This window comes from Phyllobates terribilis, unplaced genomic scaffold (genome assembly GCF_046119375.1).
Source record: "Phyllobates terribilis strain yellow unplaced genomic scaffold, ASM4611937v1 Scaffold_11__3_contigs__length_659146591, whole genome shotgun sequence".
Taxonomy (NCBI): Eukaryota; Metazoa; Chordata; class Amphibia; order Anura; family Dendrobatidae; genus Phyllobates; species Phyllobates terribilis.
Window position 1 is genome coordinate 104753296 of NW_027362771.1, and position 144179 is coordinate 104897474.

General features: G+C 44.3%; 1 protein-coding gene across 4 annotated transcripts; it reads left to right on the forward strand.

Annotated features, from left to right (window-relative positions):
* The first annotated feature begins 29070 nt into the window (after positions 1 to 29070).
* B4GALT7 (beta-1,4-galactosyltransferase 7) lies at positions 29071 to 90789 on the forward strand. 4 transcript variants are annotated; one of them, XM_073650662.1, is made up of 6 exons: positions 29071 to 29225; positions 82167 to 82505; positions 85367 to 85592; positions 88111 to 88194; positions 90356 to 90460; positions 90584 to 90789. In XM_073650662.1, exons 1-6 carry the CDS (start codon positions 29128 to 29130, stop codon positions 90737 to 90739), a joined length of 1008 nt encoding a protein of 335 aa, XP_073506763.1. In that variant the 5' UTR covers positions 29071 to 29127; the 3' UTR covers positions 90740 to 90789. The 4 variants fall into 4 exon arrangements, with proteins under 4 accessions (XP_073506763.1, XP_073506766.1, XP_073506765.1 ...); XM_073650665.1 differs by having other exon boundaries at positions 29088 to 29208; XM_073650664.1 differs by lacking the exon at positions 29071 to 29225 and adding an exon at positions 75121 to 75651.
* The last annotated feature ends 53390 nt before the right edge of the window (positions 90790 to 144179 follow it).

Below are 144179 nucleotides of genomic sequence, written 5' to 3' on the forward strand. Positions count from 1 at the left end.
TGCCTTTTAGGCTGGTGGAGACGGAATCCTTCCGCAATCTTATGGCGGTGGCCGTCCCTCGGTACTCGGTCCCCAGCCGACACTATTTTGCCCGGTGTGCCATTCCCGCACTACACAAGCACGTGTCCCAAAGCATCTGCCGTGCCCTCAACAATGCAGTTACTGGAAGAGTCCACCTGACAACGGACACGTGGACAAGTGCTTGTGGCCAGGGACGGTACATCTCTCTGACAGCACACTGGGTAAACATAGTGGAAGCCGGGACCCAGTCGGACCTTGGTACGGAACACATCCTCCCCACACCGAGGATTGCGGGCCCTATGTCAGTCAGAGTTGCCCCCACAGTGTACAGCTCCTGCGCATCCTCCTCCTCCTCCTCATGTTCAGCCTCCATCTCAGATATCACCACATCAGTTACAAGCTGAAAGCATTGCAGTACTGCCTCCGTGAAGCGGCAACAGGCTGTGCTGAAACTCATAAGCTTAGGTGATAAACCTCACACTGCTTGTGAGTTGTGGACAGCTGTGAAAGAGCAGGCAGATCTGTGGCTGAGACCGCTGAACCTACATCCCGACATGGTCGTGTGTGACAATGGCCGTAACCTGGTGGCGGCTCTGAGGCGAGGTGAGATCACACACGTACCATGCCTGGCTCATGAGCTTAACCTCGTGGTTCAGCTTTTTCTTAAATCATACCCCGAGTTGCCAGATCTGCTCGTGAAAGTACGCCACCTATCAGCTCATTTTCGCAAGTCGGCTACAGCTTCCGCCGCCCTTGCTGTGTTGCAGCAGCGTTTGCAGCTTCCGGCACACCGACTGGTGTGTGATGTCCCCACACGTTGGAACTCTACCCTCCACATGTTGCAAAGGATTTGTGAGCAGAAGAGAGCTGTTGTGGAGTACCAGCTGCAACAAGGCCGTCGATATTCAGGTCAGACCCCACACATAAGACCTCAGGAGTGGACCTGGATGTCTGACATATGTACCATCCTGACAAACTTTGAGGAGGCCACCAAGATGGTGAGTGGCGATGACGCCATCATTAGTGTCAGCATCCCACTTGCCTGTCTTTTGCAACGCTCTCTGCAGAGAATTAAAGAGGAGGCATTGCAGACAGAGTATGATGAGATGGATCAAGAAGCCGTAGCGGGCGATTACACACAGCCCAGCCTCATCTCATCCCAACGTGCATTGGGGGACAATGAGGGAGAGGAGGAGGAGGAAGAACAGGAGCTGCTATCATGCGTTGTAGACGGTAGTACCTGTACAAGTGTCATACCGTCGGTTCAGCGTGGGTGGCCTGAGGACAGGGGGGAGGAGGAAGAGGAGGAGGAGGAGAGCATGGTCAGTCGTCATCTTGGTGAGGACACGGAAATCTTGCCCGTTACCAGTCTGGCACGCATGGCTGACTTTATGTTACGCTGCCTTAACCGTGACCCTCGCGTTGTCAAAATGTTGGGTGACAGTCATTACTGGTTGGTGACACTTGTAGACCCCCGCTACAAGGAGAACTTGTCTACAAAAATGGGGCAGTACCAGAAGGCCCTTGCTGCAGAACTCTTAAAAAAATTCCCATCTGAACACGCTAGCGGCAGAGGTCACAGTTCGTTGCCCAACCAAGGCGTACAGGCGAGAGAGATGCAACTCCAATCCAGCAGAGGCAAGGGAACACTGTCAACGTTCTGGGACAGTTTTCTGACACCCGCCCAGCTTACAGGCCCTGAGGCGCGGGGTACTCTCACAAGGAGTGGAAAGTTTCAAAAGATGGTGAGGGAGTACCTTGCCGACCGTACCAGCGTCCTCCGTGCCTTTTAATTATTGGGTATCCAAGCTGGACACTTGGAATGAACTCGCTCTGTACGCCTTGGAGGTCCTGGCCTGCCCTGCCACTAGCGTGTTATCGGAGCGTGTTTTTAGTGCGCTGGGGGAATTATAACTGATAAGCGCACTCGCCTGTCAACTGACAATGCTGACAAGCTGACCCTTATCAAAATGAACAAGGGCTGGATTGGGCCAGACTTCTCATCACCACCAAATGACAGCAGAGTAACATAAAGTCAAATCCACTGTGTTATTTCGGGAGGTGTATTCACATGCACCGCTTCACACCCACACATGGGTATACGCTTCCTCGTTTCGGCTGTTTTATCTTCTTCTCCTTATCCTCAGCCTCCACCACCACTATACCACCAGGGTGCCAGCATTGCAAGTTCCTCCGTCCTTATTTTTGGCAGCTTTTGCTTGCAAGGCATAAGCAAATACTATGGGACACCCACTCCCCAATAATGGGACTTATGTTTGTAATATGCTGCACTGCATGGCTCTTGTAAGGGGCATTGCAAGTTGCTCCGTCCTAATTTTTGGCAGCTTTTGCTTGCAAGGCATAAGCAAATACTATGGGACACCCACTCTCCAATAATGGGACTTATGTTTGTAATATGCTGTACTGCATGGCTCTTGTAAGGGGCATTGCAAGTTGCTCCGTCCTAATTTTTGGCAGCTTTTGCTTGCAAGGCATAAGCAAATAATATGGGACACCCACTCCCCAATAAAGGGACTTATGTTTGTAATATGCTGTACTGCATGGCTCTTGTAAGGGGCATTGCAAGTTGCTCCGTCCTAATTTTTGGCATCTTTTGCTTGGAAAGCATAAGCAAATACTATGGGAGACCCACTCCCCAATAATGGGACTTATGTTTGTAATATGCTGTACTGCATGGCTCTTGTAAGGGGCATTGCAAGTTGCTCCGTCCTAATTTTTGGCAGCTTTTGCTTGGAAGGCATAAACTAATACTATGGGACACCCACTCCCCAATAATGGGACTTATGTTGGGCATTACAAGTTGCTCCGTCCTAATTTTTGGCAGCTTTTGCTTGGAAAGCATAAGCAAATACTATGGGAGACCCACTCCCCAATAATGGGACTTATGTTTGTAATATGCTGTACTGCATGGCTCTTGTAAGGGGCATTGCAAGTTGCTCCGTCCTAATTTTTGGCAGCTTTTGCTTGCAAGGCATAAGCAAATACTATGGGACACCCACTCCCCAATAATGGGACTTATGTTTGTAATATGCTGTACTGCATGGCTCTTGTAAGGGGCATTGCAAGTTGCTCCATCCTAATTTTTGGCAGCTTTTGCTTGCAAGGCATAAGCAAATACTATGGGACACCCACTCCCCAATAATGGGACTTACGTTTGTAATATGCTGTACGGCATGGCTCTTGTAAGGGGCATTGCAAGTTGCTCCGTCCTAATTTTTGGCATCTTTTGCTTGGAAAGCATAAGCAAATACTATGGGAGACCCACTCCCCAATAATGGGACTTATGTTTGTAATATGCTGTACTGCATGGCTCTTGTAAGGGGCATTGCAAGTTGCTCCATCCTAATTTTTGGCAGCTTTTGCTTGCAAGGCATAAGCAAATACTATGGGACACCCACTCCCCAATAATGGGACTTATGTTTGCAATATGCTGTACTGCATGTGACGCGCCCCCTGGGCCGTGTGTACACGTGTGTGGGATACCCGGTGCCGGGTCTCTGGGGTCTGTAGTCTCCGTGGCGGTGACCCGGTCCCGTGGCTCAGGCTGGTCAAACCAGTGGCAGTCTTTCTTAGGTTTTGAGGTTAATTGTCCAACTGCGCCACCAGTGGATTGCGGTCAGGGAGTACCACCGCTGCGAGGCAGACCACTGAGGCTGGTGTTGTGTGCGCAGCAGAGAATGGGATAACTCCCCACGGGAGGAGTATAGCCTCAGGGCAGTGAGTGTGGATGATGGGGGTGATGGTGCACGAGCGCAGCAGGAACGACTCAGAGTCTTTGCAGTGCAGTTCAGGGTCTTTACTGATGATTATAAGGTAGACCCTCACGGGAGTACTGGCTAGCATAAGAGGCCTGGTCAGTCTGTGAGCAAGCAGGAGTTCCCCTGGCCAGGTGGAGTTGTAGGCCTCCCCGTCTGTCTGCACTCTTCCTGGCTACCTTGCTGTAAGCGGGTAGAAGTAGCCCACGTCCCTGAGTGTACCGTGTAGTGCTCACCCGTATGGCTGGTGACTTGGGGCCTTCTGTTAGCCTCCGCTCCACGACGGCGGTGCTGGTCCCTTGCTTGTGACTGAGCCTCCGGGCTTCTATGGCCAGAGGACCTGAAATCCCCTGCCGGCTGGTTTCTGCTGCTGGATATATAAGTCCTCACAGCCTCGGACTCCTGTGTCCGGTTCCTATTGTCTTCTGCCAGGGCGAGCTCTGCTCAGCTTCCAGCCCCTGGTCTTTAGCTCCTAGATCCTACAGAGCTCCTTGCTGTTACTTTCCCTTGCTCTCACTCTGACTCTGACTGTTCTCTGTTCTCTGACTCACTCAACCCCGCCCCAGATCCAGTTTATAAGGGCAGAATTCTCCCCTCCCAGGACTGGGGCAGGAGGATGTTGCATGTTTAAGGGATCCTGACCAGGAAACCTCCCACTTGCTCTCCGATGTAATATCTCTATTACTGTGGTGACCAGACCCCTGAGGTGCCACACATGGCTCTTGTAAGGGGCATTGCAGTTCCTCATAATTTTTGGAAAGCCTTCCATTCACTGCTTAGGCCAACAGTGCACAGGAGACCCAGTTGCTATAAATGGAAAAAAAGGTTTAGTTAACGCGCTCTGACCTCCATGTCGTTTCCAAGGGGCATTGGAGTGCCTCAAAATTTTTGGTAGGCATTGCACTCACTGTATGCCCTATAACTGTGTAGCCAAACCGCTCCTTTTGTTACAGAAACATATCCTACAAGATATATCTTGTTGACTGGCCTGATATTGATGTGAATGGTCCCTGTTCCTCCTGCTCTCTCCTTTGCCACTACCTCATCCATCATTTATCACCTAAAGCTTTGCTTTAACGGGAGTCATAGAACTTGGATAGTAGCAGGAAAACATCCAGCAATCCTCGGAGGAGGTAGGATATGCGCCAAAACGCTGACCACCTCAGGCTTAGCCGCTACCACATACATGCGCTTGCATTACAACAAAACAAAGCAGATGCTAACTTCTATCATCCTCATCATGCTCCTCACCTTGGCACTCTCAACTCCCCTGATGGAGAAGCCAGGGCCCACCGGAGGAGTCTGATAGTCCTGTGGGCTCGGCCAATGCTGCCCTAAAGCAGGCCAGGCTAAGAAAAGTGTGGGAAAGGTTACCGGGACAAATAGGGGTGGCTGGGGACCGAGTATGGACACCCGGCCACCCCCTGGAGGCTGGGGAGGAAGCGGGGACACCCGGCCACCAGGCGGCTGGGGACTGAGTATGGATACCAGGCCGCCGACACAGCCATGGCGTGGTGGCCAGATTCCGCCTCCACATGCCTAAAAGTCCCAATTTAAAGTGCAAGCAAGCAAGCAGTATGGTATTGCAGCCTGGGGGTGGGTGGGTGGCAGGCTGCATACTTGCGCTTGCATTGCAAGGAATGGGAGAGGTACAATTGAACACTGCCCTGGGACAAGGACTTGAATGGGGATAGTTGCAAGTCTGCAACGACAGGTGCAAGGTGGGAGGCATCTTCGCATGTACCATGAACAGGGGTTTGGCATGCACACACTACAGCGGAATAGGCTCTCCTTCCCACTAAATGCACTGGGGAGGGCACAGGTAATATTTTGGTATACGCGCTTAATCTTATGTATAAGGCACACCAGGACAAATAGGGGCGGCTGGGGACTGAGTATGGATACCTCGCTGCCGAAGCAGCCATGAGGTAGTGGCCAGCTTCGGCCTCCTCCAAACTAAAAGGCCCCATTTCAAGTGCAAGCTAGCAGTATGGAATTGCAGTCTGGGGGTGGGTGGGTGGCAGGCTGCACACTTACACTTGCATTAAAAGAAAACATAGCAGATGCTAACTTCTGTCATCATCATCATGCTCCTCACCTTGGCACTCTCAACTCCACCGATGGAGAAGTCAGGGCCCACCGGAGGAGTCTGGTTCTCTGGTGGGCTCGTCCAATGCTGCCTAAAGCAGGCCGAGCTAAGAAAAGTGGGGGGATGTTCCAAGGAGAAATAGGGGCGGCTGGGGACCGTTTATGGACACCCGGCTGCCCCCAGGCGGCTGGGGACCGTGTGTGGACACCCGGCCGCGGGGCGGCTGGGGACCGAGTATGGACACCCGGCCGCTGGGCGGCTGGGGACTGACTGTGGATTCCAGGCCGCCAACACAGCCATGACGTGGTGGCCAGATTCCGCCTCCACATGCCTAAAAGGCCCAATTTCAAGTTCAAGCAAGCAGTATGGTATTGCAGCCTGGGGGTGGGTGGGTGGCAGGCTGCATACTTGCGCTTGTATTGCAAGGAATGGGGGAGGTACAATTGAACACTACCCTGGGACTAGAACTTGCATGGGGATAGTTGCAAGTCTGCATCTTCTGAGTCAGAGATGCTTCCAGGGGTCTTCCCCATGCTGTTCTCATGTCTTTTCAGCACTTTATGCATGTGTCACACAGCACATGGCCAGATAAGGTTGTAAAATGTTAAAATGACATTTCCCGGTGAATGCATTTGTCATAGTTGAAAGCAATACAAAAGTGCAAAAACGCATAAAAAATGCTACTTGTGAACATAGCCGAAGGTGTGGAGGAGTATTTTTGTTTTTGGTCATTTATTTTAACTTATACACAAGTCTTTTCCCTGGAAAGGATGTTCCTTAACATATTTCACAGGAAAAAAGTTTCACTTTCGTTTTTGAACGTTTTATTGTGAGCCCGTAAAAGTGGCTTAATACCTCTGACCACGTTGTTGACAGCAGTGACCTGGGGGTCAGAAATGCTTCCTGGGGCGATCCCCATGCTGTCCCCATGTCATTTGAGCACTGCCACTATCGTTTTGGGCACTTGTTAGGCTTTTAAAAGACTGCCGGGGGTGCCACCGCAAAAATGCTCGAGTCTCCCATAGACTAACATTGGGCTCGTTGCTCGGGTCGAGCACCCGAGTATCACGGCGAGCTCGGCCCGAGCTTCGAGCACCCGAGCATTTTAGTGCTCGCTCAACACTACTTATAACAAATACCTATCAGTAATTTATAATTTTTTCCCCCTCCCCTTATCTCCACACACAGGGACTCTACATTTTCATTAGATTCACATATATTCTCACGCAAGATGGGTTTTAAGAATCATTTTACATATAAACACACACCCCCCCTCGCTTGTTTGTACGGTCATTTCTGAACAGACTATAGACCTGTAAATTAACTGCCCAGTCATGGCTCTCGTCCAGCCATATCTCAGATATCCCAACCATGTCATAATTATTTTCCAAAAAAATTAATTCTAATTCCTCCATTTTGTTGGTGAGGCTTCTGGCATTAGTGTACATGCATTTTATGTATCTCTCTGTACCTCTATTCCTTCTTACTATATTGACTGTTGTAACCCCACCCCCAATTTCTTTATTTGTGCACAGGTCATTATCTGCACTATTTTCCCCACCTATAAAATGAATACCCTCCCCCCAATCCCTAGTTTAAACACTCCTCCAACCTTCTAGCTATTTTCTCCCCCAGCACAGCTGCACCCTCCCCATTGAGGTGCAGCCCGTCCCTAGCGTAGAACCTGTAGCCAACTGAGAAGTCGGCCCAGTTCTCCAGGAACCCAAACCCCTCCTTCCTACACCAATTCCTGAGCCACTTATTTATCTCCCTAATCTCCTGTTGCCACTCTGGCGTGACACGTGGTACAGGCAGTATTTCAGAGAATATCACCTTGGAGGTCCTTACTTTAACCCCTTTCTGACGTATGACCTAATAGTATGTCTTGGTGACCTGGGCCGATTGGACCAATAACGTACTATTAGGTCATATAGCCATCGCGCCGCACACAAGCGGTGCGGGGCGATCGCCGCCGGGTGTCAGCTGATAGTCACAGCTGACACCCGGTACTATGTGCAGGGAGTGGTCGCACCACTCCCGGCACATTAACCCCCTCAATGCTGCGATCGAAGTCGATCGCAGCATTGCGGTGGCAAGGAGAGGTGATCGCAATACTCACCTCCTCTTCCGGCCTCCAGCGCTGTCTGCCGCGGCTTCCTGGATGTTGCCATGATGACCCGATGTCGTCATGACAACATCTGGGTCACCAGACAGCAGGAAGATTCTTTGGTCATGCGCAGTGCATGACCAAAGAATCTTCTCCGTGTGCAGCCCTGACAAACTGTATAGCACAGGGATGGTGCTGCATTCCTGTGCTATACAGGCGATCAGAATAAAAAAAGTGAAAGTCTCAGAGTGGGACACAGAATAAAAGTCCAAAAAGTGTTAAAAAATGAAAAAAAAAAAAAAAAAAAAAATTGGAAATATATATATATATATATATATATATATATATATATATATATATATATATATATATATAAAAATAATCCACCAAAAATAAAAATATAATGTACCCATCAATAAATATTATGAAAAAAAAAAACAATAAAAGTACACATATTTGGTATTTCCGTGTCCGGAACGACCTGACCTATAAAACTGTCCCACTAGTTAACCCATTCAGTGAACACGGAAAAAAAAAAACCGAAGCAAAAAATAATGCTTTATCATCATACTGCCAAACAAAAAATTAAATAACACGCGATCAAAAAGACGAATATAAATAAAAATGGGATCGCTGAAAACGTCATCTTGTCCTGCAAAAAACAAGTTACCATACAGCTCCATCAGCCAAAAAATAAAAAAGTTATAGCTCTCAGAATAAAGCGATGCAAACATTTTTTTTTTCTATAAAATAGCTTTTATTGTGTAAAAGCGCCAAAACATAGAAAAATATAAATGTGGTACCGCTGTAAACGTACTGACCCGAAGAATAACGCTGCCTTATCAATTTTACCACACGCGGAACAGCATAAAAAGAATAAAAAAAAAAATTCTGGAATTGCTGTTTTTTGTTTATTCTGCCTCCTAAAAATCGGAATAGAAAGCGATCAAAAAATGTCACGTGCCTGAAAATGGCACCAATTAAAACGTCAACTCATCCCGCAAAAAAAATAAGCCGTCACATGACTCTGTCGGCCAAAATATGGAAAAATTATAGCTCTCAAAATATGGCGATGCAAAAACTAGATTTTGCAAAAAAATGCGTCTTTCAGTGTGTGACAGCTGTCAATCTTAAAAACCCGATATGATTCTAGTATTGCTGTAATCGAACCGACCCGAAGAATAAAGTCGTCTAATCACTTATACCGCACAAGGAACGGTGTAAAAAAATAAACGCTAGGGCTGGGGTTGTGTTAGGGTTAGGGTTGTGATGGGGTTGGGATTTTTTTCAAAAGTAAAAAAAAAAAAAGATGACGATATTGCGACTAGTGTTGAGCGCAAGTGCTCGCTACTTGAGTTTGAATCGGGTGCTCAGGAATGCACTGACTATGGCGGGTGCTCAAGTGACATGCTCGAGTCTCTGCCCCATATGCTTCGTGGCTAAAAAAACCTCGCGGGGATTGCCTGCCATGCACGAGCGATCCCCACATGTTTTTTTGGGGGTGTCTAATAAACATGAAACATGCGAGCGGGGACTCGAGCATGTCCCTCAAGCACGCGCGATACATGGTGCATACCTGAGTACCTGATGCAAACTCAAGTAGCGAGCACTTGCGCTCAAGACTAATGACAACTTATTCAATATTATGACCTAATGTTATCAAATTCTGTGTCATACCTCTGGATTCAAAATGTTCACTATACCCCTTGATAAAATCCTTGAGGGGTGTAGTTTCCAAAATGGGGTCACTTGTGGGGGGGGTTTCCACTGTTTAGGCACATCAGGGGCTCTCCAAACGTGACATGGCGTCCGCTCTCAATTCCAGCCAATTTTGTGTTCAAAAAGTCACACAATGCTCCTTCCCTTCTGAACTCTACCGTGCGCTCAAACACTGTTTTTTCCCCACATATGGGGTATTGGCGTACTCAGGAGAAATTTCACAAAAGTTTTTGTGGTCCATTTTCTCCTCTTACCCTTGTGAAAATAAAAAATTGGCGCTAAAACATTATTTTTGTGGAAAAAGTTTGATTTTTTTATTTTCACGGCTCCATGTTCTGCAAAGCACTTGGGAGTTCAGGGTGCTCACCACACATCTAGATAAGTTCCCTGAGGGGTCTAGTTTCCAAAATGGTGTCACTTGTGGGGTTTTTCCACTGTTTAGGCACATCAGGGGCACATCCGCTAAGTATTCAAGCAAATTTTACATTCAAAAGTCAAATGGCGCTCCTTCTCTTCCGAGCTCTGCCGTGCGCCCAAACAGTGGTTTTCCCCCACATATGGGGTATCGACGTGCTCAGGAGAAATTGCACAACAAACTACATGGTGCAATTTCTCCTGTTACCCTCATGAAAATGCAAAATTGAAGGCTGAAAAACATTTTTATTGCAAAAATGTGAAAATGTTATTTTTACGGCTAAATGTTTAACCGGTTCCCGACCGCCCACTGTAGATAAACGTCGGCGCTTGCTGGGCTCTGTGCAGCGCCGACGTTTAAAAACGGTGGGTAGTCTCGCAGCGCTCAGGACCCCCAGGGTCCTGCAAGCGCTGCGATTCCGGTGCAGAGCGTTAGCTCTGACAGGGAACATCATCGGGACCTGATTAGATCAGGTCCCAGTGATGTTAACCCTTTGCTGTCTTCTATATGCTGCGATCTATAGTGATCGCAGCATATAGGAGACAGCAGGAGGAGAGGGGGTCGTCAACTTACCTCTCCGAAGACCTCCGAGTCCTTCCAGGACCTGGGGTTGCTATGGCAGCTGGAGGTCACATGACCGCCTCCAGCTCTGCCATATATGGTGTCCTGTCTGGCTCAGCTGCAGCTGTAGCCTGGCAGGAGACTCTGACTGAAACAGTCAGGGAAGATCTCATGTAATGTAATGTAATACATGTCTATTAAATTACATGAGATCAGTGATCAGAAAAATAAAAATTAATGTCCCATACAGGGACTAAGAAAAAATGTAAAAAATAGTTTTTAAACTATTAAAAAAAAAAAAAAAAATCACAAAATAAATAAAAATAAATAAATAAAATATTAAACCAATAAATCCGTTTTTTTTACAAAACCAAAAAAAGTACACATATTTGGTATCGCCGCGTCCGAAACAACCCGAGCTATAAAACTGTCACACTAATTAACTCCTTCTGTGCACACCATAATAAAAATAAATAAAAAACGGAGCAAAAAAATATGCTTTTTCATCATATCGCCAAACAAAAAGTGGAAAAAAATGCGATCAAAAAACAAAATGGAAATAAAAATGGTACCACTGAAAACGTCATCTTGTTCCGCAAAAAAAAAGCCGCCATACAGCTCCATCAGCCGAAAAATAAAAAAGTTATAGCGCTCAGAATAAAGCAATGCAAAAAAAATATTTTTTTCTATAAAATTGTTTTATTGTGTAAAAGTGGCAAAACATAAAAAAAAAATACAGTAAGTGTAGTATCGCTGTAAACGTACTGACCCGTAGAATAACGCTGCCTGATCACTTTTACCACACGCAGAACGGCATAAAAAAAAAAACTCTAAAAACAATTCCTGAATTGTTTGTTTTTGTTAATTTTACCTCCCAAAAAACGGAATAGAAAGCGATCAAAAAATTTCACTTACCCAAAAATGGTACCAATTAAAATGTCAACTCGTCCCGCAAAAAACTAGCCATCACATGACTCTGTCGGCCGAAATATGGAAAAATTATAGCTCTCAAAATATGGTGATGCAAAAACTAGATTTTGCAAAAAAAGCGTCTTTTAGTGTGCTCAGCCTAGAGCGCCAGATAAATGTTATGTAAAATGTTCCCAATAAAAGCTTCAACTCAGTCCTCAAAAAAAGCTAGTCCCCACTCAGGTCCGTCATCTGTTAAAAATATAAGGGACTTCCAAGTTACTGGTAGCAGAAAGGCTCTGGAAAAGCAAAATGACCCTTGCCCCCCAAAAGAAATTCAGAAAATTTTGTGCTCCCAAATCCAAATGCCTATTCTACAATAATTTGTTCTCCAATTGTCAAATAGCACTCCGTGCCCCCCAGATCTCACCGTATGGCTAAGCGGTACGATACAGCCACATATGGGGTATTGCCACTTTTAGAAAAAATTGTGTGACACATTTCGGCACCATTTTTACCCATTGCCCTGTGTGAAAATGTAAAATCTGAGGGTAAAACATTTTTTTGTGGTAAAAATATAATTATGCTTTTTTCACTGCCCAATGGTATAAATTTAAAAATTAAAAAATACTCACTACTTCCCTAGATGAATTCCTTGAGAGGTGTAGTTTACAAAATGGGGTCACTTGTGGGGGTTTCTGCTGTTTTGGCATGTCAGCGACTCTTCAAATGTGACATGGTGTCTGCTGCCTATCCCAGCCAACATAGCGCTCCTTTCTCTTCCGAACCCTGCCGTACACCAAAGCAGTGGTTTTCCCCCACATATGGGGTATCGGCGTACTCAGGAGAAATTGTACAACAAATTTCATGGTGCAATCTCTCCTGTTACCCTTATGATAATGCAAAATTAGGGAATGAAAAACATTTTTTGTGGGAAAAATGTGAAAATTTTATTTTTACGGCTCAATATTATAAACTTCTGTGAAGCAGCTGGGGGTGCAAGGTGCTCACCACACATCTAGATAAGTTCCCTAAGGGGTCTAGTTTCCAAAATGGTGGCACTTGTGGGGGGTTTCCACTGTTTAGGCACATTAGGGGCTCCCCAAATGCGACATGGCGTCTGCTAATTATTCAAACAAATTTTACATTCAAAAAGTCAAATGGCGCTCCTTCCCTTTCAAACCCTGCCATGTGCCCAAACAGTAATTGGCCTCCACATATGGGCTATCGGCGTGTTCAGGAGAAATTGCACAACAAATTTCATGGTGCAATTTATCCTGTTACCCTTATGATAATACAAAATTAGGGAATGAAAAACATTTTTTGTGGGAAAAATGTGAAAATTTTATTTTTACGGCTCAATATTATAAACTTCTGTGAAGCAGCTGGGGGTGCAAAGTGCTCACCACACATCTAGATAAGTTCCCTAAGGGGTCTAGTTTCCAAAATGGTGGCACTTGTGGGGGGGTTTCCACTGTTTAGGCACATTAGGGGCTCCCCAAATGCGACATGGCGTCTGCTAATTATTCAAACAAATTTTACATTCAAAAAGTCAAATGGCGCTCCTTCCCTTTCAAACCCTGCCATGCGCCCAAACAGTAATTTGCCTCCACATATGGGGTATCAGCGTGTTCAGGAGAAATTGCACAACCAATTTTATGGTGCAATTTATCTTATTACCCTTATGATAATGCAAAATTAAGGGATGAAAAACGGTTTTGTGGGAAAAATGTGAAAATTGTATTTTTACGGCTCAATATTATAAACTTCTGTGAAGCACCTTGGGGTTCAAGGTGCTCACCACACATCTAGATAAGTTCCCTAAGGGGTCTAGTTTCCAAAATGGTGTAACTTGTGGGGGGTTTCCACTGTTTAGGCACATCAGGAGCTCTCAAAACGCAACATGGCGTCTGCTAATTATTCAGACAAATTTTACATTCAAAAAGTCTAATGGCGCTCCTTCCCTTCCGAACCCTGCAGTGCGCCCAAACAGTGGTTTTCCCTCACATATGGGGTATCAGCATGCTCAAGAGAAATTGTACAAAAAAATTTGGGGTCCATTTTTTCCTGTTACCCCTGTGAAAATAAAAAAAATTGGGTCTAAAGTAACATTTTTTGTGAAAAAAGTTAAATGTTAATTTTTTTTCTTCCACATTCCAAAAATTCCTGTGAAGCACCTGAAGGGTTAATAAAGTTCTTGAATGTGGTTTTGAGCACCTTGAGGGGTGCAGTTTTTAGAATGGTGTCACTTTGAGGGGTCTTTATGACAGAAAATACCCAAAAGTGACTTCAAATGTGATGTGGTCCCTAAAAAAATGGTTTTGTAAATTTTGTTGTAAAAACACCGCCCTCATCTGCAAACTTATTGGGGTGTGCCAGATCAGGACTAGCCTCCCTGGCACTCTTCCTTCTACCCCCCCTTCTAACTGTCACCCAGATAGCTGCCTCACTGTCCTGCAGCTCTCTACTACCACCCTCCCCCACATATACCCCAGTGAGCAGTTGCTCAGTGAGCAGCAGACTCCTTTCCATATTTTCAATGGATCTCAGTGTTGCCAACTTCTCATTTTGATCCAGTACCTGGGCTTCCAAACGCACAATATGCTCACATCTCGCACAGCAGTATGCACCCACGACCGGCTGTTCAATGATTCCATACATGTGGCAAGATGTACACTGGATAGCATTGTCAACAATGGAGCTCATTTCCTAATGGGGATTGCACTAGACAGAAATGTTAAGTAAAAAGAAATGTAAAAAATTAATAAAATACAGACAGCAATTCAGTCCAAATTCCTCCCTTCCAAAGACCCTGAATCCAAAGTCACTGAAAAACAAGTCACACATTTACTTCCGTTTGCACTTACACTTCAGTCACACTTAGCTCGTTCACACTCGCTAAGGAAGAAGATTTAAAGAGTTGTTTTTAGTTTTTTTCCCCTTTTTTCCCCTTTAGCAGCAATCCAACCTACAGCTCAATGCACTTCCAAAGGACTGGATGCCCTAATCAGCTGCCCCTTATAAACCCTTAATTCTAGTGTTGAGCATTCCGATACTGTAATATCGGGTATCGGCCGATATTCGCGGTATCGGAATTCCGATACTTAATTCCGATACTTTGACAATATCGGATACCGGAATCGGAAGTTCCCATAATGCCTGTGCTCTGCAGTGTCTCTGAAGGATGACAAGCTGGATGGCAGCGCTCAGCTGAGATCCAGCCTGTCATCAGAATGCCATCCCAGCGTGGGAGAATTCTCCTGATTGTTTAAAAGCCGGCGGGCGGTAAAAAGCCGCCGGCTTTTAAACAATCACACAGCCCCATACTGCTTCCCCGCAGCCTCCCACCCCGATCCTCCGCTCCCCTCGCCACCTCCCATCCCGATCGTAAGCTAGGACCGGGCGGGGAGCGCAGCACCAAGGAGCGAAGGACCCGGGCGGGGAAGCCGGCAATGAAAAGACTTCACCGCCGGCTTTCCCGTTCTGTGCTGCGCTTTCCCGCCGGTTATTTCAAATGAACAGCTGAGGTATCAGGTGATGCCGATCAGCTGTTCATTTGAAGTCGCCGCGGTGCCCTCAGAGGGTTCATGTGAGTTCATGCTTGACTGCATGAACTCACATGAACTTTCCCACGGCCGCACAGGTCAGCCTCACCTCCCAGACCATCAGCCCGTCATGATTAGTGTGTGTGCGGGTGTGTGTGCGGGGTGTGTGTGCGGGGTGTGTGTGCGATGTGTGCGGATGTGCGCGGTGTCTGTGCGATGTCTGCGAGTGTGTGCGGGTGTGCGCTGTGTCTGTGCGATGTGTGCGGGTGTGTGCGTGCAGGCAGACATAGGCCGATGTGACACTACTACTCCCATCGGCCTATGTCTGTCCCCCGTCCACTCGTGCCAGCAGGATCAGCTCGATGGGAGCAGTAGTTCCCATCAGCCTGATCCTGCTATATAAATTGCCCTACTGTGTCCCCAATAAATTTTAAATACATGTCATTGGTGGCCAGTGGTTACCTACAATAAATTAGTTCATACATTACCTGTCCCCGCCGATCGCCACCTAAAATAAAGTAAAAAATAAAAAACTACACCTATACTCACCTAGACACCTAATTCCCCGAAGCCATCGATCTCCTGTAATAAAATATAAAATAATAAACCACAACCTTATCCTTACCCCTCCGTAGTAGTCCACGAGTGTCCCACGATGATCTCCAGTTCAGAGCAGCCACATAGAATGTGACCGCTCTGAACCGCTGCCGCCGCTAGAATGACGGGGCCGTAAGGGTTCACCGGAGTTCAAGCAGCGCTGCTCCGGTTAGCTCCTTTACGGCCCTGCTGTATCGTGAGAAATTCCCACGGTACAGCAGTGCCGTAAAGGGGGTCTCCGGAGCTGCGCTGACTGAATGCACTCCGGTGACCTCAGTCAGTGGCTCCCGCTGCCGGGAGCGGACGTGTTCCCGGCAGCGTGAGCTTACAGCAGCCATGACAGCTGTCACCATCTCCAGATGTGACAGCTGTGCATGGGAGATCAGCGCAGGAACGTGGACAGGTAACTATTATTTTTAGTAAACTAAGAATTAAATAAAATTGTGTGTTTTATTTCAAATAAATTATTTTTTTCTGGGTGTAGTGTGTTTTTTCTTTTTAACACTTTGTAGGTTAGTAATGGGGGTGTCTTATAGACGCCCATCATTACTAACCTGGGCTTCATGGCAGCTGGCTCTGACATGAACCCCAGCCCTATTACCCCCTGCCACCGCACCAGGGCAGCGTGGAAGAGTGAGGCTAAGTGCCAGAATTGGCGCATCCTATGGATGCGCCATTTCTGGGGCGGCTGACGGCTGGTGTTTCTAGCCTGGGAGGGGGCCATAATTCATGGCACCCTTCCTGGGCTATTAATATCAGCCCCCAGCTGTCTGCCTAGCCTTTGCTAGCTATTAAAATAGGGGGGACCCCACGTCATTTTTTTGGGGGGGGTCCCCCATTTTAATAGCTAGTAAAGGCTAGGTATTCAGCTGGGGGCTGATATTAGTAGCCTGGGAAGCTCCGTGGGTATTACCCCCTTCCCAGGCTTCAAACATCTGCCCCAGCCGTCTGCTTAACCTCCGCTAGAGACTAAAATTATGGGGGATCCCACGTCATTTTTTTTTTTAAATAAATCCTTTATTTTAACACTAAATGACATTTGAGGAGTTAATAAAGATGCAGTCCCTAAATTAGTATTTATTTTTTAATAAATTTTTCCCAAAACTTTTGACGTGGGCTTCGCCATATTTTTGTATGCCAGCCAGGTACAGCATCCAGCTTCTATGAACGCGCCATTTTCCGGGGCGGCTGCGGACTGCAATTTTCAGCGGGGGGGGGGGGGGGGGGCAGAAAGCTTGGGCCTCCCTGCGCTGCAGATTCCATCCCCCAGCTGCCTAGTTGTACCTGGCTGGACACAAAAATAGGGAGAAGCTCCACGTTTTTTTTTTTTTTAATTATTTCATGAAATTCATGGAATAATTAAGAAAAAAAGGGCTTCCCTATATTGTTGTGTACAACCAGGTACAAATAGGCAGCTGGTGGTTGGGGGCAGCCCGTTCCTGCCTGCTGTACCTGACTGGACACAAATATAGGGCGAAGCCCCACGTCAATTTTTTTTAATTATTTCAGGAAATTCATGAAATAATAAAAAAAAAATTATGTGGGGCTTCGCCCTATATTTGTGTCCAGTCAGGTACAGCAGGCAGGAACGGGCTGCCCCCAACCACCAGCTGCCTATTTGTACCTAGCCGGACACAACAATATAGGGAAGCCCTTTTTTTCTTAATTATTCCATGAATTTCATGAAATAATTAAAAAAAAAAATACGTGGGGCTTCGCCCTATTTTTGTGTCCAGCCAGGTACAACAAGGCAGCTGGGGGCTGGAATCCGCAGTGCAGGGAGGCCCAAGCTTTCTGGGCCCCACCCGCTGCAAATTGCAGTCCGCAGCCGCCCCGGAAAATGGCGCGTTCATAGAAGCGCCATCTTCTGGCGCTGTACCCAACTCATCCAGGGCCCTGGTGCGGTGGCTCACTGGGTAATAAAGGGGTTAAGGCCAGCTTGGCATTATCAGCTGGCCCTAAGCCCGAAATTCATGGGGTCACGCCAATATTAGACATGACCGCCATGAATTTCTAGTAAAGTATTTAAAAAAAACACAAACACCCAGAAAAAAGTCCTTTAATTGAAATAAAGACACAATTCTTTATTGTTCTAAATTAAACCATACTTACCATCACGCCCATTCCAGCTGAAGCCAACGATCTCCTGCAATAAAAGAAAAATAATAAAGCAACCTCATCCTTACCTTTCCATGGTTCCCACGACAGCTTCAGCTCTGCTACATCGAGATGACAGGCTGGACCGCAGCAGAACGCTGCCATCCAGCCTGTCATCCCGCAGACACTGAGAAGCGCAGGCATGCTTGCGCTCCTCAGTGTCTGGCTGTGACGGCATAAAGATGAGCCGAGGTCATGTCCAATGAACTCAACTCACCTCATGCACGTCACTGACAGCATGGGAAAATTCTCCTGCACTCAGCACTTCAGCGTGAGAATTTTCCCACGCTGTCAGTGACGTGCATGAGGTGAGCTGAGTTCATTGGACATGAGCTCACCTCATGCACGTCACTGACAGCGTGGGAAAATTCTCCTGCACTCAGCGCTTCAGCGTGAGAATTTTCCCACGCTGTCAGTGACGTGCATGAGGTGAGCTGAGTTCATTGGACATGAACTCGGCTCATCTGGATGACGTCACAGAGAGACACTGAGGAGCGCAAGCACGCCTGCGCTTCTCAGTGTCTGCGGGATGACAGGCTGGATGGCAGCGTTCTGCTGCGGTCCAGCCTGTCATCTCGATGTAGCAGAGCTGAAGCTGTCGTGGGAACCATGGAAAGGTAAGGATGAGGTTGCTTTATTATTTTTCTTTTATTGCAGGAGATCGTTGGCTTCAGCTGGAATGGGCGTGCCAGTAAGTATGGTTTAATTTAGAACAATAAAGAATTGTGTGTTTATTTCAATTAAAGGACTTTATTCTGGGTGTTTGTGTTTTTCTTTAACTTTGACTATGGGGTTAGTAATGGGGGTGTCTTATAGACGCCTCTCCATTACTAACCTGGGCTTGATGTCAGCTGGCATTATAAGCTGACATCAACCCCAGCCCTATTACCCCCTGCCACCGCACCAGGGCAGCGTGGAAGAGCGAGGCTAAGTGCCAGAATTGGCGCATCCTATGGATGCGCCATTTCTGGGGCGGCTGACGGCTGGTGTTTCTAGCCTGGGAGGGGGCCAATATTCATGGCACCCTTCCTGGGCTATTAAAATCAGCCCCCAGCTGTCTGCCTAGCCTTTGCTAGCTATTAAATTAGGGGGGACCCCACGTTATTTTTTTGGGGGGGTTCCCCCATTTTAATAGCTAGTAAAGGCTAGGTATTCAGCTGGGGGCTGATATTAGTAGCCTGGGAAGCTCCTTGGGTATTACCCCCTTCCCAGGCTTCAAACATCTGCCCCAGCAGTCTGCTTAACCTCCGCTAGAGCCTAAAATTACGGGGAACCCCACGCCAATTTTTTTTTTAAATAAATCCTTTATTTTAACACTAAATGACAAGTACAGTAATCAACACTGTCACTGTGCTTCTTATATGTGTGACTGACATGTTTCTATCTATCTAATCTATGTGTGATTCTCTATTCTTTCTATTCTAAATTGTCGGGTACAGATGCTGAATTGCCGGCTGGCTTTTTTAAAGAGACGGTGCACGAAAACACTAATATTTTTTTAAATAAATCCTTTACACTATATGACAAGTACAGTAACCAACACTGTCACTGTACTTCATATATGTGTGACTGACATGTTTCTATCTATCTAATCTATGTGTGAAGCTCTATTCTGTCTGTTATAAATTGTCGAGTACAGATGCTGAATTGCCGGCCGGCTTTTTTAAAGAGACGGTGCACGAAAACACTAATATTTTTTTAAATAAATCCTTTACACTAAATGACAAGTACAGTAAGCAACACTGTCACTGTACTTCTTATATATGTGACTGACATGGTTCTATCTATCTAATCTATGTGTGATTCTCTATTCTTTCTATTCTAAATTGTCGGGTACAGATGCTGAATTGCCGGCCGGCTTTCTTAAAGAGACGGTGCACGAAAACACTAATATTTTTTTAAATAAATCCTTTACACTAAATGACAAGTACAGTAATCAACACTGTCACTGTACTTCATATATATGTGACTGACATGTTTCTATCTATCTAATCTATGTGTGATTCTCTATTCTTTCTATTCTAAATTGTCGGGTACAGATGCTGAATTGCCGGCCGGCTTTCTTAAAGAGACGGTGCACGAAAACACTAATATTTTTTAAAATAAATCCTTTACACTAAATGACAAGTACAGTAAGCAACACTGTCACAGTACTTCATATATATGTGACTGACATGTTTCTATCTATCTAATCTATGTGTGAAGCTCTATTCTTTCTGTTGTAAATTGTCGGGTACTGGTGTATGCCGCTGATGAATTGCCGGCTTTTCATGTCATTCTACATTATTCTTAGTTGTTTTACTTCATGTAGAATTAACCTACAAGGAAAGAAAGGGTTTATTTTCATTCCGATATTTGTATCCCATTGACTTGCATTGGTTTCCGGTATCGGAATCGGCGATATCCGATACTTTTTGGGTATCGGCCCGATCCAATCCGATACGATATTTCCTGATATCGGAAGGTATCGCTCAACACTAATTATGACCCCTCACCCTTAATTAACCCCTTGTGAGTATAGCTACACCTCAGGATTTAAGTGCAATGTAGTTAACCCTTAAACACACAGGTAGTAAAATAAGAGACTGTAAAACTGTAGAGAAAAAATAGGTTTTAAAAACCCCAATAAGACTAAACAGGTAGAAAAGCAAACAGCAGTTCATAATTCAGCAACTCACACAGGTATTTTCTGCAGGATTCCCATTTACATATTCACTGAAAAACAAGTCACACACTTAATTTCATTGGCACTTACGCTCCAGTCACACTTAGCTCGTTCACACTCGCTAAGGAAGAAGATTTAAAGAGTTGTTTTTTGTTTCTTTTCCCCTTTAGCAGCAATCCAACTAACAGCTCAATACACTTCCAAAGGACTGGATGCCCCAACCAGCTGCCCCTTATAAACCCTTAATTATGACCCCTCACCTTTAATTAACCCCTTGTGAGTATAGCTACATCTCAGGATTTAAGTGAAATGTAGTTAATCCTTAAACACATAGGTAGTAAAATAAGAGACTGTAAAACTGTAGAGCGAGAATAGGTTTTAAAAAGCCCAAGTAAACTAAACCTGTGGAAAAGCACTCAGCAGTTCATAATTCACAGCAATTCACACAGGTATTTTCTGCAGGATTCACAATTACCTATTCACTGAAAAACAAGTCACACACTTACTTCCGTTTGCACTTACGCTCCCGTCACACTCAGCTCGTTCACACTCACTAAGGAAGAAGGTTTAGGCTATGTGCCCACGATGCAGAAATGCTCCGGATTTTTTCCTGAGCATTTCTGCATCTCCCTGGCAGAAAAAAAATGTTATATTTACCTCTGACGGCCCCCGCTGCCCTAATCCTCCCATGCCGGAAGCTCACGGTGGACTGAAGGACCTGCGCTGACGTCATAGTCATGTGACGGCAGGTCCTTCAGTGTACTGCGATCTGCCGGCAGCCAGGACAGAGCGAAGCAAGACTCCAAGGGCCATCGGAAGGTAAGTATAGATTTTTTTTTTTTTTTCACCATTCTTTTACGGTCACACTATATAAATTCATGCCGGTTGCATGGATTTATATAGTGTGACCGAGTTGTCAAGTACTTTTCCAAGTGATGCTAAAATCTCTTGGAAAGCGCTTGACAATCTGCATGCAGAAATGCGAGTGAAGAACGCTTCACATCCGCATGTCCCTGGCAGGAAAAACGCATGTACAATCCGCATGTACAATCCGCATGCGTTTTTTCTGCCAGGGAGATGCTGAAACGCTCAGGAAAAATCCGGAGCATTTCTGCATCGTGGGCACATAGCCATTCAACTGTTTCATATTACATAAAATTTTCATAAGAATTTCTCACTTAGGCCTCATTCAGACGTCAGCGATTTTCTCATTTGAGAAAAATGGTCTCAGTTTCACCAGTGTTTTGATCAGAGTTTCATCAGTTTTTCTCGGATTGTAAAGAAAACAATCTCCAGCTTCTATCAAACAGTTCTTGAAAAACAGCATAGTATGGATGGCATCCAAGTGCTGTCTGATTTGTTCACTGACCATAGACATGCATTGGCAAGTTTAATCCGACACTTAGATCATTATCAGATTAGCCTCCGTGATTTTGTGTGGACCTCTCAGTTCACGTGAAAATTAGGATATGTGATTTACCCCATATAGATCAATATAGGTACGAATGCTATCCATGAAAATCAGAGATAGCACTCGAACAAGAAAAACTCATGTCTGAATGAGCCCTAACTACATAGTTCTAACCAAACTGAGAATGAGGTGTACTGTCTTTTGATCTTAAATGAGAAGACAGCAATAATTATATTGGGAATGCCAGGGTCCAAGAGGTTACAGCACTATCAATAAAAACGTTAAAGAGAACCTGACAGACGATATATGCTGCTGTTCCACGGGCAACATGTATCAGGCACTGGCTGAATGATCTCCGCCAGGTATGTTTGACTGAGACATTACAGTTTTCAGAGAAAAACATACTTTAAAAGCAGGTCCCTGGAGGCTTCTTACCGCCCACTGCCCTCGATTGACAGGTCTGTGATGACGTGCACACAGAGGAAAAGATCTGTCACTCCATGGCAGGTGGCGGGTAGAAGCCGCTGGGCACTCCCTGTCTGACTAGTCTCCTGTGTGGCTCAGTTCCTGGCGGCTTTTCTCTGAAATGCCGCAGTGTTTTAGAGTCAAGCATACAGTACCTGGCTCAGTTCACATAGCCAGTGTCTGATATATGCTGCCCGTGGATCAGGAAAGATGTATCCGCTGTCCGTTTCACATATGACGTACAATAAATGTGGTTTGGTGGCAAATACATGTTCAGTGTATGGAATGATTTAGTGCAATAGCATTTTTTCCAATCGTAATATTGTACCAGTTCCATGGCAGCTATACTTATTGTACCCGCATGCATTGATCTAATGGCTAACTACATAGGCGGATTATAATGAGGGCAATTCGGGCTACCGCCCGGGGCCCGGGGCGCCCATGAATTGCTCCCATTATAATGCGCAATCTTTTTTTTTTGGCACCGCCGCGCTGGCCGAAGGTTCAGATCACTACCGCTGCGGGCCCGCAGCCGCAGGCGGCTTGAATCATGCTTTGCTGCCCTTCCAGTGCCACATGGCGTCAGGCAGGGCAGCCACTCACAGACACGCTGGCTGCATCACGCGGCCGCTCCCATCCGGCCACCGTAGATGTATATTCACTAGTGCGGCCAGTTTAAATGATGTTGGGACTGCCTTGCCTGACGTCATGTGGCAGGGCGGTCCCAACATCATTTAAACTGCCCGCGCTAGTGAATATACAGCTATGGTGGCTGGATGGGAGCGGCCGCGTAATGCAGTCAGCATGTCTGTGAGTGGCTGCTTTGAAATTTGGGTCCTGCCCTGCCTGACGTCATGTGACATGACGTCAGGCAGGGCAGGACCCAAATTTCAAAGCAGCCACTCACAGACACGCTGCATCACGCAGCCACTCCCATCCGGCTGGCTGCAGATCCACCAGGGCGGGCAGTTTACATGATGCTGGGACCGCCCTGCCACATGACGTCAGGGAGGGCCCAGCATACACAGCGCGGGCGCTGGTCTATTAAAAAGAAGAAATGGCTGACATGAAGAGGAGCCGCCTGCTCCTACCCCATGCACCATGACCCAGAGCTTGCCTGCTGCCTCGTCTCCTGCTGAGCCCTGCTGCTGCAGTGTCAAAGTGTGTTTAAAAAGTATGTGTTTTGTGTATATTTATCAATAATGGCCCCCTGCCGTTTTATACAGAGTGCTTGCTGGCTGCCTTCTAGTGTTCCAATGTGTAATGCACACGCCCGGGCTGAGCGGCGTGTGCGTGTGATTGTAGTGATTCCACTGGACCGTGCCGGAGAGTGAATGCCTGGAGGGGCTTAACTAGGTATTCACCCGATCCGACCAGGGTTGCACGACGGCATACGACGCCAGTGCACCAAGGAGGAACCGAGCAGAGGGACCAGGTGCTACTCCAGGACAGACCCCGGACACGGCTGTTGACCCACACAGGGGAATACAGGAACAGACTGGTAGGCTGGCACACAGACTGGTGGGTATAGGCAGGCACGACTGGTATGCAGGCAGGCGGATATGCAGGCAGGGGGGTACAGGCAAGCACAGCTAGAGTGCAGACAGGGAGGCACTAGCAGGTAGGAACACAGGCGGGATAGGACCCAGTACACACTGGGACTCAGGAACAATACAGGCAGAGGGGTACAGGCAAGCACAGCTAGAGTGCAGACAGGGAGGCACTAGCAGGTAGGGACACTGGCGGGATAGGACCCAGTACACACTGGGACTCAGGAACAGAACCACAGATGTGGCGGACAAACACAGCAGAGTGAGGCCGCCCAGAGAGGCGAGCGAGAACAGGGCAGGACAAGGTCGCCTGGAGCGGTGAGCAAGAGTAGGGCAGGACAAGGCCGCCAGGAGCGGTGAACAAAGGATAAGAGCTGAGCGAGACTGCCGGAGCAGTGAGCAAGAGTAAAGCAGGACGAGGCCGCCTGGAGCGGTGAGCAAGAGTGGAGCGAGACTGCCGGAGCAGCGAGCAAAAGGGTCAGAGCGGAGCAAGGCTGCCGGAGCAGCGAGCAAAGGAGTCAGAGCAGGCTAGAACCGCCGGAGCGGTAAGCAAAGGAGTCAGAGCAGACTAGAACCGCCGGAGCGGTGAGCAAAGGAGTCAGAGCAGGCTAGAACCGCCGGAGCGATGAGCAAAGGAGTCAGAGCAGGCTAGAACCGCCGGAGCGGTGAGCAAAGGAGTCAGAGCAGGCTAGAACCGCCGGAGCAGTGAGCAAAGGAGTCAGAGCAGGCAAGGCTGAGTAGGGGGGACAGGGCTCTGTTCACACGGAACAGACAGGAAGGGAAAGGCAGAGCCAGACACCCACAGGGTACTTGCAGTGAAGTAGCGAGTGGACCACAAACTCACAAACGGGAGTACAGAGACAACAGGCAGGAGTTAGGTACGAGTTCAGACTCTGCAGAAAAAGGAAAGGAACGGACATAGAGAAAAGACAGATGAAAGATAGGAGAGAGTACAGACTGGAACTGAATGTACGGACGAGACCGACACTGCAGCGGGACACAGGAGCAGGTCTGGGAATACGGCCCCCAGAGAGGCGGGACGAACAGGCAAGGAGCGTGTTCAGACAGGACAGACAAGATACAGGAACGGATCTAGGTAATCGGCCCCTAGAAGGCGGGAGGAACAGGCTAGGAGCGTGTTCAGACAGGCCTGGAAATACAGCCTCCAGGAAAGGCAGCAGGCAAGAGTACACAGACAGGACTCAGTTCAGACACGGGAACTGATACCGCACGGCAGGAGACAAAGACAGGACTCAGCTCAGACACGGGAACTGATACCGCAAGGCAGGAGACATAGACAGGACTCAGCTCAGACACGGGAACTGATACCGCAAGGCAGGAGACATAGACAGGACTCAGTTCAGACACGGGAACTGATACCGCAAGGCAGGAGACATAGACAGGACTCAGTTCAGACACGGGAACTGATACCGCAAGGCAGGAGACATAGACAGGACTCAGTTCAGACACGGGAACTGATACCGCAAGACAGGAGACAAAGAACGGGACCTGGCACCTTCAGAGTGAAAGCACACACTGAATGAAACACTATGCTCAGGCAGGGATAGATGGGAGCAGCTGAGCTATATACCAGGTGACAGACAGCAATAGGCTGAGGACGCACAAGGGGTGTGACCCACAGCAGGTACAAAAAGCAGGAAGTGATCGGGTGCTGCCCTTAAGCAGCAGAAACAGACACAAACAGACAGCATGGAGGGAAGCCAGAGAGACATTCTGGACTGGAGATCAAGTGCGCGCTCTTGCACAGTGGGAGATGGACCACCATGCAAGGACGCCGCCAGGTATGTTACACAATGCCACTTGCCGCAGACAAACATTAGCTTAAATCATCGTGTGTCTTAGACAGTGTCTGTGGCAGTGGAACTGGTGGGCAGCCAGCAGCACTTTGTATAAAAGGGCAGGGGACCATTGTCATTTTTCAAATTTCTACATAATGTTGGGGATGGGAGAGGAGTGTACTGAAACTACATAAAGACAAATGCCCCTTCACACTGTCTACTCCCTCCCCCCCATCATCTTAGAATTTTTGCTTGCATCATGTATTTCATTATTTGTATAAATGTATGATGCAATGCAAGCAAAATCTCCAAGGTGGACAGCGCATAGTGTGCCGGGGCATTGGTCCCATGTAGTTTCAGTCCACTACCATCTCCACATTTTTTACACAATAAAAGGCTCCTTTCCCTTAGATACAGAGCGCCACTGCAAATTCTGCTTGTTCATGCCCACAATCAGGAATGGTAGCGTTTTGAATGCAGCGTATTTCCGCTGCATCCAAAACGCTGCATTGTAATTACAGCACTTGTGTTTAGTTACATGCAGATTTACCGCATCTAATGACATGCTATTGGTCATACACTGTAAACCCTGGTCTTTGCCACAGAAATTCACATGCAGCCATGCTGCTTCTTGTAAACCCGCATAAACTCACCTCACCCGGGTGAGATTACATAGCATTAGGCTGGTTTCACATGTCCGGCTATTTCCGGTACTGGAAAAACCGGTACCGGAAATATCCGTGTCCCGTGTGGCAACCATTTGCCACATCAGGACCGGCGCCTAGGAATAGAGGTACAGTTAGCGCTGTTCCCAAGCGCAGGTGCCGAACGCTGCCCTTATAATAATAATAATTTTTATTTTTATAGCACCAACATATTCCGCAGTACTTTACAATTTTAGGGGGGACATATACAGACAATACAGAATAAGCATAACTCATGTCAAAAGGAGTGAGGGCCCTGCTCGCAAGCTTACAGTCTATGAGGAAATGGGGGAGACACAAAAGGTAGAATGTACATATATTGTATAATGCAGTCTTGATATACTAAATAGGATAAATAATAATACATGGACTGGTCACCAGCCAGTATGTGTACAGTCCTGACAGAGGCTATTAAGTGCATGATTGGTATGAATCTGAAATTGAAGAAGATTTTAATATGGGCCAAAACTGGGACCGATAGATAAGTGTGTTGAGGCGATACGCCAGTCTAAAGAAATGGATTTTTAGGGTCCGCTTGAAACTGTGGGTTTGGGAATTAATCAAACTGTCCTGGGTAGTGCATTCCAAAGAATAGGCGCAGCACGCGAGAAATCTTGGAGACGGGAGTGGGGAGTTCGGATTATGGAGGATTTTAGTTTTAAATCATTGGCAGAACAGAGGACACTTGTAGGGTGGTAGACTGAGACAAGGGAGGAGATGTAGGGGGTGCTGAAGGATGGAGTGCTCTGTGGGTAAGCATGTTAAGTTTATATTGAACTCTGTATTGAATGGGCAACCAATGCAATGACTGGCACAGGGCCTCGGTGTAGCGGTTGGCGAGGAATATGATCCTGGCTGCTGCGCTAAGGATGGATTGGAGAGGGGAGAGTTTACTAAGTGGAGACCGATTAGTAGAGAGTTGCAATAATCGAGACAAGAATGAATAAGAGTTACAGTAAGAGTTTTTGCTGAGTCAAAGGTGAGAAAAGTCCTGATTCTTGAGATGTTTTTGAGGTGTAGATGACATGAACGAGCAAGTGATTTGATGTGAGGAGTGAAGGAAAGATCTGAATCAAAAATGAACCCAAGACAGCGGGCTTGTTGCTGGGGAGTAATGGTTGAGCCACAAACGGAAATGGCAATATCGGGCACAGGTAGGTTAGTGGAGGGAGGAAATACGAGTAGTTCAGTTTTTGACAGATTCAGTTTTAGGCAGAGGGAGGACATAATGTTAGACAGAGCAGAAAGACAATCACTGGTCTTTTGTAGTAATGCAGGGGTGATGTCCGGAGAAGAGGTGTATAATTGGGAGTCATCAGCATAGAGATGGTACTGAAAACCGAATCTGCTGATTGTTTGTCCAATAGGAGCAGTGTATAAGGAGAAAAGAAGGGGGCCTAGGACTGATCCGTGAGGAACCCTGACAGTAAGGGGAAGGAGAGAGGAGGAGGAGCCGGCAAAAGACACAGAGAAGAAGCGGCCAGAGAAATAGGAGGAGAACAAGGAGAGAACAGTGTCCTTGAGGCCAATAGAGCAGAGGAGGAGCTGGTGATCACGATTCCTTGCTAGTGCTGCGATCAGCGCGAGCAAGGGACAATGATGAGGGTAGTAGTAGTCTGCTCCCGCAGTGTCCCTGTGTATAAATAAGATTAAAATAATAAAATCCATATACTCACCTTTCCTAAGTGTCCCACGCTGTAATCCTCTGACTGCTGACAGAGGAGCCGGTGAAAATGAGCCGCTCCAGCGAGCGGCTCCGGAGCTGCACTCAGGAGCAGTGTCCTGTCACTCACAGAGCGCAGCTACGGAGCGGCTCATTTTCTCCGGCTCCTCGGCAGCAGCGGTCGCATGGATTACAGCAGGGGACACCTAGGAGAGGTGAGTACATGGATTTTATTATTTTAATCTTATTTTTGCAGGCGTGGACACAGCGGGAGCAGACTACTACTCTCGCTATTGTCCCTGCCTGTGCTGATCGCAGCGCCGGCAGGGTTCCATGATGAGGGCAGTGTTCAGCCCCCGGCGCTTGGGGACAGCGCTAACTGTACCGCTGATTCCCAGGCACCGTTACGTGTCACACTGATGACAAACGGATGTCATCCGTGTGTGTTCAGTGTGAGACAGTTTTGTGGACCGTGTATCTGCAAAAAAACAGACATGTCTCCGTGTGGAGCACACGAACACACGGTCCATGGAAACACACTGACATGTGCGCAGACGATAGACAGTTTCCGGTACGTGTGGAAACTGTCACCACTCATAGAGACTTGTTTACATATTAAAGTTGGTCTGTGGCTTAAAGTATTTGTTTTAGTGAAGGTACATTTTAGATTAATGGATTTTTTTATGTTATAGTTTCACCCAGCAGCTATTTTTTTCAGAAATAATGTTTCAGGTATAAGGTGAACCCTGACCCGTCACGTGGGGTAGTGGAGGGGCCCATGCAGTCTCAACTGCCCGGGGCCCTGGTTATCCTTAATCCACCCCTGGCTAACTAGCATGATGCCTTTTAGCTTTGCTGTAGGACTGCATTCTCTTTCTGACCATTAGGACAGGTACTTCCTGCTTGCACACTATTCATTGCGTAGCCCTTGGGCACGGTCTGTTGGAATAAGATAAGGAGAAGTGTGCACATACATGTATGTAAGAAATCATTTCACATTGTACTTGCCACTACGGAAATGTTTTTGCTGCTGGCTGGATGGAATAGCCCCGAATGTGAGTAACAGCAATAGGTGAGCTTAGTTCTCTATTCACTAGAGAGACATTTGTATTCCAGAGGTTATTATTGTGCACGTGTATTCATAGGGACTAGTGATGAGCGAGTATGTTTTGTTAACCCTTTCGCCGAGTATACTCGGCCGAGCACCGAGTATTTATAGAATGCTCGGGCTTTAAGTTTTCGTCGCTCTGTGAACATGATTTGCGACTGTTTGACAGATTTAATACATGTGAGGAATGCTGGAAAAACAGGCATTCCTCACATGTATTAAATCTGTCAAACAGTCGCAAATCATGTTCACGGAGCGACGAAAACTTAAAGCCCGAGCACGCTGTAAATACTCGGTGCTCGGCCGAGTATACTCGGCGAAAGAGTTAACAAAACATACTCGCTCATCACTAATAGGGACATGATACATAGTTATGTCATATGCAATGGCCCTTGGATAAGAGTCTGTACAAGGACTAGTTACTATGATAATGGTCGTTCTTGATCTGCATATAAATGACTGCAATAAATCAATCTAATGTATTGGATCTGTTGTCCAAATGGTATCAGATGGACCCTATTGACTTATTTTGCTTTTGAATGCAAAAATAACAATGCACGCCTCCTGAAAGAACTAGAGGAACTCCTGACAGACCCAATAACATATGTACGCCTTTGGCATAATGTAATTCCTAGCTAATGCCGTACATGTACAGTATGTCATGGTGATTTCTCGGACACAACAGCTGTGATAGTAAGAGCTGCACTCCTGCAGTAATGTCCAGAATCAGCGCATACAGAAGAGTTCAGAGCATACAGACGAGTGAGTGCTCAGTAGCTATATGGCCTGTCAGTGGGATAAGGGATTGCCCGCTTGGAGCCTTCCCTTAGTGTCCTGTTGAGATAACCCACTTCGGTCCCAGACAGTAATGCTACTCAACCATATTATCGGTCTGAGTGCTGTCCATGGAAAAAACTAACCTCACACGGACAGCACTCGGATTTATTCAATCAAGATGTTCAGATGACCATTTATTTTATACGGACCAAATGTCTGCATGAAAAAATTGACTCACCTATTAAAAAAAAAAGAAATTCAATCCCATACAGATTAACCATATAGGATTTGATTTTTACGGCTATATTGCAATTATTAACATAGGAAATTGTTTTTGGTCATTTTAATAACTGCTAATTTATGAAAACTAAAAGGCATGTGCGTGCATTATGGATAACATAAGGCTTACAATAAAGATGAAAAATCATCTGTTTTTTTCTGGATGAAAATTGGATTTTTTTTATACAGTCATGTAAATGTAGCCTGATTCACAAGGGGGGAGCCGTTCCTGGGAGGTCAGGAAAAAATTTGTGCGTTATTATGCTCAAGAATATCTGTGCTGGCGATATATTCCAGAGATAAGTATATAAAATTGAACCTGGGACACACAGGGCATATTAGTACCCAGAAACATTAGGGGGGATTTATAAGACTGGTGTTTCATCACCTAGTCTTAAAGGGAACCTGTCAGGTGATACATACTGCCCAAACTGTGAGCAGCGTGTATCAGCCACTGGATGTAGTATCCCAGCCATGTATAGTTGTCTCTGCAGCGTTTCATAGAAAATATATTTTTAATAGATGCTGTGGACTGAGCCGCGCTATACACTATACACTATACACTATACACTAGTCCTTCAGGTGGGTCCCCGGCAGCTTCTCTCCACCCACTGACAGTGACTGACAAGTCTCTGCCTATATGAGCATGCAGGCAAAGACTTGTCTGTCACTGACAGTGGGCGGACAGAAGCTGCTAGGGACCCGCCTGTCCGACCACTCACCCATGAGGCTCTGTCCCCGGCAGCTAATAAAAGTGTGCTTTTCTAAGAAACACCGCAGTGTTTCAGAGACAAAACATACATGGCTGGAATACTACACCCAGTGGCTGATACACGCTGCCTCAGTTTTGGCAGCAGGTACGAGCTGACTGGTTCCCTTTAAAGGGGTTGTCCGCTTTCAAAAAAAATCTTCATCCCCGGCTGTAGCTTGTTTTAAAAAACAAACAAACCGTGCTTTACTCACCACCCTCGGATCCATCGCTGAGCCTTTGATGCTGGTCTTGCTGTCCAGTCTTGGCTGCAGCGCTGATGTCACATTGACAGCCAATCAGTGAGCTCAGCACATCTGCCCGTGTAGATAGAATGCCCTGCTCACCGCTGCTGAGCTTGTTGATTGGCTGTCAACATTACGTCAGAAGTGCAGTCAATACCAGACACTGGGAGCAGTGATGGACCTGGGGATGGGTGAGTAAAGAGGAGTTATTGTTGTTGTTTTTTTGTTTTAGTGCAACTGGGCTTGAAGATTTTACAGAAACGGGACAACCCCTTTAAACTTTTTAGCACAGTGACACATGCCTTTTTATAAATTTGGTGCAGTTCTTGAGAGGCTTAGATTTGTGCTATAATTGTCACAAGTTTCTTTCCGTAAGTTATATTAATTTCTGTCAGACTGATAGAGGCCCAGCCCCTATAAGACTTAGTCAGTAGCACTGACTATGTCTCTCACCAGGAAAAAAAAATCTCAAATTTTAACATAAATATGGCATGCACAAAAATATGTTTTTTTTTTACTTCACAAATCTGTCACAAATCTGTTAATAAATTATGTTACTTGTACAATTACTTATACAATTCTTTCTGCTGCCACTAGAGGGAGCTTCCTGCATATTATTTATATCTGAGTTTAGTAGAAGTCATATAAATCTTGATGCAACAAGTTCCCTCTAGTGGACAACTGGATTTGGAGCTCTGAATAAGAAGAAACTGAGTTCTGTAAGGGTATGTCAGGAGCTGCTGAGGGTTTGAAGCTACGTGTTATGCAGCGTCAAACCCGCAGCGGCCAGATGTTACAGCATAGTGGATGGATTTCTGGAAATCCCATGCCCACTATGCGTCTCCGTGCACTTGCGGATCACCCGCGGAAACTGACATGCGGCGCTTCTTTCCAGACCGCAGCATGTCAAACCCTCTTGTGGATCCGCTTGCGGGCTTTCCCCATAATAATAATATAATAATAGTCTTTATTTATATAGCGCAAACATATTCCGCAGCGCTTAACAATTCACAGGTTCATATACAACAGTCATAAGTAACATAGCTAAAGATAATACAATAATTACAGCAAAAATAATGACGACCCTGCTCCTAAGAGCTTACAATCTACAATGAGGTGGGGGTGACACAAAGTACAATGGCTTAATTACAATGATGGGCCAGCCATCTTGAGGGGATGAGGGATAGATAAAGGCTGCATGAGCTCATCACCAGCCAGTATCTGTAGTGCTTTTGGGTTCGGTGGAGACTTATGTTTGGAGAAATAAGGGATGGGCTATAAGAATATAAAAGGATTTTGATTAGGGAAGGTGATAGGCTGCTTTAAACAGGTGTGTTTTTAGGGAGCGCCTAAAACTGTGTAAGTTGTGGTACATCCTAATTTCTTTGGGTAGAGCATTCCAGAGAATAGGTGCAGCTCGGGACAAGTCTTGAAGCCGGGAGTGGGAGGTACGGATTAGTGTGGATGTTAGTCGAAAGTCGCTTGCGGAGCGTAGAGAACGTATAGACCTAACCTCTGTGAAGAAAGTCCGCATGTGAAAAAAATATGGTGCCTCTGATTTTCACAATGAGCAGAAGCCACACGGCAATCCCACAGCCCTGTATGCACATACCCTACAGGGGTCTGGATATATTTAGATGTTATAAATTATGGTTACACAATCAAGCAGTGTATACCTGCCATTAGGCCACATTCAGATGTCCATGTTGCACGTACGTGTTCTATATAATTTTATAATGGATACAATATTTCCCTGTTATAATCTATGGTGCTATTCGCATGTGTTCGTACAAAACACACAGAGACACGTCCGTTTTTTTTCCGGCATCACGGATGACAAGGGCCAATACAAGTCTATGGAACTGTGAAAAACACGTACAGCACACGGAGGGCATCAGCATATAATCTGTGTTTAAAATTGTAACATGCAGAAGTTTTTACATTTATTTTTCTTTATCCATCCGTGAAAAACAATGATGACACACTGATGGTAAAATCGGACACACGGATCAAGTACTAATGACACACTGATGACATGCTGAGGGTAAAACAAATACACTGATGGTAAAAATGGACACACTGTATAAAACTGATGGCAAAAATGGACACACTGATGACACGCTGATGGTAAAAATGGACACACTGATGACACGCTGATGGTAAAAATGGACACACTGATGACACGCTGATGGTAAAAATGGACACACTGATGACACTGATGGCAAAAATGGACACACTGATGACACGCTGATGGTAAAAATGGACACACTGATGACACGCTGATGGTAAAAATGGACACACTGATGACATGCTGATGGTAAAAATGGACACACTGATGACACTGATGGCAAAAATGGACACACTGATGACACGCTGATGGTAAAAATGGACACACTGATGACACGCTGATGGTAAAAATGGACACACTGATGACACGCTGATGGTAAAAATGGACACACTGATGACACTGATGGCAAAAATGGACACACTGATGACACGCTGATGGTAAAAATGGACACACTGATGACACGCTGATGGTAAAAATGGACACACTGATGACACGCTGATGGTAAAAATGGACACACGGATGACGCACTGATGGTAAAAATGGACACACTGATGACACCCTGATGGTAAAAATGGACACACGGATGACGCACTGATGGTAAAAATGGACACACTGATGACACGCTGATGGTAAAAATGGACACACTGATGACACGCTGATGGTAAAAATGGACACACTGATGACACACTGATGGTAAAAATGGACACACTGATGACACCCTGATGGTAAAAATGGACACACTGATGACACACTGATGGTAAAAATGGACACACGGATGACATTGATGGTAAAAATGGACACACTGATGACACGCTGATCATAAAAATGGACACATGAATGACACGCTGACGGTAAAAATGGACACACTGATGACACGCTGATGGTAAAAATGGACACACTGATGACACGCTGATGGTAAAAATGGACACACTGATGACACGCTGATGGTAAAAATGGACACACTGATGACACGCTGATGGTAAAAATGGACACACGGATGACGCACTGATGGTAAAAATGGACACACTGATGACACCCTGATGGTAAAAATGGACACACGGATGACGCACTGATGGTAAAAATGGACACACTGATGACACGCTGATGGTAAAAATGGACACACTGATGACACCCTGATGGTAAAAATGGACACACTGATGACACACTGATGGTAAAAATGGACACACGGATGACATTGATGGTAAAAATGGACACACTGATGACACGCTGATCATAAAAATGGACACATGGATGACACGCTGACGGTAAAAATTGACACACTGATGACACGCTGACGGTTAAAATTGACACACTGATGACACGCTGATGGTAAAAATGGACACACTGATGACAAGCTGATGGGAAAAATGGAAACACTGATGACACGCTGATGGTAAAAATGAACACAGATGATACACTGATGCACAACACTAATTGACACTGGTACAATTTTTTCATGTTTAAACACAGTCATGTGAATGAGGGCTTAAATCGGTTATCCACTACTTCGATATGACAATGGGTCATCAATATCAGATCGCTGGGGGTCTGACACACGGGACCCCCACAAATCAACTGCTATCAGCGCATGAGTTAGCTGAATGTAAACAGTGACAGAGCTGGGAACAGCATGGCTCCATACACTGTCTAGTAACCCCTTCTAGGTACTGCAACTGAGCTCTTATTCACGTCAGTAGGAATGGCTACTACACAGCACCTGTTGGTGAGCCGGGTGTCAGTCCCCTAGATTTCTGATATCCATGACCCACCCTAAGGATAGGTCACCAATATCAAAGTAGTAAATAATCCCTTTAACACCAAACAGTATATATGTATATATCACTCTAACCCACAACATACATATAAAGATCTTTGGCATATTTATACATATATGGCAGTATAAGGGTTAGGCCTCGTTCTAACTTGCGTATAAATCGGACAAGTGCAATACGAGAAAACATCGCATTGCACTCTGACCAATGTTAGTAAGTGAGTCAGTGCTCATCTGCAAGTTTTTCCTCAGCTCTAATCGGACTAGGGAAAAACTCGCAGCATGCTGCGATTGTCTGCGAGAATTGGACAAGACTCGCCAATACACGTCTATGGGTGTGAGAAAACAAATCGCACGACACATGGACCATGCGAACGCTGTCCAATTTTTGCTCACACATCTCAAAGGAAATGCAAAAGTTCAGTAAATTCACAGCCCGAACCGTCATAATAGAGAGATAGATATGTAGAATAGATAGTGCAATGATGATGGAGGGAGCGTCAGCAGACACTTCCACCCCATCATTCTGCCTCGGCGTCTGACATTTCAGTGCAGCGGGCGTGATGATGTCATTATAACGCGCCCGCTGCACTGAGATGTCCAGCACTTCACATCACATGCTCAGCAAACCGGAGCATCGGGTGGAACCAGGAGAAGTGAGTATTGTATTTATTTATTTAAATAAGTGACTGGTGGCCATAATAGCGTATGGGTAGTGCATTATACTGTATGGAGGACAACAGTCCAGTCAGCTGTTCATTGTGTGAAGAAGCAGCCGAAGCATCCCTCCACCCTCCCAATATCTAAAAGAAACACAAGTTTTTTATTTGGAAAACATAGACCCTACACTTTAAGACCACAAACTGAACAGATATGAATTCAAGATTTTCACATTGACACTGTTTATATATGTTTTTTGTTATTTTTTTATAAGTATGATCCCATTGAGAGCCCAACTTGAATTTTGGTACAGATGTGGCTAGGAGCATAGGAGGTGCATGTGAATTTTTTGCAAATTTAATATCATATTGATTTTTCAGAAATACATTTTGAAATGTTGCATTTGATTCTGCATGGGTAAAAATTTTAACAAAGATACTCTTGTGACATATCTGTTGAAAGCCTGTACAGTTCTGAGTTGAATGGTGTTTTGTCCCATTTCCCTATCTGGTTTCTTACCTGAGTTATGAGGAGAAACGTAAAGACTTGCAACACAGAAATTTGCATTTTTTTACAACTTTGAAAATCAATTGAACAAAAAAACTAAAATTTATAGAATTTTTTTCCTTCACATTTTTGCATCCTCTAACACAGTATTACCAAAGAACAAATTCACAAAATAATTAAAAATATAATATTCATTGGTTTACTTGACATGGAATGACCCAGTAGTGCATGGTGTGATTTTTTTTTTTCACACACTGACCATCGTTTCGTGTGTTACAATGTTCAGGTGAGCTAGCACATTTTCTTGCAATTGTCGATGTGCTGTCCGTATGCTATCTATTTTGTATATGGACATTACAAAGATCAATTATACGATCATCTGAACGTGTCCTAATAAGTAGGAGGAATTTGGATTTATTTTTTTGGGACATGAGATAAACAAATGCAACACTTATGGTTTGAAAGGATAAAACTGACCAATGGATGAAAACGGGCTCTAGCACTTTGATGGGAAAAGGTCATTTTTTTTCTCAGATTTCTCAGTAGTCTGAATAAGCTCTAAAAGTCCTTTTCAGGAAGGAGAACCTACTAAGTTTTCAAAAGGAAAACACTTCAGGAAGCATTGGTGTTTATTTTTCCTGAAGCATCTTTTTTTTAGCATTTTTTTTGGTTGTCTCCTGAGCTCTTTTAAGTTTCTGACAGCTAACATTTTTTTTGTGTTTTTCTGGCATTTTTTGAATTATTTTTTTCTAACGGTTTTCAGTCTCAATCAACAATAAAAAAAAAAAACACTGGCAGTTTTTCAAGCAACAATGCTGGCAAAATGCTCAAAAAGACCTTGGGTCGTCTTCTGGGTAGATTTTAAGCTTTCCCATTGACTTGTATTGTACAGCACAGCGCATCTTCAGAGAGGAAACCGCCATAAAATTGGTCTGGTTACTTATTTTAAACGCTTGGCGTCTTAACACAAGTAGCACAAAAGACTGAATATGTGAACAGTAAGTTGTTTTTACAGAGAAATGCATATGTTCATTCTTTTGTGCGTTTAGTTGACACATTGTCAGGTATTTTTTGGAGCAGAATCTACTTGAAAAAAACATCCATGTGCAAATACCCCAGAGCTTTTTGAGAATCTCTTCGGGGCTAATGCTTCTCAAGCAAAGGCATATTGCAACTCTGACAGCTAAGTGTATATTGTGCCTGAGGTATATGCCCAACAGTAATTGTGGGCATCTGTCCACCATAGAGACTGGTAGCCTTTTGAATAGGAAAGCACTTCCTGCTATTAAAAAGGCACAATTTTGGGTTCTCTGTTGGGAAAAAAGCTAACACTGGGAACATTGCACAGTATCTGTATCAAGGTAAAAGTCACCATATAGCCCCAGCCAGGGCCGAACTGGCCATCTATCAAATGTCAGATGGGCCGATCTGGCAGTGAACCACAAAGCCTGCAACACTAACACTTTTAATAGTGCCTGCATCCTGAGGACGCAGATACTGATAAGAACTGTGGTGGAGCAGAGTGCCAGCAGGTCCCCGCTTCATCACTCCAGCCAACGGCCTGCAAGAGATCAGCGCCACATGGGGCAATGGTTGGTACAATGACATCACTACATTGCACCACCGGAGACTGCTCTGAGGAGAAGCACTCGACATAGGAGCAGGATGATCAGAGAAGTAGAAAATTGTTATTATTTGTGGGCACAGGGGGACATAATTATTACCATAAAGAGACACAGTGGGGGACATTATGAGAAGGCACAGGACATTGCAATTATAAAGAAGCACATAGGGGTGTTATTATTATAAGAAGGCATGGGGAATTATTATATGGAGGCACAGGGAGACATTATTACTAATGGAAGGCTGTAGAATTATAAGGTGGCAAAGGGGATAATTATTATTATGAGTAGTGGGACACTATTAAGCAGGGCTGTGGAGTCGGAGTCAGGGAATCGGAGTCGGTATAAAATGGACCGACTCCAACTCCTAAAATATATAATAAATTGGGTACAGTAGTTCAATGCAGTTTGTGGGGAATATTTTTTCATAATAATTTGGGAAAGTTATGAAATGTCCTATAAATGTCTGTTCTATTCCTGATCTAAGGATCTAGACTTTTAGCTGAGATGAATCTGTGCTACAGTAAATGTATCACTTAAACATGAGCCGTGTATGAGGGAGTCGGAGTTGTGGAGTCAGTGTCATGGAAATTGAGGAGTCGGAGGTTTGGTTTACCGACTCCACAGCCCTGCTATTAAGACACAGTCAGATTGCCATATAAATTGGACTGAAGTTGAAACGCAGTGCACAGACTATTTTTATCCATCTGTCACACTCGGGTCGGGAAAGCCGCCGGCCAGTCCATGCACTGAGTTCTGATCTTGGTCCAATTTTTACGGCCGTCTGACAGCGCCCTATGAGGAGGCACGGACAAACCATGTGGGGCACAATAGGAGGGCACTATTATTGTACAGGGCACAGAGGGGGAATTATTAGTGTGTAGGTTACTGGTTATAGCATGATTTGCATAGCGATGGGGGAATGTGAGGAGGGTGCTGCAAAAGCAACAAGCCAAAGATGTCTGTGTGTTATATTTTGCAGCGATTACTCATGGTGTTGATTTTCAAGGAGGTGTGGGCTGAATGGAAAAGAAAAGGAAATGACTAAATTTAGAGAGAACGTTGCTGGATTTATCTGCACAGTACACACATATATGATCTTTAGAATACTGGTATACAACTGATATTACCATTATCCATTATATGGTCACTGTATAGTGGTAATCTCAGTGTTAGAACTGTAGGTTTGGAAAATGATCAGTCTGGTGGTATTATCACTACTATATTTGTTGGTAATAAGTGATTATGGCCTGGCGGTATTATTTGTGTCTTCTGTAGCATTATCAATGGTAATATTGGTCTTACTACAGTCGTGTTCGGTAAAGATTAGTATGGTTGCATTATTCTGTCCTTTTGTGGTGGTATCATGTGATCAGAGCATGGAAATATTATTTAACTTTAAAGGAAATCTGCCACATCAGAAAATGTTATTTAACTACAGATACAGGGGTTATTTGCAGGTATACCTGCAAATAACCCCTGTATCTGTAGTTAAATAGCATTTTTTGAGGTGGCATTCTAATGCTGTCCGGACGCCTTACTAAAAGTGCGGCTACCAGGAGAAAATGAACTTATTTGCTCCCAGAAGCCGTCTGCTTTCAGTCATAGGGATGGTGCAGGAAGCGAATACAGTTATCGCTCACGATACTGTAAGTATGCCACAGCACTTCGATTGACAGCTTGCTTTGCACAGATGAGCTAGAGAACTGTCTGGCAATCAAACAGCTAACAGCTCCTGAGAGGAAGTAAGTTCATTTTTTACTGGTAGACCCACTTTCAGTAAAACCCTATATTTGCAGTTAAATAGTGTTTTCCAAGGTGATAGGTTCCCTTAAAACGGAATATGCCTGCTGGATTTCACAGCCCAAACTGTTTATATCCCCAGGTACCCTTTCAAATACATGTCCAGCCATACATTTACCTAGATGGTCAGTCCATGAGAAATCAGTGTTTGGATATGCAAATGAGGTTGAAGTGCTTTCGGCATGAAGATGTGATGCGCCCCCTGGGCCGTGGGGTACTTGTTGCTGGGCCGGTCGGTGCTGGGGGATGTCACAGTGGCGGTGACCCGGTCCATGACCCAGGGCGGTCAATAAAAGGGGAATAAAGAAAAGGGAATATAGTTTTTATATAATGTTCGTGAAGCCACCTGTGGTATGAGGCTATATCGAGCCGCCGCTGCGGTGCAGATCCTCTGGAGCTGATGATGACACAGCAGAGTTGGTTCAGCTCTCCACAGGCAGAGCTTAGCTCCAGGGCAGGAAGTGGTGATGTTATAGATGTTGCTGTGCAGTGTAGTGCAGGGGATGGCGCAGATAATGACCAGTCCACAACTTAATGGCGGTTTCCTCTTCTCTTTACTTGCGGTGGTTAGGCAGACCGGGGCACGGGTACTAGCTGGTAGTAGAGGTCCGGGCGGCCTGGAAGCAAGTTGGGAATCCACCTCGCCAGGTGAAGTTGGAGGCCTTCCCTTTGCGCTAATCTCTTTGGCCCTGCTGCTTATAGCTGTGCTATGGCCCTCGTCCCTGAGTAAAACGTCTTTGTGCTCACCCGTATGGCAGGCAGCTCGGACCTTCCTGGAGTGTCTCTCCCACATGGCGGTGCTGGGCCCTATGTTCTGCTGAGCCTCCGAGCGTCTGGTGGGGCCAGGAGACCTGCAGTCTCCTGCCCTCCGGTTTCTGCTGCTGGGCCTTCAGTGCCCCACAACTTGCTGGTCTGGAGCCAGGAAACTGTTGCATGCTAGTATACCTGACTAGGGGACCCCTGCTTGCTTCCAGGCATGGCATCACCCCTTGTGAGGGAGGCAATGCCACTGTGGCAATCGGACCCCTGGGGTGCCACAGGTGCACTTCTCAAGCCTCTGTCACTCCTGCTCTATTGCCTGCCCAGCAATGTGTGACTTTAAGAAGACATGCTGTCAGACAAGAAGAAAACAGCGCTGGGGGGGGAACAAAGGAGGAGTGACAGAGGCTTGATAAGTGCTTCCACTTGCCAAAGGCGCTTATTTGCATATCAATTCAAACTCTGATTTCTCAGTAATGGAGGAACAGACTGGCCATGTAAAGGTGTTGCTGGACTTGTCTATGAATGAGCTATAAGCACATATAAATAATTTGGGGGGTGAAATCCTGCTGACAGATTCCCCTCTTTGGTTTAAAAAAATAGAATTAGTCCTTACTGGTAATTCGGTTTCTAGAAGCCTTCCATGACAGCATTGGAGGATGTTGTCCACGCCCTATTGGGGGACAGGAACACAGAGAGTTTAAAAGCCCCTCCCCACCGTCAATCCCCAGTGTTTACCAAGATCAACTGGAAAAAAGGTTACCTGACAGTTATATGGAATCCATAGGGAAGGAAATTCGTGCTGTTGTGGAAGGCTTCTAGAAACCGAATTACCGGTAAGGACTAATTCTATTTTCTCAATACCCCTTCCACGACAGCATTGGAGGAATACCAACAATATTTTATTAGGGAGGGACAATAGCTTGTAGGACTTTCCTACCAAAGGCTAAATCCCTAGTTGATGATAAGTCTAATCTATAATGTTTAGAAAACGTATGAAGGGAAGACCATGTAGCTGCCCTGCAAATCTGCTCAGTAGAAGCGCCCGCTCTTTTGGCCCATGAAGTTGATGTGGATCTGGTAGAATGAGCCTTTAAAGCAATCGGTGGATTCATCTGTTGGTTGTTATAGTCTTCCCCAATTGCCTTTTTGATCCAGTTTGCTATAGTGGATTTAGCTGCCTTCCTTCCTCTGTTCTGCCCTGAGTGCTGTATAAATAGGTTCCCATCCAATCTCCAAGACTCAGTTTATTGAAGATAATAGAGGACAGCTCTGCGGACATCTAGGAGGTGGAACTCTTCTTCCTTTGAATTGGAAGGTTTCTGGCAGAAGGAGGGAAGGACAATTTCCTGGGAAAGACGGAAATCCGTAACTACCTTTGGGAGAAAGGAAGGGTCCAGGCGAAGCGTAATTCTATCTTCGGTCACATTCATGTAAGGTTCTCTGATAGGAAGGGCCTGTAGTTCTCCTACTCTCCATGCTGAAGTGATGGCTACTAAGAAGGCAGTCTTATGAGAGAGAGTCTGTATTGTGCTAGAGGATAGAGGCTCAAAGGGAGAGACGGTTAAACCCTTGAGTACCACATTTAGATCCCAGGATGGGACTTGAGACTGAATTCTTGGGTGAAGTCTGAGTGCTGAAGTTATGAATCTCTTGATCCACCTATGAGAGGCCAAATCTTGGTCGAATATGGAACTTAGGGCTAAATCTGCACCTTAAGAGTGCTGGGTTTGAGACCCAACTTAATCCACTCTGTAGAAAATCAAGGATCCAAGCAATGTTGGGATGTGAGGTATCAGGAATATCCGGGGCGTACCATGATAGGAATTTTTTCTATATTTTGCCGTATATCACATTGGTTACTGGCTTCCTACTCTGTTGAAGAGTTTTTATAACTTCTTCCGAGAGACCTTTGGATCTTAAGATCTCGGCTTCAGTAACCAGGCTGCCAGGTTTAGCCACTGAGGATTGGGATTGAACAGGGGGCCTTGAGAGAGAAGGTTGTTGACCTGTGGTAGTATCACCGAACCCTCTAGGCAGAGTTCTGTGATGGTATATAAACAATAGAACCGAATTCTATGATAATGTAACATCCACATATTTGGTATTACGGGTACTCTACTGTATAACACATAGCCTATAAAGAATACAGAGTATCTACCCAAACAGAGACAATTCTTCAATGATATATAAATGGTATTAAAACATCAAGATTTATTAGAACATTTAAAAGACATATCAATATAGATAAAAATAGCAGGCCATCAGGGGTTGAATACACACGAACAGTGCAGCAAACAGAAGTAAGTCCTCATGGAGAGATCTGACCAAGTATACACAGGCTTGCAAGGTGATGTGTATTTGTTACGAATCAAGAATAAATTACATACATGTACAACGGGGTACAAAATTGCAAACTGTAGAGCCACCAAAAACACAAGCCTGCAAAACATCAAAGGTCAGTAAGAAAGCCTCACTAGGTACTCAATAATCACGTGATCATATTCCTGATCACACAAACAAGTTTGTTTGTGAGGCTCACCCATGCAGGTATAGGGACCAATAGCAGCACTGAAGCCCCAGAGTTCTGTGATGGCCACGAACCAAGGCCTTTTGGGCCACAGAGGGGCCACCAGAATTGCTGCCACTCTCTCTAACCTGACTTTCTGGATGGTTCTTGCTATCAGCGGTATTGGAGGAAACGCATAGACCAGCTTGAAATGCCAGGGCTGGGCTACTGCGTCCAAATTCATGGCATTGTCTCGTCTGTCCAATGAAAAGAAGAGGGGAAGTTTTGCGTTTAACCGACTGGCAAAGAGATCTACCTCGGGGAGATCCCATTTTGCTACCAGCGACTGGAAAATCTGAGGATTCAGGCTCCATTCTCCTGGCTGGATATCTTTCCTGCTTAGAAAGTCTGCTTGAACGTTGTTTGAGCCTTTCAGGTGGATTGCTGAAAGTGATAGGAGATGTTGTTCTGCCCAAAAAAATATTCGGCCTGCAATCTGTTTTAGACTGTGTACCTTCGTACCTCCTTGAGGATGAAGGAAGGCAACTGTAGTCACAATGTCCGAGAGAATCTTGATATGAGAACCGTGGATTAGGTTGACTGCCGCTCTGAGCGTTTTTTCTACCGCCATTAGCTCCCTGAAGTTGGAAGATCTGGCACTGATTTCGGGACTCCATCTGCCTTGAAAAGGAATCTGGGCCACCATAGCTCCCCAGCCTCGTAAACTGGCGTCGGTAGTCACACTAATTAGAGGGTCCTGGGTCCAAGAAATCCCCCTCTGAAGATTTCGGGAGCTTAGCCACCAAGAAAGAGAAGCTTTTATCTGACCGGGGGTCCTGAACCGTTTGTTTAGGGAGTCCCTTTGTCTGTTCCAGGATCTTAGGATATGATCCTGGAGGGGCCTTGAGTGGGCCTGGGCCAACGACACCGACTGGACACAGGCTGTCATAGACATTGTCGCTCTCAACGTTGGATTCTCTTGGTGTCTGAAATTTGAGATTTTGGATCTGAGAGCTATCTCATGCTCCAATGGTAGAAAGGACATCTGTTTGTTGGAGTCCAGTAAGACACCAAGGAATTTCCTCCTTGATGAAGGGAGGAGTTCCGACTTTTTTAGGTTTCGAACCCAACCTAATGACCGAAGGGTTTTTAAGGTTATAGAGACGTGAAGATTGAGAGTCGCTACTGAAGGAGCAACTGTTATGTTCTGCTACCAGAGCTAAGGAAAGAGAGGAGATCTGTCCCTACGATAGAACTCAGCTGAATCCCTACGATGTAACAGGGAACCTGATCCTGCGATCAGACCTGCTAAAGTCCTAAGCTAGTCTGTACGGAGACCTATAGATGTGGGGAAGGAATCCCTACAAGTACTAAGGACTGGGAGGAATATGGGACACCTCCTAACAGAAATAGTAGCAGACAGACGAACAAACAAAATATATAGAACATAGAGGTCCGTAGACCAAGCAAACTAACAGAGTAAGATACAGAGCACAGGCTAGCTAGAAAGTAGTTATACAATGAAGTCCAGCAAAGCCAGAAGGGCGGAGCAGGCTTAAATAGGCCAACAAGGTCATGTGACCAGCAAAGGAAAAAAAAAACCTAAGAGCAAGGTTCTAACAGTACCCCCCCTTCTAAGAGGATCCTCCGGATCCCCTAGGACCAGGCTTATCAGGAAATCTCCTGTGAAACGCTCTGATAAGTCTGGACGCGGAAACATCATCCGACCTCACCCAAGAGTTATCCTCGGGTCCGAAACCTTTCCAGGCCACAAGATACTGCAAACTACCTCTATACAGTCTAGAGTTAAGGATGCGAGAAATTTCATATTCCCCGTCCTCCACCACCGGAGGAACAGAGGCAGAGGCGTCACAATCCGATACAACAGCTTTTTTCAACAGAGAGACATGAAATACCGGATTAATTCTCCAGGAGGTAGGAACCTCCAACCTAACAGCAGATTGGTTGACAACCTGAAGCACCTTAAAGGGCCCTACAAACTTGGGACCCAATTTCTTAGAAGGAATCCTCAACCGCAGATTCCTAGAGGACAACCAAACCATGTCACCAACAGCGAACAAAACCTCCTGTCGTTTCCTATCAAAGTAGTCCTTAGATTTTCTGTTGGCCTCCTGAAGATCACCACGCACATCCGTCCAAACTCTCTCCAAATCACCGGAAAAATTCTCCTCCTCAGGCACGGCAGATCCCAACTTGGAGAACGACCCAAACGACGGATGTCTCCCAGAACAACAAAAAAAAGGCGAACAACCAGCAGAAGAAGATGTATGATTGTTCAGAGCAAATTCAGCAAGTGGCAGAAACTCAGACCACCCCTCTTGATTGTCTGCCACAAAACAACGCAAGAACTGCTCAACATCCTGGTTTTTCCTTTCTGTCTGGCCATTAGATTCAGGATGATATCCGGACGAGAACGATAAATGAACTCCCAACCTGTCACAAAAGGCACGCCAAAAACGAGCCACGAACTGAGGACCCCTATCAGAAACAATGTCAGTAGGAATGCCATGAAGTCTGACAATTTCCTTGACAAAGGCCTTAGCGAGAGTTTTAGCGCAGGGCAGTTTGACAAAGGGAACCAAGTGACACATCTTGCTAAAACGGTCCACGACCACCCAGATGACAGTAAAACCCTCAGAGGGGGGAAGGTCAGTTATAAAGTCCATAGCCAAATGTGTCCAAGGAGCACTGGGAACCTCCAAAGGACAAAGCAACCCCGCAGCAGGAGTATGTGAGGACTTAGATCTAGCACATATAGTACATTGACGCACCCACTTAATGACTTCCTTCTGCCATCCAGGCCACCAAAAACTGCGACCCACCAGTCTCTTGGTCTCAGAGATTCCGGGATGACCTGCCAACCGAGATTCATGACACTCGACAAATAAATCTCTCCTAAAGGTCCCAGGCACAAACAACCTCCCATGGGGAGTGTTAGATGGGGCATTCTCCTGTGCTTTAAGAATCTCATCTTCCAAAACGGAGTCCAAAGCAGCTATCACAACACCTTCTTGTAAAATGTTCTCCTCTTTCTCAGCACCGACTATGGGAGAAAAACTGCGAGACAAGGCATCCGCCTTAACATTCTTAGTACCAGGGATGTAAGTAACGGAGAAATTAAACCGTGAGAAAAACAGTGCCCACCTAGCCTGACGGGCATTCAGGCGCTTGGCAGCATCAAGATATATCAGATTTTTATGATCCGTAAGAACCTGAACGGGAAATTCCGCACCTTCCAAGAAGTGACGCCAGTGTTCAAATGCGAGTTTAATAGCCAATAATTCCCGATTACCAACATCGTAATTCAGTTCAGTCTCCGAAAATTTTTTTGAAAAAAAGGCACAGGGATGTAATCCATCCCCGTTATCCTGAGACAATACTGCGCCAACCCCCACAGAGGAAGCATCAACCTCAACCAAAAACGGCTTAGTCACATCAGGCTGCATAAGGATGGGAGCAGAGGTGAACCTCTCCTTGAGATACACAAAAGCTTCAATGGCCTCAGAAGACCACTGAACCGCATCAGCACCTTTCCTGGTGAGATCGGTCAGAGGTTTGACAATACTAGAAAAATTTTTTATGAATTTTCTGTAATAATTGGCGAAACCTAAAAACCTCTGTATCGATTTCAAACCAATAGGCCTAGGCCATTCCTGTACAGCTTGAACTTTAACCGGGTCCATCTCAAAACCTTCACTGGAGATAATGTAGCCCAAAAACTAATTCTCTGTACAGCGAACTCACATTTCTCCAGCTTAGCAAAAAGCGAATTGTCCATTAATAACTGTAATACCTCACGTACGCTCCGCCAATGAGACTCCAGATCCGGCGAATAAATCAAAATGTCATCCAAATACACAACCACATTTTTGCCGATCAAAGGTCTCAGGATGTCATTCTGAAAAAATGCAGGAGCATTAGTAAGACCAAAAGGCATAACCAGACTCTCAAAATGACCCACAGGAGTGTTAAAAGCAGTCTTCCATTCATCACCCTCCTTCATGCGCAACAGATTGTATGCCCCCTTAAGGTCAATTTTAGAGAACCACTTGGCCCCCATTAACTGGTTAAACAGATCAGGAATCAATGGCAGTGGGTAAGGATTGCGTACAGTAATTTTGTTAATCTCACGAAAATCCAGACAAGGACGTAAACCGCCGTCCTTTTTTTTTACAAAAAAAAAATCCAACCGCCACAGGAGACTTAGAGGGCCTAATGTGACCGGCGGCCAAACTTGTCTGTATGTATTCCTCCAAAGCCTTCCTCTCAGGAATAGTAAGGTTAAATAAACGACTTTTAGGAAGAGTCGCTCCAGGGACAAATTCAATAGAACAATCATAGTCTCTATGGGGAGGCAAAACCTGCGATTCCTTCTCAGAAAAAACTCTCCAAAAATCCTGAATAGGAACAGGCAATTCTCCCCTATCCAAAGCTGCAATACGCCCGTTACAACACTTGTCATAACATTTATGGCTCCAGGATTTAATTTCATTGGTAAACCAATCCAGTACAGGATTGTGAAATTTTAACCAGGGCAATCCCAATATTACTGGAGAAGGCAAGTTATTCAAAACTACCAAATCCAATTTCTCATGGTGAACACCATTAATAGTGAGAGGAAATTCACAGACCTTGAGAGTAATATTCTTCAAAGGGGAACCATCCACAGAAACCACAGCAATGGGGGATGATAAAGGTTCGGGTTTTAAATTGAGTCTTTCCAAGAATCCCCCATCAATTACATTCAGAGTAGACCCACAATCAACAAACACCCGAAATTCCATTAATTTTTCCTGAGCAATCGTGGAAGCAGCTAAAAATACACCCTTGGAATTTAAACAGGCAATACGGGCATGACTGACCATTTTTTTTTCTTTCTTCATACGAAGCTCACAGCCTTTAATCAAATGACCAGATTTTCCGCAATAGAAACACAAGCCTTCAGAAAATCGACGGTCTTTTTCTTGAGAGCGAGGTGCCACCGATCCAATCTCCATCGGTTCACCACTGTTAGTACACACATTCTCATAACCAGAAACTGACATAGCAGAGGATTTGCTCTCATTAACCCTTGCACGCAGTCTCCTATCCACCCGTATAGCTAATTGCATAGCCTGTTGCAAATCTTCAGGTGTAGGATAAGCAATTAGCAGGTCTTTAACCCTTTCACTGAGCCCAGCAAGAAATAGACTTTTCAGAGCAGAATCGTTCCACCCTATTTGAGTAGACCAACGACGGAAATGAGTACAATATTTTTCCACATTACCTGATCCCTGTTTCAAACGTCTCAACTCAGTCTCAGCTGATGCGACACGGTCAGGATCATCATATAATAGTCCCAAAGCAGAAAAAAAACTATCCACTGATCTGAAGCATGTATCACTAGGTTGCAAAGAAAAGTCCCACTCCTGAGGCTCTTTGCGCAAAAGTGACATTATGAACCCTATGCGCTGGGATTCATCCCCAGAGGACTTGGGTCTCAAACGAAAATACAATAAGCAAGCATTTTTAAATGAAAAAAATTCTCGATGTTCACCAAAAAATAAATCCGGCAAACATACCTTAGGCTCCAAGAAATGTGCTCCAGGACAGTTACTCACGTGCTGACGGAGCTCGGCCACCTCCAGAGAGAGTCCCTGCAGGCGATGAGCCAAATCCTGAACCGACACCATGATGGAACAGAAAAATCTTTCCTTAGAGAATTTGCAGGCTGGACTTACTGTTATGTTCTGCTACCAGAGCTAAGGAAAGAGAGGAGATCTGTCCCTACGATAGAACTCAGCTGAATCCCTACGATGTAACAGGGAACCTGATCCTGCGATCAGACCTGCTAAAGTCCTAAGCTAGTGACGCGCCCCTGGGCCTGTGTCGCGCTGCGTTGCGCACGCGGGAGCTTACCCGGAGCCGGATCTGTTGAGGGTTGTAGTCTCGTGGCGGTGACCCGGTCCATGCCCAGGGAGTCAAACTGAGCAGCGATGTATCAGCGGTAGATGTTGGACGACTACGCCACCCGTTGAGTACAGCTAAGGAGCTGCTGCTGCAGGGCAGACCGCTGAGGCCGGTGGTAGGATTGTGCAGCGTGATAGTATAACCCCCAACGGGAGGGGTATGGCCTCAGGGCAGCCGACGTGGATGATGGGGGTAGCAGGAACCACTCGGAGACGGTACGGTGTAGTTCAGGGTCTTTACTGGTGACAAAGATAGACCCTCCCGGAGTACTGGCTAGCGATTGGGGCCTGGTCAGTCCTTGAGCAGATGGGATCTCCCCTGGCCAGGCGGAGTTGTAGGCCTCCCAAACTAACTGTACTCTTCTGGCTACCTTGCTAGAGGCGGGTATAAGTAGCCCACGTCCCTGAGTGTACCGTGTGGTGCTCACCCGTATGGCCGGTGACTCGGGGCCTTCTAGTAGCTTCCGCTCCACGACGGCGGTGCTGGTCCCATGCGTGTGACCGTGCCTTCGGGTTCTTGGCCAGAGGACCTGGAATCCCCTGCCTGACGGATTCTGCTGCTGGGTAGGAGTTAGTCCCCACAGCCTCGGACTCCGGGTCCGGTAAGAAATCTTCTCAGTCAGGGCGAGCTCTGCAGCTGCCAGCCCCTGACTCCTTGTAACACTGCTCCCACAGAGCTCCTGATGTTCTGTTCCTATATTTGCTTCTTTTCTCTGTCTCTACTTCTTCTCTACTCACTAACCCTGCCTCAGCCCTAGGTTTATATAGGGGAAGTCCTTCCCCTCCCAGGACTGGGCAGGAGGTGTGGCATGCATAGGATTCCTGACCAAGAGACCTCCCACCTGCTCTCAGACATAACATTGCTGTTACTGTGGAAACCAGATCCCTGGGGTGCCACATTCCCCCCTAGTGAAATTTAGTACTTCGGGACTAAACATATTTTAGAAAAACATAACAAGATATAACAATAACAATACAATAAAGAAACACATAAAGGTGGTCACGGCATGTCCGTAACCGGGTGCAGTCTTTGAAGAAAGCAAGGTGTCCATTTCACCAAAACAGGGAGACGTAACCAGGTAGGGGTCTGTCCTGCCCCGAGTCCTTAACAGTCTTTAGTCCGTCCTGGGTTACGCTCCAACTATGTACACAGGATTCCCGGTAAATCCACCAAAGACTCCTATAAACAACTAGAAACACATAATTATACACAAGCAACAAGAAAAACAGGTAACCACAAATAAAACAATTTATACACTTCAAATCCTCCAACGTGCGGGTAACTGGCCTCTAGTGGCCCTAGTGGACCTACGGAGCTGACTGTCTGGCCCTGAACTACAGGGTGTAGGAGCTGTTAAGGGTAAACTGGGCAGCGGTCTACGGGCCCTTTGGCTCACTAGGGATATGGCAGGCTCACTGCAAGCAGAGGGTTGATCCTCCTGGTCTGCTGGTGTGGGGTCTTCTGCCTCCTGGACCGGCTGTTCTTCCAGCTCTACCTGTTGCTCCGTAGGTGCTTGGGATGCTGGTTGGAGGAAGGTGAGTACGGATACCACAACTGCACCATTGACTTGAGTCCAAGACCGAGGGAAGTCTCCGAGCACAGTACTAACCATATCTTCCCTTTCCTCTACGGGTCGATGGTCTTCTTGTTCCTCTTCAGGGTTCCGTAGCTGTTCAGGACACTTCTTCAGGTGATCCCGGGATACAATGGCTGTGGTCTCCCCTCCGTCTTTACTGATGGTACAGACCTTCGGGTTCTCGTGGCTTGAGGGCAGTACGGTGTACGGGTCCTTCTCCCACTGGTCGTCCAACTTGTGGAGCCGTCTTTTCCTCTTCAAGACCTGCTCTCCGGGCACCAGGGGAACAGCGGGAGCATACTGGTTGTAAGTTTTCTCTTGTCTCTCCCTAGCCTGACAGAGACTTCGCTCCACGCTCTCCTGTACTTTCCGGTACTGCTGCTGCCTCTCTGTGTCCCAGTCTGCTTCTGGTGAAGTGTCCTCGGGTGTCAGGACTCCCATTTCCAGGTCAACAGGTAACTTACCAGGTCTCGCCCTCATTAGGTAAGCCGGGGTACAGTTGGTGGAACCTACCGGGATGTGGTTGTATAGGTCCACCAGATCGGGCAGCTTCTCAGGCCACAGACTGCGTTCTTCCAGGGGCAACGTTTTCAGAAGATCCATTACCACCTGGTTCATTTTCTCACAAAGTCCATTAGTTTGCGGATGATAGGGTGTCGTCCTTATCTTCCGGCAGCCATACAGATTGCAGAATTCCTGGAAGACCTCCGCTTCAAAGGCAGGTCCCTGGTCCGTCAGCACTTGGTCCGGGTACCCGTGTGGACGGCAGAAGTGCTGCTGGAAGGCTCTAGCTGCTGTTTGAGCCGTTAAGTCCTTGACGGGGACGACAACCAAGAACCGGGAGTAATGATCCACGATGGTTAACGCGTAGACGTAGCCACTTCTGCTTGGGGTCAGTTTTACATGATCCAAGGCTACCAGTTCCAACGGCTGCCGGGTGACGATGGACTGCAGGGGAGTCTTCTGGCTGGCACGGTCCTTCCTCCTCAGGTTGCACGGGCCACAGTCTCTGCACCACCTCTCGATGGTTCCCTCATGCCTACCCAATGGAACCGCCCGCGCAGCAGGAACTCCAGCTTCTTCCATCCGAAATGCCCAGCTCCATCGTGGTATGCCTCCATCACCATGGCTGCGTCTCGTCGTGGCACCACTACTTGCCAGATTAGTTCATGCGTCCGGGAGTTAACCATCCTGCGGCACAACTTCCCCTTGTAAAGGAACAGTCTACTCTTTTCTGCCCACAGTTGCTTGGCTTCCTCCGGAGCGTCTGGGTCAAGGCGAGCCTCTGGCTGAGTCAGCATCTCCTTCACCAGCCGGACAGCAGGGTCACTGTCTTGCGTTTCCGCCCAGTTGTAGTGAGGTAAGGGGTTAAGCGTAGCGCCTTGCTTACTCCTTACCCGATGGGAATACTGGATAGTCCCATGACGGTGAAACGCGGGGAGTTCGACTTCTTCCAGTCCCTCTGGATCTTCTCCTACGTCCGGTAGGTTTGGCATCCTGGACAGGGCGTCCGCGTTGGTATTGGAGCGTCCTGCCCGGTATTTGATGGTGAACTCGTAGTTGGACAGGCGGGCCATCCATCTCTGCTCTAGGGCACCGAGTCTTGCCGTGTCCAGGTGTGTCAACGGGTTGTTATCCGTGTACACGACGAACCGGGAAGAAGCGAGGTAGTGTTTAAAGCGTTCGGTGACTGCCCACACCACTGCCAGGAACTCTAGCTTAAATGAGCTGTAATTCTCAGGGTTTCTTTCGGTGGGTCGCAGTTTTCGGCTGGCGTAAGCGATTACTCGCTCTTTCCCCTGCTGGATCTGGGACAGCACGGCTCCTAGCCCGATGTTACTTGCGTCGGTGTAGAGGATAAAGGGCATACTGGCTGGCGACCAGTCCATGTATTATTATTTATCCTATTCAGTATATCAAGGCTGCATTATACAATATATGTACTTTTTACCTTTTGTATCTCCCCCACTTCCTCATAGACTGTAAGCTCGCGAGCAGGGCCCTCACTCCGTTCGATATGAGATATGCTTATTCTGTATTGTCTGTATAAGTCCCCCCTAAAATTTGTAAAGTGCTGCGGAATATGTTGGCGCTATAAAAATAAACTATTATTATTATTATTATTATTATTATTATAAGGGCTGGCTGTAATCCGGGTACGCCAGGATTTCATCCCCCGTGAGGGCCATCTTCAGCTGGCGGAAGGACTCTTCTTCCAACTTCTCCCATCTGAAGGGCGGCTTCTGGTTCTTGGCCTTCCGGGACTGGCCTATCAGGAGGTCCTGCATAGGAGCTGCCTTTTTGGTGAAACCGGGGATGAACCTGCGGTAGTAGCCTACCAACCCGAGGAACTGCCGCACTTCCTTTACACTGGAGGGACTTGGCCATTCCTTAATTGCGGTGATCTTATCAGGGTCGGGAGCCACTCCGTCAGCGCTCACCACGTGTCCCAGGTACTGCACCTTTGGTTTCAGGAGGTGACACTTGGAGGGTTTCACCTTTAGGCCGTAGCTTGCCAGAGCTTCGAACACTTCCGCCAGGTGTTTCAGGTGGTCCTCATAAGTCTTAGAATATACGATGACATCGTCCAGGTACAACAGGACCGTCTCGAAGTTTCTGTGGCCCAGACAGCACTCCATTAATCGTTGGAAGGTTCCTGGTGCGTTGCAGAGTCCGAACGGCATGCAGGTAAACTCGCTAAGTCCCATCGGGGTGGTGAATGCGGTGTTCTCCCGGTCCGCCTCTGCTACAGGAACCTGCCAGTACCCACTAGTGAGATCCAAGGTAGAGAAGAAGTTAGCAGATCTTAAAGCAGCCAAAGACTCCTCTATCCTTGGTAAGGGGTACGCATCCTTGTGTGTGATACGGTTGATTTTCCGGTAATCTACACACATCCTCATGGTGTTGTCTTTCTTTTTGACTAAGACTAGTGGAGCTGCCCAGGGGCTACAGCTATCCCTGATCACCCCAGCCTCCTTCATGTCTCTAAGCATCCCCTTGGCGTGTTGGTAGTGTGCAGGGGGTACGGGTCGATACCTCTCTTTTATGGGAGGATGGTCTCCCGTGGGGATGTGGTGTTCTACCCCCTTGACTCGCCCAAAGTCTAACGGGTGTTTACTAAACACTCTCTCGTACTCTTGAACCACCCGATAGACTCCCTGTTTCTGGTGTGAGGGAGTGGAGTCAGTACCCAAATGTAGTTGCTGACACCAGTCCTCCATTGTTTTCTTAGAGCCGTTACCTTCCTCCGGGTGAGATGGAGGCAAGGGTTCCACAGATTGTATAGCATTTTGGTTAATGGTATATAATTTGGCTAGCGTGGCATACCGGGGCAGGTACACTTCCCTCTTCCCGATATTGATTATGCGAACGGGCACCCTCCCATGGCGTACATTAACCACCACCCGTGCTGTCAAGATGGTGGGCCTACTGTCTGAGTAAACTGGTTCTACCATTGCCTGGTAATCTCTACCTCTCAGACCAATAGCTGCCCGGCACCAAATCATCATTTCACTTTTTGGGGGCATGGCAATAGGGAAAGGGTCACACATTCTCACGCTACCAATCTCACCGCCGGAGAGTTCCACCTGTTGCCGTCGCATCAGTGCCCGGATCTCTTTTTGGAGCACTCGCTGCTCGCCGGAGCTGGCGTTCTTGGCAACCTGCTGTAAAAGGAAAATCACCTCTGCAAGACAATTTTCAATTACATTAGTTCCTAGAGTTATCTTTGGGTGACTCTCATGTTTGTCAATGTCTACAATGATCAGTCCCTGTGCTGCCAGTTCAACTCTACCAATTTTAATGGTCACCTCTTTAAATCCGATCTGTGGCACGGGCTGACCATTGCTGGCGATGATACTCAAGTCGTCGTCAGGGTAGCGGGTAATATCCGAGTCATTCCAGTACTGCTTGAAGAGCACGTACGGGATGGTGGTGACCTGTGACCCGGTGTCCAGTAGGGCACTCATAGGAATGCCATCCAGTACCACAGGCAAGACTGGACGTCCTCCCACATATTTGTCGCGCCAGTTCGATGGGCCTGATGATCTTTTTCCTAGGGGTTGGCCCTCTACCCTAGGTTGTGCCAGTTTAAAGGACAGTACCTTGCCATATGTCCGGGTTGATTACAGCGGCGGCAGATGGGTCGTCCGTCCTCGTTGTATCGGTCGCTGGGTCTTCCTCTGGCCGGTGGGGTCCTCCTTGGTCGACGCCACGGGATGTCCTCCGGTCCGGATGCCAGCTGGATCTTCCCTGGAGTAGAAACCTGTAAAGACTGCACAGTTCGGGTTAGCGCAGCAACGCTTTTAGCTAGCTCTTGGACCTGATGGTGCAGGTCTGGAGCCGGGTCATTGCTCAAAGCCTGCGCATCAGCTCCCACAGGCCCTGCCGACAAGGGCGCCGCCTCCTGGTGGTAAGTAGTAGTGGGGCGTCTGTGGGTCACAACGCCACCTGGTGCCGGTTCTCGGAGCACCCGGATGGCTCTGTCCTTGAACTGTGCAAATCCCAGATGAGGGTCCTGTAAGGCCATTGCCCGCAACTGGGTTCGGTGGGCATTGCAATATAAACCCTCTATAAATTGTTCAGTCAACAGCCTGTCCTCGTCTCCCACGCCGTCAGGGTCGGTCTGCTTAATGGCTCTCAGGGCCTCTTGTAGGTTCAGGGCATAGTCCCTTATACTCTCATGTGCCCGCTGTTTGCACCCGTAGAATCTAAGCTTGATCTCAGCTGAGGTGCGGGTATCAAAGGTGTCCCTCAGCCGGGTTAGTATCCCTGCGACAGTCCTCCCCCCAGGTGGCCAGGACTTTACCTCCCTTCGGGCTGCCCCAGTTAATTGGGCCACCAGGATGCTCACTTTTTGCTCTTCTGTGAGGGGGTACACCTGGAAGAGACTATCCAGCTTTTCTCTAAAGTCATGCAGGGTATGTGACTCCCCTGAGTACTGGGGTAGCCAGGCCGCTCCCGGGATATAGGGCATGGTGAAAGGCATGACTGCAGCAGCGATGGCGCTGGCGGGGGTTGAGGCAGTGAAGCTCTCCTCCGTATCCGACATCCTCCTCCCCCCTAGTGGACCGTGGCCTACCTTGCGATGATCCTCTTCCGTAGGCCGCGGCTCCGCAGTAGATCGTCAGGGTTGAGGACCTTCCGTCGCGCTCCTGTGACGTCGGCGTCTGCTGGGCTCCTTCCAGGACCTTACGCGACGTCCGGACGTGAGGCGGGGCTACAGTTCTCGCGCGCTTTCGGAGTCCACGCCCCTCTTCTTCCCGCGCGACGTCTTCAAGATGGCGTCCAACGGCGGGAAAACTCCACGGAAGGCGGGAAGAAGGCTGAAAATGGCGCCGGATGGCGGGAATCTTCACCGATGGCGGGAAGAAGGCTGAAGATGGCGCCAGATGGCGGGAATCTTCACCACAGGTAAGTTTGAACAGTCTCTTTCAGGCACGCAGTACCCGGTGGTTGCGGGCACGAAATCCTGCCGACTACGCCAAAAGTTGACGCGCCCCTGGGCCTGTGTCGCGCTGCGTTGCGCACGCGGGAGCTTACCCGGAGCCGGATCTGTTGAGGGTTGTAGTCTCGTGGCGGTGACCCGGTCCGTGCCCAGGGAGTCAAACTGAGCGGCGATGTATCAGCGGTAGATGTTGGACGACTACGCCACCCGTTGAGTACAGCTAAGGAGCTGCTGCTGCAGGGCAGACCGCTGAGGCCGGTGGTAGGATTGTGCAGCGTGATAGTATAACCCCCAACGGGAGGGGTATGGCCTCAGGGCAGCCGACGTGGATGATGGGGGTAGCAGGAACCACTCGGAGACGGTACGGTGTAGTTCAGGGTCTTTACTGGTGACAAAGATAGACCCTCCCGGAGTACTGGCTAGCGATTGGGGCCTGGTCAGTCCTTGAGCAGATGGGATCTCCCCTGGCCAGGCGGAGTTGTAGGCCTCCCAAACTAACTGTACTCTTCTGGCTACCTTGCTAGAGGCGGGTATAAGTAGCCCACGTCCCTGAGTGTACCGTGTGGTGCTCACCCGTATGGCCGGTGACTCGGGGCCTTCTAGTAGCTTCCGCTCCACGACGGCGGTGCTGGTCCCATGCGTGTGACCGTGCCTTCGGGTTTCTTGGCCAGAGGACCTGGAATCCCCTGCCTGACGGATTCTGCTGCTGGGTAGGAGTTAGTCCCCACAGCCTCGGACTCCGGGTCCGGTAAGAAATCTTCTCAGTCAGGGCGAGCTCTGCAGCTGCCAGCCCCTGACTCCTTGTAACACTGCTCCCACAGAGCTCCTGATGTTCTGTTCCTATATTTGCTTCTTTTCTCTGTCTCTACTTCTTCTCTACTCACTAACCCTGCCTCAGCCCTAGGTTTATATAGGGGAAGTCCTTCCCCTCCCAGGACTGGGCAGGAGGTGTGGCATGCATAGGATTCCTGACCAAGAGACCTCCCACCTGCTCTCAGACATAACATTGCTGTTACTGTGGAAACCAGATCCCTGGGGTGCCACACTAGTCTGTACGGAGACCTATAGATGTGGGGAAGGAATCCCTACAAGTACTAAGGACTGGGAGGAATATGGGACACCTCCTAACAGAAATAGTAGCAGACAGACGAACAAACAAAATATATAGAACATAGAGGTCCGTAGACCAAGCAAACTAACAGAGTAAGATACAGAGCACAGGCTAGCTAGAAAGTAGTTATACAATGAAGTCCAGCAAAGCCAGAAGGGCGGAGCAGGCTTAAATAGGCCAACAAGGTCATGTGACCAGCAAAGGAAAAAAAAAACCTAAGAGCAAGGTTCTAACAGCAACAATCAACATGTTGTCCAAGTATGCAATTATGCAGACGCCCTGTTTCTGGATGAGTGCAATGACTTCTGCCATAATCTTTGTAAACACCCGGGGTGCTGAAGAGATGCCGAAGGGCAGTACGTTGTACTGGTAGTGAACTGTTATATTGTCCCTGAGGACTGCAAACCACAGGAACTTCCTGTGGGACGGATGAATTGGCAAATGGTAGTATGCATCTTTTAAATCTATGGTCGCCATGACGAAGTCTTTTCCTATTAGGGGAATAGTTGATTTTATGGACTCCATCTTGAATCGTCTGTATTTGATGTAATGGTTTAGGGACTTCAGGTAGAATATGATGCGTGGGGTCCCAGATGGTTTCCGTATTAGGAATATTTTTGAGTAGTGACCCGTCCCCTCCCGGTCAGGGGGGACCAGAGACACCCGAATTCAGAAGGTTTTTTAGGGCGACCGATAGGAGTTCCTGAGCCCCATGAGAAGGAAGGGACGTGACCCTCAGGATCTGAGGGGGGTGACTCTCGAATTCTAATAGAAGACCCTCCTCAATGGTATTGAGGATCCACTGGCAGGAAGATATTGCCCGCCACTGGGGAAAGAAATTCGAAAGACGCCCCCTTCATGGACCAAGTCATTGCCTATCCTGCAGCTGGTGTTGTTGCTGGGGTGCAAGGATGTTGCGGCCCTTGCCGCGTTTAGGATAGCTCCAGCGCCCAGATTTTCCCTTTCCTCTATACTATGAGGGGTGACTTTGGGAAGGCCGAAACGAACGTTTCTTAACCTGCTTCTGTTCGGGAAGGGTTTTCTTCCTGTCCGAGGCCTTTTCCAGGATTTCATCTAGGGCTGGGCCAAATACATATTTTCCGTGGAATGGAATGGAACAGAGCTTAACTTTAGAGGTGACGTCCCCACTCCATGTTTTGAGCCATAGTGCACAGCGAGCAGTATTGGACAGGACAGCTGCTCTGGCAGTGATCCGGACTGACTCAGCTGAGGCGTCCGCTAAGAAACCTGTGGCTTTTTGAAGGAGAGGGATGGAGTCAAGCAGGTCTGCCCTGGACGTGCCCTGAGACAGATGTTCCTCCAGTTGGGTCATCCATTTGAAGAGGGATCTGGCCACACAAGTCGAGGAAACATTGACTTTGAGAGAGGCAGAGGAGGTTTCCCATGATTTTTTAAGGACGCTTTCCATTTTGCGGTCCAAAGGATCCTTTAATTGGTAAGAGTCCTCAAAGGGAAGTGAGGTTTTCCTCACTAGCCTAGCCACCTGGATGTCCACCTTAGGGACTTCCCACTCAAATCCTTCACCCTCTAACGGAAACCTATGTTTTAATTCCGAAGGGGTGGTGAGACGAATTTCCGGGGATTCCCATTCCTGTCAGATGAGATCCCTAATTACCTCATGGACTGGAAAACCAGTCTGCTTTTTTGATTTAAGGCCCCTAAACATCTCGTCCTGAACAGAACAGGGAACCTCCACTTCCTCCAGCCCCATAGTGCCTCTAACTGTGTCCAGTAGTTCCTCTAAGTTGTCCGAGGAAAAATAATATCTACTGGTTTCTACTTTTTTGGCAGGCCCTACGGATGCCAATTCCTCAAAATCATCAGAGGCTGAGCTACTACCGTCCATAGAGACCACCCCCAAGGGGGACAGGAAAACACTGGGGATTGACGGTGAGGAGAGGCTTTTAAACTCTCTATGTTCCTGTCCCCCAATAGGGCATGGACAACATCCTCCAATGCTGTTGGAAGGCGTATTGAGAAAAAATTCGTATAGCATTAAGGCCTCATTCAGACGTCAGATTTTTGCGTACGAGTGCTATCTGTTTTTCATGGATAGCACTCGTACCTGTAACAGTCTATGGGGCCATTCACATGTCTGTGATTTTACGTGGTCCGTGCAAAATCGCAGATACCTATTTGATTTTAATCCAAGTATCCAATCAGAATCGGCAAAGCAAATGAAAAATAGGACTGTACTCAGAAGTGGTCTGTTTTTCACAGCCTGTCACATAGAAGGTGAAGAAATTTTTTTTTTACTCCACGTACAAGGAAAAATAAAACCACACTGATCAAAATAATAGGTCAGTTTTTCACGTACGTCAGAAAAATGGATGCCTGAATGAGGTCTTATTCTTGACTCCACACAAGAGAAGTGGAAGGCTGCATGGGCCTGTGTGCAAATACCAGGGCAGAATTTCAGTCCCAGTCTGGCCCCAGCCCCACCATATAATATACTAATCTCAGTCTGGCCCCAGCCCCATCATATAATATACTAATCCCAGTCTGGCCGCAGCCCCACCATATAATATACTAATCCCAGTCTGGCCCCAGCCCCACCATATAATATACTAATCCCAGTCTGGCCCCAGCCCCACCATATAATATACTGATCCCAGTCTGGCCCAAGCCCCACCATATAATATACTAATCCAAGTCTGGCCCCAGCCCCACCATATAATATACTAATCCCAGTCTCGCCCTAGCCCCACCATATAATATACTAATCCCAGTCTGGCCCCAGCCCCACCATATAATATACTAATCCCAGTCTGGCCTCAGCCCCCCCATATAATATACTAATCCCAATCTGGCCCCTGCCCCACCATATAATATACTAATCCTAGTCTGGCCCCAGCCCCACCATATAATATACTAATCCCAGTCTGGCCCCAGCCCCACCATATAATATACTAATCCCAGTCTGGCCCCCAGCCCCATCATATAATATACTACTCTCAGTCTGGCCCCAGCCCCACCATATAATATACTAATCCCAGTCTGGCCCCAGCCTCATCATATAATATACTAATCCCAGTCTAGCCCCAGCCCCACCTTATAATATACTAATCCCAGTCTGGCCCCAGCCCCACCATACACTGTGTGCAGAATTATTAGGCAAATTAGTATTTTGATCACATGATACCATGATACTTTTTATACATGTTGTCCTACTCCAAGCTGCATAGGCTTGAGAACCAACCACCAATTAAGTAAATCTGGTGATGTGTATCACTGTAATGAGGAGGGGTGTTGACTAATGACATCAACACCCTATATAAGGTGTGCTTAATTATTAGGTAACTTCCTTTCCTTTGGCAAAATGGGTCAGAAGAGAGATTTGACGGGCTCTGAAAAGTCCAAAATTGTGAGATGTCTTGCAGAGGGACAGGACAGGAAAACACTGGGGATTGACGGTGAGGAGAGGCTTTTAAACTCTCTATGTTCCTGTCCCCCAATAGGGCATGGACAACATCCTCCAATGCTGTTGGAAGGCGTATTGAGAAAAAATTCGTATAGCATTAAGGCCTCATTCAGACGTCAGATTTTTGCGTACGAGTGCTATCTGTTTTTCATGGATAGCACTCGTACCTGTAACAGTCTATGGGGCCATTCACATGTCTGTGATTTTACGTGGTCCGTGCAAAATCGCAGAGACCTATTTGATTTTAATCCAAGTATCCAATCAGAATCGGCAAAGCAAATGAAAAATAGGACTGTACTCAGAAGTGGTCTGTTTTTCACAGCCTGTCACATAGAAGGTGAAGAAATTTTTTTTTTACTCCACGTACAAGGAAAAATAAAACCACACTGATCAAAATAATAGGTCAGTTTTTCACGTACGTCAGAAAAATGGATGCCTGAATGAGGTCTTATTCTTGACTCCACACAAGAGAAGTGGAAGGCTGCATGGGCCTGTGTGCAAATACCAGGGCAGAATTTCAGTCCCAGTCTGGCCCCAGCCCCACCATATAATATACTAATCCCAGTCTGGCCTCAGCCCCACCATATAATATACTAATCTCAGTCTGGCCCCAGCCCCACCATATAATATACTAATCCCAGTCTGGCCCCAGCCCCACCATATAATATACTAATCCCAGTCTGGCTCCAGCCCCACCATATAATATACTAATCTCAGTCTGGCCCCAGCCCCACCATATAATATACTAATCCCAGTCTGGCCTCAGCCCCACCATATAATATACTAATCTCAGTCTGGCCCCAGCCTCACCATATAATATACTAATCCCAGTCTCGCCCTAGCCCCACCATATAATATACTAATCCCAGTCTGGCTCCAGCCCCACCATATAATATACTAATCTCAGTCTGGCCCCAGCCCCACCATATAATATACTAATCCCAGTCTGGCCCCAGCCCCACCATATAATATACTAATCCCAGTCTGGCCCCAGCCCCACCATATAATATACTAATCCCAGTCTGGCCCTAGCCCCACCATATAATATACTAATCCCAGTCTGGCCTCAGCCCCACCATATAATATACTAATCTCAGTCTGGCCCCAGCCCCACCATATAATATACTAATCCCAGTCTGGCCCCAGCCCCACCATATAATATACTAATCCCAGTCTGGCCCCAGCCCCACCATATAATATACTAATCCCAGTCTGGCCCCAGCCCCACCATATAATATACTAATCCCAGTCTGGCCGCAGCCTCACCATATAATATACTAATCCCAGTCTGGCCCCATACCCACCATATAATATACTAATCCCAGTCTGGCCCCAGCCCCACCATATAATATACTAATCCCAGTCTGGCCGCAGCCTCACCATATAATATACTAATCCCAGTCTGGCCCCAGCCCCACCATATAATATACTAATCCCAGTCTGGCCGCAGCACCACCATATAATATACTAATCCCAGTCTGGCCCCAGCCCCACCATATAATATACTAATCCCAGTCTGGCCGCAGCCTCACCATATAATATACTAATCCCAGTCTGGCCCCATACCCACCATATAATATACTAATCCCAGTCTGGCCCCAGCCCCACCATATAATATACTAATTCCAGTCTGGCCGCAGCCTCACCATATAATATACTAATCCCAGTCTGGCCCCAGCCCCACCATATAATATACTAATCCCAGTCTGGCCGCAGCCCCACCATATAATATACTAATCCCAGTCTGGCCCCAGCCCCACCATATAATATACTAATCCCAGTCTGGCCCCAGCCCCACCATATAATATACTAATCCCAGTCTGGCCGCAGCCTCACCATATAATATTCTAATCCCAGTCTGGCCCCAGACCCACCATATAATATACTAATCCCAGTCTGGCCGCAGCCTCACCATATAATATTCTAATCCCAGTCTGGCCCCAGACCCACCATATAATATACTAATCCCAGTCTGGCCCCAGCCCCACCATATAATATACTAATCCCAGTCTGGCCCCAGCCCCACCATATAATATACTAATCCCAGTCTGGCCGCAGCCTCACCACATAATATTCTAATCCCAGTCTGGCCCCAGACCCACCATATAATATACTAATCCCAGTCTGGCCCCAGCCCCATCATATAATATACTAATCCCAGTCTGGCCCCAGACCCACCATATAATATACTAATCCCAGTCTGGCCCCAGACCCACCATATAATATACTAATCCCAGTCTGGCCCCAGCCCCACCATATAATATACTAATCCCAGTCTGGCCGCAGCCTCACCATATAATATACTAATCCCAGTCTGGCCGCAGCCTCACCATATAATATACTAATCCCAGTCTGGCCCCAGCCCCACCATATAATATACTAATCCCAGTCTGGCCGCAGCCTCACCATATAATATACTAATCCCAGTCTGGCCGCAGCCCCACCATATAATATACTAATCCCAGTCTGGCCGCAGCCCCACCATATAATATACTAATCCCAGTCTGGTCGCAGCCTCACCATATAATATACTAATCCCAGTCTGGCCGCAGCCTCACCATATAATATACTAATCCCAGTCTGGCCCCAGCCCCACCATATAATATACTAATCCCAGTCTGGCCCCAGCCCCACCATATAATATACTAATCCCAGTCTGGCCGCAGCCTCACCATATAATATACTAATCCCAGTCTGGCCGCAGCCCCACCATATAATATTCTAATCCCAGTCTGGCCCCAGACCCACCATATAATATACTAATCCCAGTCTGGCCCCAGCCCCACCATATAATATACTAATCTCAGTCTGGCCCCAGCCCCACCATATAATATACTAATCCCAGTCTGGCCCCAGCCCCACCATATAATATACTAATCCCAGTCTGGCCCCAGCCCCACCATATAATATACTAATCTCAGTCTGGCCCCAGCCCCACCATATAATATACTAATCCCAGTCTGGCCCCAGCCCCACCATATAATATACTAATCCCAGTCTGGCCGCAGCCTCACCATATAATATACTAATCCCAGTCTGGCCGCAGCCCCACCATATAATATTCTAATCCCAGTTTGGCCCCAGCCCCACCATATAATATACTAATCTCAGTCTGGCCCCAGCCCCACCATATAATATACTAATCCCAGTCTGGCCCCAGCCCCACCATATAATATACTAATCCCAGTCTGGCCCCAGCCCCACCATATAATATACTAATCCCAGTCTGGCCCCAGCCCCACCATATAATATACTAATCCCAGTCTGGCCCCAGACCCACCATATAATATACTAATCCCAGTCTGGCCCCAGCCCCACCATATAATATTCTAATCTCAGTCTGGCCCCAGCCCCACCATATAATATACTAATCTCAGTCTGGCCCCAGCCCCACCATATAATATACTAATCCCAGTCTGGCCCCAGCCCCACCATATAATATACTAATCCCAGTCTGGCCGCAGCCTCACCATATAATATACTAATCCCAGTCTGGCCGCAGCCTCACCATATAATATACTAATCCCAGTCTGGCCCCAGACCCACCATATAATATACTAATCCCAGTCTGGCCCCAGCCCCACCATATAATATTCTAATCTCAGTCTGGCCCCAGCCCCACCATATAATATACTAATCCCAGTCTGGCCGCAGCCTCACCATATAATATACTAATCTCAGTCTGGCCCCAGCCCCACCATATAATATACTAATCCCAGTCTGGCCCCAGCCCCACCATATAATATACTAATCCCAGTCTGGCCGCAGCCTCACCATATAATATTCTAATCCCAGTCTGGCCCCAGCCCCACCATATAATATACTAATCTCAGTCTGGCCCCAGCCCCACCATATAATATACTAATCCCAGTCTGGCCCCAGCCCCACCATATAATATACTAATCCCAGTCTGGCCCCAGCCCCACCATATAATATACTAATCCCAGTCTGGCCCCAGCCCCACCATATAATATACTAATCCCAGTCTGGCCCCAGCCTCACCATATAATATACTAATCTCAGTCTGGCCCCAGCCCCACCATATAATATACTAATCCCAGTCTGGCCCCAGCCCCACCATATAATATACTAATCCCAGTCTGGCCGCAGCCTCACCATATAATATTCTAATCCCAGTCTGGCCCCAGCCCCACCATATAATATACTAATCTCAGTGTGGCCCCAGCCCCACCATATAATATACTAATCCCAGTCTGGCCCCAGCCCCACCATATAATATACTAATCCCAGTCTGGCCCCAGCCCCACCATATAATATACTAATCCCAGTCTGGCCCCAGCCCCACCATATAATATACTAATCCCAGTCTGGCCCCAGACCCACCATATAATTTACTAATCCCAGTCTGGCCCCAGCCCCACCATATAATATTCTAATCTCAGTCTGGCCCCAGCCCCACCATATAATATTCTAATCCCAGTCTGGCCCCAGACCCACCATATAATATACTAATCCCAGTCTGGCCCCAGCCCCACCATATAATATACTAATCTCAGTCTGGCCCCAGCCCCACCATATAATATACTAATCCCAGTCTGGCCCCAGCCCCACCATATAATATACTAATCCCAGTCTGGCCCCAGCCCCACCATATATTATACTAATCTCAGTCTGGCCCCAGCCCCACCATATAATATACTAATCCCAGTCTGGCCCCAGCCCCACCATATAATATACTAATCCCAGTCTGGCCGCAGCCTCACCATATAATATACTAATCCCAGTCTGGCCGCAGCCCCACCATATAATATTCTAATCAAAGTTTGGCCCCAGCCCCACCATATAATATACTAATCTCAGTCTGGCCCCAGCCCCACCATATAATATACTAATCCCAGTCTGGCCCCAGCCCCACCATATAATATACTAATCCCAGTCTGGCCCCAGCCCCACCATATAATATACTAATCCCAGTCTGGCAACAGCCCCACCATATAATATACTAATCCCAGTCTGGCCCCAGACCCACCATATAATATACTAATCCCAGTCTGGCCCCAGCCCCACCATATAATATTCTAATCTCAGTCTGGCCCCAGCCCCACCATATAATATACTAATCTCAGTCTGGCCCCAGCCCCACAATATAATATACTAATCCCAGTCTGGCCCCAGCCCCACCATATAATATACTAATCCCAGTCTGACCGCAGCCTCACCATATAATATACTAATCCCAGTCTGGCCGCAGCCTCACCATATAATATACTAATCCCAGTCTGGCCCCAGACCCACCATATAATATACTAATCCCAGTCTGGCCCCAGCCCCACCATATAATATTCTAATCTCAGTCTGGCCCCAGCCCCACCATATAATATACTAATCTCAGTCTGGCCCCAGCCCCACCATATAATATACTAATCCCAGTCTGGCCGCAGCCTCACCATATAATATACTAATCTTAGTCTGGCCCCAGCCCCACCATATAATATACTAATCCCAGTCTGGCCCCAGCCCCACCATATAATATACTAATCCCAGTCTGGCCCCAGCCCCACCATATAATATACTAATCCCAGTCTGGCCCCAGCCCCACCATATATTATACTAATCTCAGTCTGGCCCCAGCCCCACCATATAATATACTAATCCCAGTCTGGCCCCAGCCCCACCATATAATATACTAATCCCAGTCTGGCCGCAGCCTCACCATATAATATACTAATCCCAGTCTGGCCGCAGCCCCACCATATAATATTCTAATCCCAGTTTGGCCCCAGCCCCACCATATAATATACTAATCTCAGTCTGGCCCCAGCCCCACCATATAATATACTAATCCCAGTCTGGCCCCAGCCCCACCATATAATATACTAATCCCAGTCTGGCCCCAGCCCCACCATATAATATACTAATCCCAGTCTGGCCCCAGCCCCACCATATAATATACTAATCCCAGTCTGGCCCCAGACCCACCATATAATATACTAATCCCAGTCTGGCCCCAGCCCCACCATATAATATTCTAATCTCAGTCTGGCCCCAGCCCCACCATATAATATACTAATCTCAGTCTGGCCCCAGCCCCACCATATAATATACTAATCCCAGTCTGGCCCCAGCCCCACCATATAATATACTAATCCCAGTCTGGCCGCAGCCTCACCATATAATATACTAATCCCAGTCTGGCCGCAGCCTCACCATATAATATACTAATCCCAGTCTGGCCCCAGACCCACCATATAATATACTAATCCCAGTCTGGCCCCAGCCCCACCATATAATATTCTAATCTCAGTCTGGCCCCAGCCCCACCATATAATATACTAATCTCAGTCTGGCCCCAGCCCCACCATATAATATACTAATCCCAGTCTGGCCGCAGCCTCACCATATAATATACTAATCTCAGTCTGGCCCCAGCCCCACCATATAATATACTAATCCCAGTCTGGCCCCAGCCCCACCATATAATATACTAATCCCAGTCTGGCCGCAGCCTCACCATATAATATTCTAATCCCAGTCTGGCCCCAGCCCCACCATATAATATACTAATCTCAGTCTGGCCCCAGCCCCACCATATAATATACTAATCCCAGTCTGGCCCCAGCCCCACCATATAATATACTAATCCCAGTCTGGCCCCAGCCCCACCATATAATATACTAATCCCAGTCTGGCCCCAGCCCCACCATATAATATACTAATCCCAGTCTGGCCCCAGCCTCACCATATAATATACTAATCTCAGTCTGGCCCCAGCCCCACCATATAATATACTAATCCCAGTCTGGCCCCAGCCCCACCATATAATATACTAATCCCAGTCTGGCCCCAGCCCCACCATATAATATACTAATCCCAGTCTGGCCCCAGACCCACCATATAATTTACTAATCCCAGTCTGGCCCCAGCCCCACCATATAATATTCTAATCTCAGTCTGGCCCCAGCCCCACCATATAATATTCTAATCCCAGTCTGGCCCCAGACCCACCATATAATATACTAATCCCAGTCTGGCCCCAGCCCCACCATATAATATACTAATCTCAGTCTGGCCCCAGCCCCACCATATAATATACTAATCCCAGTCTGGCCCCAGCCCCACCATATAATATACTAATCCCAGTCTGGCCCCAGCCCCACCATATATTATACTAATCTCAGTCTGGCCCCAGCCCCACCATATAATATACTAATCCCAGTCTGGCCCCAGCCCCACCATATAATATACTAATCCCAGTCTGGCCGCAGCCTCACCATATAATATACTAATCCCAGTCTGGCCGCAGCCCCACCATATAATATTCTAATCCCAGTTTGGCCCCAGCCCCACCATATAATATACTAATCTCAGTCTGGCCCCAGCCCCACCATATAATATACTAATCCCAGTCTGGCCCCAGCCCCACCATATAATATACTAATCCCAGTCTGGCCCCAGCCCCACCATATAATATACTAATCCCAGTCTGGCAACAGCCCCACCATATAATATACTAATCCCAGTCTGGCCCCAGACCCACCATATAATATACTAATCCCAGTCTGGCCCCAGCCCCACCATATAATATTCTAATCTCAGTCTGGCCCCAGCCCCACCATATAATATACTAATCTCAGTCTGGCCCCAGCCCCACAATATAATATACTAATCCCAGTCTGGCCCCAGCCCCACCATATAATATACTAATCCCAGTCTGACCGCAGCCTCACCATATAATATACTAATCCCAGTCTGGCCGCAGCCTCACCATATAATATACTAATCCCAGTCTGGCCCCAGACCCACCATATAATATACTAATCCCAGTCTGGCCCCAGCCCCACCATATAATATTCTAATCTCAGTCTGGCCCCAGCCCCACCATATAATATACTAATCTCAGTCTGGCCCCAGCCCCACCATATAATATACTAATCCCAGTCTGGCCGCAGCCTCACCATATAATATACTAATCTCAGTCTGGCCCCAGCCCCACCATATAATATACTAATCCCAGTCTGGCCCCAGCCCCACCATATAATATACTAATCCCAGTCTGGCCCCAGCCCCACCATATAATATACTAATCCCAGTCTGGCCCCAGCCCCACCATATATTATACTAATCTCAGTCTGGCCCCAGCCCCACCATATAATATACTAATCCCAGTCTGGCCCCAGCCCCACCATATAATATACTAATCCCAGTCTGGCCGCAGCCTCACCATATAATATACTAATCCCAGTCTGGCCGCAGCCCCACCATATAATATTCTAATCCCAGTTTGGCCCCAGCCCCACCATATAATATACTAATCTCAGTCTGGCCCCAGCCCCACCATATAATATACTAATCCCAGTCTGGCCCCAGCCCCACCATATAATATACTAATCCCAGTCTGGCCCCAGCCCCACCATATAATATACTAATCCCAGTCTGGCCCCAGCCCCACCATATAATATACTAATCCCAGTCTGGCCCCAGACCCACCATATAATATACTAATCCCAGTCTGGCCCCAGCCCCACCATATAATATTCTAATCTCAGTCTGGCCCCAGCCCCACCATATAATATACTAATCTCAGTCTGGCCCCAGCCCCACCATATAATATACTAATCCCAGTCTGGCCCCAGCCCCACCATATAATATACTAATCCCAGTCTGGCCGCAGCCTCACCATATAATATACTAATCCCAGTCTGGCCGCAGCCTCACCATATAATATACTAATCCCAGTCTGGCCCCAGACCCACCATATAATATACTAATCCCAGTCTGGCCCCAGCCCCACCATATAATATTCTAATCTCAGTCTGGCCCCAGCCCCACCATATAATATACTAATCTCAGTCTGGCCCCAGCCCCACCATATAATATACTAATCCCAGTCTGGCCGCAGCCTCACCATATAATATACTAATCTCAGTCTGGCCCCAGCCCCACCATATAATATACTAATCCCAGTCTGGCCCCAGCCCCACCATATAATATACTAATCCCAGTCTGGCCGCAGCCTCACCATATAATATTCTAATCCCAGTCTGGCCCCAGCCCCACCATATAATATACTAATCTCAGTCTGGCCCCAGCCCCACCATATAATATACTAATCCCAGTCTGGCCCCAGCCCCACCATATAATATACTAATCCCAGTCTGGCCCCAGCCCCACCATATAATATACTAATCCCAGTCTGGCCCCAGCCCCACCATATAATATACTAATCCCAGTCTGGCCCCAGCCTCACCATATAATATACTAATCTCAGTCTGGCCCCAGCCCCACCATATAATATACTAATCCCAGTCTGGCCCCAGCCCCACCATATAATATACTAATCCCAGTCTGGCCGCAGCCTCACCATATAATATTCTAATCCCAGTCTGGCCCCAGCCCCACCATATAATATACTAATCTCAGTCTGGCCCCAGCCCCACCATATAATATACTAATCCCAGTCTGGCCCCAGCCCCACCATATAATATACTAATCCCAGTCTGGCCCCAGCCCCACCATATAATATACTAATCCCAGTCTGGCCCCAGCCCCACCATATAATATACTAATCCCAGTCTGGCCCCAGACCCACCATATAATATACTAATCCCAGTCTGGCCCCAGCCCCACCATATAATATTCTAATCTCAGTCTGGCCCCAGCCCCACCATATAATATACTAATCTCAGTCTGGCCCCAGCCCCACCATATAATATACTAATCCCAGTCTGGCCCCAGCCCCACCATATAATATACTAATCCCAGTCTGGCCGTAGCCTCACCATATAATATACTAATCCCAGTCTGGCCGCAGCCTCACCATATAATATACTAATCCCAGTCTGGCCCCAGACCCACCATATAATATACTAATCCCAGTCTGGCCCCAGCCCCACCATATAATATTCTAATCTCAGTCTGGCCCCAGCCCCACCATATAATATACTAATCTCAGTCTGGCCCCAGCCCCACCATATAATATACTAATCCCAGTCTGGCCGCAGCCTCACCATATAATATACTAATCTCAGTCTGGCCCCAGCCCCACCATATAATATACTAATCCCAGTCTGGCCCCAGCCCCACCATATAATATACTAATCCCAGTCTGGCCGCAGCCTCACCATATAATATTCTAATCCCAGTCTGGCCCCAGCCCCACCATATAATATACTAATCTCAGTCTGGCCCCAGCCCCACCATATAATATACTAATCCCAGTCTGGCCCCAGCCCCACCATATAATATACTAATCCCAGTCTGGCCCCAGCCCCACAATATAATATACTAATCCCAGTCTGGCCCCAGCCCCACCATATAATATACTAATCCCAGTCTGGCCCCAGCCTCACCATATAATATACTAATCCCAGTCTGGCCCCAGCCCCACCATATAATATACTAATCCCAGTCTGGCCCCAGCCCCACCATATAATATACTAATCCCAGTCTGGCCGCAGCCTCACCATATAATATTCTAATCTCAGTCTGGCCCCAGCCTCACCATATAATATACTAATCTCAGTCTGGCCCCAGCCCCACCATATAATATACTAATCTCAGTCTGGCCCCAGCCCCACCATATAATATACTAATCCCAGTCTGACCGCAGCCTCACCATATAATATACTAATCCCAGTCTGGCCGCAGCCTCACCATATAATATACTAATCCCAGTCTGGCCCCAGACCCACCATATAATATACTAATCCCAGTCTGGCCCCAGCCCCACCATATAATATTCTAATCTCAGTCTGGCCCCAGCCCCACCATATAATATACTAATCTCAGTCTGGCCCCAGCCCCACCATATAATATACTAATCCCAGTCTGGCCGCAGCCTCACCATATAATATACTAATCTCAGTCTGGCCCCAGCCCCACCATATAATATACTAATCCCAGTCTGGCCCCAGCCCCACCATATAATATACTAATCCCAGTCTGGCCCCAGCCCCACCATATAATATACTAATCCCAGTCTGGCCCCAGCCCCACCATATATTATACTAATCTCAGTCTGGCCCCAGCCCCACCATATAATATACTAATCCCAGTCTGGCCCCAGCCCCACCATATAATATACTAATCCCAGTCTGGCCGCAGCCTCACCATATAATATACTAATCCCAGTCTGGCCGCAGCCCCACCATATAATATTCTAATCCCAGTTTGGCCCCAGCCCCACCATATAATATACTAATCTCAGTCTGGCCCCAGCCCCACCATATAATATACTAATCCCAGTCTGGCCCCAGCCCCACCATATAATATACTAATCCCAGTCTGGCCCCAGCCCCACCATATAATATACTAATCCCAGTCTGGCCCCAGCCCCACCATATAATATACTAATCCCAGTCTGGCCCCAGACCCACCATATAATATACTAATCCCAGTCTGGCCCCAGCCCCACCATATAATATTCTAATCTCAGTCTGGCCCCAGCCCCACCATATAATATACTAATCTCAGTCTGGCCCCAGCCCCACCATATAATATACTAATCCCAGTCTGGCCCCAGCCCCACCATATAATATACTAATCCCAGTCTGGCCGCAGCCTCACCATATAATATACTAATCCCAGTCTGGCCGCAGCCTCACCATATAATATACTAATCCCAGTCTGGCCCCAGACCCACCATATAATATACTAATCCCAGTCTGGCCCCAGCCCCACCATATAATATTCTAATCTCAGTCTGGCCCCAGCCCCACCATATAATATACTAATCTCAGTCTGGCCCCAGCCCCACCATATAATATACTAATCCCAGTCTGGCCGCAGCCTCACCATATAATATACTAATCTCAGTCTGGCCCCAGCCCCACCATATAATATACTAATCCCAGTCTGGCCCCAGCCCCACCATATAATATACTAATCCCAGTCTGGCCGCAGCCTCACCATATAATATTCTAATCCCAGTCTGGCCCCAGCCCCACCATATAATATACTAATCTCAGTCTGGCCCCAGCCCCACCATATAATATACTAATCCCAGTCTGGCCCCAGCCCCACCATATAATATACTAATCCCAGTCTGGCCCCAGCCCCACCATATAATATACTAATCCCAGTCTGGCCCCAGCCCCACCATATAATATACTAATCCCAGTCTGGCCCCAGCCTCACCATATAATATACTAATCTCAGTCTGGCCCCAGCCCCACCATATAATATACTAATCCCAGTCTGGCCCCAGCCCCACCATATAATATACTAATCCCAGTCTGGCCGCAGCCTCACCATATAATATTCTAATCCCAGTCTGGCCCCAGCCCCACCATATAATATACTAATCTCAGTCTGGCCCCAGCCCCACCATATAATATACTAATCCCAGTCTGGCCCCAGCCCCACCATATAATATACTAATCCCAGTCTGGCCCCAGCCCCACCATATAATATACTAATCCCAGTCTGGCCCCAGCCCCACCATATAATATACTAATCCCAGTCTGGCCCCAGACCCACCATATAATATACTAATCCCAGTCTGGCCCCAGCCCCACCATATAATATTCTAATCTCAGTCTGGCCCCAGCCCCACCATATAATATACTAATCTCAGTCTGGCCCCAGCCCCACCATATAATATACTAATCCCAGTCTGGCCCCAGCCCCACCATATAATATACTAATCCCAGTCTGGCCGTAGCCTCACCATATAATATACTAATCCCAGTCTGGCCGCAGCCTCACCATATAATATACTAATCCCAGTCTGGCCCCAGACCCACCATATAATATACTAATCCCAGTCTGGCCCCAGCCCCACCATATAATATTCTAATCTCAGTCTGGCCCCAGCCCCACCATATAATATACTAATCTCAGTCTGGCCCCAGCCCCACCATATAATATACTAATCCCAGTCTGGCCGCAGCCTCACCATATAATATACTAATCTCAGTCTGGCCCCAGCCCCACCATATAATATACTAATCCCAGTCTGGCCCCAGCCCCACCATATAATATACTAATCCCAGTCTGGCCGCAGCCTCACCATATAATATTCTAATCCCAGTCTGGCCCCAGCCCCACCATATAATATACTAATCTCAGTCTGGCCCCAGCCCCACCATATAATATACTAATCCCAGTCTGGCCCCAGCCCCACCATATAATATACTAATCCCAGTCTGGCCCCAGCCCCACAATATAATATACTAATCCCAGTCTGGCCCCAGCCCCACCATATAATATACTAATCCCAGTCTGGCCCCAGCCTCACCATATAATATACTAATCTCAGTCTGGCCCCAGCCCCACCATATAATATACTAATCCCAGTCTGGCCCCAGCCCCACCATATAATATACTAATCCCAGTCTGGCCGCAGCCTCACCATATAATATTCTAATCCCAGTCTGGCCCCAGCCTCACCATATAATATACTAATCTCAGTCTGGCCCCAGCCCCACCATATAATATACTAATCTCAGTCTGGCCCCAGCCCCACCATATAATATACTAATCTCAGTCTGGCCCCAGCCCCACCATATAATATACTAATCCCAGTCTGGCCGCAGCCTCACCATATAATATACTAATCTCAGTCTGGCCCCAGCCCCACCATATAATATACTAATCCCAGTCTGGCCCCAGCCCCACCATATAATATACTAATCCCAGTCTGGCCGCAGCCTCACCATATAATATTCTAATCCCAGTCTGGCCCCAGCCCCACCATATAATATACTAATCTCAGTCTGGCCCCAGCCCCACCATATAATATACTAATCCCAGTCTGGCCCCAGCCCCACCATATAATATACTAATCCCAGTCTGGCCCCAGCCCCACCATATAATATACTAATCCCAGTCTGGCCCCAGCCCCACCATATAATATACTAATCCCAGTCTGGCCCCAGCCTCACCATATAATATACTAATCTCAGTCTGGCCCCAGCCCCACCATATAATATACTAATCCCAGTCTGGCCCCAGCCCCACCATATAATTTACTAATCCCAGTCTGGCCGCAGCCTCACCATATAATATACTAATCCCAGTCTGGCCCCAGCCTCACCATATAATATACTAATCTCAGTCTGGCCCCAGCCCCACCATATAATATACTAATCTCAGTCTGGCCCCAGCCCCACCATATAATATACTAATCTCAGTCTGGCCCCAGCCTCACCATATAATATACTAATCTCAGTCTGGCCCCAGCCCCACCATATAATATACTAATCTCAGTCTGGCCCCAGCCCCACCATATAATATACTAATCTCAGTCTGGCCCCAGCCCCACCATATAATATACTAATCTCAGTCTGGCCCCAGCCTCACCATATAATAATTAGCTAATGTCTACACTTTAGGAATATGGGATTGCTTCCTCTCGCCTTTCATAAAGTAGATGTATATTTTTAACTGTAGACAGAAAATGCAGCAAGTATAAGAACACGGCATATATATATATATACATATATATATATATATATATATATATATATATGTATATATATATATATATATATATATATATATACATTAGATACAGCTCATTTTTCCTGCTTCCGACAGCAATCGTGTCCAGAAAAGACCCTTTCTACATAGGAACGTTTAGTGCCGGAACCTTTAACACGTGGTTCTGTAGCGTGGGCGGAAATAGTAGAGTGACGGAGCAGTGTGCTGCAAGCCAGCGTGTAACGGGTCTGTAAGAGGAGCTGCGCCGGGGGGCTATGGACTGTTCCCGGGGGGCTTAGTGTACGGGGACTGCTCTGCTGCTGTGTCCGCACAGACACCGGATAGTGGGGGCTTGTGCGCCATATTAGCTCTGCTCCTATAGACACTGCTGGTGCTGCTCGGAACTCTGGCAGACCTACTTTAGCGAGTTGTAGATGCAGTTGCCCCCTGTGGATAGATACGTGGTCATTGCTAGGGATTATATGGGAATATTATAGATATTGATTTTCCTATTATGGGGTCATGACATCCAGTGCCGAGTGTCCCCTAGCCAGGCAATGCATGTGATGTGTACACAGCTCAGGCTGTAGGATGCTTTTATTTGTGGCCATAGATGGTTATGAATATGTAAATTTACTGTACTACTGAGTCGCATACAAGCAGAGATGTACTTGACTCGAAGAAAACCAGCCTTGTATCTGCGGGAGGATAGTAGGTGAGAACGACATAACCGCTCATTCTTCATCCCTATACAGGGGTCCGGCACACACCATGGCCGGCCACGTGCCCCAAGATGGCTTGTATCTTACGGCTCACTCATCCCACATTCATATCTCATTTTTTTTCCATTGAAAACATGCTGCCAATCCATCTAAAAAGGTTTGGGAGGATTTTTTTTAAAAGTGGGTGGGGGGGAAGTAGGGAATGTTATAATTATAAGGCCAGTTACTGACCTTTGTGGTAATATTTGCATGTCCGTCATTTGATTTGGAGTATGGCAGGTTATTACTTCTGGTAACAGTGAGGCTTTGCAGAACGGACAGAATATTTTTATTATATCATTCCTTACTCTTTGCCCACTTAAATCTCTGAAACGTTGTTAATTTTGGCAGTTTTTTTTTATTGTCCCCTATGTTATCAATCAGTAGTTTGTGTAGTGAGGGTATTTATAATACTTACTGGTTGCCCTTCTGCCACTTTCACCGCCGTTCCAGTCACTCTTCTGCATATTTATTTCTGGCTCGCACAACGAACCATTAGTTCTTTTCTCAGGCCAGATTCACACGAGCATATAAAAAATTGTCCGAAAACTGTTTTGTTTTTTTATTTCCTCACTTGTCATCCGTATGCAATCTGCTTTTTACAGCAGCAAGAATGATTAAAAATTTACCAGACCATTTACATTGCAATTTTTTAACATAGAAAAATGTATCTGTAAAAAAACAAAAACAAACCAGATGCTCTCTATGGCATCCAATTTATTTTTTTGTGGACCCATAGACTTGAATGGGTGAGTCTCATTTGACATCTTCCAAATCCGAAAGTAGTGCACCTGTGACTCTTTTTTCACACTTAGGCTGTGTGCCCACGATGCGGTTTTTAAGCATTTACGCAGCGGCAATTCCGCTAAAAAAACGCTTGGTAGACGGTCTGCCATGTTTCCCAATGATAATCCGCATGTGCTGTGCACATGCTGCGGAAATTTCCGCTGCTGATTGTCATTGCTGAAAAATACACAGTACTACCAATTATTTTGCGGAAGCGCTGCGTTTTCGCCGCCATTGACTTGCATTGGAATTCATGGAATCCGCATCACTACATGTGCACATGCGCATTCCATGCGTTTCAATGTGCGGATGGTACCCAGGTCTGGAGGAGAGGAGACTCCTCCGGACCCGGGTACCATAGTACCTGTAAAAAATAAATAAAAAAATATAAAAATAAACATTATACTTACCTTCTGATGGCCCCCGGTGTGCTTGTCTTGCTGGCAGATCGCGGTGGACTCAAGGACCTGCGCTGACGTCATTTAGTCATGTTACTGGGTCACGCGACATCTGACGTCGGCAGGTCCTTTAGTGTACCCTGAGCTGCCGGCAAACCAAGATGCATCGGATAAAGACACCAAGGGCCATCAGAAGGTAAGTATAATATTCATTTTTTATTTTTTACCATTCTTTCAGTCACACTATATAAATCCATGCAAACGGCATGGATTTATATAGTGTGACCAAGTTCAAGTGATGCTAAAATCGCTTGGAAAGCGCTTGACATCCCGCATGCGGAAATGCATGTGAAAAACGCTTCACTTCCGCTTGTCCCTGGCAGGAAAAACGCATGTACAATCCCCATGCGTTTTTTCTGCCAGGGAGATGCAGAATCGCTCAGGAAAAAATCCAGAGCATTTCCGCATCGTATGCACATAGCCTAAGATTAAGTTCATGAAAATCACTCATCTGCACTGCCCCATTGAATAATCTTGTTCCTAGTGCAGTCCATTTTTTCACTCGGACTGAAAATATGCGTGAACATAGCCTTAACCCCTTTACCACCTTTTGGATTTTTGCGTTTTTGTTTATTTCTCCCTTTATTTCCAGAGCCATAACTTTTTTTATTTTTTTGTCAATATCGCCATGTGAGGGCTTGTTTTTTCCGGGACAAGTTGTACTTTTGAATAACACCATTGGTTTTAACATATCGTGTACTGCAAAACGGGAACAAAATTCCAAGTGTGGTAAAATTGCAAAAAAAAAGTGCAATATCACAATAGTTTTTATAATGGCAGGTCATTACGAGTTCGTAGATACCAAACCTGTATAGTTCTGTTTTTTTTTTTTTTTTGTTTTTTTTTAAGTGGTAGGAAAAAAAAATACAAAGTTAAAAAAAAAGAAAAAAAGTCTCCATTTTTCGTGATCTGGAGCTGGGTGGGGGCTTATTTTTTGTGTGCCGCGCTGATGTTTTTATTGTTACCATTTTGGTGCAGATAAAAATATTGTATCACCAGTTACTACATTTTATTGCAATGTGGCAACCAAAAAAACGTAATCCTGGTATTTTGATTTTTTTGTTACGCTGCTCACTGGTTGGATTAATTCTTTTTATATATTGATCGGGCGATTCTGAACGCGGGGATACCAAATATGTATATTTTTGATAGATTTGTTTTTTTGAATGGGGCGAAAGGGGGGTGGTTTTAAAAAAAAAAAAAAAAAAATAATAATAATAATTTATTTTATTTAAACATTTTTTATTTCACTTTTCACATGCTTCAACAGTCTCCATGGGAGACTAGAAGCTGCGATCATCTAATTGCCTGTGCAACATATAGCAGACCCCGGGTTGTCATGCCAACCCATTGGCGACCCGCGATCATGTGGTGGGCGGGTCCTGTGACGCGTTTTCGGCGCATCCATGTTAAATGCTGCTGTTGTAGTTTGACAACGGCATTTAACATGTTAACAGCCGCGGGTGGATCGTGATTCCACTCTCAGCTGTTAGGGACACATGACAGTTGATCAGATCAGCACGGGAAACATGAGGGCTCATCACTGGGGCCTGCATCAAACAGGGACAACATTTTTCTAATTTTGGTTCTAGACATTACCACAATGAATTTTAAACAAAACAATTCAGATGCAGCTGAAGCTCAGACTTTCAGCTTTCATTTGAGGGTATCCACATTAAAATTGGATGAAGGGTTTAGGAGTTTCAGCTCCTTAACATGTGCCACCCTGTTTTTAAAGGGACCAAAAGGAATTGGACAGATTAAATAATTGTAAATAAAATGTTAATGTCTAGTACTTGGTTGAAAACCCTTTGTTGGCAATGACTGCCTGAAGTCTTGAACTCATGGACATTACCAGACGCTGTGTTTCCTCCTTTTTGATGCTCTGCCAGGCCTTCACTGCGGTGGTTTTCAGTTGCTGTTTGTTTGTGGGCCTTTCTGTCTGAAGTTTAGTCTTTAACAAGTGAAATGCATGCTCAATTGGGTTGAGATCAGGTGACTGACTTGGCTATTCAAGAATATTCCACTTTGCTTTAATAAACTCCTGGGTTGCTTTGGCTTTATGTTTTGGGTCATTGTCCATCTGTAGCATGAAACGACGACCAATCAGTTTGGCTGCATTTGGCTGGATCTGAGCACACAGTATGGCTCTTAATACATCAGAATTCATTCGGCTGCTTGTGTCAGGTGTCACATCTTCAATAAACACTAGTGACCCAGTGCCACGGGCAGCCATGCATGCCCAAGCCATCACACTGCTTCCGCCGTGTTTTACAGATGATGTGGTATGCTTTGGATCATGATTTGTACCACGCCTTCGCCATACTTTTCTCTTTCCATCATTCTGGTAGAGGTTGATCTTGGTTTCTTCTGTCCAAAGAATGTTCTTCCAGAACTGTGCTGGCTTTTTTTAGATGTTTTTTAGCAAAGTCCAGTCTAGCCTTTTTATTCTTGATGCTTATGAGTGGCTTGCACCGTGCAGTGAACCCTCTGTATTTACTTTCATGCAGTCTTCTCTTTATGGTAGATTTGGATATTGATACGCCTACCTCCTGGAGAGTGTTGTTCACTTGGTTGGCTGTTGTGAAGGGGTTTCTCTTCACCATGGAGATTATTCTGCGATCATCCACCACTGTTGTCTTCCGTGGGTGCCCAGGTCTTTTTGCATTGATGAGTTCACCAGTGCTTTCTTTCTTTCTCAGGATGTACCAAACTGTAGATTTTGCCACTCATAATATTGTAGCAATTTCTCGGATGTTTTTTTTTCTGTTTTTGCAGCTTAAGGATGGATTGTTTCACCTGCGTGGAGAGCTCCTTTGACCACATGTTTACTTCACAGCAAAACCTTCCAAATGCAAGCACCACACCTCAAATCAACTCCAGGCCTTTTATCTGCTTAATTGAGAATGGCATAACAAAGGGATTGCCCACACCTGTCCATGAAATAGCCTTGGAGTCAATTGTCCAATTACTTTTGGTCCCTTTAAAAATAGGGTGGCACATGTTAAGGAGCTGAAACTCCTAAACCCTTCATCCAATTTTAATGTGGATACCCTCAAATGAAAGCTGAAAGTCTGAACTTCAACTGCATCTGAATTGTTTTGTTTAAAATTCATTGTGGTAATGTCTAGAACCAAAATTAGAAAAATGTTGTCTCTGTCCAAATATATATGGACCTAACTGTATACGTCCAAAGTACATAAAGGGGTTAAAGGCAGTCTGCACCAGGTTTTTGCTACCACATATGAGAGTAGCATAATGTAGGAAAATGACCCTTAGTTTACTGGGTGTAGCAGTTGTGACATCAGTTTTTAGATGTAGCATAGCCGAGAAAACTGTCCCTGCCCCCACTACAGCTATCAATGTACATTGTCTATTGACAGTAAGCTGCTAATCAATGGGCCACCAGTCTGGGCAATTATAATCTTCAGCTGATAAAACACTCATTGTATTTAAACAACAGTACACAACCCCTATCTCATACTGTCATCAAATTGCATAGCAAAACGGTGATAGATTCCCTTTTAATGTAGGTTTCATAGATTTACATTGAGAAAGTGACCTCTGGTCAGGTCAACACAGGAAACTGTGTGTTAGCTTGCAGATCACAACTGCAGTCACATAGTGCCAGAGTGGCCCAGAGCAGCACTGGAAATGGCAGGAGTTGGTGACTGGTAAGTATTTTAATGCAAACATTACTGATTGGTATTTAGGGGGCAGTAAAATAAAATAAAAAACCTGCCGGCGTGCTCCATTTAAAGGGTTTTTCTTACGCTTCTGTTTTTGTTCAATACCGTGCATGTTTTAGTGATCGACATGGGTATGGTTTTTAAACCACTGAAATCAATAGATTGTGTAATCACGCGTTCTGTTTTTGCATAGTTCAATTATAAACAGATGTATATTAGTTTTACCTAAAAACTTTTGTCGTAAATAGACCTGATGAGGATGCTGTATTTACTTTGAATCCATTTCAGTTTGTGTGATTTTTTTTTTGAAAGTTTAACTCAATCCCTTCCCACTCAGTGGATTGACAGCTCCTCGGTATCCCTTCTCCCTGCAGCTGCTGAGATCTCACACTGCTCAGTATAAGCTGCAGCTGTCAATTAGGCTGGGTGAGAGAAGATTTACTATTGCATTCTGTTGCTGGACTTTGTAAAATGCTCATCTTAATATCCCAATTATACAGCCATTTTGACATTTATTTTCAAAGTGAGCACCAGGTCTAAGATCTCTTTAATAATGTATATAGTTTGTATTGTGCAGTCTGGTAACAGACCTGCTTGAAACTCTATCTTCACTGAAGACAGTTTTTTCCAGTGAATTTGAGAGTGAATGATCTGTCCTGGACGAGAAAGAAGCAGATTTCTCTGATTGGAAACTTTGTAATATATCTTATCTTTTTTTATTATTATACTTATTATTTATGATAACAATAACTGTAGCTTTATAGTTATTTTTTTTATCTGCAAAACTTGGTTTTCATATTATTCGTCTGCAATCAACTTTGTTTTTATCATTATTATGTGACTTTTTTTCATCCATGAGATTCTTTCTGTCTTGACGCTGTGCTTTAATATCCCTATTTCAGTCATCATGGTGCTGCTTGTTTCCTAGCTTTCCCCTATATCAAGTGAAAATCACTGGGTTTCATAATAATTATCCATATTGCATACAGAGCTACCAGTTATTTCTGTAGGGGCCATTGCTCTAAGTGTACAAAAGAGTAAGAGATTAAGCAGGTCTGGTGCATCTACTACATTGTCTTACCTAAAGGCAAAACCTGCTGCGGCACTAAGCTCAAATGTATACTGTATAGTTAATTTATGTAGGATGTTTTGTTTTTTTAAAGAAAAAGCCGTTGATTTTCTTTCTCAGACTGTAGGAGGAGCAACTCCACAAAGCTGCCCAACACACAGTGATTCCCATTGCTACATATAGTTAGTCTGGTGGTCAAGCTGCATGTGTCTGATCTGCCCCAATTATTGCATGTGACGAGTCCGTCCTCAACACCATCATTTTTTTTCCTTCAATTAATTGTTTATTTATTAGAAGGCCCTTTTATTCTTCTACAATGTTTATTATTGTGCTTAGTACTACATGGCCTTTTTTCTATTTGAAACAAAGCCAGTTCCCATATTATAATCTAATTGCAGCACATGCATCCTAACATTGCAGATCATTTTGCCTGTGGAGATATTTATGAACTTTTTTTTCTATTTTAGGTCAGGTCTATTTTTTGGGATTTTGCCTAGAAAATGCAGTATCTTCAAGCTGTTCCTCGCCTGCTCTCTGCTTGGTTTTCTTTCCATGCTTTGGCTGCAACTTAGCTGTACAAGTGATGTAAGGAAGCAAGAAGGTGCGCCTCCCAAGCAATCCTGTCCCTCTCTTCCTAGAACTGTGAATGAGGATCCTTCATGGGGTCCACATCGCCTTGCTTTGCTTGTTCCCTTTCGGGAACGTTTTGAAGAACTTTTAAGTTTTGTCCCCCATATGCATCAGTACCTGTCTGAGAAGAAGGTCCGGCACCACATATTTATCATAAACCAGGTGGATCATTACAGGTTTGTATGTTTCAACATAGGCTGGACTGATTAAGATATTATTGCTGTGTTTATTAAACTTTAAGGCCTGATTCACTAAGGTGTTTTTGCCAGTTTTCTGGTGAAACGATTCAAGTGATTTTGCAACTTTTGGCCTTTTTTACACCAGTCCCGGCCACCTATTTCAAAATGCAGAGCATGAGTGGCTAAGCCTGCCTGCCTAACCCTTGAAGATGTACATCTCCTTAGTGGATTAATTTCACCAGAAAGGTATTCCAGTCCCTGACCACAGCGGTGCCGATCAATAAGACTTGTGCACTATACTATTTTTAATAAATGAGTCGGGTCTTAAGTTTCTAAAAAGTAACTGGCTAAGTTTTTTTTTTTCCTGTTATTTCTCACTAAATACCAATATGTCCCTTTTAAATGTACAGTGGGTACGGAAAGTATTCAGACCCCTTTAAATATTTCACTCTTTGTTTCATTGCAGACATTTGGTAAATTCTAAAAACTTCATTTTTTTTTCTCATTAAACTACGCTCTGCACCCGATCTTGACTGAAAAAAACAGAAATGTAGAAATTTTTGCAAATTTATTAAAAGAGAAAAACTGAAATGTCACATGGTCATAAGTATTCAGACCCTTTGATCAGACACTCATATTTAAGTCACATGCTGTCCATTTCCTTGTGATCCTCCTTGAGATGGTTCTACTCCTTCATTGGAGTCCAGCTGTGTTTAATTAAAATCATAGGACTTGATTTGGAAAGGCACACACCTGTCTATATAAGACCTCACAGCTCACAGTGCATGTCAGATCAATTGAGAATCATGAGCTCAAAGGAACTGCCCAAGTAACTCCGAGACAGAATTGTGGCAAGGCACAGATCTGGCCAAGGTTACAAAATAATTTTTGCATTACTCAAGGTTCCTAAGAGCACAGTGGCCTCTATAATCCTTAAATGGAAGAAGTTTGGGACCACCAGACGTCTTCCTAGACCTGGCGGTCCAGCCAAACTGAGCAATCATGGGAGAAGAGCCTTGGTGAGAGTGGTAAAGAAGAACCCCAAGATCACTGTGGCTGAGCTCCAGAGATGCAGTAGGGAGATGGGAGAAAGTTCCACAAAGTCAACTATCACTGCAACCCTCCACCAGTCGGGCCTTTATGGCAGAGTGGCCCGACGGAAGCCTCTCGTCAGTGCAAGACATATGAAATCCCTCATAGTTTGCTCAAAAACACGTGAAGGACTGCCAGACTATGAGAAATAAGATTCCCTGGTCGGATGAGACAAAGAGAACTTTTTGGTGATAATTCTAAGCTTTATGTGTGCAGAAAACCAGGCACTGCTCATCACCTGCCCAATACAATCCCAACAGTGAAACATGGTGGTGGCAGCATCATGCTGTGGGGGTGTTTTTCAGCTGCAGGGACAGGACGACTGGTTGCAATTGCAGGAAACATGAATGCGGCCAAGTACAGAGATATCCTGGATGAAAACCTCTTCCAGAGTACTCTGGACCTCAGACTTGGCCAAAGGTTCACCTTCCAACAAGACAATGATCCTAAGCACACAGCTAAAATAACAAAGGAGTGGCTTCAGAACAACTCTGTGGCCATTCTTGACTGGCCCAGCCAGAGCCCTGACCTAAACCCAATTGAGAATTTCTGGAGAGACCTGAAAATGACTGTCCACCAGCGTTCACCATCCAACCTGACGGACCTGGAGAAGATCTGCAAGGAAGAATGGCAGAGGATCCCCAAATCCAGGTGTGAAAAACTCGTTGCATCATTCCCAAGAAGACTCATAGCTGTACTAGCTCAAAAGAGTGCTTCTACTCAATACTGAGCAAAGGGTCTGAATACTTATGACCATGTGATATTTCAGTCTTTCTTTTTTAATAAATTTGCAAAAATTTCTACATTTCTGTTTTTTTCAGTCAAGATGGGGTGCAGAGTGTACTTTAATGAGAAAAAAAATGAACTTTTTAGAATTTACCAAATGGCTGCAATGAAACAAAGAGTGAAAAATGTAAAGGGGTCTGAATACTTTCCGTACCCACTGTAAATAAACCTCTAGTTAAGACCCTATGAGTTCTGCTGCAGGAGTCAAAGCTATTTCCTTGTCTGTGGCCTGCACCTATATGACAAGCTGTGCAGCACAGGAAGACTTGATTACATTGACTGGTTATAGGTTCCTGCTCATGCCTTGGGCCATTCTTTCAATTTCTATTGTGGGCTACTGACATGATTAGGTATGAAAGATTTGTGCAGGTGACTAGAAGAATGAGGGATGTATTGATGAGGTATCCGTAGGACAGATCATCAGTATGAAATCTGTGGGTTCCGACATCCTGCACCCCCACTGATCAGCTGATATCTGCGACGGTTGTTGCTAGATGTAACCACGTGGAACATGGCAAGTTTCTATATTGTATAGTGGCCATTGCTGTGCTCTTCAGTTTGTCTCCTACTCAAGATCTCATCTGATCTATCCTGCTGGATAGATGTAATGTCCAGGATAATCTCTTTAACGTGCCTGAGCCGGTCATGTGTAAAGGCAGCAGAAAATAATTGTATTGCTATATAGATTATGGTAGTGATGTTTCTAGAACATGATTCATATGTTTAATATTTGATATCGTTGATTAGATTGTAATTAAAGAAACTTAATGAACACCCGAGTTTTCTAGATATTTTTCTTATTTAATACATGTACAGTATTGCAATCAATTGAATAGGCTGGAGCTAGCCATGCACATTAAGTAGAAATAAGACAAATTACTTTTGGTTGTGTAAGAATATTGTGCAAATAGTCAGCCATGTTGGCTGGCTTGTTTGCTGGTTGCATGTAGTAGACTGACCCATTTTATGTTTTTTACCAGGTTTAACAGGGCTTCGTTGATAAATGTGGGATTCTTGGAGAGTGGGAATGATACGGACTACATCGCTATGCATGATGTTGACCTGCTACCTCTTAACCCAAATCTGGACTATGGATTCCCAGAAAAGGGTCCCTTTCACGTGGCATCTCCAGAACTCCATCCCTTGTATCATTACAAGACCTATGTTGGGGGAATTTTACTACTTACCAAACAGCATTATGAACTGGTGAGTCTTTACTGTTCACCTGAAGTAGAGCTATAAGATCAAATGTATACTAATAATTATATATAAAAAAAAAAAAGTGTGTGCTCCTAACCAGGGCTGTGGAGTCGGTGGGCAAAGACTCCGACTGCTCAATTTTCATGACACTGACTGAACAACTCCGGCTCCCTCATACATGGCTCATGTGTAAGTGATAAATTTACTGTAGCACAGATTCATCTCCGCTAAAAGTCTAGACCCTTAGATCAGGAATAGGACAGACATTTATAGGACATTTCAGAACTTTCCCAAATTCTTATGAAAAAATATTCCCCACAAACTGCATTGAACTTCTGTACCCAATTTATTATATATTTTAGGAGTTGGTCCATTTTATACCGACTCCACCAAAATGGACACCAACTCCGACTCTACAGCCCTTCTTCTCCTAAACGGCATATATTCTCTTACTACTCCATAATAGACTGTCTGACTACTTCACATATAAAGATAAAAGTTCTTTTAGGGGTTGATGGCACTTTTAATGACCACGTCAACCTCCATTTATACTTGGCATTAGCACTCTATTTAAGACCTATTCACATTGGTCACTACAAACTGATAATTTGATCCATTAGTCCCCAAATAATCTGCATATGAGGATTTTTATGCTTGTATAAGCTCTTTACTTATTCATCGGATGATCAGCAATTTGTGAACCCACAGTCAATGATTCAATGAATGACCTCTGTGAATTATTCTTTATATGGGTGTCAGTGTGATGCACAATAAGCAGTGGCAATGCTTTTACAATATAATTATGTCAATATCTCCTATCCTTCTATAGCTCTATTTCTTTCTATACTTTGTCTCTATAGCCTCTCTATGTGTGTATATGAAGGCCCCCATCCACATTAGACTAGCGTCAGCCAAACCCGCCACTATCTGGTATGGGGGCCTACCAAGTATCTCTCCGGCAGATAAAGTTTAGGGGATAAGGATCCTACATGTATGGAGGAGTCGGGAGAGATGCCTGCCGGCCAAACAAATCGTTCGTCTGACAGTTTTATCCTGTGTATGGTGCCCTTTAGTCGCTACCATTGAGATGCAGAAAAGGGAATGTGGCATTCTAGTCCCAATACAAGGTACTCCAGTATGATCCTACCCCTTATACGTACATGGTTCTGTTTATTGGACTGCAATACAAATATGTGAGGCTTCGGTTAGATTACAAGACCTTTCTCAAACATTGCCTTCTCGCCGAGTGGTCATTCCGCCACTCACTGCGATTTCCTTTTACGTCCTGATCAGCTCCTGCAATCCGACGTTTGAGAAAGGTCATGTCATGTAGTCTGACCGAAATCTCACCTTTTTTGGATTGCCTAAGCATAAGCGGAACTATACTTTGCAATTAGAAACTGGAACCAGCTATCACTTTCCTGTGTAATAATGCCTCTGGTTTTTATGAGCAGTGTGATGAAGTGATGCTATTGAACTAAAGAGCTTGATGAGGCAGGAAAATGTCTAATAGATCAGCACAGGGGCAGTAATACATGCCAGGACGCTTCCCTCTGCAGCTACTTGGGATATAAAATAATTATCAGTTACATCATGTTCTCCTATTCACATTTAGTGTGCTCTTTAACATGTTTTCATTGTAGTCTTCAGACCTATAAAGTAATGTGTCACATTATATGACAGTTCTATAATGATACCTTGTTGCCTTACTGTGGATAAAACTGTTACTAGTTTTCACATAGGAATATTGGATATGGCACCAAGTCTCAAAAGCTAGCCCAGTTACTATGCTGGTAGGAAAATGCAGCAAGAGCTGCTCCTTATCCTAATGTACTTAGATTGCACATTTCTACACAATCTAACTATATAGGTTTATAAATGAGAATATAAAGGGTATGTTTCTTCACTTGTCGGATATACAGCAGATATTCCTCCACAGCTTTGTGCTCTGAAACTTTGCGGCAATGGAGCAGTGCTTCAGATTTCAGATCAGCAGCACTTATGCCGGGTGTTTAACCCTTTGAAATACAATGGGTGACGCGCAGCAACGCTGCTGCATTTCAGTGAAGCTTCCACAGCTGCATATTTTCTGCTCAGGAGGTCCGCAGTTGAAAGGTCATAGGGGAACCTACCCTACTTGCTACACAGTATCTGCAGCAAATTTGCATCAGTATTCTACACACAATTGTGCAGTTGTCACTTTGTATATTACTATGTATGCACTGTCAAATTCACCTTTACACTGCAACGAGGGAAATCCACAGCATAAATTGACATCCTACTGTATGCTGGTAATGAATTATGCAGCAGTTTTGCCGTCTGGACATTCTGGATGAGAAATTTGGTGCAATTCCGTCCCATCTGTACATGGCATTTGAGAGAATTTATTACTGTTTAACCAGATACCATTTTTTGCTGAACTGTAATGACATCTAGATACAGGGGGTTTACTTATTATGGCACCACTGAATTAGAAACCTGTGAACTGGTTCAGTTTGTGACATTGTTTTCCTATCTCCTACAGTGTAATGGAATGTCAAACCGATTTTGGGGATGGGGTCGCGAAGATGATGAGTTTTACAGAAGAATCAAAAAGGCTGGGCTGCAGGTAGCAGAATATTTATAAACTTTTTATGTAAATGAGAAGTATTTTGTATTTGTGCCTATTTTCTGTTACTATACTACTGCCCTATTTGTGTGATAAATACATACATGTTGCCTGAAGTTGGCACACTGAAGTGCGGTATTTTAAGAAAAAAAAGTTAGTTGCGTGAATAACCCACATATTGTCTGTGATAAGAGGTGATCTTATAGGGACTGTCAATCTCTTTATTAAAATGGGTGTTGCAGGCGACTAATCAACATGGGAACCACCTTTTTCTCATTTCCTGAATAGCAAATATTAATGACGGAGAAAGCTGTGTTTGTATTTTTCCCTTGCCGTTGTATTACATGATGGCCATTCAGATCTCTAGCGGTCCCAGCAATGCATATTTTAACAGCTGTCCTTACTGGCACACACTGCAAAGCGGGGGACCTTCTCCTATTTCGTTTATATGCCCTAACCATGAGACGGTCCACTTCTGGTGACATTGCATTACTTAATCACAGCATCCATCCCCCACTGTGATGTTCCATCCACACAGTTATTGTCTGCCACAACCATCATCATGTGCTACGGGTAAGCCATAAATCGGTAGCTGGTAGGAATCCGCAGCACGGATATAGCACAGAATTAATAAAAAAGTATATTACATCCTGTTCACTATGACCCATTTATTTGCTTGTTCAGGGTACTAGAAGAAGAGACATGGGATCATTATATTAAAAAATTTTGAAGACAGACTTTTTTTCTCGCTAGGAAACTGGATGGGTAGCTCACTTCCGACCTTACAATCCTGGATTGAACTAGTTAACTCGAACATTTTTTCATACAGTATTATCTGAATAGAGGTTGTCCGACAAAATTCTCTAAGATTTGGGATTTCTGGAACTCTTCATCCCTTACAGCGTCTTCTCGTTGAAAGTTTATTTGAAATGGAACGTTAATTCATGTCGTATAGACACTGTAATATATTACTTGTTATAATGGCAAGGTATCTACACTATGAAAGGCTAAGTATCTCATACAGAGGTAAACTAGGCACCATGTTGTTGTAGGATTCTGGTTTTGAGTTTAATCCACCACTGTAAATTTTATATATAGATTGTGTACACACACACATACACACACACACACACACACACACACACACACACACACACACTCTCTCTCTCTCCCAGGAGTTGTGGCGCTCACACAAAAAAGAAGCATACGCAAAATTTTGTTCTACTTGTGGCTAATGAACGCTTTTAGGCTTTACAATGTATAGAGCGCTGTGCTGTATCTTGGGTTCTTCATAATGGTTTGTACTTGTATTACAATATTGTTTAATAAAATAACAAAAAGTATATTACACCCTGTTACTCTAATAATCACTTAATTTGTAGAATACGCTCCCTGTTAAAGGGGTTGTATGAGATGTTAAACAGCCCCATGTTTGTACATGGACTCTTTTATGGCTCTTTTCTAGTCTGGTTCTGTTTGTATCCTGAGCCTTGATGTAAAGTGGGGCAGCCTATCCGTATAATGCACTGACTAATGTATAGACATTATACCATTTTAAGCACCAGGTTAAAGTATACTGTACACTTAGTAAGTATATGTTCCTTTTATATGAAATGTTCTGGTGATTATCAGACTGCTGCCTCTTATGCACGCTCAGAATTACCATTTTGTTAGGGAGTAGCTAGTTATTCTATGTTTTAAGGTTGCACCAAACCTTCTCTGTAGCACATTAACCTTTCAGCGAGCTGATATTTTTATACAGGATTAGGATTCTGTAATATGTAATTAAGCAATAAATTCAAGGTTTTTATTTTCTTAGAATTGCATGACATCCCAACAATTAACACAGTGTGTCGCCATCATAACAATGTGTCTATTCCATATAATGCTAGGCCTGTTTTATACGGAGAGCAAATTATAACATGTATTTGGCAGATTACTGTTCTCTTGAACTTTGACACTTGGTGATAAATAATAATTAATTGCACATCTTGGTATTCACAGATTTTCCTTGGCCTAATGAACCACAAATTTACTTTTCTATTAGTTCTGATATATATTCTATATTTCTTTAATGCACCGCTTTATTGATGTGTATATATGTTTTTTGTTTTTTTTCTGTCTATCGTATTAATGACGTTTTGTGGCTTGTTTATTTTAGCTCTTTCGACCCACGGGAATCGGCACCGGATACCAAACCTTCCGCCATATTCATGACCCCGCGTGGAGGAAACGTGATCAGAAAAGGATCGCAGCTCAGAAGCAGGTATAGATTACTTTTTGGCATTTCACATTGAGACGTGTAGCTTTGGCATAAGCTAGTACAAATGTATATGCACAGCTTAATTTTCACATATTTACGATCATATTTTTTCTTCATGCATTCTAGGAGCAGTTCAAAGTAGATCATGAGGGAGGATTACACAATGTCCAGTATCGCGTTGAGTCTCGTTCTGAAGTGGCCATTGGTGGCGCCCCATGTACTGTGCTGAATATACTTCTGGAATGTGACGTGAATGAGACTCCATGGTGTGCTTTTAGTTGAACTTTTAAGGAGAATTTTTATATATTGTAATAAAATTATGACTAATCTGATTTCATGTTATTTGGTGGGATAATGTATTATGGCGCCAAGAGACCTTGTGGGAAATTCTACTGACGTGGTTGATTTTTTTAGCGTAGATTATATGATATGTATTCTACAAATGAACAGGGGTTGTGTACCAGCTTGTAGCTTTTAGAGGGATTTTAATGACAGTTAAACAACTACTTACCATTCATGTGCTTCTACCATGTGTGCAAGGGCACATAGGCGATTTCAAGATATTAACTTGGTACGTTTAATTATTTTTGGAAATTATAGTGAAAAATAGTTTAGAGTGAAGACAAAAATGGAGCAAATAACAAAAAGGAACTTTTTAAACTTTTGTATAAGTTGCACATCACAATGGATCAATGGAGGTGTAGGGTGCAACAATATATTCCCTCATCTAAGGAAATTCACTAAAGATATTACACATAAATTGACACTCCTGACTAAAATTGTATGTCCCGACTATTAAACTGTAGTCACCATATATGCAATAATGCGTGATATATTAATCTTTAGCCCGTTCCTTTTTAATATATTTATATATACATACATACAGTAAAGACCAAAAGTTTTGAACACACCTTCTCGTTTATAGATTTTTCTGTATTTTCATGACAGTGAAAATTGTACATTCACACTGAAGGCATCAAAACTATGAATTAACACATGTGGAATTATATACTTAACAAAAAAGTGTGAGACAACTGAAAATATGTCTTTTATTCTAGGTTCTTCAAAGTAGCCACCTTTTGTTTGATGACTGCTTTGCACACTCTTGGCATTCTTTTGATGAGCTTCAAGCGGTAGTCGCCGGAAATGGTCTTCCAACAATCTTAAAGGAGTTCCAAGAGATGTTTAGCACTTGTTGGCCCTTTTGCCTTCACTCTGCGGTCCAGCTCACCCCAAATCATCTCGATTGGGTTCAGGTCCGGTGACTGTGGAGGCCAGGTCATCTGGCGTAGCACCCCATCACTCTCCTTCTTGGTCAAATAGCCCTTACACAGCCTGGAGGTGTGTTTGGGGTCATTGTTCTGTTGAAAAACAAATGATGGTCCAACTAAACGCAAACCGGATGGAATAGCATGCCGCTGCAAGATGCTGTGGTAGCCATGCTGGTTCAGTATGCCTTCAATTTTGAATAAATCCCCAACAGTGTCACCAGCAAAGCACCCCCACACCATCACACCTCCTCCTCCATGCTTCGCGGTGGGAACCAGGCATGTAGAGTCCATCCGTTCACCTTTTCTGCGTCGCACAAAGACACGGTGGTTGGAACCAAAGATCTCAAATTTGGACTCATCAGACCAAAGCACAGATTTCCACTGGTCTAATGTCCATTCTTTGTGTTCTTTAGCCCAAACAAGTCTCTTCTGCTTGTTGCCTGTCCTTAGCAGTGGTTTCCTAGCAGCTATTTTACCATGAAGGCCTGCTGCACAAAGTCTCATCTTAACAGTTGTTGTAGAGATGTGTCTGCTGCTAGAACTCTGTGTGGCATTGACCTGGTCTCTAATCGGAGCTGCTGTTAACCTGCGATTTCTGAGGCTGGTGACTCGGATAAACTTATCCTCCGAAGCAGAGGTGACTCTTAGTCTTCCTTTCCTGGGGCGGTCCTCATGTGAGTGCCAGTTTCTTTGTAGCGCTTGATGGTTTTTGCAACTGCACTTGGGGACACTTTCAAAGTTTTCCCAATTTTTCGGACTGACTGACCTTCATTTCTTAAAGTAATGATGGCCACTCATTTTTCTTTACTTAGCTGCCTTTTTCTTTCCATAATACTAGTTCTAACAGTCTATTCAGTAGGACTATCAGCTGTGTATCCACCAGACTTCTGCACAACACAACTGATGGTCCCAACCTCATTTATAAGGCAAGAAATCCCACTTATTAAACCTGACAGGGCACACCTGTGAAGGGAAAACCATTTCCGGTGACTACATCTTGAAGCTCATCAAGAGAATGCCAAGAGTGTGCAAAGCAGTCATCAAAGCAAAAGGTGGCTACTTTGAAGAACCTAGAATATAAGACATATTTTCAGTTGTTTCACACTTTTTTGTTAAGTATATAATTCCACATGTGTTAATTCATAGTTTTGATGCCTTCAGTGTGAATGTACAATTTTCATAGTCATGAAAATACAGAAAAATCTTTAAATGAGAAGGTGTATCCAAACTTTTGGTCTGTACTGTACGTACATGCATACATACACCGCTCAAAAAAATAAAGGGAACACTTAAACAACAGAATATAACTCCAAGTAAATCAAACTTCTGTGAAATCAAACTGTCCACTTAGGAAACAACACTGATTGACAAGCAATTTCACATGCTGTTGTGCAAAGGGAATAGACAATAGATGGAAATTATTGGCAATTATCAAGACACCCTCAATAAAGGAGTGGTTCTGCAGGTGGGGACCACAGACCACATCTCAGTACCAATGCTTTCTGGCTGATGTTTTGGTCACTTTTGAATGTTGGTTATGCTTTCACACTCGTGGTAGCATGAGACGGACTCTACAACCCACAGAAGTTGCTCAGGTAGTGCAGCTCATCAAGAGTTGCACATCAATGCGAGCTGTGGCAAGAAGGTTTGCGGTGTCTGTCAGTGTAGTGTCCAGAGGCTGGAGGCGCTGCCAGGAGACAGGCCAGTACACCAGGAGACGTGGAGGGGACCGTAGTAGGACAACAACCCAGCAGCAGGGACGCTACCTCCACCTTTGTGCAAGGAGGGACCGGAGGGAGCACTGCCAGAGCCCTGCAAAATGACCTCCAGCAGGCCACAAATGTGCATGTGTCTGCACAAACTGTTAGAAACCAACTCAATGAGGGTGGTATGAGGGCCCGACGTCCACAGATGGGGGTTGTGCTCACAGCCCAACACAGTGCAGGACGCTTGGCATTTGCCACAGAACACCAGGATTGGCAACGTCGCCACTGGCGCCCTGTGCTCTTCACAGATGAAAGCCGGTTCACACTGAGCACATGTGACAGACGTGACAGAGTCTGTTTTTATGCTCTAAGATTTTTCATTTATTTCTATTTTTCGACAGCAGTAATGCTATTCAAATTTCATGTTTGCATACTTAACGTTGCAGTATGCTGCTTTGTTTGTTAATTGTATATGGAGGTAGCTGCTCCTAGTAAGCACCTGTTCACACCTATTTCTTGTTTTGGAAGTGCTGGACAGTTTTTTCTGTGACAGATTCTGGAGACGCAGTGGAAAGCGATCTGCCGCCTGCAACATCCTTCAGCATGACCGGTTTGGCAGTGGGTCAGTAATGGTGTGGGATGGCATTTCTTTGGAGGGCCGCACAGCCCTCCATGTGCTCGCCAGATGTAGCCTGACTGCCAATAGGTACCGAGATGGGATCCTCAGATTCCTTGTGAGACCATATGCTGGTGCGGTTGGCCCTGGGTTCCTCCTAATGCAGGACATTGCCAGACCTCATGTGGCTGGAGTGTGTCAGCAGTTCCTGCAAGATGAAGGCATTGAAGCTATGGACCAGCCCGCCCGGTCCCCAGACCTGAATCCGATTGAGCACATCTGGGACATCATGTCTCGCTCCATGCATGCACCGTCACGTTGCACCACAGACTGTCCAGGAGTTGGCGGATGCTTTAGTCCAGGTCTGGGAGGAGATCCCACAGGAGACCATCCGTAACCTCATCAGGAGCATGCCCAGGCATTGTAGGGAGGTCATAAAGGCATGTGGAGGCCACACACAATACGGAGCCTCATTTTGACTTGTTTTAAGGACATTACATCAAAGTTGGATCAGCCTGTAGTGTGTTTTTCCACTTTAATTTTGGGGGTGACTCCAAATCCAGACCTCCATTGGTTAATAAATTTTATTTCCATGATGATTTTTGTGTTTTTGTTGTCAGCACATTCAACTTTGTACTGAACAAAGTATTCAATGAGAATATTTCATTCAGATCTAGGATGTGTTATTTGAGTGTTCCCTTTATTTTTTTGAGCTGTGTGTGTGTGTGTGTGTGTATATATATATATATATATATATATATATATATATACAGTACAGACTAAAAGTTTGGACACACCTCATTTAAAGATTGTTCTGTAGTTTCATGACTTTGAAAATTGTACATTCACACTGAAGGCATCAAAACTATGAATTAACACATGTGGAATTATATACTTAACAAAAAAGTGTGAAACAGCTGAAAATATGTCTTATAGTCTAGGTTCTTCAAAGTAGCCACCTTTTGCTTTGATGACTGCTTTGCACACTCTTGGCATTCTCTTGATGAGCTTTAAGAGGTAGTCACCAGAAATGGTCTTCCAACAACCTTGAAGGAGTTCCCAGAGATGCTTAGCACTTGTTGGCCCTTTTGCCTTCACTCTGCGGTCCAGCTCACCCCAAACGATCTCGATTGGGTTCAGGTCCAGTGACTGTGGAGGCCAAGTTATCTGGCGTAGCACCCCATCACTCTCCCTCTTGGTCAAATAGCCCTTACACAGCCTGGAGGTGTGTTTGGGGTCATTGTCCTGTTGAAAAATAAATGATGGTCCAACTAAACGCAAACTGGATGGAATAGCATGTCGCTGCAAGATGCTGTGGTAGCCATGCTGGTTCAGTATGCCTTCAATTTTGAATAAATACCCAACAGTGTCACCAGCAAAGCACCCCCACACCATCACACCTCCTCCACCATTCTTTACGGTGGGAACCAGGCATGTAGAGTCCATCCGTTCACCTTTTCTGTGTCGCACAAAGACACGGTGGTTGGAACCAAAGATCTCAAATTTGGACTCATCAGACCAAAGCACAGATTTCCACTGGTCTAATGTCCATTCCTTGTGTTCTTTAGCCCAAACAAGTCTCTTCTGCTTGTTGCTTGTCCTTAGCAGTGGTTTCCTAGCAGCTATTTTGCCATGAAGGCCTGCTGCACAAAGTCTCCTCTTAACAGTTGTAGAGATGTGTCTGCTGCTAGAACTCTGTGTGGCATTGACCTGGTCTCTAATCGGAGCTGCTGTTAACCTGCGATTTGAGGCTGGTGACTTTGATAAACTTTTCCTCAGAAGCAGAGGTGACTCTTGGTCTTCCTTTCTTGGGGCGGTCCTCATGTGAGCCAGTTTCTTTGTAGCGCTTGATGGTTTTTGCAACTACACTTGGGGACACATTCACAGTTTGCCCAATTTTTCGGACTGACTGACCTTCATTTCTTAAAGTAATGATGGCCACTCGTTTTTCTTTACTTAGCTGCTTTTTCCTTGCCATATTACAAGTTCTAACAGTCTATTCAGTAGGACTATCAGCTGTGTATCCACCAGACTTCTGCACAACACAACTGATGGTCCCAACCCCATTTATAAGGCAAAAAATCCCACTTATTAAACCTGACAGGGCACACCTGTGAAGTGAAAACCATTTCCGGTGACTACCTCTTGAAGCTCAAGAGAATGCCAAGAGTGTGCAAACAGTCATCAAAGCAAAAGGTGGCTACTTTGAAGAACCTAGAATATAAGACATATTTTCAGTTGTTTCACACTTTTTTATTAAGTATATAATTCTACTTATGTTAATTCATAGTTTTGATGCCTTCAGCGTGAATGTACAATTTTCAAAGTCATGAAAATACAAAAAAATATTTAAATGTGAAGGTATGTCCAAACTTTTGGTCTGTACTGTGTATGTATGTATGTCATGGGCGTACCCAGGATCAAAACTAGGGGGGGGCAAGCCATGGTCACAGATACCGAAGAGAAATATATATATAGTACAATGCAAAGATTTCACTTCTTACATTACATGAGTGATATCTGTTGTAAATTCCACAATAGCTCAGAAACCGACGAATCGTTCCACACAGTATACTGGCCCCCATATAAGGCTCCATACACGATACTGGCCCCCATATAATGCTCCATACAGAATACTGGCCCCATATAATGCTCCATACAGAATACTGGCCCCATATAACGCTCCATACAGAATACTGGCTCCCATATAACGCTCCATACTGGATGCTGGCCCCCATATAATGCTCCATACAGAATACTGGCCACCATAAAATGCTCCATACAGAATACTGGCTCCCATATAATGCTCCATACAGAATACTGGCCCCCATATAACGCTCCATACAGAATACTGGCCCGCATATAACGCTCCATACAGGATACTGGCCCCCATATAATGCTCCATACAGAATACTGGCCCCCATATAACGCTCCATACGGAATACTGGCCCCCATATAATGCTCCATACAGAATTCTGGCCCCCATATAACACTCCATACATGATACTGGCCCCCATATAACGCTCAATACGGAATACTGGCCCCCATATAACACTCCATATTGGATACTGGCCCCCATATAACGCTCCATGCAGGATACTGGCCCCCATATAATGCTCCATGCAGGATACTGGCCCCCATATAACGCTCCATGCATGATACTGGCCCCCATATAACGCTCCATACAGAATACTGGCCCCCATATAACGCTCCGTACAGAATACTGGTCCCCATATAACGCTCCATACAGAATACTGGCCTCCATATAATGCTCCATACAAAATCCTGGCCCCCATATAACGCTCACATAATGCCCCACGCAGGCTGTTCCCCCCACATAATGCCCCACGCAGGCTGTTCACCCCACATAATGCCCCACGCAGGCTGTTCCCCCCCACATAATGCCCCATGCAGGCTGTTCCCCCACAATATAATGCCCCATGTAGGATGTCACCCCACCTTATAATGCCCCATGCAGGATGACACGCCCCCCTTCCTTATAATGCCCCATGCAGGATGTCACCCCCCCATATAATGCCCCATGCAGGAAGTCACCCCCCCTCTCCCTTATAATGCCCCATGCAGGATGTCACCCCCCCCCCTTATAATGCCCCATGCAGGATGTCATCCCCCCTCTCCCTTATAATGCCCCATGCAGGATGTCACCCCCCCCTTATAATGCCCCATGCAGGATGTCATCCCCCCCTTATAATGCCGCATGCAGGATGTCACCCCCCCTTATAATGCCCCATGCAGGATGTCACACACCCCCACCTCACCCCTTCCCTTATATTGCCACAGGCCTCCATATAATTAAAAAAAAAAATCAAATACTCACCTCACATCTCACCTGCTGCCGCTGCTCCGGACTCCAGCGTCGCCGGCCTCATCCCGCTGTGCGCTGTGACTGCTCAGGAGAGAGCGCGGTGTAAAGACGTCACCGCGCCCTCTGACCTGAGACGTCACAGTGCAGCAGCCGCGGAGGATGCAGGAGCTGCTGCGGAGGCACGGGGAGGGGTAAGTATTGTGCCGGGTGCCGGGGCCCTGAGCAAGCGGGGGGGAGCGGGCGCTGACGGTGAGGGCCCCCCCCCCGCCTGCTCAGGGCCCCGGGTGCGCCGTGTGCTGACGCCGGCCCTGGTGTGCGGCTTGCGTGCCTGCTTCTAGGGGGGGGCAGCTGCCTCCCCCTGCCCCACGGTTGGTATGCCCATGATGTATGTATGTATATATATATATTTTTATATATATATACTTTTTATATATATATATATATATATATATATATATATACATATATATATATATATACACATACATACATACATACATACGAGGGAATGTTTTTGCCGGATGAGTTGACAATACAACGCATTGTAAAACAGGAAAAAAATTCCGAGAGGGTTTTCTGTGAATTTCACTATTAGTTGTGTGTTTTGGTTTTGTTTGTTTTTTTATGGCGTTCATTGTGCAATGTGTGAAATTTAGTGTTTGGTGTGTTTTTTATTTATTTTTATTTTTTTTTACGCTTTAAAAAGAAAAAAAATTAACTTTGGGAAAAGAAAGATTGGTTTGTCCCCATTTTCGCAGGCTTTTTTTTTTCCTTTCTCTCTGCTAATGTTTTTTTTCCCGGACTACTAAACGCACTGGATAATAAGATGCACCCCAAATTTTGGGGTGGAAAATAGGAAAAAAATATTTTTGATAAGATGGGGGTCTGTCAAATAGTCCTAATAGGCACCTTATCTGCGGGAGGGCGGCGGTGGAGCTGGGGTCACAGAAGGCAGGGTCCCTCAGGAAACCAGCTGTGGGACTTGGGTGGGAGAAGGGGGTGGCCCACCAGTGGGGGGTTGCGGCAGTGGTGGAGCGGAATCGCAGGAAGCAGGGTCCCTCAGAAACGGTGAGATGCTGTGGGGCCGGCGTTGAGGCAGAACGGAGTGCATTGCTTTTCCAGCGGCTATCGTCCTGAAACCATGGCTTCTGCCGCTGTCGGGCTCCTGAGGGAGGGACCCTGCTTCCTGCGATCACGCTCCACCGCAACTCCCTGGTAAGCTACATTCGGACCATAAGACTCACCCCCCATTTTCCTCCCAAATTTACCATATGGGCTAAGTAATTACTTATTTTGATTGTACTTTTATGGACATGACTAACTCATTATGGTGTCCTTTTTTTCCCTGGATTTGGATAAAGGAGGTGATTTAAACGTAAGATTTTTATTTTTAACTACATTTTACATATTTTGTAGTGCTTTTAGGGGACTTTAACATGAGACTTTGATTACTTGTACTATATAGCAATACTGTTAGTATTGCAGTGTGTAATAAAATGAAGTCTATTATGAAGTTTCATCGGGCACCAAGGTATGGGCAATGGAGAGTCTTTAGTAGATCCCCGGCTGCCATGGTAACTCATTGGCATAACGTGATTCTCACAAGGCGGGAGATAGGCTCTTAAATATACGTCCAATTTAAAAGGAACGTGCTGCCATAAAGAAAACAAAAAAATCAAAAGCAGATCTAGTGGAAAATATGCAGGTAATTTTGCATTTAAATCATGTTAGGTTGTTTTGACTCCCCTGCGCTTTCATTGACAGCCTGCTCTGGAAAGTGCGTGTGCAGTGTATATGTGCAGAGCTGGCTGTCAGTCAAGATGCAGGGAGAGTGATTAGTGTAGTTAGTGGTGACAGCTTCTGCATCACTCTGATGATGGGAAGCAAGTGGTTGCAGGGAAAATACAGCTTAATATTCTCCCTGTAGCTGTGATTTACTATATCTGCATGTAAATAGAGGTTTTGTAGGTGACAGATTCCCTTTTAATGCTGCTAAGCAACATAGAGTGGTGTCTTCGTAATTAAACAGCAGCAGTCGGAGCTGGCACCGTTCCTGAGCCCGCTTCATACACCCACTCTACAATGTAGCATGTACATGTTTGTTTTGTCGGGAAGAAGTTCAAAATTAGTTTTCTATATATATTTTTTTCTAATACGATATTTTTATACACTTTTCTATATTCGTAACATCAAAAAAAATAACCCATATTTTTGCATATGTGTTGACTGATAGGTAGTCGTTGGGACTTACAACTTGCAATTTTAGCAGTGCCAAAATGGAACTGTTGTCAATCAGGGATTTTTTTTCTTTTAATAGGCAAGAATATCTTGTGATGAACTTGACTGTATGTAGTCACAGACATATGTTAGCTTTGACATACTAGCACCAATATAAGATATAATCATTTACTGTAATGTGGGGAAAAAGTAAAGCTAAAATATTTCACAGCATTGACACTGGAATTCTAAATAATCATTACTTATGCCCAATGTTTAGAAGTATTTATTATCTACCTTCTAGATTTGTCGAAAACAAAAACTATTTGAAAAAGGAGGACTGCACATCTAAAAAAATAAGTTTATTATGAAACAAATATCTCACCGCAATTAAAAAGAACAGGTGGATATGGTGACATATCTCAACCCAAGGTAATGAGCAAGAATAGGTCATGTCCTCAAGCCTAAATAATGTGTACCGATATGTAGTTGGAACATAAAAAAATAAAAAAAAATACCCCAATAATGATGTAATACAATTCAAAAAATATTTGAAGAATGGGTGCAATAATCTGATGTTTCAGAGCCTAAAAGGGATGAGAAAATAAAATAAAAACCTTCAGCAGGTTATGTAGCGGCTGCAGGGATATTGGTCAAGATAGAAAAACTATGCATGGTAGAGAGAGAGAGTAAGAAAAAATGTTATAAATAATAGTGACATCAACCCATAGGCGGAAAAGAAAATAAAGAATCAAATTTAGCTCATATATCATAGACGAGGTGGTCAGAAACTCCCAACGCATATCGCCCCACACAGCAGCTTTGTCAGGAGCCAAATTCTATCTTCTAGATTTGTGATATCTTACATTTATTTATTTTAACGCTCTTACATAATTAGTGGAGGTCCAACCATGTGACTTTCCAGAACTTTTGAATCTTGCGGTCAGTGCCATAGACCTGTCTTGCTTGATGACCATGTTCTGCAAACTTCTAGCTGGGGTCTTGGACCTTCTGTGAGTTTGTATAGTAATTTTGATTTGAAGAATTAAGAGAATAATACTTTTATGAATTTGGGTGTAAATATTGTAGAGAGAGAAAATTCAGCAATAAAGTAGTCTCCCAATAAAATGTAAGAATTGTTGGAGCACACTTAGAATTAATAATGTGATGTCTTGTGTGTGGCATCACAACATTTATTAAAGGTATTATCTCAATATGATAAACTAGATGGTGGCCCGATTCTAACGCATCGGGTATTCTAGAATATGTATGTGGCCGACCGGGCGCGACTTATCAGCGAAGCAGTGTTTAAATGGGTTTTGCACTACTTTAAATTAACCCCCCAATGTATCCCTCCGGGGCGCCTAATGAATTTTGTAATTACGTCATGTTGTCAATACTGCTTGTGACAACATCGCTGACCACGCACAGCCAGCACGTAATTCCCCCGGCTGCAGCCGGCTCTTGCTTCCGCTTACATCACGACTATTTGCGGCTGCAGCCAGGGGTCTACTGTTCCGCGGCTACGTCACCGCTGATCTCCCGATGGTGGCCTGCGTGTTTCAAATCCGGCGCCAATTCGCGGCAGGGCTGCGCCAGTCGCTGACCAATCAGAGAAGCGGTGTTTTAAATTTCACGCCAATATTGCTGATTGGTCGCGGCCAGGCGGGTGCTACCAATCAGCGAAGCGTGTTTCAAATCCGGCGTGAATTCGCGGCTGGACTGCACTCGTTGCTAATTGGTTGCGGCCGCCGGCCTAGACCAATCAGGACAGCGTTGTTTTAAATTTCGCGCCAATATCGCTGATTGGTTGCGGCCACTGGCCGCAACCAATCAGCGAACCGTGTTAGTGAGGACCAGGGAGCGGCGCTGCCTGTGCGGGTACTTCCGCTGCGGGCAGTGGTCATCTCCCGGCTGCATCGCCGCTGACATCCATGTGGCTACCGTCGGGAGATCAGCGGCTAGGGCCGCTGATCTCCCGACGGCAAATGTGAAGGGAGGACCGGGTAGCGGCGCCGCCTAGGCCGCCTGTGCGGCTACTTCCGCTGCGAGCAGCTGGGAGATGACCGGCTAGCGCCGGTCATCTCCAGGCTGCATCGCCGCTGACCTCCGTGCGGCAGATGAGCCATCTTGTTCTGAAATCCCGCGTCGCTGATTGGCCGCGGCCGGACCAATCAGCGACGCAGGATTTCCTGGACGGACAGGCAGACGGGATAAGCCGATTATATAGTAGATGGTTAAAATTACTAACTGCTTGTAAAAACAAGCTACTTGTGTCTGGTCTCGTAGGAGAGGAGTGCAGCGCTTGCAAACTATTTATCAAAAGGCTAATCAAAAAGCTAGCAATGGGCTGTTCTGAAGTTAGTTGGACCGTTTTAATGCCCATCCGCTTCTTCAATGCTATGGGGCAACGTTGCAGCCTCATAGTCTACAGTTGGGAACAGCAGTTACACAAGGCTGCTGGTCCAATCATCTGGAGCGCACCATTGCCCTCAAGCAGGAAGCTGGGATGTAGAGGAACTGTGAATGCCTGAAGATTGACCTTGAGAAAACCCATTAGGCTATGTGCCCACGATGCAGAAATGCTCAGGATTTTTTCCTGAGCATTTCTGCATCTCCCTGGCAGAAAAAAACACATGCGGACTGTACATGCGTTTTCCCGCCAGGGACATGCGGAAATGAAGCGTTCTTCACTTGCATTTCCGGATGCAGGTTGACAAGCGCTTTCCAAGCGATTTTAGCATCACTTGGAAAGTGCTTGTCAACTTGGTCACACTATATAAATCCATGCAAACGGCATGGATTTATATAGTGTGACCCGAGAGAATGTCAAAAAAAGTCTGCCACCCGCAGTCTTGCTTCACCGTCCCGGCTGCCGGCAGATCTCGTTACATTGAAGGACCTGCCGACGTCAGCGTCGCGTGACCCGTCACATGACTATGACGTCAGCGCAGGTCCTTCAGTCCATCGCGATCTGCCGGCAAGTGAAGAGAAGGAGAGCGGGGACCGTCAGAAGCTAAGTATAATATTTATTTTTTATTGTATTCTTTTTTTTTACAGTTTTCTATAGTACCCGGGTCCGGAGGAGAGTCTCCTCTCCTGTAGACCTGGGTACCATCCGCACGTTAGAACGCATGGAATGCGCATCTACATACACAGTGATGCGGAATCCATGCGTTCCAATGCAAGTCAATGGCGGCGAAAATGCAGCACTTCCCCAAAATAATTGGTAGTGCTGCATTTTTTTCCGCAATGATAACCCGCAGCGGAAATTTCCACAGCATGTGCACAGCACATGCGGATTATCATTGGGGAACATGGCAGGCCTTCTACCATGTGTTTTTTAAGCGTTTCTGCAGCGTTTTTGCCGCTGCGGAAACGCTTAAAAAACGCATCGTGGGCACACAGCCTTAATGAGAACCTGTTGCTAAGTTCATGCTGCACAAACCATGGGTGGCACGAATCAGAGCTTGGCTGCACGATTGCAGTCAGGTATTACTTCTCTGAAACTCATTGTTTGAAGAGACCTGTCAAATCTACTAGACCAAAGATGCACAATGTTTATTTGGTCCAATGGCCACATTGTATCCCTTAGAATCTGTTCAGTATGTCAATCAAAATTAAAGGGGTATTACCTTCTGTGACCTTTAAGGTATATACTGTAAATGTCAGGCGCAAATTCTTCTTACAGGACTCTTACCTCCACTAATCAGCACTGTAATGGTACGTTAGCACAGTTTTCTTAACATACACATCAATAATCGCTTTGCATAATCTTCCAATTTGTTTTTTTATGGGAAAGAGCTGCCATAGTGTACACAGTACTATGGATTTTTTTTTTCATGTTATTTTACACATAACCTAATAAAATCAATAGGAAGCTTACTCAAAGAATTTGAAGCATTTTGTTTTACAATTTCTATTAAATCCTTGTAAGGAAAAACAAAACACCTATGAATATACCCTAATGAGGAAAAGGTCAGGAATGCACATGGCTCTCTTATACAACTGCATAATGTTTCCTAAACTACAGTGGAGAGAGTCACAGGCACTGGAGGTCATCAGTCTAATTCACATACTCCATTCTGGAGGGCTGAGTGGTTCAGGAGACACTATTCTGATGTATGAGGCATCCAGAGCTTTCTACACTGCACCATTAGTCCTTGCCAATCTCTGCTCCTCAACTGCTTGCCACTACTCTTCATTTCTGTGTAGGTGGTTGCTCACATATAGTTAACTTGTCAGAGAAGCATTTTTGTGTTTTTATGGTTGAGGGCAGTACAAAATGGCATCATAAGCTGCAGGTTGCGCACCCTTGAACTAGAGAGATGTGGGGAGAAGCTGGACTACATACATCTCTTCCTATAGCCCCCGGCTGGCTTCACCCCACATCACTAGTCAATTGACAGGGCTCTCTACGTACACACATGGTAGAGACCTATACACCAACTGGAAAGGGGTGGGGAGAAAAATTTAGTTTTTTCCTCCCCTTCTTACAAAAGCCAATTTTTTTTTTTCCATCAACACAGCAGTATGAGGGCTTGTTTTTTGCCGGACAAGTATTACTTTGGATTAACAACATCCATTTTTTAATGTGATGCACTGAAAAACTAGCGAAAAATTACAAGTGCGACGAAATTGCAAAAAAACCCGCAATACCACGATTTTTATACAGTTTTATGCCTTAAAACATTTTCTCTCTCATTATTCTGGCATTTGGCAAATATTAAAAATTATGGTAATCCTAATTGACCTAAAACGGGAAAGGTTTATTCTGATTTCATGTCAGATATTGAGAAAAACATGCATATGTAGCACCCGAGGGCTCGGCTGCTACAGGGGTATTGCACCTCAGACCAGAGGTGTGATATTCCACTCCCGGGTAAGGATGGATTGTGGACCAGGACTCGGTAGGCTGCATGCATCACACACACCCCATTTCCGAGGGACAGCTCAACGGTGCTCCCACAGAAGTGCAGGCACGACAGAATCTGTCCCTGGCTGGAGTGGGGAGGGGAAAGTACACCCAGTGGTGTAGGAGCAGATAGGGGTGGGTTTCTGGGCATAGGTAGGAGCCCATTGGTTGCTAGTCACCTGGGCTCACACATAGAGGGAAGTATATAAGGTGGGCACCATCTTAGATCAAGGGTTCTGTTCAGTGAGTTCAGTCAGAGGAGAGGAGTGAGAGAAGGAGTTCAGCCAGAGAGGGCTGACAGGGGAGCTGTGGCTCAGTCTGGGCCCAGCTCCACGAGGCAGGCCTAGGGTGAAGGCCGGAGCCAGAGAGAGCGGAAACAGAAAGGATCAGAAAGGAAAGAAGAAAAGGAACTTTAAGAGAGGCCCAGAGACACGAGAGAAGAAGGAACCCCATAGGCCCATGAGATTGCGGGTGACGGGTTGGCAGAACAGGGTACCGGAACCCAAATTGGTGGAGGCAATAAATTCCTCAGCCAAAGACCGGAGGTTGTGACCACAACTTGGTGCGACCCCTCACTACATCCACCAGGAAAGCATACCACATAGGGTCAGGGAAACCGGAGATAGGTTTCGCCAAGAGAAGGCCCGAGGAAGCTGGACCAAGGTGTGTCACTGGTGGGGACGGCCAGAGAAAGGAAGAGAAGGGAGCCCTGTGCCACGCTCTGGAATTGCCTGGGAGTTGGTCGAGCCCCCTTGCCTGGTGGACGCAGCACGGCTTGGGCAGTCACCGCCGGTACCGAGGTGACTAGGACCAGTAAAGAACTATGAGTAAAGCATTGGAAACTGCAACCACACGTCTCTGTATTTCATCGCCGCACCAGCACCATCAGTACTGGGATGCTCACACCATCACTCTCATCATCCACACTAGCTGCCCTGAGGCAATACTTCTCCCGTGGGGAGTTATCCCATACTTGGCTGCGCATGCAGCATCAGCCTCAGCGGTCTGCAGCGCAGCGGCGGTCCCCACTGACCGCAATCCAAGGGTGGCGTAGTCGGACACTTGTTATTACACTAAGACTGCCACTGAATTGACCTCCCTGGGCACGGACCGGGTCAGCGCCACGGAGACTACAAACCCCAGCGATCCGGCTCTGGGTACTCCCGCACACGTGCATCCACAACACAGGCCCAGGGGGCGGGTCACATATGTGTCTTTTTATATAGTGTATGTAAACTTCGGGTTACAACTGTATATAATTACGGTGATACCAACCGTGCAATTTTTTTTTTCTTTAAGTGCTGACATTTTTTTTTTTACTTGTATGGTCATTTTGTAAGACTTGCAATGTCTTCAGTTTTCGGTACAGGGGGCTGTGTGACTGCATTTTTTTTGCTCCTACGCTTTGTCGCTAATCTTTTTATTGAGACCATCTAGGGGTAGACACAATGTTTTGACTGCTTGTTAGGCTATGTGCCCACGATGCAGAAATGCTGCATATTTTTTACGCTTCTCCCTGGCAGGAAAAACGCATGCGGATTTTACATGCGTTTTTCCCGCCAGGTAGAAGCGTTTGTAAAGCGTCTTTGCATGCATTTCTGCATGCGGGTTATCAAGCGCTTTTTCAAGCGATTTTAGCATCACTTGGAAAAGTGCTTGACAACTTGTTCACACTATATAAATCCATGCAACCGGCATGGATTTATAGTAGTGTGACCAAGTTAGTTAAAAAAAAAAGAAAACTGGTAAAAAATAAAGTTTATACTCACCTTCTGATGTCCTCCCGGTGTTCTCTCCACCGCGTCCGGTGTGTTGGGCGGCTCACGGTGGTGTGAAGGACCTGCGGTGACGTCATTGAGCCATGTGATGGGTCACATGACTCAGTGACGTCATGGCAGGTCCTTCACAACAGCGGGAGCATTGCAAGAGAGCGGACGCGGCAGAGATAACACCGGGAGGACATCGGAAGGTGAGTATGAACTTTATTTTTTATTTTAAATTCTTTTTTTTACAGTTTCTATGGTACCCAGGTCTGGATGAGAGTCTCCTCTCCTCCAGACTTGGGTACCATCCGCACATTGAACCATGTGATATCCGCTTGTGCACATGTAGTGATGCGGATGTCACGCGGTCCAATGCAAGTCAATGGCGGCGATTACGCTGCGTGTCCGCAAAATTAATGGACATGCTGTGGATTTTTGAGCGCAGCATAAACGCTGCGGAAAAATCCGCAGCATGGGCATTGACAGTGCGGCTTGTCATTGAGGACCATGGGGGGCGGATTACCATGCGTTTTTGAAGTGTTTACGCTGCGCTAGCTTGTAAAACGCTACGTGGGCACATACCCTTATTACATTTTCTTTCTGTGTTGCGGTGGCCTATTAACGACAATTCCGACGTTTTGATTTTTTTCTCATTATGATGTTTATCAAATGGTTTAATTCATAGTTTGATAGATCAGACTTTTACAGATGTGGTTATATCAAATATGTGTTTTTATTATTTTTAATGGGGGAAAGTGTGTGATTCAAATTTTTATATATTTTTATTGTTTATATATCTTTAGAAACTTTTATTCATAATTTTTACTGTATTTTGCAGTTCCATTAGGGGATTTAAACCTGCAATGATCGCTTGTGCATAGCAATACATACACTGAGTGCACAATTATTAGGTAAGTGAGTATTTTGACCATATCATCTTTTTTATGTGTATTTTCGAACTCCAAGCTGTATAAACCTAACCCCTATTGAGAATTTGTGGGTTCATCTTAAACGAGAGATTTACAGTGAAGGAAACCAGTACACCTCTCTGAACAGTGTCTGGGAGGTTGTGGTGGGTACTGCCCAAAAAGTTGATCATCAACCAAATAAGAAACTGACAGACTCCATGGATGGAAAACTTATGACTGTTATTGAAAAGAAGGGTGGCTACATTGGTCACTAATATTTTTTTTTTAAATGTCATAGATGTATTTTTGTACATTTTGAGCTGTTTGTTTATTCTCACTTTAACAGATGAAATAAACAATTGAGATGGGAAAATTTATGTTTTTCATTTAGTTGCAATATATAATAATAGTCCATTAATTCTGCACACATAGATATTCTCCTAAGAAAGAGAAAAACCTCACTTTCTTAAATATTCAGGTTTATTAACCTTTTGGATTGACAGATAGCACTGTAGTTGTTCAATAATAAAATTAATAATGAAAAATATAAATTGCTTAATAATTCTACACACAGTTTAAGGATTGCTCTGTATAGAAAAAGCTCACGATCTATGAACACCAGCCACAGGCTGTCATAACAGGTACAGGGACCTTCAGAAGACCCTCAGCTGTCATAGTAACTGATCATCACCTAAGGGGCATCTATGGGAGGTTAGAGCAACGTGCCTCATAGGTCATGTGCTCTAAATGCTGTTGCCACAGATTGACAGCGGAATTTAACATGTTAACAGCCGTGAGCTAATCTCCACTTGTGGCTGTTAAAGGCAGATGATGGCTGAATAACACAGCCTTTATCTGCCAGCAAAGATGTCGGCTTAGTTCCTGAGCTCACATCAAAAAACGGGACCCAGCATATGAGGAACTACCTCAGGTGCATCTCACTGAATTAGAATATCATCAAAAAGTTAATTTATTTCAGTTCTTCAATTTAAAAAAGTGAAACTCATATATTATATAGAGTCATTACAAACAGAGTGATTTATTTCAAGTGTTTATTTCTGTTAATGTTGATTATGGCTTACAGCCAATGAAAACACAAAAGTCATTATTTCAGTAAATTACAATAATTAACAAAAAACACCTGCAAAGGCTTTCTAAGCATTTAAAAAGGTCCCTTTGTCTGTTTCAGTAGGCTGCACAATCATGGGGAAGACTGCTGACTTGACAGATGTCCAGAAGGCAGTCATTGACACACTCCACAAAGTCCCAGAGTTCCAATTTTCATTTGGAAATCAAGGTCCCAGAGTCTGGAGGAAGAGCGGAGAGGCCACAATCCAAGCTGCTGGAGGTCTAGTGTGAAGTTTCCACAATCAGTGATGGTTTGGGGAGCCATGTCATCTGCTGGTGTAGGTCCACTGTGTTTTATCAAGACCAAAGTCAGCGCAGCCTTCTACCAGGAAATTTTAGAGCACTTCATGCTTCCCTCTGCCGACAAACTTTTTGGAGATAGAAATTCCATTTTCCAGCAGGACTTGGCACCTGCCCACACTGCCAAAAGTACCAATATATGGTTTAAAAACAACAGTATCACTGTGCTTGATTGGCCAGCAAACTCACCTGACCTTAACCCCATCTATGGGGTATTGTCAAGAGGAAGATGAGAGACATCAGACCCAACAAAGCAGACGAGCTGAAGGCTGCCATCAAAGCAACCTGGGCTGATCGCCTCCATGCCACGCCACATTGATGCAGTAATTGATTCTAAAGGAGCCCCGACCAAGTATTGAGTGCATTTACTGAACATACATTTCAGTAGGACAACATTTCGGATTTTAAAAACATTTTTCAAGCTGTTGTTATAAAGTATTCTAATTTACTGAGATAATGACTTTTGTGTTTTCATTGGCTGTAAGCCATAATCATTAACATTAACAGAAATAAACACTTGAAATAGATCTCTCTGTTTGTAATGACTCTATATAATATGAGTTTCACTTTTTGTATTGAAGAACTGAAATAAATTAACTTTTTGATGACATTCTAATTTAGCGAGATGCACCTGTATATGATATGTCAAGATGGGGTTAAAGGGAGTCTGTGACCAAGTTTTTGCCACCTAATCTGTAGGCAACCTAATGTAGAGACTAAGACCTGGATTCCAGCGATGTGTCACTGGGCTGCTTGCTGTAGGTTTTATAATATTACTGTTTTATGAGCTGGAAATTATCACTAGAGGACTAATAAATTTGCTGCCATGTAGGCCTCCATATTCATAAGCTCGGTATTACCTCGCCCCCACCACTGACTGTCAGCTTTCTGCCTATGCACAGTGGACACAGAAAGCTGCCAATTATTGGTGTGAGCAGGGTTATACAGAGCTCAACAGTGAAAGAACTGGTAGATCTACAGAAGATAAAAGTTATTTTATCAAAATGACAGCATACAGCCTATTAAGTGATAAATTGTTGGAATCGGGTCCTGCTTTCAAATGAGGTAGCAAAAGCCTGGTGACAGATTAGGGAATTCTATAATCTCATTCCTATAATCAGAAAATAATCTACTGATTAAATCAGGTTTTTGTGGGTTTTTTTTAATTGGCAATTTTTTTGAAACATCACAATATGTATTAAAAATAAAAACTAGATATCTTTCAATTTTCACACTGACCACTTTTTTTAAGATACATTCACCACATTCACACATTCAGTTTCTGGTCAGTATTTCACATCAGTATTTGTAAGCCAAAATTGGGAGTGGAACAATCAGAGAAAAAGTATATTAGAAACACATGATTACAAATACGAAGGTAAAAAACTCACAAAATACCCAACATGTGAACGAGGACTTTTGGGAAACGATGCATGTGCATAGCCACAATGAGTAGACCCCAACCGTATATTTTTTTTGTGTCTAATGAGCGTGTACAAGTCATTGTGAAAGGAGGGGAGCTGTCGACTCCAAAAAGTAGAAAGTTGATTCCAACATCGGAAAGATAAAGCTATTCTTATTATATTGGCAACACATAATTAAAATCCAAAGGTGCAAAAGATTCAGCCTGGTACTGCTTCTACATGTATGTTTCTATCTTTATCTTGCTTTTACTTATAGCAAATAATCAAGCACAAGAAGTTAGTTAAAATATAGGAGTTATCTAATTACAATTACACCATACAGTGCTGGCCAAAAGTATTGGCACCCCTGCAATTCTGTCAGATAATACTCAGTTTCTTCCTGAAAATGATTGCAATCACAAATTCTTTGGTATTATTCTCTTCATTTAATTTGTCTTCAATGAAAAAAACACAAAAAGAATTGTCCTAAAGCCAAATTGGATATAATTCCACACCAAACCTAAAAAAGGGGGTGGACAAAAGTATTGGCACCCTTTGAAAAATCATGTGATGCGTCTCTAATTCGTGTAATTAACAGCACCTGTAACTTACCTGTGGCACCTAACAGGTGTTGGCAATAACTAAATCACACTTGCAGCCAATTAACATGGATTAAAGTTGACTCAACCTCTGTCCTGTGTCTTTGTGTGCACCACATTGAGCATGGAGATAAGAAAGAAGACCAAAGAACTGTCTGAGGACTTGAGAAACCAAATTGTGAGGAAGCATGAGCAATCTCAAGGCTACAAGTCCATCTCCAAAGACCTGAATGTTCCTGTGTCTTCCGTGCGCAGTGTCATCAAGAAGTTTAAAGCCCATGGCACTGTGGCTAACCTCCCTAGATGTGGATGGAAAAGAAAAATTGACGAGAGATTTCAACGCAAGATTGTGCGGATGGTGGATAAAGAACCTCGACTAACATCCAAACAAGTTCAAGCTGCCCTGCAGTCCGAGGGTGCAACAGTGTCAACCCGTACTATCCGTCGGCGTCTGAATGAAAAGGGACTGTATGGTAGGATACCCAGGAAGACCCCACTTCTTACCCCGAGACATAAAAAGTCAGGCTGTAGTTTGCCAAAACTTACCTGAGAAAGCCTAAAACGTTTTGGAAGAATGTTCTCTGGTCAGATGAGACAAAAGTAGAGCTTTTTGGGAAAAAGCATCAACATAGAGTGTACAGGAAAAAAAAGAGGCATTCAAAGAAAAGAACATGGTCCCTACAGTCAAACATGGCGGAGGATCCCTGATGTTTTGGGGTTGCTTTGCTGCCTCTGGCACTGGACTGCTTGACCGTGTGCATGGCATTATGAAGTCTGAAGACTACCAACAAATTTTGCAGCATAATGTAGGGCCCGGTGTGAGAAAGCTGGGTCTCCCTCAGAGGTCCTTGGTCTTCCAGCAGGACAATGACCCAAAACACACTTCCAAAAGCACTATAAAATGGTTTTAGAGAAAGCACTTGAGACTTCTAAGGTGGCCAGCAATGAGTCCAGATCTGAATCCCATAGAACACCTCTGGAGAGATCTCAAAATGGCAGTTTGGAGAAGGCACCCTTCAAATATCAGGGACCTGGAGCAGTTTACCAAAGAAGAATGGTCTACAATTCCAGCAGAGCATTGTAAGAAACTCATTGATGGTTACCGGAAGCGATTGTTCGCAGTTATTTTGGCTAAAGGTTGTGCAACCAAGTATTAGGCTGAGGGTGCCAATACTTTTGTCCGGCCCTTTTTTGGAGTTTTGTGTGAAATGATCAATGATTTGATTTTTGCTTCATTCTCTTCTGTGTTTTTTCCTTGCAAGCAAATTAAATGAAGATAATAATACCAAAGAATTTGTGATTGCAATCATTTTCAGGAAGAAACTGAGTATTATCTGACAGAATTGCAGGGGTGCCAATACTTTTGGCCAGCACTGTATATCCAGCCTGTTTAACACATGATTAAAGCCACAGAACATTGGCCATTTCAAATAGAAGTTGCAAAATATATGAAATGTTTAGTATCCATTAATACTCCTTGGCTCTGAATGTAATACTTATTGAACATAAAGTAGCTATGTGCTAGCAAAAATTCAGCAGCTTGGATAAATTCTTTTAAATCAATGCTATAACTACTGTAATTCATGTGGCAGCCTACATATGAATACAATGTATTCATTAAACCACTCACAGAAAGAGATAAAATAAATTACATTTTATTGAACATACATTAAAAAGGTACATGCAGTAGTAGTACATGTATGAGCAAGGGAAGTGTGATAAAGCTTGATAAAGCACCAGTGTGAAACGCGCGTCGGGGCGGTTGGGGTGGTCTTGAGGGTCTTATGACTATACCATGGGTATGCAATATTTTATCTGCTCTGCTTATATGGATTAGCCTGTCTGAATGGGGTCAATTGTAGACTATATACACATATTAATGTCTGGCAGCCATTTTTCAAGCATAGCTCATATAACTTTGGTCAGACCTGACTTACCATCACTTTTTCTTACTTGATTTTCCTCTTTGGATTCCTCATACATGTACTATTACAGCATGTTCTTTGTTTTTAATGTATGTTCAATAAAATTTAAGATATTTTATCTTTCTGTGAGTGGTTTAATAAATACGTTGTATTCATATGTAGGCTGTTATATGGAGTAACCCACTCCCATATAATTTTCTCTTTAGTATTAATGGAGAGACAATAATTTGAATGAGTATAATTCATATGGCGTTTTAGTGCTTCCAATGCAGATTTAATGAGGAATTAAAGTATATACTGCTGAAACATTACAAACTCCTCTGACCACTTGATATTATAAATAGAGATGGGCGAACTTGAACTTAAAAGTTCGGTGTTCGTACCGGACAGTTCGTGTCAGGCGCTAAATGCTGAACACGGATTTCTCCCGGAATTCCATTGCAAAGTTTGGAGTTCCCGGGAAAGTCCATTGCAGAGAGAAAGAGAGAATTTTTTTTTCCAGATCCAAAGTTCGAGTCCCCATTATTTTCATTGGGGTTTGGATTCTGGTTCAAGTTCGGGTACAGTTCTAGTACTCGAACTGAACTTTGGACTAAAGTTCGGGTCGGGTACCAAACCCAATCTTCCACAGGTCCGCTAATCCCTAATAATAAAGTTGTGAGAACATCTTTTGTATCTTTTGAAATGATTGAGATTTATATAAATTGTAATTCCAGTAATGTTGAATATGTTTTGTGCATGGTTTTCGCAGAATCCATAGACTTGTATTGGCTCTTTTCATCTGTATTGCCTGGAAAAAATGGACATGACTCCAAGTGTTTTGCACAGACACATGTTCCGTGAAAAAACATGGAAATGTGAGTAGCCCCATAGATTATGAGAACGTGTTGTATCCGTGAAAAAAACGGATACATCATGTACGTACAACACGGATGTCTGAACGAGATCTAACAGTGGAAAACTCCACAATTCATCCGTGGTTGCTAAACATTTTCTAGACACATACCAATGTAGAACCAACAGCTTTTTTTGGATATGGTATCATACTGGTTAAAAAAAACTTAACTGGAGGCTCTGTTAAATCATAAAGCCTTTTGGATATTTCATCTCAAATACTTCTGTAGGTTTAAATTTATTAAGGGAAATGTCATTATAAAATTCCATATATTTTGTGTTTTTTTTTTCACATAAATAGGTTTCTATTTCCATTGTCCTTTCTTGTTTGGTTTAAATCATGTCTTAATCAGGTGGGATATATGGAGTTATTTTAATTGAACACAGCTTGTATTTTATCTCACCTCTTGAGAAAGAGCGCAAGATAAAGCTCGAAACATTTAGGCAGTACCAAGCCTGCATCTTTTTAAAAATGTGTTACCAATAATATAGGAATTGTTTTATCTTTTTGATGCTTGACTCAACTTTCTACTTTTTAGAGCTTTGATTTAAATGATAATATGCCAGGCAGTCACTGTAATGCCGCAGCCATGTTGTTTGTGGGCATTACAGTGATTGGCTGGCCGCACAGCGTCACCTCCCAGACGATCAGCCCATCATGATTGGTGTGTGTGGGTGTCTCTGCGTGTGTCTGCGAGTGTGTGCGATGTCTGCGGGTGTGTACGGTGTCTGTGCGATGTCTGCGGTGTCTGTGCGATGTCTGCGAGTGTGTGCGGTGTCTGTGCGATGTCTGCGGGTGTGTGCTGTGTCTGTGCAATGTCTGCGAGTGTGTGCGGTGTCTGTGCGATGTCTGCGAGTGTGTGCGGTGTCTGTGCGATGTGTGCGGGATGTCTGCGGGTGTGTGCGTGCAGGCAGACATAGGCCGATGTGACACTACTACTCCCATCGGCCTATGTCTGTCCCCGGTCCACTCGTGCCAGCAGGATCAGCTCGATGGGAGCAGTAGTTCCCATCAGCCTGATCCTGCTATATAAATTGCCCTACTGTGTCCCCAATAAATTTTAAATACATGTCATTGGTGGCCAGTGGTTACCTACAATAAATTAGTTCATACATTACCTGTCCCCGCCGATCGCCACCTAAAATATAGTAAAAAATAAAAAACTACACCTATACTCACCTAGACACCTAATTCCCCGAAGCCATCGATCTCCTGTAATAAAATATAAAATAATAAACCACAACCTTATCCTTACCCCTCCGTAGTAGTCCACGAGTGTCCAACGATGATCTCCAGTTTAGAGCAGCCACATAGAATGTGACCGCTCTGAACCCCTGCCGCCACTAGAATGATGGGGCCGTAAGGGTTCGCCGGAGTTCAGGCAGCGCTGCTCCGGTCAGCTCCTTTACGGCCCTGCTGTATCGTGAGAAATTCCCACGGTACAGCAGTGCCGTAAAGGAGGTCTCCGGAGCTGCGCTGCCTGAATGCACTCCGGTGACCTCAGTCAGTGGCTCCCGCTGCCGGGAGCGGACGTGTTCCCGGCAGCGTGAGCTTACAGCAGCCATGCACAGCTGTCACCATCTCCAGATGTGACAGCTGTGCATGGGAGATCAGCGCAGGAACGTGGACAGGTAACTATTTTTTTTAGTAAACTAAGAATTAAATAAAATGTTGTGTTTTATTTCAAATAAATTATTTTTTTCTGGGTGTAGTGTGTGTTTTTTCTTTTTAACACTTTGTAGGTTAGTAATGGGGGTGTCTTATAGACGCCCATCATTACTAACCTGGGCTTCATGGCAGCTGGCGCTGACATGAACCCCACCACTATTACCCCCTGCCACCGCACCAGGGCAGCGTGGAAGAGCGAGGCTAAGTGCCAGAGTTGGCGCATCCTATGGATGCGCCATTTCTGGGGCAGCTGACGGCTGGTGTTTCTAGCCTGGGAGGGGGCCAATATTCATGGCACCCTTCCTGGGCTATTAATATCAGCCCCCAGCTGTCTGCCTAGCCTTTGCTAGCTATTAAATAGGGGGTACCCCACGTCATTTTTTGGGGGGGGTCCCCCATTTTAATAGCTAGTAAAGGCTAGGTATTCAGCTGGGGGCTGATATTAGTAGCCTGGGAAGCTCCGTGGGTATTACCCCCTTCCCAGGCTTCAAACATCTGCCCCAGCCATCTGCTTAACCTCTGCTAGAGACTAAAATTAAGGGGAACCCCACGCCAATTTTTTTTTAAATAAATCCTTTATTTTAACACTAAATGACAAGTACAGTAATCAACACTGTCACTGTACTTCATATATATGTGACTGACATGTTTCTATCTACATAATCTATGTGTGATTCTCTATTCCTTCTATTCTAAATTGTCGGGTACAGATGCTGAATTGCCGGCCGGCTTTTTTAAAGAGACAGTGCATGAAAACACTATTATATTTTTAAATAAATCCTTTACACTAAATGACAAGTACAGTAAGCAACATTGTCACTGTACTTCATATATATGTGACTGACATGTTTCTATCTATCTAATCTATGTGTGAAGCTCTATTCTGTCTGTTATAAATTGTCGGGTACCGCAGCTGAATTGCCGGCCGGCTTTTTTAAAGAGACAGTGCATGAAAACACAATTATTTTTTTAAATAAATCCTTTACACTAAATGACAAGTACAGTAAGCAACACTGTCACTGTACTTCATATATATGTGACTGACATGTTTCTATCTATCTAATCTATGTGTGAAGCTCTATTCTTTCTGTTGTAAATTGTCGGGTACCGGTGTATGCCGCTGATGAATTGCCGGCTTTTCGTGTAATACATTCTACATTATTCTTAGTTGTTTTACTTCATGTAGAATTAACCTACAAGGAAAGAAAGGGTTTATTTTCATTCCGATATTTGTGTCCCATTGACTTGCATTGGTTTCCTGTATCGGAATCGGCGATATCCGATACTTTTTGGGTATCGGTCCGATCCAATCCGATACGATATTTCCTGATATCGGAAGGTATCGCTCAACACTATCCTTAACATATTTCACTGGAAAGCACTTTCACTTTCGTTTTTGAACGTTTTATTTTGAGCCTGTAAAAGTGTATTAATACCTCTGACCACGTTGTTGACAGCAGTGACCTGGGGGTCAGAAATGCTTCCTGGGGCGATCCCCATGCTGTCCTCATGTCATTTGAGCACTGTCACTATCGTTTTGGGCACTTGTTAGGCTTTTAAAAGACTGCCGGGGGTGCCACCGCAAAAATGCTCGAGTCTCCCATAGACTAACATTGGGCTCGTTGCTCGGGTCGAGCACCCGAGTATCACGGCGAGCTCGGCCCGAGCTTCGAGCACCCGATCATTTTAGTGCTCGCTCAACACTAATAATAATACCAAAGAATTTGTGATTGCAATCATTTTCAGGAAGAAACTGAGTATTATCTGACAGAATTGCAGGGGTGCAAATACTTTTGGCCACCACTGTATGATGTCAATTACAGGCCTCTCTCATGTTTTTAAGTGGGAGAACTTGCACAATTGGTGGCTGACTAAATACTTTTTTGCCCCAATGTATTTTCTGATGTTTACTTCTCTTTAACCCCTTCACCCCCGAAGGTGGTTTGCACATTAATGACTAGGCCAATTTTTACAATTTTGACCACTGTCACTTTATGAGGTAATAACTCTGGAACGCTTCATCGGATCCCACTGATTCTGAGATTTGTTTTTTTCAGGACATATTGTACTTCATAATAGTGGTAAAATTTCTTCGATATGACTTGCGTTTTTTTGTGAAAAGATCGGAAATTTGGTGAAAATTTTGAAAATTTCGCAATTTTCTAAATTTGAATTTTCATGCCCTTAACCCTCCGTCAGGGGCAACTGATCTGACAGGCGCAGCTCACTTAATTTCATTTCTCTATTTTCAGTGGTTTGTCTGGGAAACACCCTCCTCCCAGTACCTTCCTAACTTTAAAGGCTGTGTGATTATGTGTATTCTCATTTGTTACATTCCTATTAAGGTAACTGATCACTTTTAGAGCATTGAAATTTTAAAAAAAGGAAAATATAGCCAATTTTCTAGCCTGTGCCTGACAAGCGCAATGCCCCTAAACTCGTTATGAAACATATTGCCCTTGACGGAGGGCTAAATCAGAGAGATATGTCGCACAAAATAGTGAGTAAATAACATTTCCCACATGTCTACTTTACATCAGTACAATTTTGGAACCAAAATTTTTTTTTGTTAGGAAGTTATAAGGGTTAAAAGTTAACCAGCGATTTCTCATTTTTCCAACAAAATTTACAAAACTATTTTTTTAGGGACTGCATCATATTTGAAGTGACTTTGAGGGGCCTTTATAACAGAAAATACCCAAACGTGACACCATTCTAAAAACTGCACCCCTTAAGGTGCTCAAAATCACATTCAAGAAATTTATTAACCCTTCAGGTGCTTCACAGGAATTTTTGGAATGTGGAAGGAAAAAATGAACATTTAACTTTTTTTTCACAAAAATGTTACTTTAGACCCAATTTTTTTTTATTTTTGCAATGGTAACAGGAAAAAATGGACCCCAAAATTTGTTGTGCAATTTCTCCTGAGCACGCAGATACCCCATATTTTGGGATAAACCAGTGTTTGGGCGCACGGCAAGGTTCGGAAGGGAAGGAGCGCCATTAGACTTTTTGTATGTAAAATTTGCTTCAATAAATAACGGACGCCATGTCGCATTTGAGGAGCCCCTGATGTGCCTAAACAGTGGAAACCCCCCACAAGTGATACCATTTTGGAAACTAGACCCCTCAGGGAGCTTCTCTAGATGTGTGGTGAGTACCCTGAGCCCCCCCCAAAATAAAAAAAATCAAACTTTTCACAAAAATTATCTTTTAGCCCCAAATTTTTTATTGTTACAAGGGTAAGAGGAGAAAATGGATCATAAAAACTGTTGTGCAATTTCTCCTGAGTACGCCGATACCCCATATGTTGGAAAAATACACTGCTTGGGCACTCGGCAGGGTTCAGAAGAGAAGGAGCACTGTGTGACTTTTTGAACGCAACATTGGCTGGAATCGAGAGCGGACGCCATGTTGCATTTGGAAAGCCCCTGATGTGCCTAAACAGTGGAAACCCCTCATAAGTGACCCCATGTTGGAAACTATACCCCTCAAGGATTTTATCAAGGGGTATAGTGAACATTTTGAACCCAGAAGTAGGACACAGAATTTGATAACATTAGGTCATCATGTTGAATAAGTTGTAATTAGTTTTGAACGCAAGTGCTCGCTACTTGAGTTTGTATTGGGTACTCGGGTATGCACCAAGTAACGCAGGTGCTCGAGTGACATGCTAGCGATGGTCTAAAAGGACCTGCAATGACATAATTTAGTCATGTGACGGGTCACATGACCGCTGACATCGGTGGTCGCGTGACCCGTCACATGACTAAAATAATGTCATAGAAGGTCCTTTTAGACCACCGCGAGACACCGGGGAGACCGGGCGCATCGAATAAGGACACCGGGGGGCCATCAGAAGGTAAGTATAATATTTATGTTTTATTTTTACCATTCTTTCGGTCACACTATATAAATCCATGCCGGTTGCATGGATTTATATAGTGTGACCAAGTTGTCAAGCACTTTCCAAGTGACGCTAAAATCGCTTGGAAGGCTATTGTAAACCCGCATGCGGAAATGCATGTGAAGAACGCTTCACTTCCGCTTGTCTCTGGCAGGAAAAACGCATGTAAAATCCGCATGCGTTTTTTCTGCCAGGGAGATGCAGAAATGCTCAGGAAAAATCCGGAGCATTTCTGCATCGTGGGCACATAGCCTAAGCCCTGGAGGTTCCACAGAACCCAAGTTGGGAACCAGTAATTTACAAAGTCTTTGCTTCAGTCCATTTTGCTATACATGCAGTTTAAATTTTCTCCAGCAGAGGGCAAAGCTGCCATTCTCTTGTGAATGATCTGTGCGACTAACACGTAAAAGAATGTCTGCGTAGTATTTATATAAAAGTCAATTCCAACTTTACACTTTGTTTAGCAAACAATTGTTATATTTTTTTTGCACCATTTTTCTTTTCCTTGTGATAAATGATTCACACGCTGTGTGACAGACAAGGACTGAATAAGAATCCATTAGTACAATGTGAAGTGATTGTGCGATGTTTAGGAAAGCTAGGTGATACCTGCTATCAGTGAGATATTACATACAAAACTAGGGAATGTACACATAGCAAAAGAATCCAATCATAATCGAACATTTCCTGTGAGATAGGATTCTGCCTGTCAAAAACTCGTCACTTCAACAGGAAAGTCAGGATTGTTTTGGATATTTTCAAGACTGTGTAATGTATCTGTCATTTTAATTTGATAGAAAAGGAAGTTCTGATATAGTGTGACAGGTGATGAATTTTTTACAGATCCACATATAATCTAGGCCTCTGCACACTTTTGTTTTTTATACAGATTTCAAAAGTTATGTCGTGTGTTTCATATTGCTCTATAGGTTTTTATGTGATGCACAAAAAGCAAATGAAAATGCCATGAAAAGGCAAAAAAAGGTAAAAAAAATAAAAATTGCTGCATGGGGAGATTTTCTTTTACTTGGAAGTTACTAAATTTTGCGGCCCATTTTTCACATGCAGTCACACATAGATAATATACTGCATTTTGGGCCCTTGTGGAATAGTCTTAGGGCATGTTCACAAGTGGCATTTTTGGTGCGTTTTTTTGAGTGGAAATGAAGCTGTGTTTTACAGTACCTGCAGAAGCCATGAGATGTCAGAAATCTCATGCACAAACAGCTTTTTTTTTTTCCTGGCTGAATTAAAATCTGCAGCATGTCAATTCTTTCAGCGCTTTAGAAGCCTTTTTACCCATTGAAAGTAATGAAAAGCTGCAAAAACGTTGAAGAAAAACGCAGCATAACATTTGTGCTGCGTTTTTGCAATGTATTTATTTTTTTTGCGCAGCATTTTTGGTGACTAAAACTAACTGTAGTAACTTGTTCTAAAGGTAAATCATACCTGTTATCTGCATGATAAATGCAGCAAAAAGTGCAGCGTTGACGACATAACCAAAATGCAGAGTGTAGATTTTATCTGCAGAAAAAAAACGCTGCAAAAACACCACATGTGAACATGCCCTTAGGCCACGTTCACACACTGAATATTTGGTGAGTTAAGTTTTTTACCTCAGTATTTATAAGCCAAAACCAGGAGTGGGTGATAAATGCAGAAGTGGTGACGGGTTTCTATTATACGTCTCCTCTGATTGTTCCACTCCTGGTTTTGGCTTAAAAATACTGAGGTAAAAACCTCGCCAATTATTCAATGTGTGAATGTGGCCTTACGGTTTATTAATGCGTTACTTTGATCTGCTGATAACATGGAAGTAGATTAAATTCTCCCAAAGTTTTAGCCTTTTAATTTTCATTGTGACATTTAGGTTTGAAGGTTAATTTACCAGGAACATTATAGCAGTAATTATAGGACCATGATAGTCTGAATGTCTGCGTCAGGGACTGCTGACCAGGGGCATAACACTGTATAGGCCACCTCCATCAAGTGCCTGAATGATGTATATTTCACTGAGCACTCTAGTCACCTCTGCATGCCAGAGAATGAACCATTAAGGCCACGTTCACACGTTCAGTATTTGGTCAGTATTTTACATCAGTATTTGTAAGCCAAAATCAGGAGTGGGTGATACATACAGAAGTGGTGACGGGTTTCTATTATACATTTCCTCTGATTGTTCCACTCTGGGTTTTGGCTTACACATACTGAAGTAAAATACTGACCAAATACTGAGCGTGTGAACGTGGCCTAAATGCAATGGATTAAAGTACTATTGCCCACCTTGATATGGCCATAAATTCATCATGGTGTATGTCAATTGTTATTGAGTATGTAGAATATTAATCATATTGATTCCAGTCACCTCCATTGATAATTGCTGCACATATGGGTGCACTTGCACACCTCGATAATGCATATAATCTGCCATAGTCTGCGACTATTCGCTACTGGTCATAGTAAGGCCATGTTCACACATGGTGTCAGTTTTTTACCTCAGTATGTGTAAGCCAAAACCAGGAGTGGGTGATAAATACAGAAGTGGTGACGTGTTTCTATTACATTTTTCCTCTGATTGTTCCACTCCTGATTTTGGCTTACAAATACTGAGGTAAAATACTGACCAAATACTGAACGTGTGAACGTGGCCTAAGTTGAATGGAGTGTGTTAATGTGGCAGTTTCTCGTGATTTCAATAAAATTGTAATAGTAGTCACATTGCACAGAGAAGGAACCGTGAAAGCCATTAAATTAATACACAGAGATACGTGGATCCTATTTAGAAAATATGTCTGATGATTAGCAATCACAATTTTGACAATCGATAGTAATCGTGTCCGAGTAATTATACATTCAGGGGATTGCATGTGATGATCAAAATGAGTCAAATTGTATGCATTATCAAGGCATGTAAAGGCACATGTAGCCATCATTTTCAAATTATGATAATCCCTGCCATTGTAAATGAAATGAATCTGTGTTGTCAGAATTGCCAAATCGTGGTGATCTCTGTGTCTAAACAGGAGGCTTTCAGTCATCGGCATAGAAATGATAGAAATGATTGCCTTACTAGATTACTGCGATCGGTACAGGTTCCCACCAAAGACTAAGAATGCAATAGAATCAAGATCATGGCAATCACCTGCAAATTGATAGCAAATTACTTTTGCATTATTGTGGATTATTTTGTACTGACACTGAATAAAGTGATATATATATATATATATATATATATATATATATACATACATATATATATAATATATATATATGCACACATACTATATATACTCTGAATATATAAACTGAAGTCCTTTGACAAAAGATCAAATTAATGCATAGGAGGTATACACATCATGATAGCAAGTATATAGGTATAGTGACATGATCCCATAAATATAGAAATAATATAAATATAAGGAATATAAATCCAGAAGGGCACAAACAATATGACTTGGCAGATCTGTCAGCGTTTGCCCTGCAGAACAAATTGATATTGTAATAAGGCAATATTTTAGAGAAATGTTGCGTTCACGTCTGTTTATATTTCTGTTTTTATGATTTATTTGGGGACCATTTCGAAATGCTCATTTCAATTAGTTTTATTTTTTCCTAAAATGTCATCAGTTTGCATCCATTTATTTTTTGGAAGGACAGAAAAAAAAAACTCAAAACATTATCTGCACAACTTTTCCTTTTTTTTTTTACGTAAAAAAACATCTAGTACCAACATAAATATCACCTAAAAGCCTCAGTGAAGTAAATGATAACCGAGATGCACCTAAAAAAAACTGTTTCACCATCAACAAAAAGAAAAAAAAAATGGATAGAAAAAAGGGACTCTACCTTTTTTTATTTACCATAATGTCTATGAGAAACAGGTCATCCATTTACTAAAATCCATTATGTCATCTGTTTAACGGATCCTTTTTTAAGCACTGCACATGCCCAGAGCGCTAGAGGTGTTCAGAGACACCTCCAATAAGATTAGATGCAAATGGCTCCATTAAAAAATGGAAACTTTAGTTTCTATTTGAAAATGATTTTTTTTTTACATTTCCATTTTATTCCTATTGAATCCATTATAAATGGTTCCTGAATAATTGTTTAAACATAGCCAAATGAAAAAAGGGTTACTCTTGAAAAAATAGTTGGAACAAAACGCATGGACATACAAAGTTAAATATGGCCTTACAGAGGATTTGATATAAAGGCTCACCACATCCTTAGTCTATATAGTGTTTCTGGGCTTAGTGTATATGGGTGCCAGAGCTCCAGCAGATCGTCTACTTCACAAATATAGAGAAAAAGAGCGGCACATCCGAGGAATAAAATAACTGAATCTTTTTTTATTACATAACAAAAAATAGATAACAAAAACTTTACAGTGTTCACATGATAGCCATGAAAGACTGACGTGTAACAATAACGTCCTTACTCATAGTCGTTATTGTTACGCCGGACGCGCATCCGTCTTTCATGGTTCTCATGTGAACCCTTTCCATTGCAAGGGTTTTTTTTTTAATCTATTTTTGTTATTTATTCATTGAATGTGCTGCTCCTTCTTGGCACCCTATAAATTGTTCTACCAGAAAAGCGTTGCAATGTTTTGTTATATACGTGTTTATTTCCTTTGTGTGTATTGGACCAGCACAAAAAAACTGAGAAAAATAGGCAAATTGGACGTAATTTCACACAAAACCCCACAAATGGGCTGGACAAAATTGTTGGCACCATCAACTTAATATTTAGTTGCACATCCTTTGGAATAAATAACTACAATCAATCGTTTCCTATAACAATCAACAAGCTTCTTACACCTCTCAACTGGAAATTTTGACCACTCTTCCTCTTCTTTGCTATCTGCTCCAGGTCTCTCATATTTGAAGGGTGCCTTTTCCCAACAGCAATTTCAAGAACTCTCCACAGGTGTTCAATGGGCTTTAGATTCAGGCTCATTGCTGGCCACTTCAAAACTATCCAGCACTTTGTATCCATTTCTGGGTGCTCCTTGAAGTATGTTTGTGGTCATTTTCCTGCTGGAAAACCCATGACTTAGACGCAAAGCCAGTTTTCCGACACTGGGCACTACATTGCGACCCAAAATCATTTGGTAATCTTCAGATTTCATGATGCCTTGCACACAGCAAAAACACCCAGTGTCGGAGGCAGCAAAACAACCCCAAAACATCTTTGAACCTCCACCTTATTTGACTTTAGTAACTGTGTTCTTTTCTTTGTAGGCCTCATTCTATTTTCGGTAAACAGTAGAATGATGTGCTTTACCAAAAAGCTCTATCTTGGTCTCATCTGTCCACACAATGCTTTACCAAAAGGATGTTGGCTTACTCACGGACATTTTGGCAAACAGCAGTCTAGCTTTTTTATGTCTCTCTGTCAGCAGTGGGGTCCTCCTGAGTCTCCTTCCTTTCATAAAATTTTCTCTGCCATCCACATCATTACCTACAGTGCCATGGGTTGTAAACTTCTTGATTATATTGCCCACCGTGGACATAGGAACATGAAGATCTCTGGAGATGGACTTGTAACCTCAGACAGTTCTCTTCTCCTCTTTCTGTTCTTCATGCTATATATATATATAGAATGTATATATAGCCTAAGGGTCCATGCCCACGATGCGTTTTTCAAGCGTTTATGCTGCGGAATTTTTGCTGCGTAAACGCTTGGTAATCCTTCTCCCATGGTCCCCAATGTCAATCCGCAATTTCAATGCCCATGCTGCGGAATTTTCCGCAGCGTTTTTGATGTGCGGAAAATTCCGCAGCATGTCCATTATTTCTGCGTTTACGCATGCGGAATTGCCTTCTACAGTGCATTAGAAAACGCAAGGCAATTCCGCATGTGCAAAACACTTCAAAAACACGCGAAAAACGCGTGTCAAATTCCGCACGCATTTTTCCGGGCAAGGAGATGCAGAAATGAAGCGGAAATTTTCTGCTTCATTTCTGCATCGTGGGCACATAGCCTAACTGCTTATGCTACACTGTCATCCTCATTTTAACGCCAAGCACTCAATTCCTTTATAACAGCCAAGCATTAGTATGGGGATGGCAGCGCCAGAACATGTGCCACAGAGGATACCCCCAACATCCATATATCTGTCATCGTTTTTCTTTCCTCATATCAACATGGCAATCAGGTTATATACAGGAATGAGATGTTTTCACAGCCTACTCTATCTCTACTTTACAATATTGCTTTTGGTTATGTAGATTGCAGTTTGGCCATATATAACAGTGCAGTTACACTACTGCTATTCCTTTTTTTTTTATACTGTTATATTGCTTTATTCCAATATAGGCTACCAGTTACTGTGTCCTCAGGGACAGTCTCTGCTATGTTTTTGGTCCTCCTTCATTGTAATGTATTTTGATTGAGGAGCATCAACTTAATGGACCAACATACTTCATATAATAGAAATATGAACTTTATATTTACTGCTTGTGCATTTCTGTTTGCTTTTTTGCTGCTTATATCAATGGATATATTAACACTTTACCTGTTAAATGACAATAGTTGTATATCTATATACAGTACATGGTTTTGTTACTTCCATACTTTGCTAAAGGACATTTTCAGAGCAAAACGCCACACAGGTATGACCATCCCATACATAAATCTAGGTTTGAGTTTCTCATTGATAGTCATACATGCTATTAGTGTGTCTTCTTTTTATGCCTCATTCAGAGTCATTGGGTCACGCAGTGCTCTTTCAGTATTCTTTATGGATAGAACCCATACCCATTATAGTCTAGGGGATGTTCACATGTACTTGTTCTTTGCAGACCAAGCGTTTTTGATCCAAATAACAGATCAAAATTACCCATACAAATCGACGGGTCTATGAAAATTGTGGGCAGCACACGAATTGCTCGTGTTGTGATTAACATTGTAATGTATAGGAGACGCATCGTCATTTATTTGTAAAAATTACTGATCAAAAATTGATGGTAAAAATGAACACTAAACAAATACTGATGAAACTCGGATCAAAAATGCTGATGAAAAACAGTCCGTGTTTTTTTACGTACGAGAAAAATCACGGGCGTCTGATTGAGGCTTTACTTTGTAAACTGAGGATGTCATCAGACAAGTAATTTATCCTAATCCTATGGAACATGCATGCATGAACAATCCCTTTCTCCTTCCCAGACGGTAATGAGATGGTGCAAGATAATTTCATGCCCTGTTACCCTTTTTTTATGCAGCTTCTACAGTGTTTGATTGCTGTTCTTCAGACCTTCATTTAGTCAGTACAATAGACAGGAACTGCTTTTATCTCTTACCTTATGGGATTGAAACCTTAATTTGTGTTCTCTCATTCTGGACATTGTTCCCTCCTCACCTAAACCTTAACAATCTAAATCTGTACTTCTTATGATAGATGCCCCATTTACAGGCTACACGTCAGAACTCTTTTTCTTGCACACCTCTGCAATTTGGACAAAACTTCATAGCAGCAATATATGTTTTGTGTTTTTGCTGTATACTTTTATCTTTTTTTTTTAGTTCAGATTTTATTACTATTCCTGAAAGTGAAAACAGAGGAAGGTAACATGAAAAAAATGTTTATATATAGAAGTAAAGAATAAAAAGAATCCGGGCTTATAGGCATATTTGGAATATTTAACACTAGACCAGTTTAACATGCGCTCCTGTCAACGCTTATGCTTCATTTTAGAAAAACACAATGTCGAGCCAAATATCTAGATAAAAAACACAGGTCTCTTCTCTATTCATAACAGTTTAAAATCCACAAAAAAACAACTAAAATACAAAAGCAAAAAAATAACACAATTTCCAAACAAAAATTACATTGTTAGCTGTGGTAACAAGACTAACATGAAATTAGTAGGTTTTTTATTTTTTTTATTCTTTTTTTTTGTTCATCCTTTGTGGTTTTTAATGTAGAAAGATACCTGTGGGTTTTATCTGGATATTTGGTTTTACATCATATACTGTAGGTATATAACATAACAAATGGCTGTAAGTTCTAGGTTCATTATTTATTTTATATAGGGGCAACATAGTCCACAGCACTGTGCAGAATTTGCCATCACTCATATTGGAGCTTGAAATCTAAATTCCAAATTAGCCTATCAATATATTTTCAGAGAATACCAAGTCTGGGATACTGCATATACAGATACAAATAGGTTTTTATTGCATTTTCTGTTGTGTATAGATATTATCACTCTCTCATAGAGACTGTCATTCAGGCTGTAATACTGTGAGGACTCATGAAAGGTCACCTTATACATATAAATACATAGAATAGGATACATCATTAATGCTCTTGATTAACAATTAACATACCTGGTGGGATGAAATTAATTTGAGCAATGTCGTTCAACAGCTTACTGCCATAAAATTCTCAATATGACAGGTACATTTAATTTATTATATTTGTATTTAGTTTATTGTGTATCATATTCCGATCACAGGTTTACCTAGTCATTTAGTTTAATGAGGCAGTAACTGAAGTAACGCCTTTTCGCTCCATACAGGAAACTAGTATGGATAATCTGAAAGTAATCCTAGACTTGGTGGGATGTTATTTTTGAATGCAGAAAGAACTAAAGATGATCAAATCAGGTTCAGCAAAATAATAAAAAAAAAAATTTGATTAGCCGCCAAAAAATTTGCCCCAAATCTCAGGTACTCCAATTACCCTGAAACAATGTGTATAACACTGTGAAGTCTAAGAGGACTGTATCCAATCCTTTTCAATCTCTTTAATGCAAATACAGGATTTTAATGTCAAAGTGACCTCATCTTAGTAACATGCTAATTTGGTAGAACCAGCAGCCCATTTAATAACACAGTGCACTGACAAACTTATGTTTTTAAAATTAGCAACGGTTTAAAAATGATTCCTCTTAGTCATTTGTGCTCAGGCAGACTGTTCTGTGCCGAACACTGACTCAATCCGATGATGTCGCTGTCAGAAGTAACATCATTCTGCTGTGACTGAGTGTTGTACCATATATTTCCTAACGCCAACCTGCTGACAGGTGGGGCGCTGTTTATCAAAGCAAGCAGCTATGTTTTTCTAATCCTAGACGGCCCCTCTAATACATCTAAATTTTATGGTTGTATGTAAAGTATATTATTTGATGTGCAACCAGTAAGATTTTAACCTCTCCTATTACATCCTCAAATCACTCAGTACCCAAGGAAAACAAATATTTTATCATAAAAAATGCCGGAAATTATAACATCATATAATGATTAGAGATGAACGAACCTGAACTTAAAAGTTCTCGGTTGTTACCGGACAGTTAGTGTCTGACGCTGAACGCCAAACACGGACTTCTGCCGGTAGTTGGTTGCAAGGTTCGGAGTTCAGGGGGAAGGCCGTTGGAGAGAGAGAAAGAGAGAGATTTTTTTTCCAGATCCAAAGTTTGGGTCTCCATTGTTTTCAATGGGGTTTGGGTTCTGGTTCAAGTTTGGGTACAGTTCTGGTACCCCAACTGAACTTTGGACTAAAATTCAGATGGGGTAACAGAACTCGAACTTCCACAGGTCTGCTCACCCCTAATAATGATCTATGTATTGAAATTATAAAACCAGAAAATTAGTGATAGCTTCACTTTATATGAGTTTTTGTACAGATCTCATCATCATCATTACCCAATCCTTACCCCACAATGACATTGACGGCTATATATTATGCTATTTTTTTTGGTGTGTATTCCGTATGCTATCAATAATGGAATCCAAAAGCTGATGAAATTTTCAAATGTATGTTAGTTACTCCAGGAACATAGTTAATGGGTCCATATAGCTACTTAGACCTGACAAACAAATGAAAACAATACAGTTGTTGGACTTTGGATGGTGTATACTGCTGTAAAGTATAAGCGTTGGCTTTACATGTGGCATATATGACAAAAGATTTCCTTTTCTCCAAACATAGTCCTCAGGGATGATGTAAGTCTTGAGTGTAATGGTGCTCTGAACTCCAATGATATTAAGAAATGAAAGTTAAACATGCTAAAAAAGCAAGACTTACAACAATTATGGCCAACAATGATTGGCCATAATGATAGGGAGAGAAGTAATAAAGCAGGACATAATGGACCTGCTCCAGTCTTTGTACTGTCTCCTTGTACCATTGTTTGATTCTAAAGTCTTAGGTTTCTCTTTATTCCTAAAAAAATATTTAGATTTGAGAGTCCTCAGTGGTTGATACCTTTTAATGGCTAACTGAAAAGATGGTAACACATTGCAAGCTTTCGAGACCTGAGTAGTCTCGAAAGCTTGCAATTTGTTACCATCTTTTCAGTTAGCCATTAAAAGGTATCAACCACTGAGGACTCCCAAATCTAAATATTTTTCTATCTACTGGCTAACACGGTACAAGAATATATATTTTCCCTATATCTTTATTCCTAAAAAATTCCTTTGACCTCTGTCACCAATTACTATTCTGATTTATTTTTCATGATGCATAGATAGAGTGCATTGTGAAAGTATTTGGCCCCCTTGAACTTTTCTACCTTTTGCCACATTTCTGGCTTCAAACATAAAGATATAAAATTCAAATTTTTTTGGGAAGAATCAACAACAAGTGGGACACAATCGTGAAGTGGAACGAAATTTATTGGATATTTTAAACTTTTTTAACAAATTAAAAACTGAAAAGTGGGGCGTGCAATATTATTCAGCCCCCTTGAATTAATACTTTGTAGCGCCACCTTTTGCTGCAATTACAGCTGCAAGTCGCTTGGGGTATGTCTCTATCAGTTTTGCACATCAAGAGGCTAAAATTCTTGCCCATTCTTCCTTGCAAAACAGCTCGAGCTCATTGAGGTTGGATGAAGGACGTTTGTGAACAGCAGTTTTCAGCTATTTCCACAGATTCTCGATTGGATTCAGGTCTGGACTTTGACTTGGCCATTCTAACACCTGGATGTGTTTATTTTTGAACCATTCCATTGTAGATTTTGCTTTATGTTTGGGATCATTGTCTTGTTGGAAGATATATCTCCGTCCCAGTCTCAGGTCTTTTGCAGACTCCAACAGGTTTTCTTCCAGAATGGTCCTCTATTTGGCTCCGTCCATCTTCCCATCAATTTTAACCATCTTCCCTGTCCCTGCTAAAGAAAAGCAGGCCCAAACCATGATGCTGCCACCACCATGTTTGACAGTGGGGATGGTGTTTTGAGGGTGATGAGCTGTGTTACTTTTACGCCAAACATACCATTTTGCTTTGTGGCCAAAAAGTTCGATTTTAGTTTCATCTGACCAGAGCACCTTATTCCACATGTTTGGTGTGTCTCCCAGGTGGCTTGTGGCAAACTTCAAATTAGACTTTTTATGGATATCTTTGAGAAATGGCTTTCTTCTTGCCACTCTTCCATAAAGGCCAGATTTGTGCAGTGTATGACTGATTGTTGTCCTATGGACAGATTCTCCCACCTGCAGTTCATCCAGAGTGATCATGGGCCTTTTGGCTGCATCTCTGATCAGTCTTCTCCTTATTCGAGAAGAAAGTTTAGAGGGACGGCCGGGTCTTGGTAGATTTGCAGTGGTCTGATACTCCTTCCATTTCAATATGATCGCTTGCACAGTGCTCCTTGAGATGTTTAAAACTTGGGAAATCTTTTTGTATCCAAATCCGGCTTTAAACTTCGCCACAACAGTATCTCGGACCTGTCTGGTGTGTTCCTTGGTCTTCATGATGCTCTCTGCACTTGAAATAGAACCCTGAGACTATCACAGAGCAGGTGCATTTATACGGAGACTTGATTACACACAGGTGGATTCTGTTTATCATTACCAGTCATTTAGGACAACGTTGGATCATTCAGAGATCCTCACTGAACTTCTGGAGTGAGTTTGCTGCACTGAAAGTAAAGGGGCCGAATAATATTGCACGTCCCACGTTTCAGTTTTTAATTTCTTAAAAAAGTTTAAAGTATCCAATAAATTTTGTTCCACTTCACGATTGTGTCCCACTTGTTGTTGATTCTTCCCCCAAAAATTAGAATTTTATATCTTTATGTTTGAAGCCAGAAATGTGGCAAAAGGTAGAAAAGTTCAAGAGGGCCAAATACTTTCACAATGCACTGTATATTGTTATGCACACAGTTTATGCATTAGTTATATGTTATGGTACATACAGAACTTATAATGTTACCTAGCTGTATTCTGCTGACTAATATGTCCTAGTTTGGACAACTATTTTTATCTGCACACTGTAGAAGTGCAAAATGGACCTTATATAGATCAATGGTGGCCAATGTGCCAGTGCACATGAGATCTGTGTGGAAAAAATTGCATATAATCTGGAATTTGACTAAATGGGCATGTGCGGCAACACTAGGTCTGTATATATGCAAGTAAAAAAAAAAACATAATGAAAAATAATAAAAACAAAAGATAAAACACAATGAAAGTCCACTTTGAAGCTCCAGTATCTTACCAGTATTTGGGGATAAAATTATGAGCATTTATTACGGGAGATCTTTTAGTTAACTAGGCTTTAGGTTGTACATCTGCAAACGTATGATGCATGTCGGACATATAGTTCAAAAACATATATGCAAGCGTTTCGCATACGATGACCTACGTCTATCTGAATTTCGACGTATACGTCCATCTGAATTTCGACGTATACGTCCATAAACATCTATTTACATTTTTTTTATTATATTTTTTTTTTTTCTCAACTAGTATTTACTAGTAAAAACAGGAAAAAATATATATTTTAGTTGTTTTGAAATGTACTGTTATACAGTAGTGTTCAAAATAATACCAGTCCAATATGACTAACCAGATTAATCACTGTTTTTGGTATAAATTATATTGCCACTTGCCAAACAATTTACCAGTTGATGCGGTAGATTGTAAGAAAACCAACAGACTCAGCATTCATGATCTGCATGTTTTTGAGTCTGTGTATTTGAATAATTAATAGAAAGGGGGTGTGTTCAAAATAATATTAGTGTGGAGTGCAATTAGTGAGGTCAATCATTCAGTGAAGAAACAGGTGTGAATCAGGTGGGCCCTTATTTAAAGAGTGAAGCCAGCACATGTTGTACCTGCATTTCTCCTTGAAAGCCTGAAAAATATGGGTCGTTCTAGACATTGTTCAGAAGAACAGCACACTTTGATTAAAAAGTTGGTTGGAGAGGGCAAAACTTATAAAGAAGTGCAGACAATGATAGGCTGTTCAGCTAAAATGATCTCCAATGCTTTAAAATGGAAAGCAAAACCAGAGAGACATAGAAGAAAACGGAAGACTACCATTCAAATAGATCGAAGAATAGCCAAAACGGCAAAGGCTCAGCCAATGATCAGCTCCAGGATGATCAAAGACAGTCTCAAGTTACCTGTGAGTACTGTGACAGTTAGAAGATGCCTGTGTGAAGCTAATCTCTTAGCAAGAAGTCCCCGCAAAGTCCCACTGTTATAAAAAAGACATGTACTGAAGCGGATACGATGTGCCAAAGAACATATGAACTGTCTTAAAGAGAAATGGAGAAACATCTTGTGGACTGATGAAAGTAAAATTGTTCTTTTTGGGTCCAAGGCCGCAGACAGTTCAGGTCAGACTGGTCAGATGACCCCCAAACTCTGCATTCAAGCCACAGTACACTCTGAAGACAGTGAAGCATGGTGGTGTAAGCATCATGATATGGGCATGTTTCTCTTACTATGCTGCCGGACCTATTTACCGCATACCAGGGATCATGGACCAGTTTGCATATATTAAAATACTTGAGGTTATGTTGCCTTACGCTGAAGGGGATAAGCCCATGAAATGGGTGTTTCAACAAGACAACGACCCTAAACACACCAGTAAATGTGCAAAATCTTGGTTCCAGTCCAACAAAATTGAGGTTATGGAGTGGCCAGCCCAATCCCCGGACCTTAATCCGATAGAACACTTGTGGGTGACATCAAAAATGCAGTTTCTGAGGCAAGGGCAACAAATGCCAAAAAATTGGGGGATGTAGTCAAAGCATCCTGGGCTGGAATAACAGTTGACAGGTGCCAGAAGTTGGTTGACTCTATGCATCATAGATGTGAAGCAGTTCTAAAAAACTGGGGTATACAACTAAATATTAGGTTAGTGATTCACAGGAATACTAAATTCTCCAAAAAAGAGTACATATTGTGAGTTTTTAAGACAAATACAAACACTGCTATTTTTTAGAACAGCCCAATGAGAATTTTTTGTTCTTTTCTGGAAAGTAGTTAAAATTATGTACATTTCTCTTCATGTTTTCAATTAGAAAACAGTGTGCAATGTTCCCAGTGCATTTAGGTCCGATCTCGATCCCATTTATAGGGCCGTCTTACTGCGCCCTTTGCTGAACCTTAGAATCACTAATGTTCAAGATGTTCCTGCAGTGTAGGGGGTGGCCTCATCCTTCTTTTTATGAAGCATCCTCAGAATCTTTCATTAGCAGCCCTATTCATTACATTTATTGCATCCATTTTCAGGCTGAGCAAATATATAGGTGGCCAGCAATTTTAACTTTAGGCCACTTTCACACAGCAGTATTTTGTTAGTATTTCCAAGCCAAAACCAGAAGTGAGACCTACAGGAAAAATACTATAATGGAAAGATTTACATTCCTGTCGTGTTTTGAACCCACAGATTTGGCTTACAAGCAGGGGCGGGCAAATGCCCCCCGGGCCGCTCCACCAGCAGCTGTACAGGGATGGCCAGACCCCTGTTGCGTGATGTCAATGTACAGACATGACCATGTACAGCAAACTGCGTGCGGCCGTGTCTGCTGCACTGTGATGTGGCCGGGCCGGCACACTGACACATTTACAGGTACAGTACAGCAGACATGGCTGCGCGCATCACCTTCTGTCTCGTAAGCCACAAACCGCGGCTTCTCAGACATCAGCGTACTCACGCAGGATGACGCAGGCCAGAAGAGAAGACAGAGGCTGGGGTGCCAGGAATCAGGATGAGGTAAGTATAAACTTCATTATTTTTTATATCAACGGACTGTGGGGCCATCATACTATATATGTGGGGGGAACTGGGGCCATCATACTATATATGTGGGGGGGACTGGGGCCATTATACTATGTATGTGGGGGGGAACTTAAGCTATCATACTATATATGTGGGGGGAACTGGGGCCATCATACTATATATGTGGGGGTAACTGAGGCCATTATACTATATATGTGGGGGAACTGGGGCCATCATGCTATATATGTGGGGGAATTGGGGGCCATCATGCAATATATGTGGGGGAACTGGGGGCCATCATACTATATATGTGGGGGGAACTGGGGCCATCATGCTTTATATATGTGGGAGAACTGGGGGCCATCATGCAATATATGTGGGGGAACTGGGGGCCATCATACTATATATGTGGTGGGAACTAGGGGCAATCATATTCCATACAGGGGGCTGTAGGGACATAGAGGGGATGTGGGATCATCATGCTATATATAGGGGGTTATGGAGACATCATATTATTTGTGGGGAGCTGTGGGTACCATCATAGTATATATAGGAAACTGTAGAGCATCATACTATATATATAGGGGCTGTGGGGACATCATATTGTATATAGGGGGCTATATAGCCATTTTACTATATATAGGTAGCCCTGGGGTCCTCAATGTATAATAAAGGGCTGCAGGACCATCATACTGTATATACAGAGCTGGGTGGGTACTCAAAGGACATTATCTGTTATAAATGGGGGCATTATTAGTTTGGACTCGGGTTCCATTTTTTTTTTGGGGGGGGGCATTGTTAACCAAGTGGACACTCAAGGGTATTTGTTGTTGGAAGGGGGCACTTGGGATATTATATCCTTCAATTGAGCATACAGGGCCTTTCTATGTAGCACAGTAGGGGCATTAATACTTTCTATGGGTCACTTTAATTTTGAAGGGAGTAATCATAGTAATGACACCATTTTTTAAATATTGGGGTCACTGTTCCTTGCCGCAGATGCACGCAGAGTGGGGAGTTTTTGTAGGTTGGGAATAGATGGCGACGGCACTGAAAATGTGAGAAGTCAAATGTGTCCTGACTGGAGAAGTTGTCATGGAGGTCTGGACCAGATGGAAAATGCGGGGAAAGTGAACGACCCCAATTAGAAAGAACATCATCTGTAAGTCACTATCTGTAACTGTACTGTAATGACTTGTATGTTCTGCGGGATTGGTATCTAGCAAGATACGGTTACTGTAAGGTGGTAATATTGTTCTTTTTAGTAGTGTTTTTTCTTTTTTATTTAGTAACAGCTTAATGTATTTCAGCCATTATGTAGAAGAAGGTGTATGGTGGTATCATTGGTCCTTGTATAGAGTGTTTTGTTATGTAAAGGTAATGGTCATATTATAATATTATGTATTCACTGTGTAGTGGTGATGGTAGTGGGCATTGTCTAGCCGTATTGTTTTGGCCTTATAGTAATTTTGATAATATTGGTCTTTGTATAGTGTATTTTTGGTTAGCAACAGTGGTATACTGTAATTATATATGTATAGATGCTATTTTAAATGGCTGTAGGGGGGGTCGTGTGTGGAGACATGCACTTTTGGGCTTGGGCCCCCAATCTTTTAGGATCCTAGCAACGTCCCTGCTATACTGTATGTTTACATGTCCGTGTTTCTGGAGTTGTATGTATGTTTATAAGATGTATGTAATAGTGTATTGTGGTGTATGTGTAAAATATTTGTATATTTAGGGCAAGACACTAAATCTATAAGCGCTTGTTCACATATGTGTTAGAAAATTCCATTTGTTTTTCCATGTTTAGGAAAAGATAGGTGAAATTATCCCTTTTTGCAATGTGGCGTAACTATGTCACCATAATGTATCCTTTCCATGTTCGTGTTTCCTGTACGTGTTGTATCCGTTTTATTCACGGATACCACATGTACCCATTGTAATCTATGGGGCTGCTCACATGTCCGCCAGTTTACACGGACCGTGTGAACCACACAGAGATGTCCATTTTTTTTTTCAAGCAGCACAGATGACAAGGGCCAATACAAGTCTATGGGTCTGTGAAAAATGTACAGAATACGTGCTGTACATGTTTAGGAGTGTAGGAGAAGCAGTGTAATTTTATTTTCCATATACATATCGGAAAAACACAGATGAACACGTTTTTAAAAACAAACACACGAATGGGTGCTAAAAAATAAAAACAGTTGGTCAAAATGGACTCTGCCACACGTATGTGTTTTTATATGGACGTGTGAAGGGGGCCTAATTGTATGTAGCGGGTTCAGGAGCCGAACCCGCTCCGTACTGAGCAGATGTTGGCTGTTATACATAGCCGGCATCCGCCTGTAACAGCAATGATCAAAGCTCACCTCAATTGCAGCTGTTTTAAAGCGGATATTCGGGACTTTGTTAGAAAAAAGAAAAAAATTATGCCTAAGCACTAGCAGGCAGGTAGTTGCCTGTTGTGTGGCTCAGAGTGGTCACAGACCGCTCCTGCTTGTGGCTTCCATCACGTCATCAGAGCGGCGGCTTCTTTTCCGCCCTGCTCTGTTGAAAGGGTAGAATAGCCGTGGTCATTCTGATTAGCAGACGGCTCTCTGCTGCCTAACTGGGGAAGCCGGCTGTCAATCAGTATGACGTCAGCAGTCCCTCACTGCCAACAGAGCAGAGAGGAAAAGAAGCCGCCGCTCTGCTTGATGTAGCGGAAGCCACTGAATCTCAGTCTGTGACTTCTCTGTGGCGGCGAAGAACAGCGCCGGGCACAACAGGCAAGTAGGTAGCAATTCCTGCCTGTTAGTGCTTTAGGCATAATTTTTTTTCTTTAACAGTCCCGGATATCCCCTTTAAGTTTTTAAAAGCCCTTGTCAGACGCTGGCAGCAACAATTAGTGTGGTGGTCGGTGCATGTACTCATCAGCTCCCATCAAACCCCCTGTGACACAGTTGCGGGTTGCCATGTGTTGCTGCCATGTTGGCCATCCTATGAAGCCCAGCAGAAGCCTGGAGCTTCTAGGAAGATGTCACAATCAAAATGATGATAGCGTTTCTCAAGGTGACAAGTTAACTTTAAAGAGGTGTCTAGAACATTTGTAGACTTTCACTGACTCTTAACATTGTGCAATGTACTATTAGGATTCATCTGTTTTTACTCTCTCTGCACTCGTCACACCTCATATGCAGTTTTTATAGAGACAACACTTTCTCTTCTGCTTCTCTCATTGTTTCAATTGGTTTTATCAGAAAAGAAAGAGGTTGGCATGTGATTGTCTCTATGCAAACTGCATATGGAGCAGTGATTTGACAAACCCAGAGAGTATGTAAACAGCTGTATACAACACAGAATCTGAAAATATTTTTTGAGGGTGAAAATGAAGTTTCCAAAAGGTATTTTTTTTTAAAGATGGTGTTCAAAAGGGCCTCACTAGGTAACTTTTGTATATGTAGTGAGCTGGGTTATGGTACTGTATCTATTTAGTAAGCTTGGTTTTGCTCCCATATCTATGCTGTAAACTTGGTTATATTCCCGTATCTATATAGTGAGCTCAGTTATGGTACCATATCTATGCAGTAAGCTTAGTTCTGGTACCATATCTATGTAGTAATCTGGATTCTGGTACCCTATGTATGCAGTAAGCTTGGTTCTGTTCATGTATCTATGTAAGAGGCTTGGTTCTCTTGCTGTATCTATGTAGTAAGTTTGGCTCTGCTCCCTTATCTCTGTAGTAAGCTCGATTCTGATTCCATATCTCTGTAGCAAGCTCCTTTCAGTTCCTGTATCTATATAGTAATATAGGTTCCGTTCTCATATTTATGTAGTCAGCTTGCTTCTGTTTAGGTATCTATGTAGGCAGTAAGCTTGGTTCTGCTCCCATATGTATGTAGCAAGCTCCATTTTGTTCCCATATCTACGCACCAACCTGTTTTTAAAGTCTGTTGTCTCTGTTGCTTTAATGCAGTGGCCAGAGATAAGCAGGCCAAAGGTGGGCCAATGCAACTTGAGGGCCACTGCCTTATAATTGCCCCCCAGGCTGAAAAGTGCCAGCCAGCCCCTGCTTATAAGTACTGATGAAAAGTATTAGCAAAAATAATGCCGTGTGGATTAAGCCTTAGGGTGGTTTCATACACACTTTTTTTTTTACAAAAGTGCTATGTTTTTTGTTTTACAGTTTTTTTGTGGCAAATGATGAAGCCAAATGTTGGCAGTAGGTGAATAGAAATTTATTAAGCACACTACAAACAGAGCAAGGTTTTGTGGCAACTTTTGAAGTTCTTGATATTGTTTTCCAAAAACAGCATGTTCTACAGTATGTGTGGTGATTTTTAATACAATTTCTCATAAGTTTATTCACAGAAAAAAACCCCATTAACCCCTTTACCCCGAGGGTGGTTTGCACGTTAATGACCAGGCCAATTTTTACAATTCTGACCACTGTCACTTTATGAGGTAATTACTCTGGAACGCTTCAACGAATCCCCCTGATTCTGAGAATGTTTTTTCATGACATATTGTACTTCATGATTTTGGTAAAATTTCTTCGATATCACTTGCATTTATTTGTGAAAAAAATGGAAATTTGGCGAAATTTTGAAAATTTTGCAATTTTCAAAATTTGAATTTTTATGCCCTTAAATCAGAGCGATATGTCACACAAAATACTTAATAAATAACATTTCCCACATGTCTACTTTACATCAGCACAATTTTGGAACCCAAATTTTTTTTTGTTAGGGAGCTAAAAGGGTTAAAAGTTGACCAGCGATTTCTCATTTTTCCAACAAAATTTACAAAAACATTTTTTTAGGGACCACATCACATTTGAAGTCACTTTGAGAAGTCTTTATGGCAGAAAATACCCAAAAGTGACACCATTCTAAAAACTGCACCCCTCAAGGTGCTCAAAACCACATTCAAGAACTTTATTAACCCTTCAGGTGCTTCACAGGAATTTGAATGTGGAAGAAAAAAATGAACATTTAACTTTTTTCACAAAAATGTTACTTTAGACCCAATTTTTTTTATTTTCACAGGGGTAACAAGAAAAAATGGACCCCAAAATTTGTTGTGCAATTTCCCCTGGGCACGCAGATACCCCATATGTGGGGAAAAAACACTGGGCGCACGGCAGGGCTCGGAAGGGAAGGAGCGCCATTTGACTTTTTGATTGTAAAATTTGCTTGAATAATTAGCGGACGCCATGTTGCGTTTGGAGAGCCCCTGATGTGCCTAAACATTGGAACTCCCCCACAAGTGACCCCATTTTTGAAACTAGACCCCTTAGGGAACTTATCTAGTTGCATAGTAAGCACTTGGAACCCCCAGGTGCTTCACAAATTGATTCGTAAAAATGAAAAAGTGGAAAAAAAAACACTTTTTCATTTTTACGAATCAAATTGTGAAGCACCTGGGGGTCCCAAGTGCTCACTATGCATCTAGATAAGTGCCTTGGGGGATCTAGTTTCCAAAATGGGGTCACTTGTGGGGGAGCACCAATGTTTAGGCACGCAGGGGCTCTCCAAACGCAACATGGCGTCCGCTAACAATTTGAGCCGATTTTCCATTCAATTTGTTAGCGGACACCATGTCGCGTTTGGAGAGCCCCTGATGTGCCTAAACAGTGGAGCTCCCCCACAAGTGACCCCATTTTGGAAACTATACCCCTCAAGGATTTTATTAAGCGGTATAGTGAACATTTTGAACCCAGAGGTACGACACAGAATTTGATAACATTAGGTCATCATATTGAATAAGTTGTCATTAGTCTTGAGCGCAAGTGCTCGCTACTTGAGTTTGCATCGGGTACTCAGGTATGCACCATGTACTGCGTGTGCTCGAGTGACATGCTCGAGTCCCTGCCCCGCATGTTTCACGGTTATTAGACACCCAAAAAAAAACATGCGGGGATCGCTCGTGCATGGCAGGCAATCCCTGCAAAGTTTTTTTGGCCGCGAAGCATATGGGGCGGAGACTCGAGCATGTCACTCAAATACCCACGATACTCAATGCATACCAGAGCACCCGATGCGAACTCAAGTAGTGAGCAATTGCGCTCAACACTAGTCGCCATATCGTCATCTTTTTTTCTTACTTTTGAAAAAAATTCCCAACCCCATCACAACCCTAACCTCAAACCCAGCCCTAACCCTAGCCCTAACCCTAGCCCAACCCTAACCCTAGCACAACCCTAACCCGAGAGTTTGTTTTTTACGCCGTTCCTCGTGCGGTATAAGTGATTAGACGACCTTATTCTTCGGGTCGGTGAGACTACAGCGATACCAGAATCATATGGGGTTTTTATGACTGACAGCTGTCACACACTAAAAGACGCATTTTTTGTAAAATCTAGTTTTTGCATCGCCATATTTTGAGAGCTATAATTTTTCCAGATTTTGGCAGACAGTCATGTGATGGCTTGTTTTTTGCGGGATGAGTTGACGTTTTTATTGGTGCCATTTTCAGGCACGTGACATTTTTTGATCGCTTTCTATTCCGATTTTTGGGAGGCAGAATAAACAAAAACCAACAAAATAAGGAACTGTTTTTTTTTTTTTTTTTTATTCTGTTCAGCGTGTGGTAAAATTGATAGGGCAGCTTTATTCTTTGGGTCAGTACGTTTACAGCGGTACCACATTTATATCGTTTTTCTATGTTTTGCACTTTTACATAATAAAAGCAATTTTATAGAAAAAATTATTTTTTAGCATAGCTTTATTCTGAGAGCTATATCTTTTTTATTTTTTGGCTGATGGAACTGTATGGCGGCTTGTTTTTTGTGGGATGAGAAGACGTTTTCAGAGGTACCATTTTTATTTATATTCATCTTTTTGATCGCGTGTTATTCCATTTTTTGTTTGGCGGTATGGTGATAAAGCATTGTTTTTTGCTTCGTTTTTTATTATTTTTTTTTACCATGTTCACTGAAGGGGTTAAATAGTGGGACAGTTTTATAGGTCAGGTCGTTCCGGACGCGGCGATACCAAATATGTGTACTTTTATTGTTTTGTTTTTTTGATAGTAATATTTATTAATGGGTACATTATATTTTTATTTTCGGTGGAATATTTTTTTTATTTTTTTTTTAATATTTTTACAATTTTTTTTTTTTTTTTTCACTTTCTGACAGTTTTTATACATTTTTACTTTGTCCCACTATGGGACTTTCACTTTTTTCATTCTGATTGCCTGCATGGCATAGGAATGGAGCACCATCCCTGTGCCATGCAGGCTGTCAGCGCTGGACAGGGAGAAGATAGTTTGGAGATGCACTGCGCATGTCCAAAAAATCTTCCTGCTGTCTGGTGACCCGGATGTTGTCATGACGACATCGGGTCGTCATGGCAACATCCTGGAAGCCACGGCAGACAGCGCTGGAGGCCGGAAGAGGAGGTGAGTATCGGCGATCACCTACCCTTGCCACCGCAATGCTGCGATCGACTGCGATCGACTTCGATCGCAGCATTGCGGGGGTTAATGTGCCGGGAGCACCGCTCCCTGCACATAGCACCGGGTGTCAGCTGTGACAATCAGCTGACACCCGGCGGCGATCGCGCCCACACAGCCTGTGTGCGGGCGAAATCGCCAGGGCGTATAAATACGTGTCTGGTCCATAAGTCCCAGGGCACAGATACGTACTAATACGCCCTATGTCGTGAAGGGGTTAAAAACAGTATGTATGTATTAGGGCACGTCAGGGGTCGGGAACCTATGGCTCGCGAGCCAGATATGGCTCTTTTGAAGGCTGCATCTGGCTCCCAGATGAGTGACTGCTCTATCTGCCACTGACATCGCCACTGACAGCATAAAATGGCTCCATCGCTTCTGATCTGCACCACAGGAAGCCGTCACCTGGGATATAAGGCGTCCGCTCTCCTGACAGCAAGAGCGGTGCTTGAGCGAGCAGAGCCGGTATAGGGAGTGCCCGCGCTGTCAGCCATCGTTCTCCTCACCCCAGCGTACCAGCAACTGAGCTCTACTCGCTCAAGCGCCGCTCTAGCTGTCAGGAGAACGGGTGCCTTATAGGGGTGACGGCTTCCTGTTGTGTGGATCAGAAGCGGCGGCGCCATTTTAAACTCTACTGGCAAGAAACAGCAGCCGCATCAGTCAGTCAGAGAGTGCCTGAATACAGGTAATGGTCTTATTTCATACCACCAGTCAATTAGGGGGGGCGCCAGTTACCTATATACACAGTACTGCGGGGGTACAGTTTGCCCTTCCCCTTAAGAGCAAAGACGCCATCTCTTTTCCCCACATGGAATCAGCCAGGGACACCTCCAGCATATGGAAGTAAACTTCCCTCCTTTTAATCAAGTAGTCAGCTAGCTAATTGCATAAATCCTTTTATTGAAGAAGATGGCTAAAAGAAAAAAAGATGAGGAGTATCGTACTTTTCATCAGGAATGGACTGAAGAATTTGCCTTGTGGAGAGAGCAGGTTCTGCAATGTGTCTAATATGCAATGATAAAATTGCATCGATGAAATGGTCAAATATAAAGCGGCACTTTGACACACGCCATACTATATTTGCATCGACAAATGCAGCATGAGACGGGGCATTATCATGCATGAAATGATCTCGATGGTCCAGGGGGATGGAGTGGAGGATGGCTGGTTGATGGACACCCCATGCAAACACGGCTACGGCGCTAACAAGGAGGAGGTGGAGTAATGTTTTGGGCTGGAATCATGGGGAGAGCGATTGTCGGCCCTTTTAGGATCCCTGAAGGGGTAAAGATGAACTCCATAATGTATGTTGAGTTTCTCAAACAGCACTTCCTTCCATGGTTCAAGAAGAGAACCGTGCATTCCGCAGCAAGATCATTTTCATGCATGATAATGCACCGTCTCATGCTGCACATAACACATCTGCATCTCTGGCTGCTATGGGCATAAAAGGGGACGAACTTATGGTGTGGCACTGTAACGGGTCCGGGAGGCGGACCTCAGACTGGCAGACAGGTAACAAGTATTCAGGCAGGAATCAGGCAGGTAACTGGCAGGTACTGGCAGGTAACTAGCAGGAAACTGGCAGGAAACTGGCAGGTAACTGGCAACGGGACCTGAGGGCTGAAGCACAGGTGAGACACAGGTGCAAACAACATTGCTCGGGCACCTCCATTTTGGAGGAGGTGCCTTATATATGATGAAGTCCTCCGGCCATTGGCCGGGGACTCTTTAGGGCGGCGCGCGCGGCCCCTTTAAGAGGAGGGGAGCGCGCGCGCGCGCGCCCTAAGCACAGGGGCCGGGAAGGAGCGCGCGCTGAGAGCAGAGCAGGAGGAGGACGCCGGGACGGAGCGCGCGCTGACAGCAGAGCGGGGGGAGGAGGCCGGGCACGGAGCAGAGCGGTGAGAGGAGCAGCGTCCCTGCCTAGCAGAGGGCAGGGACGCCGGCACTACAGTACCCCCCCCTTTAGGCCCCCCCTTTTTTAGGCCAGACAGAAATTTAGCTAGGATGAGAGGGGCATGGATGTTCTCCCGGGGCTCCCACGTTCTCTCCTCAGGACCAAACCCCTTCCAATCTACCAGGAAAAAGGTCTTTCCTCTTACCCTTTTGGTGGCAAGAATGTTCTCTACCTCAAACTCGTCCTCAGCAGAAACCGGAGCAGGAGGCGTACCTGTAGACTTGGAAAAAGAGTTAAGTACCACAGGTTTGAGGAGAGACACATGGAAGGAGTTAGGGATCCGTAAGTTGGCCGGGAGTTTCAATTT

What these genes read in the sequence shown, in the direction of transcription:
- B4GALT7 (XM_073650662.1), top strand. Translation starts at nt 29,128, where the DNA reads ATGTATGTAAGAAATCATTTCACATTGTACTTGCCACTACGGAAATGT. An exon ending in CCAAACAGCATTATGAACTG is followed by an intron (nt 85,593 to 88,110) that starts GTGAGTCTTTAC and finishes TATCTCCTACAG; the next exon opens with TGTAATGGAATGTCAAACCG. An exon ending in GGATCGCAGCTCAGAAGCAG is followed by an intron (nt 90,461 to 90,583) that starts GTATAGATTACT and finishes CATGCATTCTAG; the next exon opens with GAGCAGTTCAAAGTAGATCA.